Source organism: Rattus norvegicus, chromosome 9 (assembly GCF_036323735.1).
Source record: "Rattus norvegicus strain BN/NHsdMcwi chromosome 9, GRCr8, whole genome shotgun sequence".
Lineage (NCBI taxonomy): Eukaryota > Metazoa > Chordata > Mammalia > Rodentia > Muridae > Rattus > Rattus norvegicus.
Window position 1 is genome coordinate 10406115 of NC_086027.1, and position 144179 is coordinate 10550293.

General features: G+C 42.1%; 2 protein-coding genes and 2 pseudogenes across 3 annotated transcripts; all 4 read right to left on the minus strand.

The window, feature by feature from the left end:
- Positions 1 to 14961: 14961 nt before the first annotated feature.
- Positions 14962 to 37498, minus strand: LOC134480473 (uncharacterized). Its single transcript, XM_063267959.1, has 5 exons — positions 37003 to 37498; positions 36152 to 36335; positions 23905 to 24274; positions 19238 to 19375; positions 14962 to 17310 (listed from the first exon to the last, which is right to left on the minus strand). Exons 1-4 carry the CDS (start codon positions 37092 to 37094, stop codon positions 19332 to 19334), a joined length of 690 nt encoding a protein of 229 aa, XP_063124029.1. The 5' UTR covers positions 37095 to 37498; the 3' UTR covers positions 14962 to 17310; positions 19238 to 19331.
- Positions 37499 to 45251: 7753 nt separating this feature from the next.
- LOC134480444 (reticulocalbin-1-like) lies at positions 45252 to 53027 on the minus strand (annotated as a pseudogene).
- Positions 53028 to 67612: 14585 nt separating this feature from the next.
- LOC134480476 (uncharacterized) lies at positions 67613 to 88991 on the minus strand. Of its 2 annotated transcripts, XM_063267967.1 has the most exons (6): positions 88548 to 88991; positions 79128 to 79395; positions 74868 to 75027; positions 73419 to 73550; positions 72567 to 72750; positions 67613 to 68403 (listed from the first exon to the last, which is right to left on the minus strand). In XM_063267967.1, exons 2-6 carry the CDS (start codon positions 79216 to 79218, stop codon positions 68398 to 68400), a joined length of 573 nt encoding a protein of 190 aa, XP_063124037.1. In that variant the 5' UTR covers positions 79219 to 79395; positions 88548 to 88991; the 3' UTR covers positions 67613 to 68397. The 2 variants fall into 2 exon arrangements, with proteins under 2 accessions (XP_063124037.1, XP_063124036.1); XM_063267966.1 differs by lacking the exons at positions 79128 to 79395; positions 88548 to 88991 and adding an exon at positions 75751 to 78569.
- LOC134480445 (reticulocalbin-1-like) lies at positions 79394 to 98298 on the minus strand (annotated as a pseudogene).
- Positions 98299 to 144179: the final 45881 nt, after the last annotated feature.

Consider the following 144179-nt stretch of genomic DNA (forward strand, 5'->3'; position numbering starts at 1 on the left):
CTTCTTATCATAGGTGTTATAATAATTCAACATGAATGTGTGCTATAATGCCACCCCACCTCAGAGATGTAAGAGTAAAAATCATGACTCACCTTTCTGGGAAGAACTCTGCCTTTTACTACCATCTGGAGTTACACAACATCACTATACAAAGCTCAGAAGAGAGGGGTGCAGATGTGCGGGCCTTAGAAGTTGAGGATCTTTTCTTCTAATTAAGGCACTTGTTTTTCCTATGTAATTTTTCCCTTGCTCTTTTACTAATGGTGGTTGACTTCTTTCCTGGCCTGCGGTAAACTGGAGTCCAATCTTGTGGATTACCGAACCTTCTATTTTTGAGATGACAGGCCCACCAAGGGTCCTACTGCATACAGAAGGTATGAATAAGTCTCATGGGCTGAAGTAAGTTAAAAACGACTGTGACAACAAAGAACTGATTGAGAAAACAAGAGCCCAGCTGCTCATCAAGATCACAGTGGTATGATAGTAAGAAAATGTGAACAGGGCATGGGGTGAAAAGATAAATTAATTAGGAGGTCATAGGCCTAGAAGGGGTAGCCTTTGCTCTCAGTGGAGCTGCCATTCTTTCTGCCATTCCTCGCCCTCTGCCACAGGACCAGAGACTTCCTCATACAACTGGCTGGCCTTGCCAAAGACCTGGCAGGGCTTCTCCCTGTAGAATAGGACATGTAGAGTCCTTGAGGACCACCAAGAGGTCTCCTCCACACAGGTTCCTTGTTGTCAAAGGGAAATGTTCCTGCAGAATCCTGCCATGGCAGCAGGAATTTCAACCTTGCTGCTCTTGGTCCAGCTCACTGGATGCAGGCCTGAGGCCCAGGGGTATCTGGGGAAAGAAGCAGCACACACTACCTCACAGCTCTCTCTTTGTTGGATGCAACTGCTAGGACTGTGATAGGATTTTTGTTTCTTTGTGTGTTTATTAGAAATACCTATAAAGCTGATTAAAGTTGCAACATGCCTTCATACCCAGAGTGCAGAATGTTTTTACATCGTTGTTGTTCCTGTTTTATGTTTGGATTTTGTTTTTTAATCCCCTCAGGAAAATCCCTTGTGCTTAGAATGTTAAGCACATGCTCCGGAGGGATCGATTATTCAAGTTCGGCAAAGCTTTTGTTCTCACCATAACTCCACAGATGATGCCATTTCTTACTTTGAAATAAGAAAACAGTTATAGAGAAGTAAATTAACCTGTAAGCTATCAAAGAAGAAACACATCATGATTGTGGAATCGTACCCAGTATTTTGTATTTCCTAAGTTATTTTTATTTTAAACTTTTTTATTGGATTTTTTTGGGTACATTTCATCTTTTTTAAATCCTTAAAGGTATCTTTTATTCCTCTCCTCCCATTTACAAGGTGTAATTTCACCTGTGATTGTTAGTCCAGATAGTTTGGTCAATGGCTTAGATATCACCCTGGCCTAGTTTCCTTGGCATAAGCTGTGTTAGAAGCAGACTCAAAGGTTCAGGACTCAACAAATAATAAATTCCACTACATGTGGATACCTAGACTCACAGCCAGGAAAAGACTGGATTTCCATTCACTATTTAAAAAAAAAGATGCAGTTCATTAACATGTAAAAAATTTCTCAAGTATATTAAAGTGTTTACCATGGTCATACAGTTTTTCAAATACCTGGCATTCATCTTTTTCCAAAACCTAAAATATCTTTCTTATTCACAATTTTTTGATTATTTTTTGGTATTAGTATCATTTTTTCAAATTTCAGTTTTTTAAATAGATATATATGTTTTATTCAAACGTTATTCCCTTTCCCAGCTTTTGGTCCATAAGCCCCCTGCCGTGCCCTCTCCCATATCTATGGTCCCCCAATCCATGCCCCTTAAAAACCCCTTCCCGGACATTTCCCTGCACTCAGGGTCCAACCTTGTTAAGAACAAGGGCTTCCCCTTCCACAGGTGCCCCAACAAGGATATTCTCTCCTACATATGCAGTTGGACCCCTGGGTCAGTCCACGTATAGTCTTTTGCTAGTGGTTTATTTGGTTGGCATTGCTGTTCTTATGGGGTTGCAAGCCCTTCAGCTCTTTGAATCCTTCTTCTAATTCCCATAAAGGGCGTCCTGTTCTCAGTTCAGTAGTTTAATGCCAGCACTGACCTCTTTATTTGACATGCCCTGGATGTGTCTCTCAGGGGAGATGCATATTCTGTCCCTTGCAGTAAGCACTTTTTAGCATAATCAATCTTACCTAGTTTTGGTGGCTGTATATATATGGGCCACATGTGGGGCAGAGTCTGAATGGCTGTTCCTTCAGTCTCTGCTTTAGATTTGGCCTCCATATCCCCTGCTATGGTAATTTTTGTTCCCCTTTTTAAGAAGGAGTGGGAGCATCTGCACTTTGGTCATCCTTCTTGAGTTTCCTGAGATCTGTAGATTGCATCTTGGGTAATTCGAGGTTTTGGTCAATATCCACTTATCAATGAGTGCATACTGTCAATGAGGGGTGCTGAGAATCTGGAAGAGAATGGGGGACAAGAGACGCGAAGAAGGACTCCAAGACAAGAGTCTGGTCAAGGCGACAATTTTATTTTTTCCCAAGGCTGAATTTGTCCCATAAAAAGGGTAACAGAGAGAGGAGAGAAGTAAGAAACATTTACCCACGCCAAGGACACAATATTCATGTAGTCAGGGAATCGGCTGATGTTGACAGGTTGTCAGAAAGGTCACAGGTTTGTCATATCTATTAGTAAGCAGGATGTTGGTTTTTCAGAAAGGTTACAGGTCATGACATTGGGTATCTTAACGTCACACGTTATCATATGATTATTCATCTTGACCACCACATTTGTATTAGTCTTCTGCAGCTGGCTGGGGATTTTCCATGAACCCAGTCATACTTAATGCTCACCATAATAATAACATCAATAATGGAGGGCTTCAAGGCCATCGCTCCCAAGTGCATACCAAGTGTGTTTTTCTGTGATTGGATTACCTCACTGTGGATGATATTTTCTAGTTCTTTCCATTTGCCTATGAATTGAACGTAGTCATTGTTTTTGATAGCTGAGTGGTACTCCATTGTGTAGATGTACCACATTTTTCGAATAAATTCCTCTGTTGAAGGGCATCTGGGTTCATTCCAGCTTCTGGCTATTATGAATAAGGCTGCTATGAACATAGTGGATCATATGTGTTGTTGTATGTTGGAGCATCTTTTGAGTATATGCCCAGGACAGGTATAGCTGTGTGCTCAGGTAGTTCAATGTCCAATTTTCCAGGAACGATCAGACTGATTTCCAGAGTTCTTGTACCAGTTTGCAATCCCAGCAACAATGGGTGAGTGTTCCTCTTTCTCCACATCCTCGCCAGCATCTGTTGTCACCTGATTTTTTGATCTTAGACATCCTGACTGGTGTGAGGTGGATTCTTAGGGTTGTTTTGATTTGCATTTCCCTGATGACTAAGGATATTGAGCATTTCTTTAGGTGCTTTTCAGCTATTCTATATTCCTCAGCTGAGAATGTTTTCTTTACCTCTGAACCCCATTTATTAACAGGGGTGTTTGCCTCTCTGTACTCTAACTTATTGTGTGTTGTGTATACTTTGGATATAAGCCCTCCATCAGATGCAGGATTGGTAAAGATATTTTCCCAATCTGTGGGTTGCCTTTTTGTCCTAATGACACTGTCCTTTGCCTTACAGAAGCTTTTCAGTTTTATGAGGTCCCATTTGTCGATTCTTGATCTTAAAGCATAAGCCATTGGTATTTTGTTCAGGAAATTTTCCTTAGTGCTCATGTCTTCAAGACTCTTCCCTACTTTTTATCCATTACTTTTAGTGTATCTGGATTGATGTGGAGGTCCTTGATCCACTTGGACTTAAGCTTTGTACAGGGTAATAAGAATGGGTGAACTTGCATTCTTCTACATGTTGACCTCCAGTTGAATCAGCACCATTTGTTAAAAATACTATCTTTCTTCCATTGGATGTTTTAACTCCTTTGTCAAAGATCAAATGACCATAGGTGTGTGGGTTCTTTTCTGTGTCTTCAATTATGTTCCCCTGATCTGCCTGTCTGTATGCCAATACCATACAAACTATTGCTCTGTAATACTGCTTGAGGTCAGAGATGGTGATTCCCCCAGAAGGTCTTTTATTGTTGAGTATAGTTTTGCTATCCTGGGTTTTATGTTATACCAAATGACGGCAAATTGCACTTTCTACCTTTATAAAGAATTGAGTAGGAATATTGTTGGTGATGGCATTGAATCTGTAGATTGCCTTTGACAAAATGGTCATTTTTTACCATATTCATCCTGCCAATCTATGAGCATGGGATATCTTTCAATCTTCTGAGACCTTCTTCAATTTCTTCAGAGATTTGAAGTTCTTGTCATACAGATTTTTTACTTGCTTGGTTCAAGTAACAGCAAGTTATTTTATATTATTTGGGACTATTGTGAAGGGTGTCATTTCCTTAATTTCTTTCTCAGCCTGTTTACCCTTTGAGTAGAGGAAGACTACTGAATTGTTTGGGTTAATTTTATACTCGGACAGTTTGCTGAAGTTGTTGATCAGGTTAAGTAGTTCTCTGGTAGAATTTTGGTGTTGCTTAAGTAGACTATCATATCATCTTCAAATATTAGTGTTTTGACTTCATCCCTTCTAAATTTTTCCCTTTGACCTACTTTCATTGTTTGATTGCTATGGCTAGGACGTTAAGTACCATATTGTACTTACGTAGGGAAAGAGTGGGCAGCCTTGTCTAGTCCCTGATTTTAGTGGGATTCCTTCAATATTCTAAGTTTAGTTTGATGTTAGGTACAGGTTTGATGTATTTTGCATTTTCCCATATTTAGATTCAGGCCTTCAATTCCTGATCTTTCCAGGACTTTATTAATGAAAGGGTAATGAATTTTGTCAAATGATTTCTCAACATCTAATGAAATGATCATGTGGTTTTGACTTTGTTTATATGATGAATTTCGTTGATGGACTTCCGTATATTAAACCATCCCTGCATCCTTGCCATGAGGCCTACTTGACCATGATGGATGATTGTTTGGATGTATTCTTGGATTCAGTTTGCAAGAATTTTATTGAGCATTTTTGATCAATATTCATAAATAAAATAGGTCTGAATTTCTCTATCTTTGTTGTATCTTTGTGTGGTTTAGGTATAAGAGTAATTGTGGCTTCATAGAAGGAGTTTGGTAGTGCTCTGTCTGTTTCTATTTTGTGGAATAGTTTGGACAGTATTGGTATGAAGTCTTCTATGAAGGTCTGATAGAATTCTGCACTAAATCCATCTGGTCCTGGGCTCTTTTTGGATGGGAGATGTTTAATAGCAGTTTCTATGTCTTTATGAGTATGGGGTTGTTTCGATGGTTTATTTGTTCCTGATTTAACTGTGGTACCTGGTATATGTATAGAAAATTGTCCATTTCCTCCACATTTTCCAGTTTTCTTGAATATATGTTTTTGTAGTAGGATCTGATGATCTTTTTAATTTCTTCAGATTTTGTTGTTATGTCTCCCTTTTATTTCTGATTTTATTAATTTGGATACACTCTCTGTGACCTCTGGTTAATATGGCTAAGCGTTTATGTATCTTGTTGATTTTCTCAAAGAACCAGCTCCTGGGTTTGCTGATTCTTTTGATGCTCGGTTTTGTTTCTTCTTGTTTGATTTCAGCCCTGAATTTGATTATTTCCTGCCTTCTACTCATCTAGGGTTTATTTAATTTTTTCTAGAGCTTTTAGGTGTGCTGTCAAGCTGCTGACATATGCTCTCTTTTGTTTCTTTTTGCAGGCATACAGAGCTAGGCGTTTTCCTCTTAGCGCTGCTTTTAGTGTGTCCCATAAGTTTGGGTATGTTGTATCTTCATTTTCATTAAATTCTAAGAAGTCTTTAATTTCTTTCTTATGTCTCCAATGACCAAGTTGTCATTGACTTCAACTTCCATGTATATGTGGGCTTTCTGTCCTATTTGTTGTTATTGATCAGCAGCCTTAGTCCGTGGTTTTTTGATACGAGGCATGGGATTATTTCTATCTTCCTGTACCTGTTGAGGCTTGTTTTGTGACCGATTATATGGTCAATTTTGGAGAAGGTACCATGAGATGCTGATAAGAAGGTATATCCTTTGGTTTTAGGGTGGTGTGTTCTATAAATATATGTTAAATCCATTTGTTTCATAACCTGTTAGTCTTTCTGTGTCTCTGTTTAATTTCTGTTTCCCTGATCTGTCCATTGATGAAAGTGGCGTGTTTAAATCTCCTACTATTATTGTTTGTGGTGCAATGTATGATTTTTTGAGCTTTAGAAAGGTTTCTTATTGTTTAGGGACACAACTGCTATATACTTGACAAATATAGAAATCAACCAGAATATCCGTAGAAAGCATGTGACTGTTGGCCACATGAGGATGAGTTTCTTTCAAAGATCATCATGATTTTTGGTAAGATCTTCCCTGTAATTGGTGGCATGGCTTCCCACAAACATGGTCCAGTTGTCTAGAATCTCCTCCTTGGTCAGCATCTCATCCTTGTTCTTCTCTGACTCATACACCAGATGCTGGGCCTCAGCCTGTGCATGGTCATAGTCCTGAGGGAGGATCCAGTGGTGAATCTCATCCTAATCCAGTTTCCCATCCTTGTTCAGATCTGGGAAATCATTGAACTGCTCCCCAGACAAAACCCAGTCGGTCTCAGGGCAATTGTCCTCGTGAGAAAAAGATGTCCACAATGTACTCATCCTGGTCCACAAAACCATCCCTGTTCTTGTCGATATTCTCCAGCGTTTCCAGAACTACAATCTCCTTCATATGTTCTAAATCCTCTTAGTGCAGAAAAGCAATGAACCCGTCCTGAGTAGCTGTCAGGTCACCCTCAAGGCCTTAAACCTCCTCTCATATCGTGGAGGCAACTTTTTAAACTTGTGATGATCAGAGCTATCTTGGAATTCAGCAAGGTTTCCCAGGTAGTAGCCATAGGTGGCTGCTTGTATTCTTCCCAGGAGATTTTTCATCTATGTCCCTATCATAATCCTTCCAGAGTTTAGCCACATTATGGTAGATGTATCTTTTCTGTACATGTTTGATCCAAACTTTCAGGTCCTCAGTAGTAACAGGGCTGCCTCCATCACTGTCAATTGGATCAACAATTTTCCCCAGCCTCTCCTGCTCTCGTCCAGGCTTAGCTATCAAAGGTCTTGGAGTCCTCCTTGCCCAGGAAGACCTCATGATCGTACAGGAAGCTGTGCTTGTCTTTTGGTGGCCATTCGCCCAGCTCTGAATCGGGACAAACCATGTGCTCCTTGCTCATCATGCTTTTGGCCCTGAACGCCAGGACCAGTGCCAGCAGCAGCCCATGGAGAGTCCCAGGCTGACACCATGCACCACAGTCGCGATCAAAGGGAGGCAGCAGGGAAGTAGGGGCTCAGAGCACCTTAGCCGCTGTCCATCCCCAGAGAGGGCTTTTGTTACATTTCAAATGTTAACCGTTTTCCTGTTTTCCCATCTACAAAACCCCTTATAAAACCACCTCGTCCTTCTACTATGAGGGTGTTACCACACCCACCCAAACACCCAGGCCTATCTGCCTCCCTGTTCTGGTTTCCCCTACACTGGGGCATCAAGCCTTGACAAGACCAAGGGCTTCTCCTCCCATTTGTGCCCAAGAAGGCCATCCTCTTCTACATATGCAGCTGTAGCCATGGGTCCGTCCATGTGTACTCTTTGGATGGTGGTTTCTGTCCTGGGAGCTCTGGGTGTTTCTTAGTGTTGTTCTTATGGGGCTGTAAACCCCTTCAGCTCCCTCAATTCTTTCTCTTTCTCCTCCATTGGGGACCCTGCTCTCAGCTGAATGGTTGGCTGCAAGTATCTGCCTCTGTATTTGTCATGCTCTTTACCCCAGTCTTTTGAGCAGAACACCACAGAGCAACGAAGATGTATTGTCTTGGCGTGATTATGTACAGACAAATAGATGATTTCTTAATTCTTATGATGGTTCTATAAGAATTCCTAAATTAGATTAGTAATTTTAAGCTCCTTTATAATGGGACAGCTATTATGTTTTCTCTGGTAATCAAAATTGCATTGAGAACTCTTCCTTCTTAAAGTTTCATGAGTGAATTGCTTCTGCAATACGAAGCAGGCATCTACAAATTAGAACCCATGCTAAGAGGGTATAAACCAATTAACCAAAGTTCATAAAAAGAGAACTAATGATTTACTATAGGTGCAAGGACTGAACGTAAATAATTGACTAGATTTGCCTATAGGCAATTTCACTTATTCTTTTCTCATAAAAATTACAGCTTTTAACTCTCCATGAACATGCAGAGCCAGTGACAGATGGTGACGGTTTATCCTGATGATTACTCTTCATGGATATGCATGTAAACATTTTCTGTCGTAAACTGATTATCCAACTTATGATTTGAATTCCTGTGCAAACTTGTGGTGAACTTTTCACCATGTGATGCTGTGTTCAGAAAGATATACAAATGCTGAGGACAAAGAGAGAGAAAGCTTTTTAGACAGAACTGAACTGAATAGAACAGAACTCAAGAAGAACTTAGAAGTAAAGGCATAGCGTTGAGAGTAAGGCATTGAGAGTAAGGAAATTATTGTGTCATAAGAGCAAGAGGAAAGGAGATAAGAAGAAGAGAGCAAGGAGAACCTTATAAGTCAAAGTTTATGGAGGCAAACTTTTGTCTTTTAGGAAAACTGAAGAACTTATAAATAAAGGTTAAAATCACTGCTCTTCAGCCTTCAGCCTCGCTCACTGGCTAGCCTGTGCTCTTCAGTCAGGCTCATTGGCTAGCCTGTGCTCTTCAGTCAGGCTCACTGGCTAGCCTCTGCTCTTCAGTCAGACTCACTGGCTAGCCTCTGCTCTTCAGTCAGGCTCACTGGCTAGCCTCTGCTCTTCAGCCTGGCTCACTGGCTAGCCTGTGCTCTTCAGTCAGGCTCACTGGCTAGCCTCTGCTGTTCAGCCTGGCTCACTGGCTAGCCTCTGCTCTTCAGCCTGGCTCACTGACTAGCCTCTGCTCTCTCAGGCTCACTAGCTAGCCTCTGTTCTTCAGTCAGCATCACTGGGCAGCCTCTGCTCTTCAGTCAGTCTCACTGGCTAGCCTCTGCTCTTCAGTCAGGCTCACTGTCTACCCTGTGCTCTTCAGCCTGGCTCACTGGCTAGCCTCTGCTCTTCAGTCAGACTCACTGGCTAGCCTCTGCTCTTCAGCCTGGCTCACTGGCTAGCCTGTGCTCTTCAGTCAGGCTCACTGGATAGCCTCTGCTGTTCAGCCTGGCTCACTGGCTAGCCTGTGCTCTTCAGCCTGGCTCACTGACTAGCCTCTGCTCTCTCAGGCTCACTGGCTATCCTCTGTTCTTCAGTCAGCCTCACTGGGTAGCCTCTGCTCTTCAGTCAGTCTCACTGGCTAGCCTCTGCTCTTCAGTCAGGCTCACTGTCTACTCTGTGCTCTTCAGTCAGGTTCCCTGGCTAGCCTCTGCTCTTCAGTCAGGCTCAATGGCTAGCCTCTGCTCTTCAGTTAGGCTCACTGACTAGCCTGTGCTCTTCAGTCAGGCTCACTGGCTAGCCTCTGCTCTTCAGCCTGGCTCACTGGCTATCCTCTGCTCTTCAGTCAGACTCACTGGCTAGCCTGTGCTCTTCAGCCTGGCTCACTGCCTCGACTCTGCTTTTCAGCTGGGCTCACTGGCTAGCCTCTGTTCTTCAGTCAGGCTCACTGGCTAGCCTCTGCTCTTCAGCTAGGCTCACTGGCTAGCCTCTGCTCTTCAGTCAGGTTCACTGTCTAGCCTCTGCTATTCAGTTAGGCTCACTGGCTAGACTCTGCATCTCAGTTGGGCTCACTGGCCTATGGGGCCCTAGCATATCGCTTAACCATCTGCTCATGACTGCCTGACCACACTGACCACCTGACCAGTCGCCCTGACTTCTTAAAGTCATTCTCTAGAAAGAGCACAAGAAACCAAAGAGAAACACCACAGCAAACTTTTCCCATGGGCTCCTCTTTAACCTTAAGTGCTTTCATTATTTCTTTAAAAGAGTGAAATATAATTTCGGCTATTCATATGGCCAAGAGAGCTGTGCAGTAGTCATTGCTTTAGGGAATTTGGTGCTAAATCAAAAGATTCCTTTATTCTCTCACGATGTTATCTGTATGCTGTAAGATGTATGTTTAGAAAACACAACACCAAATTCCTAAAATCTAGATGTTTTAAGACATCAGCTCATGGAGAAACATAACTGCTTCCTATCTAGACTGGGCTTTTTTGCTATACTGCAGGTACAGTCAATTTTCCACACTACTTCCATGATTTTCAAGAATGATTAAGACAAAAATAAGTTGAACATAATGACCAGAAAGGGGGTTCTGTCAAGTTGTGTTATGTGGGACAAGATACCAAACTATGATGGTAAACCTAAAACCACCTGTTCCCAAAACTAACAGAACTTACAGAAAATACATACTTTCTTATCACACCTCCTCCCCAATGGTCAGTGATTTAATGAGCACCTACTACGATCCTAGCACTGTGCATCTAAGTGTGTTATGGTGAATAAAATACTTAATAAAAAGCCTCATTAAGGAATAAAGAAAAATGAAACATAACTTTGAAACTCAGAATTCAATATAAGCAAAACCACCATTTCTTCAACTGGTGATTTCTGAGAACTTCATAATTTTTTCCATGGGCTTCTATAGTAATGCTACTGAGTCTTGATTTGGTAAATCACAAAAAGCAAGTCACACTTCTTTCTGGCTCCCACAACTGTCAAAGGGAACAACACTGTTGCTGTCCATTGTGCTTCCCTATCAATCCTGCTATGGATGGTAATGAATTCCAGTCTTTTCAATGTGAAAACAGGCCACCACTTGAGGGCAAAGGTTATTAAAATTACCCAAACCGGTATATTCTCTAAAATTTTCACATAGCATTTTACTGATATCACAATGTAAATTCACCACAAATATTTAACCAATGAAAATATTGAATAGCGCTGCAAATAGGAGCGATAATCATATATACTTGAAAACAACTATTATGGACACAAAGGACGTACTAGGAGAAAAGATACATCACTAAAAGCTACACAAGCAGCAAAAAAGACACTATATTTCTTGGTTTAAAAGTTAGGTGATACACTTGATCTTTAAAGACAGGCAATGTACTTGATCTTTAATCCCTTTAACTGTGCCCTGTCCACATAGAAACTGCAGTAGATGACAATCTTTTGTAAGATTTATTTATTTATATGTGAGACAATGCAGCTGTCTTCAGACACACCAGAAGAGGGCAACAGTACTCCTTACAGATGGTTGTGAGCCACCATGTGGTTGCTGGGATTTGACCTCTGGAAGAACACTTGGTGCTCTTACCCACTGAGCCATCTCTCCAGCCCTCACAATGGCCTCTTACACAGCATCACAGTGGTCTATTTCACTAGATGGATCCAGGGTGATAACAGAGAAAGTTTCACAGTTCCTGAGCACTTCTGAGTTCAAATACCACCAGTGCCAACTCTGTGCTGTTGGCACATTCTGACCTGTCTCCTAAGGGTTGTCAGCCACAAAAGGGACGGGTTAGCACCAGACAGCATTCACTGCCCTATCCTAAAAACCCCATCGATTCTGAAAAAGCCACATTCCATGCTTGCTCCATATTTGAGGAAGCCAAATGGTTGATCTGGCTCAAGGCTCTACTTTTCTTAGCTCATCAACTTTCTTTTTCCTGTTCTTGTCACAAGAAGTAGTTTTTTATGCTGCAAATACACTGCAATGTTTGAAGGAAACCACAATAAACTCTGGTTGTCACCTCTTGAAATTTAAAATTCACAAAGCAATTCATGGCTTTTTAATCAGCACCATGGAAAATAAACAAAGACAAGCAAAACCATTCCAAAGGAACTTGCAGATCTGGAGGCCTGCTCATAGCAGGTAGGAAAGAATTAAATTATGCAGAACTGTAATCTCTCAGAGCTTTGGAGGCTAAAAAAGAGGAAATCTCTGTTTATGTTCCCTTTCTCCAAGTAATTGAAGGAGGGTATTTTACATCCTCCAAATACAATTTCTTGCAAGGGGCAACCAATTACAAAGTAGATCAGAAGAAATCTATTAAATAATACATTCATTGCCTGAGGTTTTAAGAAAATATTTTCCCATGATCCCTGCCCTTTAACATACATTAGAAACATTACAAGGAGTGTGCACCAGGCTAAGCTGCCTCTGAAAATTCTGTCCTGCCCTGGCAGGTACAGGCCATTTAATTCCAAGTCAATCTGGAGAGGTGTGACAGCCCCAAGTTGCTCTGGGGATGTCAGAGCACAGCTCTCATGTACACTCCAGATCACCTCTCCATTCTTTCCCAATGCTATAGGCTTTCCAATCCCTGCTTCAGCTCTCCATACATCCCTGAACCCTCCCTTCCCCTACCCAATGGGCTCACTTTGCATTCCCTCCTTCTGCCACTGCTTTCCCAGGGCAGAGGTGGGGTGGGCAGAACAATCTGTCCAAGGAGGGGCGTGGGTCTCCTACCTACCCTGATGCTGCTGCTCTGGCGGTGCAGCCCGCCCTGCTTGTTGCTTACTATCCCTGAGGACCAGACAGGCGGCCAGGTCCGCGCGAGCGCCAAGCCTGGATGTACCCTGGCAGGACTGGCCAGGGGTTCTTCCCTGGACACTGCGAGGCTGTAGTCTCCATTGGTAACCCCGTCGCTGTCATAGCGCGCCCTCCGGCGGCCGAGGTTACCCCCAACGCCGCTAAGGCCCCCCTTCCCTGGCCTCATCTTCTGCTCTTTTTTTCTTTTTTTCTTTCTCTTTTTGTTCAAGATGTGGCGCCTGCGAAGAGCTCGCCTCCAGGAAGGAGGACAGCGTGCAGGCAGAATCACCTCTGGGCCCTGCCGGGGTCGGAGAGGGAGAGAGAGGAGTCAGCTTGGGCGGAGGCGCCCTGGCTGCCGGCACCCGCAGAAGGAAAACTCGCCCAGGCACACGCGCTGCTGCCAGAGCCAAATATAACGCGCGCCCGGTCCCCTCAGGCCCCGAGCTCACCCACCAGCTCCGCGTGCCCTGAGGCCCGGCTCGGGCGTGGTGGAAGGGCGGGGTGGGAAGGACACCTGTGCCGACTCCGTGGCGCAGACAACACCAGGAGGCGCGAAACGGGGAGTTGCATGGTGCTGGCCCAGGCCCGTCAGTCCTCCCTCAGGGCTCTGCGAAGGCCCAGGGAGGCTTCTGCGGGCCCCCAGGCATACAGTGACTTACCCAAGGCCATCACCTCTGTAGCTTCGAGCTGCCCCAGGCTTGCAGCTTGGACATTGTCATTGTGGTTGCCACTATCCTAGGCTGGCTCAGCAGGGCGCAAGCCACCACCACCTTTCCTCACCTGAAGGCATCCTGATGGTGCTTCAGAGCACAGGTCCAACAGGCAAGCCTCAGGGAACGGGGCTGGGGTCTTGGGTCTGCACCTTGTTGCCAGCCCCTCACACATGTGGCAGCATCACACATATGGCTCCTTCTACCAACCGCCAATAATTACCATTTGGACATTCCTTCACAGTGTTCTCAAGAAGAAAGATTGCAAACAAACACAAAAAGAATGAAATTTAAAAACTTTTTTATCAGGCTGGAGAGATGGCTTGGTGGTTAAGAGTGCTGCTTCTCCAGTGCTCCCAAGTTCAATTTCCAGCAACCACATTGTGACCTACAACTATCTGTAGTGGGATCCAATGCCCTCTTCTGTCTGAAGCTCTCTTCTGACATGGCAGGCACACTCTCAAACAGAGTGCTCATGTACATTAATAAATAAATCTTTAAAAATAAAACCTTCTAATCAGTTAATGTATCTACATCTAGAAGCTAGAAAAGGATCACAGCAATATTAAAAATAACTCAGAAATAGTAAAGGGATGTACGAGAGTCACAAAATTCACTGGGCAACATGGTGTATGCCTGGAATCCCAACACTCACAAGGCTGAGGTAGGTGGATTGCCTTGACTTCAAGGCTAGACTAAAGTGTGAGACCTTATATTAGAAAACAAAACAATTAGGGAGGAGATGGAGAGAGAGACAGAGAGACAGAGAGACAGAGAGACAGAGAGAGACAGAGAGACAGAGAGATAGAGAGACAGAAGAGACAGAGAGGGAGACAGAGACAGAGACAGAGAGAGACAGAAACAGAGAGAGACAGAAACAGAGAGAGACCTCGATGTCATTTCTTGCACTGATGACAAGCTACTGAAGAATGTCAATGTCTCCTACCAAGCACTGAGATAATGCTAATGACAGAATGGGTTTCTTATTAAGATATCATAAACTGTAGATGGAAAAGTAAAGGAATGTATAATAAATAAAAGAGAAATCAGACATCGAAAACCTAAATTTAGAAGACTGTATATTTTTAAGTCATAGGGGAGGGAATGGGACGATGTGGGGGAGAGAATAATCAGAATAAATTATATATGTATATGAAAATGTTAACTAAGAGCAACCAATGAAAAGAGAAAAGCAGGTTTATTTTACGATGAAATTGAGTTCCCATATGACACTATGTAACATTTTGTAAATTGATTATATGAATTATCAGCAATAAAAAATCAATTGTTATTAAACATGTGGTTGTGTTCATATTAATTTCAAATATTTAAAATTCTTTCTATTTATTTGCTTATTTATTGATTGATTTTTAAGATAGGGTTTTCCTATGTTGACTTCAAAAAAGAGATCTACCTGCCTATGCCTCCAAAGAGTTAGGATCAAAAGTGTATACTCACACATGAAAGTTACATTCTTAAAGTGAGAAAAAATTACAGCTATCAACTTGGTACAATTATTGAACAGTGATCAAGTGAATAGAAATATCAGAAACACTTTTAAGGCATTAGGTTACTGTTTTCAAAAGGATCTTGAGCAGCATATATAATTAAAATTATCCAGGAGACACATGTTGAAAAAAGACAAGAACGTGGGTAAAGATGATTTAAATATTTTTAATCTATTAAACATTTTAAATTGCATTCGATATGAAAGCTGTAAGTGATGTAATTCACATTTTTGCTTATATACCATCTCCTATTTTATGTGCATTCTGCAAATATTGTGCATGTTTCTTCAGGCTCTTAATATTTCCCCATGACTGATAACATTCACAGAAATCATATTGAGCAAACTGTATATGTTGACATATAATAGAATTGTATTCTACACAGTATAGCATAGAAATATGTATGTCCCGCGCTTCGTCTCGCCAGCAGGAACGATGCGGCACACACAGGATCCTACTACAGAAAAGCTTTAATGCGTCTTGAGAGGGAGAGCATAAGCTTACAACGCGGAGACGGAGAGTGAGGAATAACCGTCCCTTATATAGGAAACTATCCTCGCCTAGGACGTGTCACTCTCTGACTGGTCGCTGCCAATTATGCCAGATGACATACCAAAACGTATATGTCCCTTTGAGTAGGGAAGTTACCAGGCGCCTGCGTATTGCCCTTTTTACTAGGTGCGTTCTGCCAGATGCCGGTGCCATCTTGTAATGGAGTTTGTGAGGACAGCTCCTCGGACAGCTCCTCACATCTGTGAGGACAGCTCCTCGGACAGCTCCTCACATCTCCCCCTTTTCTGTTTTTTTTTAAGCAAACAGGACACCCAGATATAGGAGGGTGAAGACAGAGGTCATATCCTCGTACAAAGTTGGCGAACCTGTACAAGAGAGATACCCTTAGGCTGTTGTTGGGACCCAGGGCACTCCCGACCCGTCACACTGCCATTTTTCGAGGGAGGGAAAACTGGGGCAGAAACCCTCATGTAATATGACATGCCTTCCAGGGAGCATATTTGGTAGAACTTCCCTGTGCGATGCTAAGTCACCCCTCATGGGCTGCTCAAGCCGGACACTCTAATCCTGTGCAATGAACCGAGGTTCTAGGAGTGCAAGAGCTGTCCAGCCGGCGACCTGTTGCTTGAGCATGGTCAACCAGATATCGGCTGACGCTCCTTGTTCAAGGGCTACAAGCGCCTGGGCGATCACTACTTTGTCCTTTCTTGTTTGAGATCTCAATTTGCAAAGCAACCAGAGGAGTAACACTAATCCACAGCAGAGGATCACTCCAAAAAGTCCTACTCCCACCCATTCCTTGAAATAAGAGACTGCTGAGGTGATCCAGGACGACAATCCCTCCGTCAAAGACAGGTCCAGTCGGGTAGAATTTACTTGAATGATGGTCGCTCTCAGCTCCCGAAGTGTCTGTTCAAACTCCGAGGTCCAATTCTGTAACAGATGCTGTGAAAGACTCTTAGACAGATTAGCAGCTCAGGTAAATTTGTCATATTATATGGAGGTGACACAAAGGCCTGGGAGTTTTTGCTCACAGCCAAGCTGGGCCAGTTGCCATAGAATGTCTAATTGCTCTCGGACCAGATCTATACGTTGGTTGACAAGCATAAGGCCTCCCTATATCTGAGTATTGGCTGAGGCCTGTCTGTCCCGAGCCACAGAGATGGTGGCCAATAAATCATTGATAGTTTGGGTTGTCTGTACTGAATTTGACAAGGCCAATGCCGAGGCAGTAACCGAGGCAGCGACTGCTGTCGTAGCAATAATGCCAGCAATAATAGCAGAAGTACCAAAATCTCTTTTTCCTCTAAATAAGGTCATGGTCCCCGGGGCATCAACAGGTATAGGGATAAAGCGAGGCATGCGGGTAACTACTGCGATATGAGTAGCTGTCCAGACAGAGGCAGCAGGTTTGATGTTCCCCGTCCAGGAAAATGACAACCGTCCCTTTTCGCCCTTTCCTCCAAGTAGCATCGCCATGGGCGTAAGATCAGTGCAGCTACCATTAATGCAATGTAAGGCCACCACCATAGAGAACTGTGGCGTTAGCCACAATGTCCTCCTCACCAGTTCCCCATGTGGCCTCCCTTAACCAAGCAGAAGATTGATTATATAACATAATGCAAGGGAGATCAAAAGATGTTTTGTTGAATATGCCAAAACAAAGGCTGCCGTTAAGGGAATAGTCCTATTTTCTTTTTTTTTTTTTTTTTTTTTTTTTTTTTTTTTTTTTTTTTTTTTTTTTTGTCGTTCAACCTGTGGATCCTTAGGTAAATAGGCCAACCCTAAATCCCTGTTAGTGGTACATCACCGGCATCGGGAGTGGAAAGGTTGACATTATTCCCCATCGTAGCTCGCCCTGCACCGTTGCTGGCATCCATGGAAGAAGAGTGAGGAGGGGCAGGAGTCCCAGTCCCTTCTTGATCACTTGCTGTGATGCTCCGAGTAAGTCGTCCTGGGATCCATATGGGATTTTCATTGTCCTGTGGAAAAACACAGACAGCTCCTCTGGATCTTATTAAAACAGGATCCGGGCCTTTCCATTCATTTGTTAATACATCCTTCCATTTGACTAATTCTTTTGTCCTCTTGGGCTCTGAGCAATGTCGCTCAGCCGCTGTTTGTCCAGCTTCATCAAGATTTAAAAAATTTAAGGTAAAAAGGGCCAGAGCAGTGGCCACTCGGGGTGTTGGGGGGAGTTCTATCATAATTCCCCTTCTTTGTTTTATTAAATATGATTTGAGCGTCCGATGAGCACGCTCTATGATTCCCTGTCCTTGAGGGTTGTAGGGCAGGCCCGTCAGGTGGGTAACTTGCATCTGAGCACAAAACTGACGGAATTTTTGAGATGTATAGGCAGGGCCATTGTCAGTTTTTACACATCTTGGCTTTCCCCAAGCACTCCATGCTTCAAGGCAGTGCTGAATGACATGTGTTGTTTTTTCTCCTGTAAGTGGGGTGGCATGTAGAATGCCAGAACATGTGTCTATAGATACATGCACATACTGTAATTTTCCAAAAGTAGAATTATGAGTAACATCCATTTGCCAGATTTGCAATGGCTGTATTCCTCTTGGGTTGACCCCGATGTGAGGAACTGGGAGGAACTGGCAGCACTGCTGGCATTGGGTGACTATATCCCGTGCCTCTTTTCTAGTTATAGAGAAGCGGCGGTGTAAAGTTTCTGAGGTGACATGGAAATTGCCATGAAAGGCTTTAGCGGCCTCTAAAGGAGAGGCCAGGGCCACAGCTATCATTTTTGTGGCTTTGTCAGCCAAATCATTCTCTGAACTCATTGGGCCAGAGAGTCCAGAATGGGCCCGTATATGAATAATGTATACAGGGAATCTTCTATTTAATAGGATAATTTGGATTTTTCGGAAAATATCTGCCACCTTACTAGTGGTTTTAATTATACCGGCGGTTTCAAGAATACTAACAGCACTAGCTCGGCCTCCTCCTCTGAGTCTAAGGTTTTATTTTCAGAGCTTTCAGAACTGTCGAGGTTCAGCGCTTCTAGCTCTTTCACAGGGTATAGGCTGGCTCCCCCTCCTGGTTTATGTGTAGAGGAGGAAGTGCTGGAATCTGAAAATTTCAACGCTCCCTTGTCTGCGGACTTACCGGGAGGGCCCTTTTTCTTTCTTAGGACGTCTTTTTTCTTGCACGCGCCCAACCTCTCACTACGTTCGGTTTCTGACAGACTTTCCCAGACTACCTCGAGAGTGGCCTGTCCTTCTATTACTGCTGCCTTACACGTTTCATCCTTTAAACAATTCTTAACCAGCTTCCATATAGCTTTGGTGCCTAGGCGCAGATCCTCTTCCGCCAATTTTCTGTCAAGGTCTTTTCCAAGTTTGTTCCATGAGGCAATCGTAAACGAGCCTGAACAGGCAAACCAAGGCGCCACCCTCTCCACCTCCTTCACAAAGTTTTTAAGTGTTCCTCCTCCAATTTTGATGTTGCTCTGCTTTAACACTGTTTCCAAGGCCGTGACCACAGCCTGTGAGGATCCCATGATGGGCCAGGAACGCTGGCGGCTTATCTACGTCCGTCTGACAAGGCGTGAGGTGAAAGGGTAGAGGCGGACACGCTGCTCTCTTATGTACGGGAGTCTTACATGCACCTCCCCGGACGGTGCCGCTTATCTACGTCGGCCTTATCGCGTCCTTGCTCCTCAACAGTCAAAATCGAAGGTAAAAGGGAGCTGCGCGAAGCTCACTTATATACGAGAGACTGAGACGCGCCTTCAGCTGCTGTGATCGTCCTTTTAACAGCGAAAACGGTGAAAACAGAACATAAAGAGTAGGGTGGCTCCCAGGACAAATACTATAGCCTCAACAAATCCTTCCCAAGGCGGTGACAACCCCAGACCAAAGTCCAAGAGAGGGCTGCCTCTCCGAACGTATCTACCTGCAGTTCTGAATCCTCCTTGTCGCCAAGGGATCTCCGAAGGTGCTGACGATGGCAAGGTCTTTCCCGGGTTTTTGGCACCAGATGTCCCGCGCTACGTCTCGCCAGCAGGAACGACGCGGCACACACAGGATCCTACTGCAGAAAAGCTTTAATACGTCTTGAGAGGGAGAGCATAAGCTTACAATGCGGAGACGCCAAGTGAGGAATAACCGTCCCTTATATAGGAAACTATCCTCGCCTAGGACGTGTCACTCTCTGACTGGTCGCTGCCAATTATGCCAGATGACCTACCAAAATGTACGTGTCCCTTTGAGTAGGGAAGTTACCAGGCGCCTGCGTATTGCCCTTTTTACTAGGTGCGTTCTGCCAGATGCCGGTGCCATCTTGTAATGGAGTTTGTGAGGACAGCTCCTCACATCTGTGAGGACAGCTCCGCGGACAGCTCCTCACATCTGTCCATGTGTAATCTTTGGATGGTGGTTTAGGCCCTGGGAGCTCTGGGTGTTTCTTACTGTTGGTCTTATGTGGCTGTAACCCCCTTCAGCTCCCTCAATCCTTTCTCTTACTTCCCCATTTGGGGCCCTGTTTTCAGCTAAATGATTGGCTGCAAGTATCTGCTTCTGTATTTGTCATGCTCTTTACCCCACTCTTTTGAGCAGATCACCACAGAGCAACGAACATGTATTGTCTTGGCATGATGATGTGTAGACAAATAGTTGATTTCTTAATTCCTAATGATGGTTCTATAAGAATTCCTAAAATTAGATTAGTAATTTTAAGCTTTTATAATAGGACTGCTATTATGTTTTCTCTGGTAATCAAAATTGCATTGAAATCTCTTCTTTTCTTAAAGTGTCATGAGTGAATTGCTTCTGCAATACCAAGGAGGCACCTACAAATTAGAGCCCATCCTAAGAAGGTATAAACCAATTAACCAAGGTTCATAAAAAGAGAGCTAATCATTACTATAGGTGCAAGGACTGAACATAAATAACTGACTGGATTTGCCTATAGGCAATTTCACTTATTCTTTTCTCATAAAAATTACAGCTTTTAACTCTCCATGAACATGCAGAGCCAGTGACAGATGGTGACAGTTTATCCTGATGATTACTCTTCATGGATATGCATGTAAACATTCTCTGTCGTAAACTGATTACCCAACTTATGATTTGAATTCCTGTGCAAACTTGGGGTGAACTTTTCACCATGTGATGCTGTGTTCAGAAAGATATACAAATGCTGAGGACAAAGAGAGAGAAAGCTTTTTAGACAGAACTGAACTGAAGAGAACAGAACTCAAGAAGAACTTAGAAGTAAAGGCATAGCGTTGAGAGTAAGGCATTGAGAGTAAGGAAATTATCCTGTGATAAGAGCAAGAGGAAAGGAGATAAGAAGAAGAGAGCAAGGAGAACCTTTAAAGTCAAACTTTATGGAGGCAAACTTTTGTAGAAACTTTTAGGAAAACTGAAGAACTTAGAAATAAAATTTAAACTCACTGCTCTTCAGCCTTCAGCCTGGCTCACTGGCTAGCCTGTGCTCTTCAGTCAGGCTCACTGGCTAGACTCTGCTCTTCAGTTAGGCTCACTGGCTAGTCTCTGCTCTTCAGTCAGGCTCACTGGCTAGCCTCTGCTCTTCAGTCACGCTCACTGGCTAGCCTCTGCTCTTCAGTCAGGCTCACTGGCTAGCCTCTGCTCTTCAGCCTGGCTCACTGGCTAGCCTCTGCTCTTCAGCCTGGCTCACTGGCTAGCCTCTGCTCTTCAGTCAGGCTCACTGGCTAGCCTCTGCTCTTCAGCCTGGCTCACTGGCTAGCCTCTGCTCTTCAGCCTGGCTCACTGGCTAGCCTTTGCTCTTCAGTCAGGCTCACTGGCTAGCGTCTGCTCTTCAGCCTGGCACACTGGCTAGCCTCTGCTCTTCAGTCAGGCTCACTGCCTAGCCTCTGCTCTTCAGTCAGGCTCAATGCCTAGCCTCTGCTCTTCAGTCAGGCTCACTGCCTAGCCTCTGCTCTTCAGACAGTCTCACTGGCTAGCCTCTGCTCTTCAGTCAGGCTCATTGCCTAGCCGCTGATCTTCAGTCAGGCTCACTGGCTAGCCTCTGCTCTTCGGTTGGGCTCACTGGCCTATGGGGCCCTAGCACATCGCTTAACCATCTGCTCATGACTGCCTGACCACCATGACCACCTGACTGCACTGACTTCTTAAAGTCGTCCTCTAGAAAGAGCACAAGAAACCAAAGAGAAACACCACAGCAAACTGTTCCCATGGGCTTTGCTTAAGATTAAGTACTTTCATTATTTCTTTAAAAAAGTGAATTATAATTTCTGCTATTCATATGGCCAAGAGAGCTGTGCAGTAGTCATTACTTTATGGAATTTGGTGCTAAATCAAAAGATTCCTTTATTCTATTACGATGTTATCTGTATGCTGTACGATGTATCTTTAGAAAACACAACACTAAATTCCTAAAGTCTAGATGTTTTAAGAAATCACCTCATGGAGAAACTTAACTGCTTACCTATCTAGACTGGCCTCTTTTGCTATACTGCAGGTACAATCAATTTTCCACACTACTTCCATGATTTTCAAGAATGATTAAGAGAAAAATAAGTTGAACATAATGGCCAGAAAGGGGGTTCTGTCAAGTTGTCTTATGTGGGACAAGATACCAAGCTATGACTGATAAACCTAAAACCACCTGTTCCCAAGACTAACAGAACTTACAGAAAATACATATTTCTTATCATTCCTCCTCCCCAATGGTCAGTGATTTATTGAGCACCTACTACAATCCTAGCACTGTGCATCTAAGGGTTTAATTGTGAATAAAACTTAATAAAAAGCCTCATTAAGGAATAAAGAAAAATGAAACATAACTTTGAAACTCAGAATTCAATATAAACAAAACCACCATTTCTTTAACTGGTGATTTCTGAAAACTTCATCATTTTTTCCATGGGCTTCTACAGTAATGATACTCAGTCTTGATTTTGTAAGTCACAAAAAGCAAGTCACACTTCTTTCTTGGATCCCACAACTGTCAAAGAGAACAACACTGTCGCTGTCCATTTTGCTTCCCTATCAATCCTGCTATGGATGGTAATGAATTCCAGTCTTTTCAATGTGAAAACAGGCCACCACTTGAGGGGAAAGGTTATTAAAATTACCCAAAACGGAGTATTCTCTAAAATTTTCACATAGCATTTTACTGATATCACAATGTAAATTCACCACAAATATTTAACCAATGAAAATATTGAATAGCTCTGCAAATAGGAGCGAAAATCATATATACTTGAAAACAACTATTATGGAAACAAAGGACGTACTAGGAGAAAAGATACATCACTAAAAGCTAAACAAGCAGCAAAAAAGACACTACATTTCTTGGTTTAAAAGTTAGGTGATACACTTGATCTTTAAAGACAGGCAATGTACTTGATCTTTAAACCCTTCAACTGTGCCCTGTCCACATAGAAACTGCAGTAGATGACAATCTTTTGTAAGATTTATTTATTTATATGTGAGACAATGCATCTGTTTTCAGACACACCAGAAGAGGGCATCAGTGCTCATTACAGATGGTTGTGAGCCACCATGTGGTCGCTGGCATTTGAACTCAGGACCTCTGGAAGAACACTTGGTGCTCTTACCCACTGAGCCATCTCTCCAGCCCTCACAATGGCCTCTTAAACAGCATCACAGTGGTCTATTTCACTAGATGGCTCCAGGGTGATAACAGAGAAACTTTCACAGTTCCTGAGCACTTCTGAGTTCAAATACCACCAGTGCCAACTCTGTGCTGTTGGCACATTCTGACCTTCTCCTAAGGGTTGTCAGCCACAAAAGGGACGGGTTAGCACCACACAGCACTCACTGCCCAATCCTAAAAACCCCCTCGATTCTGAAAAAGCCACATAACATGCTTGCTCCATATTTGAGGAAGCCAAATGGTTGATCTGGCTCAAGGCTCCTCTTTTCTTAGCTCATCAACTTTCTTTTTCCACTTCTTGTCACAAGAAGTATGTTTTTATGCTGCAACTACACTGCAGTGTTTGAAGGAAATGACCATCAACTCTGGGTGTCACCTCTTGAAATTTAAAATTCACAGAACAATTCATGGCTTTCTAATCAGCACCATGGAAAATAAACAAAAACAAGCAAAACCGTTCCAAAGGAACTTGCTGATCTGAAGGTCTGCTCATAGCAGGCAGGAAAGAATTAAATTATGCAGAACTGTAATCTGCATAAATTGCCTGAGGTTTTAAGAAAATATATTCCCAAGATCCCCATCCTTTAACATACAATAGAAACATTACAGGGAGTGTGCCACCAGGCTAAGCTGCCTCTGAAAAGCCTGTCCTGCCCTGGCAGGTACAGGTCATTTAATTCTAAGTCAATCTGGAGAGAGGTGACAGCCCCAAGTTGCTCTGGGGATGTCAGAGCACAGCTCTCATGCACACTCCAGAGCACCTCTACACTCTTTCCCAATGCCATAGGCTTTCCAATCCCTGCTTCAGTTCTCCATACATCCCTGAACCCTCCCACCCCCTACCCAATGGGCTCACTTTGCATTGCCTCCTTTTGCCACTGCTTTCCCAGGACAGGGGGACCAGGTGGGGGGGGGGGCAGAAGCAGTCCAGGGAGGGACGCGGGTCTCCTACCTACCTTGATTCTGCTGCTCTGGGGCTGCAGCCCGCCCTGCTTGCTGCTTGCTGCTTGCTGTTCCTGGGGACCAGACCGGAGGTCGGGCTAGGGGTCCCCGCGAGCTCCATGCCTCAAGGTCCCCTGGCAGGGCTGGCATGGGCTTCTTCCTTGGACACTGCGAGGCTGTAGTCTCTGTTGGAAACCCGCCGCTGTCATAGGGCGCCCTCCCGTGGCCGAGATGATGCCCAACGCCGCTAAGGCCCCCTTCCCTGGCCGCTTCTTCTGCTTTTTCTTTTCTTTTTTTCTTTCTCTTTTTGCTCCCGTTGTGGCGCCTGGGAAGAGCTCGCCTCCAGGAAGGAGGACATCGTGCAGGCAGAATCACCTCTGGGGCCTGCGGGGGTCGGAGAGGGAGAGAGAGGAGTCAGCTTGGGCGGAGGCGCCCCGGCTGCCGGCACCGGCGGAAGGAAAACTCGCCCAGGCACACGCGCTGCTGCCGGCGCCAAATATAACGCGGGCGCCCGGTCCCCTCAGGCCCCGCGCTCACCCACGAGCTCCGCGTGCCCTGAAGCCCGGCTCGGGCGTGGGCGAACGGCGGGGTGGGAAGGACACGTGTGCCCACTCCGCTGTGCAGGCAACACCTGGAGGCGCGACACCGGGAAGCGCATGGTCCGGAACTCAGGGCTCCAACCAGGCGCGTCAGTCCACTCTCAAGGCTCTGTGGATGTGAGGGCGGCTTCTTCAGGCCTCCAGGTCCACCACGAAAAACCCGCGGCCATCACAGCTGGAGCTTCCAGGTGCCCCAGGCTGGAGAATTGGTCAGGGCGATTGTGGTTGCCACTCTCCTAGGCTGGCTCAGCAGGGCACAAGCCACCACCTGCTGTCCTCACCTGAAGGCATCCTGATGGGGCTGAGAGCCCACATCCTGCAGGCAGCCTCAGTGCTCAGGACCATGGTCTTGTGTCTGCACCTTGTTGCCAGCCCCTCACACATATGGCAGCATCACACATATGGCTCCTTCTACCAACCGCCACTAATTACCATTTGGACATTCCATCACAGTGTTGTCAAGAAGAAAGATGCAAACAAACACGAAAAGAATGAAATTTAAAATCTTTTTTTTTTTTTTTGGTTCTTTTTTTTCCGGAGCTGGGGACCGAACCCAGGGCCTTGCGCTTCCTAGGTAAGCGCTCTACCACTGAGCTAAATCCCCAGCCCCTTAAAATCTTTTTTATCAGGCTGGAGAGATGGCTTGGTGGTTAAGAGCGCTGCTTCTCCATTGCTCCCAAGTACAATTCCCAGCAACCACATTGTGACCCACAACTATCTGAAGTGGGATCCAATGCCCTCTTCTGTCTGAAGCTCTCTTCTGACATTCAGGCACACTGGCAAACAGAGTGCTCATGTACATAAATAAATATTTAAAAATAAAACCTTCTAATCAGTTAATGTATCTATATCTAGAAGCTAGAAAAGGGTCACAGCAATATTAAAAATAATTCAGAAATGGTAAAGGGATGTACGAGAGTCACAAAATTCACTGGGCAAGATGGTATATGCCTGGAATCCCAACACCCACAAGGCTGAGGTAGGTGGATTGCCTTGAGTTCAAGGCTAGACTAAAGTGTGAGACCTTTTATTAGAAAACAAAACAATTGGGGACGGGATGGAGAGAGAGACAGAGAGATAGAGAGACAGAAGAGACAGAAGAGACAGAGAGCCAGAAAGACAGAGAAAGATGGAGAGGGTGACAGAGACAGAGAGCCAGCACCAGAGAGAGACAGAGAGACAGAAGAGACGGAGAGACAGAAGAGACAGAGAAAGACAGAGAGGGAGACAGAGACAGAGAGCCAGTGCCAGTAGAGACAGAGACAGAGACAGAGACAGAGAGACAGAGAGAGAGAGAGAGAGAGAGAGAGAGACCTCGATGTCATTTCCTGCACTGATGACAAGCTACTGAAGAATGTGAATGTCTCCTACCAAACACTGAGATAATGCTAATGACAGAATGGGCTTCTTATTAAGATATCATAAAATGTAGATGGAAAAGTAAAGGAATGTATAATAAATAAAAGAGAAATCCTAAATTTGGAAAGCCTAAATTTAGAAGACTGTATAAGTTTAAGTCATAGGGGAGGGGATAAGACGATGTGGGGGGAGAGAATAATCACAATAAATTATATATGTGTATGAAAATGTTAACTAAGAGCAACCAATGAAAAGAGAAAAGCAGGTTTGTTTACGATGAAATTGAGTTCCCATATGACACTATATAACATTTTGTGAATGGATTATATGAATTATCTGCAATAAAAAATCAATTGTTACTAAAGATGTGGTTGTGTTCATATTAATTTCAAGTGTTTTAAATTCTTTTTATTTATTTGCTTATTTATTGACAACAGTCTGTGACAACAAAGAACTGATTGAGCATCCAAGAGACAAGACGTTCACCAGGACCATACTTGTATCCCAGTAAGAAAATTTGAATAATAAGTCTACAGGTGAAAAGATAAATTAGGAGGTCATAGACCTAAAAGTTTTATCCTTTTTCCCTCAGGGGAGCAGCCATTCTGTCAGCCTTTCCTGGCCCTCTCACAGGATCAGAGTTCTCACCTGGAAGCAGGGTTATCTGGAAGGCACATAATACATATCCACAGACTTCTCTTTGGGTACAAACTGATAGGCAACTTCAAGGCTTAAAGTCATTCTCTCTCTCTCTCTCTCTCTCTCTCTCTCTCTCTCTCTCTCTCTCTCTCTCTCAGCTTGAGGCTGCACACACGCTGCATTCTTTTGTGCACTCTGCTTTTTTTATTGCAGTTTTCTTTTCTCAAACTCCCACAATCATGCACACGTCTGTTCATTACCCTTTCATTCTCACACACACTCTTCATACACACCTCGTACATATTTCACACACACCACATGTACTCTCCTGTCACGCACACACACAGTCTTCATACACACCTCACACATATCTCACACACACCACATGCACTCTCCTGTCACTCACACACAATTTTCATACACACCTCATACATATCTCACACACACCACATGCACTCTCCTGTCACGCACACACAATCTTCATACATACCTCATACATATCTCACACACACCACATGCACTCTCCTGTCACTCCACTCACACACGCTCTTCATACACACCTCACATTCTCTCCTCACTCATTCTCACATGCTCTCCTCATGCTCTCTCCCTGGCTCTCAAGTTTGTTCTCAGACTCGCTCTCTCATTAGCTCCCTCATTCACTATCACATTCTCTCTCCACTCACTCTTCACATGCTCGTCTCATGCTCTCTCATTCACTCTCACATTTGTTCTTACATTAGCTCTGTCATGTACTCTCTCATTCACTCCCTCATGCTCTCTCTCATTTACTCTTCACATGTTCTGTAGCCTTTCTCTTGCCCCAGTCCTTTATTAATAATCCAAAAGCAGGTAGAAAAAAGACATTTTATAATCATTGCCAAATCAAATGCAAAGAATGACTACATCTCACCAAGAAGTAAGAATTACAACTGTTCCCCAAAGTTTCAGGCTTGCCCTATACCCAGGCCTGTGGCCAATATAATAATAATAATTGTAAACTTATCATTATTTAAACTTTAACTCTTTAGTTTTATACTTCAGAGTCCAAAGCTCCGAGACCAGGTAATTGCATTTTCCTGTGACACTCTACTGATAAATGACATAGGCAAAACTGCCAGGCAGTGGCCAGAAAGAATCAGGTAACCCTTAGCACACTAATTCCACTATCGTTCTGTTCCTTGCACACAATGACTCTCATAAGGGTTCCAGTAGTTAGACTAGTTTACTAGTATATTATTTTATATATTCTATACTTCCTTAACCAGTCTATAATATTATGTAAAACTTATTTCCTAACTTCAATAACTTTTTCCTTTCCTAGGGTCCCAATGTTGGCTCTAATTCATTTTCTCTTATTTTCTTCAAGCTGTCTTTGGAAGTCAAACCCTAATCTGGAACTACAATTCTGCAGTTATTACATTTTTTCCAAGATGAGAACACAGAGTATGCGCCTGGGCCTCTAGGGCTCTGCTGTGCTGTGCCCCTATGCATCAATTTCCAATTGTCTAAGAATCATAACATCAAGGAACATCTAGTTACACAGAATTCACCAGAGCAGAAGGAGAAAGAAGTAGGAAAGTCAGATATAATACAACAATTGTGCACACCAAGGCCAACTGATAGGCAGTCACACACAAATGAAATCTATACAGCCCTTGTCCAGGGCTAAGGTTTGGAGAAATGGAAACAACCAGTTGTTACAAAAAGCTACTGAGGGCTACTGAGATGTCTCCATTGTATGTTGTCCCCAGCATTAGCCAGAACTCAGACAACAAAGGGAGGTCAAAGGGATACAGATTGGAAAGGAAGAAGTCAAAATATCACTGTTGCAGAGGATAGGGTAGTATACATGGGACACCCCAAAAGTTACAACAGAGAACTCCTAAGCCTGATAAACAACTTCAGCAAAGTGGCTGGGTATAAAATTAACTCAAACAAATCAGTAGCCTTCCTCTACACAAAAGATAAACAAGCTGAGAATGAAATTAGGGAAATGACACCTTTCATAATAGTCCCAAATCATATAAAAATACCTCAGTGTGACTTTTATCAAACAAGTGAAAGATCTCTGTGACAAGAACTTCATGATATGAAGAAAGAAATTGAAGAAGATCTCAGAAAATGGAAAGATCTCCCATGTTCATGGCTTGGCAGTATGAAGATAGTAAAAATGGCCATTTTCCCAAAGTGACCTACAGTTGCAATGCAATCTCCATCAAAATCGATTCCAATTCTTCATAGGGTTAGACAGAACAATTTGCAAATTCATTTGGAATAACAAGTAACGCAGGATAGCTAAAACTTACCTCAACAATAAAAGGACTTCCCTGGGAATCACCATCCCTGAACTCAAGCAGTTTACAGAGCATTACTGATAAAACTGTATGGTATTGGTACAGAGACAGGAAGATAGACCAGTGGAATAGAAATGCAGACCCAGAAATGAACCAGCACACCTATTGTTACTTGATTTTTGACAAAGGAGACAAAAGCAACCAGTGGAAAAAGGATAGCATTTTTTACCAAAGGGTGCTGGTTCAAATGGAGGTCAGCATATGGAGGAGTACAAATCATCCTCTTCTTATTGCCCTGTGTAAAGCTTAATTCCAGGTGGATCAAGGACCTCTACATCAAACCAGATACACTCAAATTAATAGAAGCAAAAGCGGGGAAGAATCTTGAACTCATGGACACTGGAAAAAATTTCCTGAACAAAACATGAATGGCTTATGCTCTAAGATCAAGAATAGACAAATGGGACCTCATAAAGGTACAAAGCTTCTGTAAGACAAAGGACACTGTGGTTAGGACAAAACGGCAACCAACAGATTGGGAAAAGACCTTTACCAATCCTACAACTGATAGAGGGCTAATATCCAAAATATACAAGAACTCATGAAGTTGGACTGCAGGGAGACTAATAACCCTATTAAAAATTGCAGTTCAGAGCTAAACAAAGAATTCATAGCTGAGGAATATGGAGTGGCTGAGAAGCACCAAAAGAAATGTTCAACATCTTTAGTTATGTGGGAAATGCAAATCAAAACAACCCTGAGATTCCACCTCACACCACTCTGAATGGCTAAGATCAAACACTCAGGCTATAGAAGATGGTTGCAGGGATGTGAGAAAGAGGAACACTCCTCCATTGTTGGTGAGATTGCAGACTGGTACAACCATTCTGGATATCAGTCTGGAGGTTCCTCAGAAAATTAGACATTGCACTAGCTGAAGCCCAGCTATACCTCTCTTGCACATATACCCAAAAGATGCTCCAACATACAACAATGCACACCCTCCACTATGTTCATAGCAGCCTTATTTATAATAGTCAGAAAATGAAAAGATCCCAGATGCCCTTCAACAGAGGAATGGAAACAGAAAGTGTGGTACATCTACACAATGAAGTACTACAGAGATATCAAAAACAATGACTTCATGAATTTCATAGGCAAAGAGAATGAACTAAGACATATCATCCTGAGTGAGTTAACCCAATCACAGAAACACACACATGGTATGCACTCATTGACAAGTGGATATTAGCCCAAATGCTCAAATTCTCCAAGATTCACAGACCAAATGAAAATCAGGAAGTATGACCAAAATGCTGATTCTTCACTCCTTCCTTTAAAGGAGAAGAAGAATCCCTATTGAAGGGATAGGGAGGCAAAATTTAGAACAGAGCCTGGAGTAATGGCCATTCAGAGTCTACCCCACGAGTGGCCTATACACATACAGCCTCCAAACTAGATAAGGTGGATGAAGCTAAGAAGTGCAGGCTGACAGGAACTGGATAGAGATGTCTCCTGAGAGGCACAGCCAGATCATGTCAAATACAGTGGTGAATGCTAGCAGCAAACCATTGAACTGAGAACTCAGTTGGAGGAATTACAGAAAAATTGAAAGAGCTGAAGGGACTTGCAACCCCATAAGAACAACCATGCCTGCCAAGCAGAGTTCCAAGAGACTAAACCAGTACCAATCACTATACAGGGACTGTGCCATGGCCCCATCTGCATGTGTATCAGAGGATGGTCTCCTTGGGCACAAATGGAATGAGCAGCCCTTGGTCCTGCCTAGGCTGGGAAAGTGGATGGCTGGTGAAGGGAATACCTTATAGAAGAGGGGGAGGGCGATGGTATTCGGACTTATTTCTGGAGAACAATGAAGGAATAACATTTGAATTCGAAATGAAAAATAGCCAACTAAAAATCAATAACAACAAAATGGTATTTTGAGCTTCGAATCAAAATAAGCCACAGTGAGGAAACAGAGAATTGTATGCCTATGGTTTTCTTCAAATATGCTTGGGGCCCAGGTAGATTCTGGGCCCAGGCTGAACCAAGCAGGTTCCTGCCACTGACTGCTCCTCTATTCCTGTGTCCAGAGGCAGCATGCAGATTAATATTGGGCCAGAGATGTGGGCAGAGCTGGTCAGAAGTGGCTTTCTGTCCTGTGGTCTCAGGATTATCTGCATTCCTGGGTGTTCAGCATTTTCTGCCCCGGGATTTGGGTGCAGGCTTCCCAATGGCTTTAAACACCTTTATACCATGTTTATATGTCCTGGGAGGTATTACAGAAAAATTAATGTTTATCCTATTAATTTGGTCAAAACTCTCATCGACAGAGTATAATTTAGAGGTAACTATATATTTGACAGCAAGCATACACAGTGAGTAATGTATGCATGATGAAGTTGAAATTCAGAGTTGGAAACACAGTGCACAGTGACTGTATAAATGCCTGTGAATCTCAGACTGACTGGGAAGTGATTTGATGCCCAGTCCCCATGAGAATGCAGAGATCCATCCCTCCCTGATAGCTGTGGGACTTCAGATGTTGACACTAATGATCAATAAAGAAGGTTCTTAAGAGTGAAGAGTTTGAGATTACTCCTTTATTGACCAGAATACATCCAATTTACTTGATAGTAACCAGATGCAGGTAGTCAATATATACAGTCTATATCCTTATCAAAATAGAAAAGCAAATGAACAAAACAACAACAACAGATAAATAACAAATCTTCAAATGAATAGAAGGAAAACCAAATAACCAAAACAATTAAAAATTAACCAAACTTTAAATAGAGGAATTGCACTAAGCATTTTTTGCTGCTCCTTTTGCAGAATAGACTTATAGCCTGTGGCTTGCCTTGGAGACATAGTAGACCAGCAGTTACTGATGGTAATAATCTTTTCAAGAGGAATGGAAGTAGGTCTATTTTGTTGGAGTGGGGGCATTAAGGAAAAAGCATACCAATACTGAGTATAAATGATAGTACAGACTTTATCACAAAGTCTTTCCAATGTTGTGAACTGATCTCCATGAAACTCTTCTGGATGACCCATCAGGACAAGTACAAATTTACACGTGCACAGTCTTTCTGGATGATCAGCAGCTCTTGATTGATGTGCATCAGCACTTCTCTGAGTCCCTCAAAAAGTGCACACTTGCTGGAGAGAGCTGAGGTGAAAATATAGCGTATTCAATCCAAAGAAATCAAACTAAAGGAGGAAAATGCAGTCCACAATTGCTATGGACATTACAGATGAGATGCAATAGTGGTGTATTTGCTGTGCACACTTAGTTCTCCTCCTGTAGCTCTTCTCTCCAAGGGAGATCTTGTCCTGGTCTGTGTCATGTTCGAGTTTCTGCTGGAGATTTATATCTCAGCTTTTCAAACTGCTAGAATTTGAACTGTGGACTATGCACTGTACTGGGATTAAGAGAAAAATGAGCATTTTTCCCCACTGGTCCAGGTATATGACATTGAATAATAACATTGTAGCTATGTATGAATCTGAGTTCAAGAGAGGTTTGAGCAACCTAGAATACCATGTGGATTCCTTCTGGAGAACATGCCCAGAATTGAGGTGAAATTTCTGATTATGTTAGCACTGAAGGAACCCGTCTAGTTTCCATTTGTAACCACTGTATCTGCAAATACACAGAGAAGCCATCTCACTTCAAATTCATGCTCACCGCACAGAATTTGTAATCACTGAGAATGTGCTCCATTAAATCTTCCCAGCGTACACATGGACATTAAAGGTGATTGTGATGTAGAAACAGAACAGCACCCATGTAAGTCTATGGCTAGTGTAAGGCAATTTGTGAGAGGACAGAAGAGAAAATGTCCTCAGATCTTTCCGGAGAGATCACAGGAAGAAAGGAGTAGAACATAGCAAGAAATCCAGAGGATCATATATATTGTTTCATGGGCAAAATTCACATGAACTGTACCAGAACTATACTCTGAGTAGCTCCTTAGCTGCCTGAGGCTGAAATCCACCCAAAAAGGTCATTCACCCAAAAAGGGTATTTATATAGGGAAGGATATTCAAATGGCTTCTTCCAGCCTGTGTTCCTACCTGAACATTAATGCTTAATGTAAAGATTCCCCAGGATTCGCTGGAGGCATAAAAACAAATGTTGAGTGGGATATGTACATAGTGGCCAGAGCCTATAGACAGCTCAGTCAGTGATGTGCTGTCCTCCCATAAACCGTCATAGACTCAGGGTTCTTTCCCCATTAACAATCTGGCTTAGCAAGTCCCAAAGGCTGTCTTGTTGCTCAGCAAAGGATCATATGTTGGTGGTGAACTAGACTCTTGTTCTTGTTCACTCTTTCAGACTTTCCCCAAAGTGTGCAGCTTCTTCTAATCGGAGCTGTCTTTACCATAGCCTGAGTGACTTCATGCCCAAAGCTAGAATCATAGGAAATCTCCATAACCAGGATCCAAATCAACAAATTTTCTCCCCGTAATGTGATTGTTCCACAGATAATTGAATAAGTAAGTAACAGCTTGCATGGATTATCTCACACTGAATCAGAATCTATGGAAGGGCTCCACCGTATGGTACACTTTTACTCCTTGGCTGATGGACGTCTGGATAGATTCTCCTTCAAGGTTACTCTGGGACCACTACAACATTGATGCTCCCAGTTGCAATGGCAATACCTACTCCTTGTTGTGGAATCACTGGGTTAACTAAAACTTCTGTTCCACTTTCTGAACATGGCTTCTCATAGGGCTACCTGTTCTTACACTGTCAGACCCATTTGAAGCTCATCATTTCTCCTGAATCCATTGGCTGAAATTAACTGAGAGAAAATGATGTTGATTGACAGCACTTGCAGAATGCTACACAGATAACATAGGGGAGTGCTTTGGATTATCTGTGCACCTAAAGGGGCTCCTGAAACTGCCCTGTTCTTGCACCACAGCATAGCTATGGGACTTTTTCTGGATGACGATACAATTCCAAGCAACTCAAATTCTCAATGAATAAAATCCAAGCCAAACTCCCAGGGGAAGTTGTAGTGTGCCAAGGTAGCTCGGAAGAAATGGTAGCAAGCAATGTGGAAAGCAACCTTGGAGAAGACACAGTGAGTGACACAACCTTCCAGTGGGCTTTCACAATTCACAAAGAACAGAGAAGCAGAATAAACTCATGGATTTTTCTAGAGAAGCCTTGCCCTTACCTCCCAGTACTCCTTTCCTTTGATGTGCTCCAAAGGATTTCAATGCAGATCAGTAGTTTTGCCCCTAATCACTTGAAAATCTAACTTTACAGGTGTTTTTGTGTCCTCTTTTTGGGGGTTGCATTTCTAAAGGATTTTATTGTCCTGCTTCTACACCATAACAAAAAGGGACCTGCAAGCTCTAGGCCTGTACCATTTGTTACCCCTGTGAAACACGACACACTTGAACATATTTCCACTCCTCCCCCAGACTTCACAAGATAATTCTGTTTTGAAATTTTTGGAAACAGAATAAATTAGTAATTTAAGCGTCCTTTAGCCGCACAGAGCTAGATGGAGATGCCAAATGACTGGGCAGCTCTATTTCATGTTTCATGGATGTAAAGTGAACGCTTAGAGTACTTTTCTCATGAAACTTGGAAATAGAGGGAAACACACGTTCACTACTGCAAACACACACACACACACACACACATATACCCACACACACACCAAACACACACACACAAACACACACACAGACACACACACAGACACACAGACATACACAGATACTCACTCGCATGCACAAATGAAAACTTTGCTCTTATGCAGCACATTTCCTGTTGAGTGAGGAATTAGTGGGAACAATGCTGTGTACAAGTCTCTTAGACTCAAGCAGGCTGTGCTGCCCTGGCCTGTACTCATTTCCACTTCAGGAAACCTTTCTATGCAGATACTTGCTGGTCTGACAAGTAAGTGACATGTTCTGCACAGATAGCCTAAACAACACAACATCAAATCCCCAAGAGAGAGATTTCTAGGAAAAGACTCCATCGAGCTCTATGCTGACTCATCATAGGCCCCTCACTAAAACTACCCTGTTTTCTTCATAGAAGACTTTGGAAGCCTCAGAGAAGACAGTAACTCACGGTCAGTTCCCAGGAACATTTCATCACATTAGAGTTCCTGTGATATTAAAACAACCTCAATGTCAGTCAGAAAAAGGCTAAATAAATAACATACAGTGAATTTTCTGAAATGCAGCACTGTGTACAATATTGAGAGGGAATCTATCCTGAAAGAATGGAGTGCCCATGATATAGTCAGCAAAGCAATGTCAGCAGAGGGTTGCACTCTAGGATTCCATGCAAGATCATGGTGAAGCCAATAAGACAATCCAGAATCTTCCCGGGGGATAACTCTGTTCAGGTAAAGTGAAGAAATCTAATCCTTATTTTTAAAATAGCTGAATGGTTTAAGAATGTGTTGAGACAAATAAGAGAGGGGGCTCCACTTGGAACTGGACGAATGATGCAAAGACTGCTGGCCAGCACAAAAAAAGGAAGCTTCATGTTTGTTGAGAGACCTAGGCTTAAAGGACTAAGTTAGATAATGACTGGACAAAACTGCATGTCATGAACTGGCCTCCCCGCATGCTCCCTAAGATGCAGGTCAGCACAGCAATGCACCTTTCTTGGTGAGAATTGGGGGTACATATGGATAACTTTGTTCTTGAAGTCTCAAGTCTCTCATGCCAACCCTCAGCCTTTGAGAAACCTTTTCCACATCCTTGCTCTTCTAACCAGCTTCAGGTTGTAAGGCCCAGTTATGAACTTCCAGGAGCACTCAAATAAGACAGGACTGACATGCTGATACACAGGCTCTGTAGTTACCCAAGATCTATGAAGCATGAAGTCACCATCTTCATATACAGGGACATGAGGGGAGGAAGAACAAAAGCCACCACAAATGACAATGAGAACCATTTCTTTGGCATTTCCACCAGGCTCTCCTCCTTGAAAACTACTTACTTCCTGAGTCTCACACGATCCCTGTAAAGAAAATGGGCTCTGGGCTTTTGCTTCATCCCTCAAAGCCCTGTTCTAGTCTAAACAGGGGCTCCCACATAGCACCCTCCATACATAATGGCATGTAGTGCTGTGCTGTGTGATCAACCTATCTCCCTTAATAAACTACAGATTCTCGAAGAGCAGGAGCATTTGCTTTCCAAACATGCAGTTTCTTGAAAAGGGGCTATCTCCACAGAAAGCCTTGTAAACCATCACATGAATGAACACTTGGATGAGACCTAGGTCAGGACATGGATCAGTATATAGACAGTTACATTGGTTTGTCTATATTTATGGTAAGACCTGAGGACAACCTGACCCTGAGCCCTAACCCTACCTGCTGTTGCGTGGCTCTGGGGTCACAGATGTTCATTCCGGCCTCTTCACAGAACCTCTTTGTCTCCACAGAAGATGCTGGCAGTTCAGTCTGCTCCACCAGCAGTTCTCTCTTCTCATTCAGCAAAATCTGTATATTGTTCTTCAATTGAGCTTGTTCACGTAGGAGCTGGGATTGCCTGATGCTGAACCCCAAACAAAAAATGGTAAACCCAGGCAGCTTCTATTTGCCTGTCACTCCTGCAAGTCCAATAATCCCTTCAAGGGTCCTCATCCTTAGAAATCCCCAGAATAGAGCCACACTATACAAGTTAGCACCAATTAGAGGAGATCAAATCCAGAATCCACATTCCACATGAATCAAAGTACTTCTGAAAATCCTGACACTGAGACAGTTTATATAAATCAAGGAAGAAGAGATGGACCATAAGGGAGCTCGTATGACCATGGTATGGTGAAACAATATTCACGTTTGGGGAAAGCCCCTCTGAAGGGTAGTTGAAGACCCAATAGCTGTACAATCTTTCCATGTGTTTCTCATGGATCACAGATCTTTAAATCTCCTGTCAGAGTCCTAGAGATTCAGAGTTGATTGATATTCCCATCATGGTGCAAACCTTTTCTATCTAGAGGATCTTTAAAGGGGAAAATAACAATTGGAGGGTCTTCTACACCCCTCACATGTAGGACAACTGAGTCCAAGAGCTACAAATCCAAGACTCCTGCCAGGAGGCAGGCTTCTTGTTAAGAGTCAGACACTACAGAACCAGAGCCCTGACTTTGGTTCAATGTCATACAGGACAGGAGCATTCCCTGTCTAGTGCTGTGTTCTCATCTCTGTCAACGACTCACCGGTAGGAACTGTTCACTTGTATGAGCTCCTTGTACCTCTCCATGTCATCACTTATTGTGTTGGTCATCATTTGCATAGCCATCATTCTCATCTCATGTTCGGATTGAAGGACTGGCAATTCGACGTGCAGCCTGGGTTAGGTCATGGCCAAAGGAACAAATAACCATCTGAACTCATGATTTCAGAATTAGGTGAAATGTAAATAAAAAATATATAATAAAAAAGTTCAAATTCAAGGAATAGTGGAAGGGAAGAAAGTGGCAAACTCAAAAACCAGACCAAAGCCCAACAGTGAGACTCAATCCACAGAAAATATTTCTATGTAAATAAGCAAACATTGGTTTTGAAATAAGGACTCCTTGGAATCCTGAGAGATATGGTTCTGCAAAGACTCACTATATAGGAGGGGACAGAGCCTGAGAGCTGCCTGTTTGGGAATAACAACGGTCAAGACCACAGTGACCATTTCTAGGTCACAATAAATCATCCCTGGATAGTTAAAAAAATAAAAAACTAAAGATCAAAGCAGGTGAAACAAATTAGGTAAAATAAGACTGTTCTCTCTATTACTTAAACTCAGTATGTACCACATACTTGCTCCTTCAAAGTATTTGTACTGCTTAAGTTTATTATCCTGGGCACAGGACAACAGAGCCACAGTACCAGTTGGAGGGACATGACCTTCAAGAGCTGGCCAGCTGAGCATGATGGAATTCACTAGTTTAGGAAGAAGATTCCTCCAGTCTGTGCCACAGCTTTGGGCCCAAAGGAAAGCTGTGATGATATTTCTCTTGTTTTGAAAGCAGGTGTACTCAATCCTTGGTTTCTATTGTTACATGAATTCCCAGAGTGCATAACTAAGTTTGACAGGGAAGAGGATTTATAGCACCTCCTCCCCTCGGGAGAGTCCTGGGTGCCACCAAGGTATACAGAAGGAGCAAAGTGCTCTTTTGATCAGTGTGGGCCTCCACATACTCATCACTATCATGACCTGCAAAGTGTTGATCAAAGAAATCCTCAGACCCCATCAAAGGTCCCAGTCCTCCTGATCCTGAGTAAAACACCACATATACGTCCACATACATACATAGCAACCCATATCCAAACACATTTAGAATGCCAACTACATTCATGGAGGTGCCATAAAATCAGTGTATAATGAATAAATTCAGAGGAAAGAGTGATGACGTGCAGGCATTTCATTCACACACACAGTTACAGCAAGTGTGACAAGGTCCTTCTAGCTGTTGACAGGACCAAGGCTAATCCAGGAGGCTCAGGGTCAAGTACAAAAGAGGTTGACCCTAAACACACAGCACCTAGCTTATCTCACAAGCTAATGCATGCCAAATCTCCTTAAAATCCAGGATGAGAGGTGAAACTTTCTCGTGCTATGAGTAAATCTTGAGGTAGTAGAGAGAGAGCGCAAGACAGTGAACAGGTTACTGGGCATAATGACTACCTGTGGTCCCACTCATCATAGATATAAAGATCCAGGATTTGATAAAGTTCATCCCTCTCGAATTGACACTTCTGGATTTCAAATTTGAGTTCCTCCAGTTCCTTTAGACACTCCTCTTGCTGACTGATGACATTTTGGGATGATGCCTTCCTACCAAAACCTGTAGACAGATAAACACAAGTGAATTTGCCTATTTGAACCAATGAGCAGAATAGATCATTCTGAATCCGAAAAGGAAGGGTGGAGGAAGGGGAAATGGTAGAGACTGGGTGAATCCCTGAAAGAGCAGAAAAGCTTTCTTAAAGGTTGATTCTTAAGCTATGTCCCTCATCCCAACCTCTAATGCCATACACGTGCCACACTCACTATTACACAACCACCGGCACTGAAACTTATAATCTGACTGAGACATAAACATCTGCGACATTGTTATCTCATATCAGATGTGTAGCAGATAATCCTGGATTTCATAATGACTTCATAATGCTTAGCACCATCAAGCTCTAACCAAGTGTGGTCCAGCCCAAAGTGTCTGAGAACTCAATTCATGACTAGGGGTGCATCCTTCTTTGTTCTCGCCATCAGAGACTTATGTAACCTACAGTAATCTAGAGGATGAAGTGCTTCAACTCCCAACCATGGATGGTCACATTGTTAATCTCACAGTGCCTCCTCCTGCCAATCATTGACACTCACAGTTAAAAAGCTTCAAGAAAAGACACTGAAGTCTTACAACTTTATGGCTTTCTCTCAAATTAAAGATCAGGACCTCCTGAATCTTGGTTTGCCTTTGAGAAATCCCAAGGCTCCTGCTTGTAAGGCCTCGTCTTAGAAGGCACATCTCAAACCTACCTCCTTGAGGATGTTCCCCAACTCTGCCCACGACTCACCAAGCCTTCCCCAGAATGATTTCCTCCTTCCTGTTTCACTAGAGAGGGGGTCAGCTTCTCTCTGACCTGGTGCGGTCTCTCCTTGATCAACACTTTCCTTCCGAAATAGCCTGAGCAGCTGGCGAAACATGCCTGCTTGTGAACCCAAAGGGAACTGAAGTAATATCCCAAAGGCAGTTGGTGTCACCACAACACTGGTGACATCACAGAAGATTCTAGGGATCTCTTAGATACAATAGATTGTCCAGTGAGGGGCTTACTGATGATGTGACTGGAAAGTTCTATGGTCTACCTACTAACCAGCTCTCCCCAAACTGATGAATTTCTGTGGGGACCCTTTCCTCCAGTCTCCCATGTGTCACTGGGAATACCATTTGGCAACCTCTATTTCAAAGCTAGATATGTCTCTCTGCTTCATTAGAAGTCAACAATGCTTTTGCTGGGGAGGGTGGCTTACAACCCTGAATTGGAGAACAGATTTTTCTTAGCACCCAAATCTCTAGGGACCAAGGAGGAGGGAGATTTTTCTTAAAAGTAAATCTACTACTCGAGACCATGCATGTGACATGTATTTCGATTCCTAAGCTTTTCCCTTTTTCTGGAGGGCAACATATTTCTTCTATACCTCTGAGTGTTTAAAACCTGGAAATATTTGCTTACTGTGCAGTCCTAGAAAGCCGACATTGTTTCCATTTACATATCCATGTATTTCACAAAATCAATGGTCTATAATCCTATTTTTTTCAATAAAAACTCCTTTTACTTGGGAACATAGGGATCAACTACAGGGCATATAAAAAATAATAAATTTCTGTCCATTTTATATATTATGTAGGACCTCCGCCCTTTCTCAAATATAACAAGATAATTAAATTGGACATCAGTGAGCAAATGTCAACCAGGACCTTGTGTTACTACATTGTAACTATATAGCCATCACTTCTCCAATATCATTCTTCGTGAATAGACAAGTCTTGGCATGAGAATATTGGGGACTACACCATGATCTTTTACTTGTAGCAAACATAAGAATCAGGAGGATGGGACGGGAGTGGAATGGCCTGAGTTCAGGTTGAACCTCAATTTTAATGGGTCCATACGTTCAGGGGGAGTCTATTTGGCATTGTGATATATGGATTCTGTCTTCTTATCATAGGTGTTATAATAATTCAACATGAATGTGTACTATAATGCCACCCCATCTCAGAGATGTAAGAGTGAAAATCATGTCTGACCTTTCTGGGAAGAACTCTGCCTTTTACTACCATCTGGAGTTATACAACATCACTATACAAAGCTCAGAAGAGAGGGGTGCAGATGTGCGGGCCTTAGAATTTGAAGATCTCTTCTTCTGATTAGGGCACTTGTTTTTCCTATGTAATTTTTCCCTTGCTCTTTTACTAATGGTGGCTGACTTCTTTCCTGGCCTGAGGTAAACTGGAGTCCAATCTTTTGGATTACCGAACCTTCTAATTTTTGAGATGACAGTCCCACCAAGGGTCCTACTGCATACAGAAGGTACGAATAAGTCTCAGGGGCTGGAGTAAGTTAAAAAGGTCTGTGACAACAAAGAACTGATTAAGAAAACAAGAGCCCAGCTGCTCATCAAGATCACAGTTGTATGATAGTAAGAAAATGTGAATAGGGCATCTGGTGAAAAGATAAATTAATTAGGAGGTCATAGGCCTAGAAGGGGTAGCCTTTGCTCTCAGTGGAGCTGCCATTCTTTCTGCCATTCCTCGCCCTCTGCCACAGGACCAGAGACTTCCCCATACAACTGGCTGGCCTTGCCAAAGACCTGGCAGGGCTTCTCCCTGTAGAATAGGACAGTAGAGTCCTTGAGGACTCACCAAGAGGTCTCCTCCACACAGGTTCCTTGTTGTCAAAGGGAAATGTTCCTGCAGAATCCTGCCATGGCAGCAGGAATTTCAACCTGGCTGCTCTTGGTCCAGCTCACTGAGGCCCAGGGGTATCTGGGGAAAGAAGCAGCACGCACTACCTCACGGCTCTCCTTTGTTGGATGCAACTGCTAGGACTGTGATGGGATTTTTGTTTCTTGTGTGTTTATTAGAAATACCTACAAAGCTGATTAAAGTTGCAACATGCCTTCATACCCAGCATGCAGAATGTTTTTACATCATTTTTGTTCCTGTTTTATGTTTGGATTTTGCTTTTTAATCCCCTCAGGAAATTTCCCTGTGCTTAGAATGTTAAGCACATGCTCAGGAGGGATCGATTATTCAAGTTCGGCAAAGCTTTTGTTCTCACCATCACTCCACAGATGATGCCATTACGTACTTTGAAATAAGAAAACAGTTATAGAGAAGTAAATTAACCTGTAAGCTATCACAGAAGAAACACATCATGATTGTGGAATGGCACCCCAGTATTTTGTATTTCCTAAGTTATTTTTATTTTAAACTTTTTTATTGGATTTTTTTGGGTACATTTCATCTTTTTTAAATCCTTAAAGGTATCTTTTATTCCTCTCCTCCCATTTACAATGTGGAATTTCACCTGTAATTGTTAGTCTAGATAGTTTAGTCAATGGTTAGATATCATCTTGGCCTAGTTTCCTTGGCATAAGCTGAGTTAGAAGCAGACTCAAAGGTTCAGGACCAACAAATAATGAATTCCACTACATCTGGATCCCTAGCCTCACAGCCAGGAAGGGACTGGATTTCCATTCACTATTTAAAAAAAAGATGCAGTTCATTAACATGTAAAAAATTTCTCAAGTATATTAAAGTGTTTACATGGTCATACAGTTTTTCAAATACCTGGCATTCATCTTTTTCCAAAACCTAAAATATCTTTCTTATTCACATTTTTTTGATTATTTTTTGGTACTAGTATCATTTTTTTAAATTTCAGTTTTTTTAATAGATATATATGTTTTATTCAAACGTTATTCCCTTTCCCAGCTTTTGGTCCATAAGCCCCCCTGCCGTGCCCTCTCCCATATCTATGGTCCCCCAATCCATGCCCCTTAGAAACCGCTTCCCGGACATTTCCCTGCACTCAGGGTCCAACCTTGTTAAGAACAAGGGCTTCCCCTTCCACAGGTGCCCCAACAAGGATATTCTCTCCTACATATGCAGTTGGATCCCTGGATCAGTCCACGTATAGTCTTTTGCTAGTGGTTTATTTGGTTGGCATTGCTGTTCTTATGGGGTTGCAACCCCTTCAGCTCTTTGAATCCTTCTTCTAATTCCCATAAAGGGCGTCCTGTTCTCAGTTCAGCAGTTTACTGGCAGCACTGACCTCTTTATTTGACATGCCCTGGATGTGTCTCTCAGGGGAGATGTATATCCGGTCCCTTTCGGTAAGCACTTTTTAGCTTCATCAATCTTACCTAGTTTTGGTGGCTGTATATATATGGGCCACATGTGTGGCAGACTCTGAATGGCTGTTCCTTCAGTCTCTGCTTTAGATTTGGCCTCCATATCCCCTCCTATGGATATTTTTGTTCCCCATTTTAAGAAGGAGTGGGAGCATCTGCACTTTGGTCATCCTTCTTCTTGAGTTTCCTGAGATCTGTAGATTGCATCTTGGGTAATTTGAGGTTTTGGTCAATATCCACTTATCAATGAGTGCATACTGTCAATGAGGGGTGCTGAGAATCTGGAAGAGAATGAGGGACAAGAGACGTGACGAAGGACTCCAAGACAAGAGTCTGATCAAGGTGACAATTTTATTTTTCCCCAAGGCTGAATTTGTACCATAAAAAGGGTAACAGAGAGAGGGGGGAGTAAGAAACATTTACCCACGCCAAGGACACAATATTCATGTGGTCAGGGAATCGGCTGATGTTGACAGGTTGTCAGAAGGGTCACAGGTTTGTCATATCTATAAGTCAGCAAGATGTTGGTTTTTCAGAAAGGTTACAGGTCATGACATTGGGTATGTTAACGTCACACGTTATCATATGATTATTCATCTTGACCACCACATTTGCATTAGTCTTCTGTAGCTTGCTGGGGATTTTGCATGAACCCAGTCATACTTAATGCTAATCATAATAATAACATCAATAATGGAGGGCTTCAAGGACATCGCTCCCAACAGCATACCAAGTGTGTTTTTCTGTGATTGGATTACCTCGCTGTGGATGATATTTTCTAGTTCTTTCCATTTGCCTATGAATTGAACGTAGTCATTGTTTTTGATAGCTGAGTGGTACTCCATTGTGTAGATGTACCACATATTTCGAATAAATTCCTCTGTTGAAGGGCATCTGGGATCATTCCAGCTTCTGGCTATTATGAATAAGGCTGCTATGAACATAGTGGATCATATGTGTTGTTGTATGTTGGAGCATCTTTTGAGTATATGCCCAGGACAGGTATAGCTGTGTGCTCAGGTAGTGCAATGTCCAATTTTCCAGGAACGTTCAGACTGATTTCCAGAGTTCTTGTACCAGTTTACAATCCCAGCAACAATGGACGAGTGTTCCTCTTTCTACACATCCTCGCCAGCATCTGTTGTCACCTGATTTTTTGATCTTAGACATCCTGACTGGTGTGAGGTGGATTCTTAGGGTTGTTTTGATTTGCATTTCTCTGATGACTAAGGATATTGATCATTTCTTTAGGTGCTTTTCAGCCATTCTATATTCCTCAGCTGAGAATGTTTTCTTTCGTTCCGAACCCCATTTATTAACAGGGTTGTTTGGCTCTCTGTACTCTAACTTCTTCTCTTTTGTGTATACTTTGGATATAAGCCCTCCATCAGATGCAGGATTGGTAAAGATTTTTTCCCAATCTGTGGGTTGCCTTTTTGTCCTAATGACACTGTCCTTTGCCTTACAGAAGCTTTTCAGTTTTATGAGGTCCCATTTGTCGATTCTTGATCTTAAAGCATAAGCCATTGGTATTTTGTTCAGGAAATTTTCCTTAGTGCTCATGTCTTTGAGACTCTTCCCTACTTTTTATCCATTACTTTTAGTGTATCTGGTTTGATGTGGAGGTCCTTGATCCACTTGGACTTAAGCTTTGAACAGGGTAATAAGAATGGGTCAACTTGCATGCTTCTACCTGTTGACCTCCAGTTGATCCAGCACCATTTGTTAAAACTGCTATCTTTCTTCCATTGGATGTTTTACCGCCTTTGTCAAAGATCAAATGACCATAGGTGTGTGGGTTCTTTTCTGTGTCTTCAATTATGTTCCACTGAGCTGCCTGTCTGTATGCCAATACCATACAAACTATTGCTCTGTAATACTGCTTGAGGTCAGAGATGGTGATTCCCCCAGAAGGTCTTTAATTGTTGAGTATAGTTTTGCTATCCTGGGTTTTATGTTATACCAAATGACGGCAAATTGCACTTTCTACCTTTATAAAGAATTGAGTAGGAATATTGATGGTGATGGCATTGAATCTGTAGATTGCCTTTGGCAAAATGGTCATTTTTTACCATATTCATCCTGCCAATCTATGAGCATGGGAGATCTTTCAATCACCTGAGACCTTCTTCAATTTCTTCAGAGATTTGAAGTTCTTGTCATACAGATTTTTTACTTGCTTGGTTCAAGTAACAGCAAGTTATTTTATATTATTTGGGACTATTGTGAAGGGTGTCATTTCCCTAATTTCTTTCTCAGCCTGTTTACCCTTTGAGTAGAGGAAGGCTACTGAATTGTTTGGGTTAATATTATACTCGGACAGTTTGCTGAAGTTGTTGATCAGGTTAAGTAGTTCTCTGGTGGAATTTTGGTGTTGCTTAAGTAGACTATCATATCATCTTCAAATATTAGTGTTTTGACTTCATCCCTTCTAATTTTTTCCCTTTGACCTACTTTCATTGTTTGATTGCTATGGTTAGGACGTTAAGTACCATATTGTACTTAAGTAGGGAAAGAGTGGGCAGCCTTGTCGAGTCCCTGATTTTAGTGGGATTCCTTCAATATTCTAAGTTTAGTTTGATGTTAGGTACAGGTTTGATGTATTTTGCATTTTCCTATATTTAGATTCAGGCCTTCAATTCCTGATCTTTCCAGGACTTTATTAATGAAAGGGTAATGAATTTTGTCAAATGATTTCTCAGCATCTAATGAAATGATCATGTGGTTTTGACTTTGTTCATACGATGAATTTCGTTGATGGACTTCCGTATATTAAACCATCCCTGCATCCTTGCTAGGAGGCCTACTTGACCATGATGGATGATTGTTTGGATGTGTTCTTGGATTCAGTTTGCAAGAATTTTATTGAGCATTTTTGCATCAATATTCATAAATAAAATAGGTCTGAATTTCTCTATCTTTGTTGTATCTTTGTGTGGTTTAGGTATTGTGGCTTCATAGAAGGAGTTTGGTAGTGCTCTGTCTGTTTCTATTTTGCGGAATAGTTTGGACAGTATTGGTATGAAGTCTTCTATGAAGGTCTGATAGAATTCTGCACTAAATCCATCTGGTCCTGGGCTCTTTTTGGATGGGAGATGTTTAATAGCAGTTTCTATGTCTTTATGAGTTATGGGGTTGTTTCGATGGTTTATTTGTTCCTGATTTAACTGTGGTACCTGGTATCTGTATAGAAAATTGTCAATTTTCAACACACTTTCCAGTTTTGTTAAATATATGTTTTTGTAGTAGGATTTGATGATCTTTTTAATTTCTTCAGATTTTGTTGTTATGTCTCCCTTTTATTTCTGATTTTATTAATTTGGATACACTCTCTGTGACTTCTGGTTAATATGGCTAAGCATTTCTGTATCTTGTTGATTTACTCAAAGAACCAGCTCCTGGGTTTGCTGATTCTTTTGATACTCGGTTTTGTTTCTTCTTGTTTGATTTCAGCCCTGAGTTTGATTATTTCCTGCCTTCTACTCCTCTGGGGTTTATTTAATTTTTTCTAGAGCTTTTAGGTGTGCTGTCAAGCTGCTGACATATGCTCTCTCTTGTTTCTTTTTGCAGGCATACAGAGCTATGAGTTTTCCTCTTAGCGCTGCTTTTATTGTGTCCCATAAGTTTGGGTATGTTGTATCTTCATTTTCATTAAATTCTAAGAAGTCTTTAATTTCTTTCTTATGTCTCCAATGACCAAGTTGTCATTGACTTCAACTTCCATGTATATGTGGGCTTTCTGTCCTATTTGTTGTTATTGATCAGCAGCCTTAGTCCGTGGTTTTTTGATAGGATGCATGGGATTATTTCTATCTTCCTGTATCTGTTGAGGCCTGTTTTGTGACCGATTATATGGTCAATTTTGGAGAAGGTACAATGGGATGCTGAGAAGAAGGTATATCCTTTGGTTTTAGGGTGGAGTGTTCTATAAATATATGTTAAATCCATTTGTTTCATAACCTGTTAGTCTTTCTGTGTCTCTGTTTAATTTCTGTTTCCCTGATCTGTCCATTGATGAAAGTGGTGTGTTTAAGTCTCCTACTATTATTGTTTGTGGTGCAATGTATGATTTTTTTGAGCTTTAGAAAGGTTTCTTATTGTTTAGGGACACAACTGCTATATACTTGACAAATATAGCAATCACCCAGAATAACCGTAGAAAGCATGTGACTGTTGGCCACATGAGGATGAGTTTCTTTCAAAGATCATCATGATTTTTGGTAAGATCTTCCCTGTAATTGGTGGCATGGCTTCCCACAAACATGGTCCAGTTGTCTAGAATCTCCTCCTTGGTTAGCATCCCATCCTTGGTTTTATCTGACTCATACACCAGATGCTGGGCCTCAGCCTGTGCATGGTCATAGTCCTGAGGGAGGATCCAATGGTGAATCTCATCCTAATCCAGTTTCCCATCCTTGTTTAGATCTGGGAAATCATTGAACTGCTCCCTAGACAAAACCCAGTTGGTCTCAGGGCAATTGTCCTCATGAGAAAAAGATGTCCACAATGTACTCATCCTAGTCCACAAAACCATCCCCGTTCTTGTCGATATTCTCCAGCATTTCCAGAACTACAATCTCCTTCATATGTTCTAAATCCTCTTAGTGCAGAAAAGCAATGAACCCGTCCTGAGTAGCTGTCAGGTCACCGTCAAGGCCTTAAACCTCCTCTCATCTCGTGGAGGCAACTTTTTAAAGTTGTGATGATCAGAGCTATCTTGGAATTCAGCAAGGTTTCCCAGGTAGTAGCCATAGGTAGCCTGCTTGTATTCTTCCCAGGAGATTTTTCATCTATGTCCCTATCATAATCCTTCCAGAGTTTAGCCACATTTTGGTTGATGTATCTTTTCTGTACCTGTTTCATCCAAACTTTCAGGTCCTCAGTAGTAACAAGGCCGCCTTCATCACTGTCGATTGGATCAACAATTTTCCCCAGCCTCTCCTGCTCTCGTTCAGGATTAGCTATCAAAGGTCTTGGAGTCCTCCTTGCCCAGGAAGACCTCATGATCGTACAGGAAGCTGTGCTTATGCTCTGGTGGCCACTCGCCCTGCTCTGAATCGGGACAAACCATGTGCTCCTTGCTCATCATGCTCTTGGCCATGAACGCCAGGACCAGTGCCAGCAGCAGCCCATGGAGTGTCCCAGGCTGACATCATGCACCACAGTCGTGATCAAAGGGCGGCAGCAGGGAAGTAGGGGCTTAGAGCACCTTATCAGCTGTCCCTTCCCCAGAGAGGGCTTTTGTTACATTTCAAACGTTATCCGTTTTCCTGGTTTCCACAAAACCCCTTATAAAACCCCCTCCCCCTTCTACTGTGAGGGTGTTACCACACCCACCCAAACACCAAGGCCTACCTGCCTCCCTCTTCTGGTTTCCCCTGCACTGGGGCATCAAGCCTTGACAAGATCAAGGGCTTCTCCTCCCATTTGTGCCCAAGAAGGCCATCCTCGTCTACATATGCAGCTGTAGCCATGGGTCCGTCCATGTGTACTCTTTGGATGGTGGTTTTCGGCCCTGGTAGCTCTGGGTGTTTCTTAATGTTGTTCTTATGGGGCTGTAAACCCCTTCAGCTCCCTCAATCCTTTCTCTTACTCCTCCATCGGGGACCCTGCTCTCAGCTGAATGGTTGGCTGCAAGTATCTGCCTCTGTATTTGTCATGCTCTTTACCCCACTCTTTTGAGCAGATCACCACAGAGCAACGAAGATTTATTGTCTTGGCATGATGATGTACAGACAAATAGATGATGTCTTAATTCCTATAATTCTTATAATTCTATAAGAATTCCTAAAATTAGATTAGTAATTTTAAGCTCCTTTATAATGGGACAGCTATTATGTTTTCTCTGGTAATCAAAATTGCATTGAGTACTCTTCCTTCTTAAATTGTCATGAGTGAATTGCTTCTGCAATACCAAGTAGGCATCTACAAATTAGAGCCCATCCTAAGAGGGTATAAACCAATTAATCAAGGTTCATAAAAAGAGAACTAATCATTTACAAAAGTGCAAGGACAGAACATAAATAATTGACTGGATTTGCCTATAGGCAATTTCACTTATTCTTTTCTCATAAAAATTACAGCTTTTATCTCTCCATGAATGTGCAGAGCTAGTGACAGCTGTTTATCCTGATGATTACTCTTCATGGATATGCATGTAAACATTCCCTGTCATAAACTGATTATCCAACTTGTGATTTGAATTCCTGTGCAAACTTGGGGTGAACTTTTCACCATGTGATGCTGTGTTCAGAAAGATATACAAATGCTGAGGACAAAGAGAGAGAAAGCTTTTTAGACAGAACTGAACTGAAGAGAACAGAACTCAAGAAGAACTTAGAAGTAAAGGCATAGCGTTCAGAGTAAGGCATTGAGAGTAAGGAAATTATTGTGACATAAGAGCAAGAGGAAAGGAGATAAGAAGAAGAGAGCAAGGAGAACCGTTTAAGTCAAACTTTATGGATGCAAACTTTTGTCTTTTAGGAAAACTGAAGAACTTAGAAATAAAGGTTAAAATCACTGATCTTCAGCCTTCAGCCTGGCTCACTGGCTAGCCTGTGCTCTTCAGTCAGGCTCACTGGCTAGCCTCTGCTCTACAGTTAGGCTCACTGGCTAGCCTGTGCTCTTCAGCCTGGCTCACTGGCTAGCCTGTGCTCTTCAGTCAGGCTCACTGGCTAGCCTCTGCTCTACAGTTAGGCTCACTGGCTAGCCTGTGCTCTTCAGCCTGGCTCACTGGCTAGCCTGTGCTCTTCAGTCAGGCTCACTGGCTAGCCTCTGCTCTTCAGTCAGGCTCACTGGCTATCCTTTGCTCTACAGCCTGGCTTACTGGCTAGCCTGTGCTCTTCAGCCTGGCTCACTGACTAGCCTGTGCTCTTCAGTCAGGCTTAGTGGCTAGCCTCTGTTCTTCAGTCAGGCTCACGGGCTAGCCTCTGCTCTTCAGTCAGACTCACTGGCTAGCCTCTGCTCTTCAGCTAGGCTCACTGGCTAGACTCTGCTTCTCAGCTGGGCTCACTGGCCTATGGGGCCCTAGCACATCGCTTAACCATCTGCTCATGACTGCCTGACCACAGTGACCACCTGACCACCCTGACTTCTTAAAGTCATTCTCTAGAAAGAGCACCAGAAACCAAAGAGAAACACCACAGCAAACTTTTCCCATGGGCTTTGCTTAACCTTAAGTGCTTTCATTATTTCTTTAAAAGAGTGAAATATAATTTCGGCTATTCATATGGCCAAGAGAGCTGTGCAGTAGTCACTGCTTTATGGAATTTGGTGATAAATCAAAAGATTCCTTTATTCTATTACGATGTTATCTGTATGCTGTACATGTATGTTTAGAAAACACAACACTAAATTCCTAAATCTAGACGTTTTAAGACATCAGCTCATGGAGAAAATAACTGCTTACCTATTTAGACTGGCGTTTTTGCTATACTGCAGGTAAAATCAATTTTCCACACTACTCCCATGATTTTCAAGAATGATTAAGAGAAAAATAAGTTGAACATAATGGCCAGAAAGGGGGTTCTGTCAAGTTGTCTTATGTGGGACAAGATACCAAACTATGATGGTAAACCTCAAACCACCTGTTCCCAAAACTAACAGAACTTACAGAAAATACATACTTTCTTATCATTCCTCCTCCCCAATGGTCAGTGATTTAATGAGCACCTACTACGATCCTAGCACTGTGCATCTAAGTGTGTTATGGTGAATAAAATACTTAATAAAAAGCCTCATTAAGGAATAAAGAAAAATGAAACATAACTTTGAAACTCAGAATTCAATATAAGCAAAACCACCATTTCTTCAACTGGTGATTTCTGAAAACTTGATCATTTTTTCCATGGGCTTGTATAGTAATGATACTGAGTCTTGATTTGGTAAATCACAAAAAGCAAGTCACACGTCTTTCTTGGCTCCCACAACTGTCAAAGGGAACAACACTGTCGCTGTCCATTGTGCTTCCCTATCAATCCTGCTATGGATGGTAATGAATTCCAGTCTTTTCAATGTGAAAACAGGCCACCACTTGAGGGGAAAGGTTATTACAATTACCCAAACCGGTATATTCTCTAAAATTTTCACATAGCATTTTACTGATATCACAATGTAAATTCACCACAAATATTTAACCAATAAAAATATTGAATAGCTCTGCAAATAGGAGCGATAATCATATATACTTGAAAACAACTATTATGGAAACAAAGGATGTACTAGGAGAAAAGATACATCACTAAAAGCTACACAAGCAGCAAAAAATACACTATATTTCTTGGTTTAAAAGTTAGGTGATACACTTGATCTGTAAAGACAGGCAATGTACTTGATCTTTAAGCCCTTCAACTGTGCCCTGTCCACATAGAAACTGCAGTAGATGACAATCTTTTGTAAGATTTATTTATTTATATGTGAGACAATGCAGCTGTCCTCAGACACAGCAGAAGAGGGCATCAGTACTCATTACAGATATTTGTGAGCCACCATGTGGTCGCGGGCATTTGAACTCAGGACCTCTGGAAGAACACTTGGTGCTCTTACCCACTGAGCCATCTCTCCAGCCCTCACAATGGCCTCTTACACAGCATCACAGTGGTCTATTTCACTAGATGGCTCCAGGGTGATAACAGAGAAACTTTCACAGTTCCTGAGCACTTCTGAGTTCAAACACCACCAGTGCCAACTCTGTGCTATTGGCACATTCTGACCTGTCTCCTAAGGGTTGTCAGCCACAAAAGGGACAGGTTAGCACCAGACAGCATTCACTGCCCTATCCTTAAAACCCCCTCGATTCTGAAAAAGCCACATTCCATGCTTGCTCCACATTTGAGGAAGCCAAATGGTTGATCTGGCTCAAGGCTCTACTTTTCTTAGCTCATCAACTTTCTTTTTCCACTTCTTGTCACAAGAAGTATTTTTTTATGCTGCAACTACACTGCAGTGTGTGAAGGAAACCACCATAAACTCTGGGTGCCACCTCTTGAAATTTAAAATTCACAGAACAATTCATGGCTTTCTAATCAGCACCATGGAAAATAAACAAAAAACAAGCAAAACCATTCCAAAGGAACTTGCTCATCTGGAGGCCTGCTCATAGCAGGCAGGAAAGAATTAAATTATGCGGAACTGTAATCTCTCAGAGCTTTGGAGGCTAAAAAAGAGGAAATCCCTGTTTATGTTCCCTTTTTCCGAGTAATTGAAGGAGGGTATTTTGCATCCTCCAAATACAATCTCTTGCAAGGGGCAACCAATTACAAAGTAGATCAGAAGAAATCTATTAAATAATACATATTCATTGCCTGAGGTTTTAAGAAAATATATTCCCAAAATACCCATCCTTTAACATACAATAGAAACATTACAGGGAGTGTGCCACCAGGCTAACCTGCCTCTGAAAAGCCTGTCCTGCCCTGGCAAGTACAGGTCATTTAATTCTAAGTCAATCTGGAGAGAGGTGACAGCCCCAAGTTGCTCTGGGGATGTCAGAGCACAGCTCTCATGCACACTCCGATTACCTCTCCATTCTTTCCTAATGCCACGGGCTTTCCAATCCCTCCTTCAACTCTCCATACATCCCTGAACCCTCCCTTCCCCTACCCAATGGGCTCACTTTGCATTGCCTCCTTCTGCCACTGCTTTCCCAGGACAGGGGTACGGGGGGGGGGGCAGAAAGAGCCTAAGGAGGGACGCGGGTCTCCTACCTACCTTGTGTCTGCTGCTCTGGTGGTGCAGCCCGCCCTGCTTGCTGCTTGCTGTCCCTGGGTACCAGACCTGAGTTCGGGCTAGGGGTCCGCGCGAGCGCCACGCCTCCAGGTCCCCTGGCAGAGCTTGCCTGGGCTTCGTCCCTGGACACTGCAAGGCTGCAGTCTCCGTTGGAAACCCAGCCACTGTCTTAGCGCGCCCTCCCGTGGCCGAGGTGACCCCCAACGCCGTTACCGCCCCCTTCCCTGTCAGCTTCTTCTGATTTTTCTTTTCATTTTTTTCTTTTCTCTTTTTGTTCGTGATGTGGCGCCTGCGAAGAGCTCGTCTACAGGAAGGAGGACATCGTGCAGGCAGAATCACCTCTGCCGGAGTCGGAGAGGGAGAGAGAGGAGTCAGCTTGGGCGGCGGCGCCCTGGCTGCCGGCACCTGCGGAAGGAAAACTCGCCCAGGCACATGCGCTGCTGCGGGCGCCAAATATAACGCGCGCGCCCCGTCCCCTCAGGCCCCGCGCTCACCCACGAGCTCCGCGTGCACTGAGGCCGGGCTCCGGCGCGGTCGAGCGGCGGGGTGGGAAGGACACGTGTGCCCACTCCGCGGTGCAGGCAACACCGAGAGGCGGGACATGGCGAGGCGTGTGGTGTGGAGCTCCGGACTCCGCCCAAGCCAGTCAGTCCCCCCTCAGGGCTCTGTGGAGGCCCAGGGCGGCTTTTGTGGTCCCCAGGACCACCGTGACCTACCCGTGGCCATTGCCTCCGGAGCTTCGCGCTGCCCCAGGCTCCGGGCTTGGACAATGTGATTGTGGTTGCCACTCTCCTAGGCTGGCTCAGCAGGGTGCAAGCCACCACCACCTTTCCTCACCTGAAGGCATCTTGTATGGGGCTGAGAGCCCACATCCAGCAGGCGAGCCTCAGGGCACTGGGCCATGGTCTTGGGTCTGCACCTTGTTGCCAGCCCCTCACACATATGGCAGCATCACACATATGGCTCCTTCTACCAACCGCCACTAATTACCATTTGGACATTCCATCACAGTGTTCTCAAGAAGAAAGATGCAAACAAACACAAAAAGAATGAAATTTAAAATCTTTTTTATCAGGCTGGAGAGATGGCTTGGTGGTTAAGAGTGCTGCTTCTCCATTGCTCCCAAGTTCAATTCCCAGCAACCACATGGTGACAACTATCTCTAGTGGGATCCAATGCCCTCTTCTGTCTGAAGCTCTCTTCTGACATGCAGGCACACTCGCAGAGTGTTCATGTACATAAATAAATAAATCTTTAAAAATAAAACCTTCTAATCAAGTTAATGTATCCACATCTAGAAGCTAGAAAAGGGTCACAGCAATATTAAAAATAATTCAGAAATAGTAAAGGGATGTACGAGAGTCACAAAATTCACTGGGCAAGATGGTGTATGCCTAGAATCCCAACACCCACAAGGCTGAGGTAGGTGGATTGTCTTGAGTTCAAGACTAAAGTGTGAGACCTTGTATTAGAAAACAAAACAATTGGGGAGGGGATGGAGAGAGAGACAGAGAGACAGAGAGACAGAAGAGACAGAGAGGGAGACAGAGAGACAGAAGAGACAGAGAGACAGAGAAACAGAAGAGACAGAGAGACAGAGAGACAGAGACAGAGAGAGATGGAGACAGAGAGAGACAGAAACAGAGAGAGAGACCTCGATGTCATTTCCTGCACTGATGACAAGCTACTGAAGAATGTGAATGTCTCCTACCAAGCACTGAGATAATGCTAATGACACAATGGGTTTCTTATTAAGATATAATAAAATGTAGATGGAAAAGTAAAAGAATATACATTTATAATAAATAAAAGAGAAATCCTAAATTTGGAAAGCCTAAATTTAGAAGACTGTATAAGTTTAAGTCATAGGGGAGGGGATGAGACAATGTGGGGGAGAGAATAATCAGAATAAATTATATATGTGTATGAAAATGTTAACTAAGAGCAACCAATGAAAAGAGAAAAGCAGGTTTATTTTACGATGAAATTGAGGTCCCATATGACACTATATAGCATTTTGTAAATGGATTATATGAATTATCTGCAATAAAAAATCAATTGTTATTAAAGATGTGATTATGTTCATATTAATTTCAAGTGTTTTAAATTCTTTTTATTTATTTGCTTATTTATAGATTGATTTTTTTTGGTTCTTTTTTTCGGAGCTGGGGACCAAACACAGGGCCTTGTGCTTCCTAGGCAAGTGCTCTACCACTGAGCTAAATCCCCAACCCCCTATTGATTGCTTTTTTAAGATAGGGTTTTCCTATGTAGACCAGGTTGACCTCAAAAAGAGATCCACCTGCCTATGCCTCCAAAGAGTTAGGATCAAAAGTGTATACACACACATGAAATTTACATTCTTAAAATGATAAAAAATTACAGCTATCAACTTGGTACAATTATTAAACAGTGATCAAGTGAATAGAAATATCAGAAACACATTTAAGGCATTAGGTTACTGTTGTTAAAAGGATCTTGAGCAACATATATAATTATAATTCAAATCATCCAGGAGATACATTGTGAAAAAAAAACATGAAATTGGGTAAAGATGATTTAAATTTTTCTAATCTATTAAAATTTTAAAGTGCGTTCGATATGAAAACTGTAAGTGATACATTTCACATTTTTGATTATATACCATCTTCAATTTTATGTGCATTCTGCAAATATTGTACATGTTTATTCAGTCTCTTAATATTTCCCCAGGAGTGATAACATTCACAGAAATCATATTGAGTAAACTGTATATGTTGACGTATAATAGAATTGTATTCTACACAGTATAGCATAGATATATGTATACATAACTTCCCATATGTGTGTATATACATATGTAAATGGCTCAAGAAAATTAATATCACTTTATCATTGTGGTATTATTTTCCTCAAAATCCTGAGAACATTGAAATGGCATCCAATACTGACCAGATTGGCAAAAAAAAAAAAAAAAAAAAAAAAAGCCAACTCCACAAAGTAAAACTCTTATAAAGAATCTAACGATACTAGCAAAAGAGGCAAAAATATTAAAGTCTCAATGAAATATAAAGCCCAGATGAAATACTGTATAATATTTTCTCAACACTAGGATAATGTATTTTTGTACAACTATCAATAAAAGGCCTGAATTTTGAAGAATTCAAAAGTAGTGCAGTATAGTTATGCAGTGGTCAATACTGTTGCATACCATTTTACATAACTGCATACACTCTCGTTCTTTTGTTCTGTGGTGTAGCGATGAACTCGGGTAGATTTATGGGGAACCATTGCACTGTACACTTAAACTGGATTAATTTGGGGATGAGTAAGTCATATTTTGTTAAAGTCGCTTTAAAAATAAACCTTTGGATATTAGTACAGCAAGTAATTCTCCCTGGAGGAAAAACCAGACACCAAGAACCTAGACCACTGCTGTCCAGGAGAAATTTCTAGATGATAGAAATATTCTATATCTGCAGTGTTTCTGGCTATGGATTCTGGCTGGCTGTTTGCCTCCTGGTTTGCCTGCTGTGACTAAAGAGGCAGATTTTAGTTCTAAGTTTAGTTCATCTCAAATAGCCATGTGTGACCAGTGGGTGCCATTTGGACAGTGTAGCCACAGAAAACTGAGGCAGTGTAACCAAAGACTCACCTAGGAGTCAGTTGACCTTCTAGAAGGAGACTTGGGAAAACGTTGGCAATGATAGCCTCTTGGGGAGCTCAACTTCACCAAAAGCAAACTGTGAATCCTTTACTCATCTGCAATAGTCAGAATGTAACTGGTCTCACACCCACCCCAACCCTCACCAAAGACACTTGAGAGGGAGCTGAACCCACTGTGTGCTTTAGATTTCAGTGTAGAAAGCAGTTCCTTCAAAGTGGAGCAGACTGAGATTGCCAAGTCCTTTGAGTGGCTCCAGGGACTTGGGCCTGACATGGGTGAGGAGGAAATGAAGAATGACATTGGACAAACATACATGGGGAAGGCTGGGTCCGTGGGCTGGAGAAAATGCAGCATCCCAGAAGCTCAGCATGTTTATTATATAGAGCTGGCCAGAAAGCAGGGCTGTTGCACAGGGAAGCAAGGAGGTGGGCATTACATGCAGATAAACAAGGAGGGGAGGACTATGCATATGTAACTGACAAGGGGCAGATTTAGCTAATCTCAGTAGGAGCAGTCTCTGCAGGGAGCAGTCTTCAGGCTTTAAATATCCAGATGGGGCCAGGGAGAAAGGTAGAGAAGACTTTTTCTGCACACGCTATCAATGTCATCCTGGGAAGGCTTTGGCATGTCTCTGAGCCTCAAGGGGTAAGGGGGCCTTTGCCTTTTCCCCATGGATAAATGGCTTTGGGTCCATGGCATGGTCATATCAGATTTATAGCACACATCCACTTAGGGCTGCACTTCCTCAGGGCTTCCTCTGTTCCCACAGTGAGATCTCAAAAGAAAAACAGAAACCAAACAAACAAAAAATGTGCTCACTGAACTGGTTAATTCCCTAACGTATATGGATCCAGTGTCCTAAATCTAGGACTTCCTCAAAGGCTACAGAAAATCCTGTGGACCTAAAATAAGCAAGGAAAAAAACAAAGAAAAAAGAAAAAACAAAACAAAGACCCTTGTCCCCTCCAAAAAAATGAATGGGAGAAAAAATTATTAAAGGTTTTCATAGAAAATTGTTTAAGAAAAATACATGGGAATTATACTTTAATAGAGTTAGTGTGCTGAGATGTAAGGCCCACTCACAGCATGCAGCATTTGGAAGTCTCAGACAACTTAACAGAAGAGGACTCCTAATTATTCTTTGTGACCACTCTCCACATACTACTCACAGCTTAATACTAAGCTTCATAATTGAGTTGGGGATAGTATTCACCATAGCAGTTAATTGAAGCATTAGTGCACAAAGACACACACACATACACACACACTCACACACACACACACACACACGCACATGCACACAAGACACACACACTCACACACACTCACACACATACACACACACTCACACATACACACACACAAAACACACACAAAACACATACAAAACACACACACTCAGTAGCACACACAAGAGAAATGTATATTCTATGAAGTTTCTTGGCATATTTTTATTTGTAAGCCTCAATGCTGGAGTATTCTTGGTTTTGCATAAAGTGGGGGGAAAAGTCAGGCTTCATTTTCCCCGTTTTGAAATGGCAGATATCTGTGTGTTAAACATACTCTGATGGCTGTCCAGGCTGCCTCGGCCTATTTGACAGCATCCAGGTCACCTTGGTCAGGACAGTGGTTGCTCTTCTTATTGGCAGCTGGTTTGCATCACAAGAGTTTTCCACATCCTTACCAATATTAGAAGTTTGGTGACACAAACAGCTTGACAAACAGTAAAATAATTGTGGTTTTGCCTTTCTGGAGGACATTAAAATTTACATGGTTTGAATATGGCATTTTTTTCTTAGCATTTAGTCCTGCTTTAGTGCTGTTCAAATGTGGCCATGCAGCCAGCATCCCTTTGCTCCAGGCTCTCAGCACCCCATTCCCGTCACTGATCTGATGCATACTTGGTCCCAGAGATGGACAGCAGAGGGACTTGACACACAGCATCCACTCTGCTCCACTGCTTTGCTTTTTGTAAATTCTTTACAATGGCTATTTGTTGATTTATTATTACTATGAACCTGACTTTTCTTGATATTTTGAGATACGATCTTATTATGCAGCCCAGGCTGGCCTTGATTTCCAAATTCTCTGGCCTTAGTCTTCCACCATTCCCTGATTCTCAGTTTGTTACTAGAGGTAGTTGTATGGCCCCATTTCCAAATCAAATGTTCTTCTGGCTTTATTACTTTGCCCTTTCCACAGACTTTTATTAATTATGCAAAGTAGATGGTGTTTAATGTTTAAATACTAGATATATTAACTCGTCAGTCCCCAAGACAATCCTGTGAATTAAACACACGTTATCATCCTCACTGTGCAGATAGGGGAATTGAGTCACACAAAGGTAAAATAACTTCTCCATGGTTGAAGATCCAGTGGGTGTGAGAGCCAAGCTTTGAGTCCAACTACAAAGTAGATCGACCTATAATGGGTTGGCCTGTGCTGGCATTTGTGTATATTCAAATGCTAAATTCTGTACCCTAAGGTCTGGTTGCTCCAAGACAAGGAGATCCTCATGTATACCAGATTTTTTTTGCCTCCTAAGTTATCCCTGATTGGTTAATAAAATCCGTACAACATGGGCTGGGCAGAAGAGAGGGGACGGAGCAAAGTTTCCCTGCCCTGGGGGCTCAGGCAGGGTCCATGAGGAGAAGGAAAGGACATGGAGGGGAAGGAAGGAGACACCACCCCAAAGGGTAGGTGGATCGTGAGTGTATTACCATGAGGGCAGCCTGACAGAACAGGAGTGACCCAGGCAGAGCATGGCAAGCAATACCTCAGGGTTATGGACAGGGAAGCAGAAAAAATAGCACAGAGGGTTGATGTCTGCCCAGCTCTAGTACTTTAAGGCTTATTCTAAATCTAAAAGTTTTGTGTCTTTTATTTGGGAAATAATGATCTACGGTGGGGTAGAAACCCCCTAATAATATTTACTGTAGCAATGGCCACTCAATTATTGTGGTATTTTAAATATAACACACATTGAATTTCACAATTCATATGCAAGGCTTTTTATGTTTCCAATGTGACTGTACACCTGAGGTCATGTCTAGGTATAGAGACAGAACATGGCAGAAATACCTAGGACATTTTAAGGTCATCACACTGACCACATGAAAGCCACAGGCTATACAGACTATGATGGATGAGGAGAAGGCTTAGTGCTCTCTGGGAGTCCCCTTGCCTAGTCTTGGGATAAGACTTCCAGTAAGCCAAGACCATATTCCTCTTCCATTTCTCAAGGAGCCAGGGGTAGACCCACATATATGATTTCTTTGCCTGCAGGGTTTTTTTTTTTTCCAAGCGCTGCCCTGTTTGAGGACTTGGCAAAGGTAAGCACCATCAGAGGAAGGCCAGCATATGAATTCTGTATAACTCTGCTGTGACAGCATGTACCTATCAAGTACTGGAAGCCTTGCTGGAAAGATTAATCAACCTCTAGGATCAAAAGGAAACAACCCGAGGGCCATATGGCTGTAAAGCAAGTCTGAAACCATAGCCCAGTATGGAAGTTCAGCCTTGGATCTTACATCAAACAGCGATAGCATCCAAAAGGAAAACGAAACTGAAATGGCAAGGTGACTGGTAATGACCTCATGGCAAGGATATCTAAGTCATGTGGAAAGATCCCAGTGCAAAGACACATGTCCACGAAGCTTTCACCAAGAATCGCTATTCTGTGTTCTACAACATTATATATACACACACACACAAAGAATACTCATTTATGGTCAGCTATGGGGATTGATTCTCTGGGAATCTGACTTTGAGATTGACATAGATGTATAAAGGTGTTTGACAAGTGCTCTTGGGGACCAAGGCTGTGACAAAGAGGAGAGAAGAGGATGGGGCGGAGAGCACTCTGGCTCTAATGCAGTCACAAGGCTATGCAGGCAGCCCTGTGTGGGGCTCAGGAGCTGGCCTGACCCTGAAGTCTTAGCCTGCACTGGACCAAGCAGGAGGCCTGGCTTTAAGTCTCCATTGGCTAAGGACGAGTTTCCTGGTCAGAACCCAGTTACCACATTGTAACCACATAGCCATCCCTTCTCCATTATCATTCTTCCTGAATTTCCAAGTCCTATCGTGAGGATATTTGGGGCTCCACTCTGATCTTTTACTCATAGCAAACATAAAAATCAGGTGGATGGGCATGGAGTGGAATGGCCTAAGGTTAGGCTAAACCTCAATTTTAATGGGTCCATAAGTTCAGGAGGGAGTCCATTTGGCATTGTCATCTGTGGCTTCTGTGTTCTTATCCCGGGTGAGCTGACTCTGTGATACGATGCCACCTCACCTCACAGATATCAGGGTGAAAATCATGTATGACTTTTCTGGGAAGAACTCTGCCTTTTCCTACCATCTGGAGTTATACAACATCTCTATGCACAGCTCAGAAGAGAGGGGTGGAGATTGTGGAGGCCTTAGAAGTTGAGGATCTTTTCTGATATAGGCACATATTTTTTCCTATGTAATTTTTCCCTTGCTCTTTCCCTAATGATGGCTGACTTCATTCCTGGCCTGAAGTAAAAAGGATTCCAAGGTTTTGGATTAGAGAAGCCCCCATTTTTGAGATGACAGGTCCAGCAAGGGATCCCACTGCATATAGGTTCCTATTCCCAAGGAAGTTGTTGCTGCAGAATCACAGCATGGGGGCAGCAGCACAGGATATCTCCCAGCTTTCTCTCCTGCACCTGCTGCAACTGTAATAAGGCTGTTTGTTTGTTTGTTTGTTTGTTTGCTTTTTATTGGAAATACCTTAAAGCTGGTCAGAGTTAATACATGCCTTTAATACCAGCACCCACAAGGTATTTTTGGTTTTGCTTTTGTTTTTGTTTTATTTCATTTCATAATTTCTGTAATTATTGTTAGGATTCTTATTGTTTTCTTTGGTAATTCCCTCTAGCTATTCAATTTGTATATAGAATGTAAAGCCATGCTCTGCATGGTCCTCTTATTCATGTTAAGGATTTTATTCTTACCATCAATGCCACAGATGAACACAATATTTACATTCAAATCAGGGAAACAGGCATAAAGAAGAGAGGTATGTTGTTTGGTGTCAGGTAAGCAGGCAATCAGGAGTGTAGGATGGCTTCCCAATGTTTTGTATTAGGTAAGCTTCTGTTATTGAGATGAAAGGCCTCTGCTGAAACCTTCAGTTGAGTAACAGAGAGCCTGTAAAGACTGAAAGAGTGGTTGCACCTTGAAGGTGAAGGCTGGCCCTTCAGTGCCTCTGCAGCCAGAGGCAGAGTAATTTTGGGAACACAAGAGCACTTGGCCAGAGATCATAGGGGACTACATTTTGGTTGAGCCCTGAGACCTGGATGAGCAGAGGCTTCCACAGTTTTGAAAAGGGAAGCAGAGTCACATAGATGCGAGGGAACAATGGATCTGTGATCTGCATGTTATCCACTTCATTAATCTTTGCAGTGTACATCATATATGTAAACGACAAGGGCATCCTACTTTATCACATCTAGTCTCTCTAGATATAAAGCATGTGCAAGTGTAAACACAGTAGAGTTAGTTCAGAAATACATTGTGTCCCATTTTGTTAAAGAACTTTATTTTATTTCTATTTATATATTTTTTCTTTTTCACTTTACGTTCTGCTCACTGACTACTGATAATTATTCTCTCCCACAATCCTTCCCCAATTCTCCTGGCACAGTCTTCTCTGAGTGTATGAGGGCCAACTGTCTCAGTACCTCCCGTCTTTTACCAAAGCCTTACCTGGGGGCATTGTTGAGGATGCTGGTTTTGAATGCCTTGGACTTGGCTTTCTTCATGCTCCAGTTTGCTGGCTTTGAGAAGTTTGTGAAGAACTGTCTGTGAACTTGGTACTTCATCCAGATGGTACACAAGAGGCAGTGGTTTTGTTAATATTTTTGAGAGAATATTTCAATCAAACCTCTCCTACTAATATCCTAACAATGACAAAGGTAATGGGAGGCTACACATCTATTTCATTAGTTTTCAGTTCTTCTCAGACCAGCAGTGTAGAAGCCCACAAAGCTGGCAAAGTGAAGTGAGGTCACGCAGGGGTCCTAAGAGCACAGTCCTACTTTCTTAGAGTAACTCCTAGGGACTTACCATATCCACACACCCATAGCTCCATATGCACTGGACCCCAGCGAAGTGCTCAACATTCATTGCTTTTGTCACTCAGTTTGCCACAAATGTTAGAAATCTGAAAAGTTCAGCAAATTTGAAGGTGTGAATAAGTCCCAGTGACTGGAGTAAGCTCAAACAGTCTGTGACAACAAAGAACTGATTAAGTATCCAAGAGAGAAGACCCTCACCAGGATCGTAGTCCTATTCCAGTAAGAAAATTTAATAATAAGGCTTCAGGTGAAAAGATAAATTAGGAGGTCTAGGCCAAATATTTTGTCCTCTGCCCTCAGGGTTGCAGCCATTCTGTCAGCCTTTCCTGGCCTCTGTCACAGGATCAGAGTTCTCACCTGGAAGCAGGAATATCTGGAAGGCACATAATACATATCCACAGACGACTCTTTGGGTATAAACTGACAAGCAACTTCAAGGCTTAAAATCATTCTCTCTCTCTCTCTCTCTCTCTCTCTCTCTCTCTCTCTCTCTCTCTCTCAGCTTGAGGCTGCACACACTTTGCATTCTTTTGTGCACTCTGCCTTTTTTATTGCAGTTTTCTTTTCTCAAACTCCCACAATCATGCACACGACTTTTCATTATCCTTTCACGCACACACACACTCTTCATACACACTTCACACATATCTCACACACTACATGCACTCTCCTGTCACTCACACCCACACTCTTCATACACACCTCATACATATCTCACACACCACATGTACTCTCCTGTCACGCACACACACACTCTTCATACACAACTCATACATATCTCACACACACCACATGCACTCTCCTGTCACGCACACACACACACTCTTCATACACACCTCACACATATCTCACACATACCACATGCACTCTCCTGTCACTCACACACACAATCTTCATACACACCTCATACATATCTCACACACCACATGTACTCTCCTGTCACGCACACACACACTCTTCATACACAACTCATACATATCTCACACACACCACATGCACTCTCCTGTCACTCACACACACAATCTTCATACACACCTCACATTCTCTTCTCACTCATTCTCACATGCTCTCCTCATGCTCTCTCCCTGGCTCTCATATTTGTTCTCAGACTCGCTCTCTCATTAGCTCCCTCATTCACTCTTCACATTCTCTCTCCACTCACTCTTCACATGCTCTTCTCATGCTCTCTCATTCGCTCTCACATTTGTTCTTACATTTGCTCTGTCATTTACTGTCTCATTCACTAGCTCATGTTCTCTCTTATTTACTCTTCACATGTTCCGTAGCCTTTCTCTTGCCCCAGTCCTTTATTAATAATCCAAAAGCAGGTAGAAAAAAGACATTGTGTAATCATTGCCAAATCAAATGCAAAGAATGACTACATCTCACCAAGAACTAAGAATTACAACTGTTCTCCAAAGTTTCAGGCTTCCCCCTATACCCAGACCTGTGGCCAATATAATAATAATAATTGTAAACTTATCATTATTTAAACTTTAACTCTTTACTTTTATACTTCAGAGACCAAATAATAATTGTAAACTTATCATTATTTAAACTTTAACTCTTTACTTTTATACTTCAGAGTCCAAAGCTCCGAGATCAGCTAATTGCATTTTCCTGTGACACTCTAATGATAAATGACATAGGCAAAACTGCCAGGCAGTGGCCAGAAAGAATCAAGGTAACCCTTAGCACACTAATTCCACTAGCGTTCTGTTCCTTGCACACAATGACTCTCATAAGGGTTCCAGTAGTTAGACTTAGTTTACTAGTATATTATTTTATATATTCTATACTTCCTTAACTAGTCTATAATATTATGTAAAACTTACTTCCTAATTTCAATAACTTTTTCCTTTCTTGGGGTCCCAATGTTGGCTCTAATTCATTTTCTCTTATTTTCTTCAAGCTGTCTTTGCAAGTCAAACCCTAATCTGGAACTACAATTCTGCAGTTATTACATTTTTTCCAAGATGAGAACACACAGTATCCACCTGGGCCACTAGGGCTGTGCTGTGCTGTGCCCCTATGCATCAATTTCCAATTGTCTAAGAATCATAACATCAAGGAACATCTAGTTTCACAGAATTCACCAGAGCAGAAGGAGAAAGAAGTAGGAAAGTCAGATATAATACAATAATTGTGCACACCAAGGCAAACTGATAGGCAGTCCCACACAAATGAAATCTATACAGCCGTTGTCCAGGGCTAAGGTTTGGAGAAATGGAAACAACGAGTTTTGACAAAAAGCTACTGCAGGCTACTGAGATGTCTCCATTGTATGTTGTCCCCAGCATTAGCCAGAACTCAGACAACAAAGGGAGGTCAAAAGGATACAGATTGGAAAGGAAGAAGTCAAAATATCACTGTTGCAGAGGATAGGGTAGTATACATCGGACACCCCAAAAGTTACAACAGAGAACTCCTAAGCCTGATAAACAACTTCAGCAAAGTGGCTGGGTATAAAATTAACTCAAACAAATCAGTAGCCTTCCACTACACAAAAGATAAACAAGCTGAGAAAGAAATTAGGGAAATGACACCTTTCATAACAGTCCCAAATCATATAAAAATACCTCAGTGTGACTTTTATCAAACAAGTGAAAGATCTGTGTGACAAGAACTTCATGATATGAAGAAAGAAATTGAAGAAGATCTCAGAAAATGGAAAGATCTCCCATTCTCGTGGGTTGGCAGTATGAAGATAGTAAAAATGGCCATTTTCCCAAAGTGACCTACAGTTGCAATGCAATCTCCATCAAAATTCAATTCCAATTCTTCATAGGGTTGGATAGAACAATTTGCAAATTCATTTGGAATAACAAGTAACGCAGGATAGCTAAAACTATCCTCAACAATAAAAGGACTTCCCTGGGAATCACCATCCCTGAACTCAACCAGTTTACAGAGCATTAGTGGTAAAACTGTATGGTATTGGTATAGAGACAGGAAGATAGACCAGTGGAATAGAACTGCAGACCCAGAAATGAACCAGCACACCTATGGTCCCTTGATTTTTGACAAAGGAGACAAAAGCATCCAGTGGAAAAAGGATAGCATTTTTAGCAAAGGGTGCTGGTTCAAATGGAGGTCAGCATATGGAGGAGTACAAATCATCCCCTTCTTATTGCCCTGTGTAAAGCTTAAGTCCAGGTGGATCAAGGACCTCTACATCAAACCAGATCACTCAAACTAATAGAAGCAAAAGCAGGGAAGAATCTTGAACACAAGGACACTGGAAAAAATTTCCTGAACGAAACACGAATGGCTTATGCTCTATGATCAAGAATAGACAAGTGGGACCTCATAAAGCTACAAAGCTTCTGTAAGACAAAGGACACTGTGGTTAGGACAAAACAGCAACCAACAGACTGGGAAAAGACCTTTACTAATCCTACAACTGATAGAGGGCTAATATCCAAAATATACAAAGAACTCATGAAGTTGGACTGCAGGGAGACTAATAACCCTATTAAAAATTGCAGTTCAGAGCTACACAAAGAATTCATAGCTGAGGAATATGGAGTGGCTGAGAAGCACCAAAAGAAATGTTCAACATCTTTAGTTATGTGGGAAATGCAAATCAAAACAACCCTGAGATTCCACCTCACACCAGTCTGAGCGGCTAAGATAAAACACTCAGGTGACAGAAGATGCTTTTGCGGATGTGAAAAAGAGGAACACGCCTCCATTGTTGGTGAGATTGCAGACTGGTACAACCATTCTGGATATCAGTCTGGAGGTTCCTCAGAAAATTAGACATTGCACTAGCTGAGGACCCAGCTACACTTCTCTTGCACATATACCCAAAAGATGCTCCAACATACAACAGGGCACATGCTCTACCATGTTCATAGCAGCCTTATTTATAATAGTCAGAAAATGAAAAGATCCCAGATGCCCTTCAACAGAGGAATGGAAACAGAAAGTGTGGTACATCTACACAATGGACTACTACAGATATATCAAAAACAATGACTTCATGAAATTCATAGACAAAGAGAACGAACTAAAACATATCCTCGTGAGTGAGTTAACCCAATGACAGAAATACACACATGGTATGCACTCATTGATAAGTGGATATTAGCCCAAATGCTCAAATTCTCCAAGATTCACAGACCAAATGAAATTCAGGAATATGACCAAAATGCTGATTCTTCACTCCTTCCCTTAAAGGAGAAGAAGAATCCCTATTGAAGGGATAGGGATGCAAAGTTTAAAACAAAGCCTAGAGGAATGTCCATTCAGAGTCTACCCCACATGTGGCCTATACATATACAGCCTTCAAACTAGATAAGGTGGATGAAGCTAAGAAGTGCAGGCTGATAGGAACTGGATATAGATGTCTCCTGAGAGGCACAGCTAGATCATGTCAAATACAGTGGCAAATGCTAGCAGGAAACCATTGAACTGAGAACCGGACCTAAGTTGGAGGAATTACAGAAAGATTGAAAGAGCTGAAGGGACTTGCAACCCCATAAGGACAACCATGCCTGCCAAGCAGAGATCCCAGAGACTAAACCACTACCCAATCACTATACAGGGACTGTGCCATGGCCTCATCTGCATGTGTATCAGAGGATGGTCTTCTTGGGCACAAATGGAATGAACAGCCCTTGGTCCTGCCTAGGCTGGGAAAGTGGATGGCTGGTGAAGGGAATACTTTTATAGCAGAGGTGGAGGGCGATGGTATTCAGACTTATTTCTGGAAAACAAGGAAGGAATAACATTTGAATTCGAAATGAAAAATATCCAACTAAAAATCAACAACAACAAAATGGTATTTTGAGCTTTGAATCAAAATAAGCCACAGTCAGGAAACAGAGAATTGTATGCCTATGGTTTTCTTCAAATATGCTCAGGGCCCAGGTAGGTTCTGGGTCCAGGCTGGACCAAGTAAGTTCCTGCCACTGACTGCTCTTCTATTCCTGTTTCCAGAGGCACCATGCAGATTAATATTGGACCAGAGATGTGAGCAGAGCTGGTCAGAAGTGGCTTTCTTTCCTGTGGTCTCAGGATTATCTGCATTCCTGGGTGTTCAGCATTTTCTGCCCCGGGATTTGGGTTCAGGATTCCCGATGGCTTTAAACTCCCTTATACCATGTTTATATGTCCTGGGAGGTGTTACAGAAAAATTAATGTTTATCCTATTAATTTGGTCAAAACTGTCATCGACAGAGTATAATTTAGAGGTAACTATATATTTGACAGCAAGCATACACAGTGGGTAATGTATGCATGATGAAGGTGAAATTCAGAGTTGGAAACACAGTGCACAGTCACTGTATAAATGCCTGTGAAGCTCAGTCTGACTGGGAAGTGATTTGATGCCCAGTCCCCATGAGAATTCGAGATCCATCCCTCCCTGATAGCTGTGGGACTTCAGATGTTGACACTAATGATCAATAAAGAAGGTTCTTAAGAGTGAAGAGTTTGAGATTACTCCTTTATTGACCAGAATACAACCAATTTACTTGATAGTAACCAGATGCAGGTAGTCAATATATACAGTCTATATCCTTATCAAAATAGAAAAGCAAATGAACAAAACAACAACAACAGATAAATAATAAATCTTCAAATGAATAGAAGGAAAACCAAATAACCAAAACAATTAAAAATTAACCAAACTTTAAATAGAAGAATTGCGCTAAGCATTCTTTTGCTGCTCCTTTTGCAGAATAGACTTATAGCCTGTGGCTTGCCTTGGAGACACAGTAGACAAGCAGTTAGTGATGGTAACAATCTTTTCGAGAGGAGTGGAAGTAGGTCTGTTTTGTTGGAGTGGGGGTATTAAGGAAAAAGCCTACCAATGCTGAGAATAAATGATATTACAGACTTTGTCACAAAGTCTTTCCAATATTGTGAATTGATCTCCACGAAACTCTTCTGGATGACCCATCAGGACAAGTACAAATTTACACGTGCACAGTCTTTCTGGATGACCAGCAGCTCTTGATTGATGTGCATCAGCACTTCTCTGCGTCCCTCAAAAAGTGCACACTTTTTGGAGATGCTGAGGTGAAAGTACGGCCTATTCAATCCAAAGAAGTTAAACTAAAGGAGGAAAATGCAGTCCACAATTGCTATGGACACTACAGATGAGACGCAATAGTGGTGTATTTGCTGTGCACACTTAGTTCTCCTCCTGTAGCACTTCTCTCCAAGGGAGATCTTGTCCTGGACTGTGTTATGTTCGAGTTTCTGCTGGAGAATTTCAGACCTAGCAGAGCAAGGGAATAAAGATTTATTGAGTGGTTGTCAATTCAGCTCTCCCTCTTACATCAGCTCTATTCATTTGGACAATCCAGCATGACCTGTCAGCTGAGGTCAGTCCCTGCATCCCCAAGTGACATAGAGTACCTACGCTTGGATTTATATCTCAGCTTTTAACACTGCTAGAATTTGAACTGTGGACTATGCACTGTGCTGGGATTAAGAGAAAAATGAGCATATTTCCCCACTGGTCCAGGTATATGACATTGAATAATAACATTGTAGCTGGGTCTGAATCTGAGTTCAAGAGTGGTATGAGCAACCTAGAATACCATGTGGATTCCTTCTGGAGAACATGCCCAGAATTGAGGTGAAATTTCTGATTATGTTAGCACTGAAGGAACCCGTCTAGTTTCCATTTGTAACCACTGTATCTGCAAATACACAGAGATGCCATCTCACATCAGATCCATGGGAATTGCATAGATCCTGTAATCACTGAGAATGTGCTCCATGCAAATCTTCCCAGCGTACACACAGACATTAAAGGTGCTTTTGATGTAGAAACAGAATAGCACCCCTGTAAGTCTATGGCTAGTGTAAGGCAATTTGTGAGAGGACAGAAGAGAAAATGTCCTCAGATCTTTCCTGAGAGATCATAGGAAGAAAGGAGTAGAACATAGCAAGAAATACAGAGGATCATATATATTATTTCATGGGCAAAATTCACATGAACTGTACCAGAACAATACTCTGAGTAGCTCCTTAGCTGCCTGAGGCTGAAATCCAGGTGGGGTGGTCATCCACCCAAAAAGGGTATTTATATAGGGAAGGATATTCAAATGGCTTCTTCCAGCCTATGTTCCTACCTGAACATTAATGCTTAATGTAAAGATTCCCCAGGATTCACTGGAGGTATAAAAACAAATGTTGAGTGTAATATGTACATAGTGGCCAGAGCCCATAGACAGCTCAGTCAGTGATGTGCTGTCCTCCCATAAACCGTCATAGACTCAGGGTTCTTTCCCCATTAACAATCTGGCTTAGCAAGTCCCAAAGGTTGTGTAGAGCTGTCTTGTTGCTCAGCAAAGGATCATATGTTGGTGGTGGACTAGACTCTTGTTCTTGTTCACTCTTTCAGACTTTCCCCAAAGTGTGCAACTTCTTCTAATCGGAGCTGTCTTTACCATAGCCTGAGTGACTTCATGCCCAAAGCTAGAATCATAGGAAATCTCCATAACCAGGATCCAAATCAACAAATTTTCTCCCCGTAATGTGATTGTTCCAGAGATAATTTGAATAAGTAAGTAAAAGCTTGCATGGATTATCTCACACTGAATCAGAATCTATGGAAGGGCTCCATCGTATGGTACACTTTCACTCCTTGGCTGATGGACGTCTGGATAGATTCTCCTTCAAGGTTACTCTGGGACCACTACAACACTGATGCTCCCTAGTTGCAATGGCAATACCTACTCCTTGTTGTGGAATCACTGGGTTAACTAAAACTTCTGTTCCACTTTCTGAACATGGCTTCTCATAGGGCTACCTGTTCTTACACTGTCAGACCCATTTGAAGCTCATCATTTCTCCTAACCCACTGAGGCTGAAATTAACTGAGAGACAATGATGTTGATCGACAGCACTTGCAGAATGCTACACAGATAACATAGAGGAGCGCTTTGGATTATCTGTGCACCTAAAGGGATTCCTGAAACTGCCCTGTTCTTGCACCACAGCATAGCTATGCGACTTTTTCTGGATGACGATACAATTCCAAGCAACTCAAATTCTCAATGAATAAAATCCAAGCCAAACTCCCAGGGGAAGTTGTAGTTGCCAAGGTAGCTCGAAAGTAATGGTAGCAGGCAATGAGGAAAGCAACCTTGGAGAAGACACAGTGAGTGACATAACCTTCCAGTGGGCTTTCACAATTCACAAAGAACAGAGAAGCCGCATAAACTCATGGATTTTATACAGAAGCCTTGCACTTACCGCCCTGTACTCCATTCCTTTGATGTGCTCCAAAGGATTTCAATGCAGATCAGTAGTTTTGCCCCTAATCACTTGAAAATCTAACTTTACAGGTGTTTTTGTGTCCTCTTTTTGGGGGTTGCATTTCTAAAGGATTTTATTGTCCTGCTTCTACACCATAAGAAAAAGGGACCTGCAAGCTCTAGGCCTGTACCATTTGTTACCCCTGTGAAAAATGACTCACTTGAACATATTTCCACTCCTCCCCCAGACTTCACAAGATAATTCTGTTCTGAAATTTTTGGAAACAGAATAAATTAGTAATTTAAGTGTCCTTTTGCTGTACAGAGCTAGATGGAGATGCTAAATGACTGGGCAGCTCTATTTCATGTTTCATGGATGTAAAGTGAACGCTTAGAGTACTTTTCTCTCATGAAACTTGGAAATAGAGGGAAACACATGTTCACTACTGCAAACATACACACACACACACACACACACACACATATACCCACACACACCACACACACACACACACACACACACACACAAACACACACACACACACAGACATACACAGATACTCACTTGCACGCACAAATGAAAACTTTGATCTTGTGCAGCACATTTCCTGTTGAGTGAGGAATTACTGGGAACAATGCTGTGTACAAGTCTCTTAGACTCAAGCAGGCTGTGTGGCCCTGGCCTGTACTCATTTCCACTTCAGGAAACCTTTCTATGCAGATACTTGCTGGTCCGACAAGTAAGTTACATGTTCTGCACAGATAGCCTAAACAACACAACATCAAATCCCCAAGAGAGAGATTTCTAGGAAAAGACTCCATCAAGCGCTATGCTGACTCATCATAGGCCCCTCACTAAAACTACCCTGTTTCCTTCATAGAAGACTTTGGAAGCATCAGAGAAGACAGTAACTAATGGTCAGTTCCCAGGAACTTTTCATCACATTAGAGTTCATGTGATATTAAAACAACCTCAATGTCAGTCAGAAAAAGGCTAAATAAATAACATACAGTGAATTTTCTGGAATGCAGCACTGTGTACAATATTGAGAGGGAATCTATCCTGTGAGAATGCAGTGCCCATGATATAGTCAGCAAAGAAATGTCAGCAGAGGGATGCACTCTAGGATTCCATGCAAGATCATGGTGAAGCCAATAAGGCAATCCAGAATCTTCCCGGGGGATAACTCTGTTCAGGTAAAGTGAAGAAATCTAATCCTTATTTTTAAAATAGCTGAATGGTTTAAGAATGTGTTGAGACAAATAAGAGAGGGGGCTCCACTTGGAACTGGACGAATGATGCAAAGACTGCTGGCCAGCACAAAAAAAGGAAGCTTCATGTTTGTTGAGAGACCTAGGCTTAAAGGACTAAGTTAGATAATGACTGGACAAAACTGCATGTCATGAACTGGCCTCCCCGCATGCTCCCTAAGATGCAGGTCAGCACAGCAATGCACCTTTCTTGAGAATTGGGGGTATATACTGATAACTTTGTTCTTGAAGTCTCAAATCTCTCATGGCAACCCTCAGCCTTTGAGAAACCTTTTCCACATCCTTGCTCTTCTAACCAGCTTCAGACTGTAAGGCCCAGTTATGAACTCTGCAGAAGCACTCAAATAAGACAGGACTGACATGCTGATACACAGGCTCTGTAGTTACCCAAGATCTATGAAGCATGAAGTCACCATCTTCATATACAGGGACATGAGGGGAGGAAGAACAAAAGCCACCACAAATGAAAATGAGAACCATTTCTTTGGCATTTCCACCAGGCTCTCCTCCTTGAAAACTACTTACTTCCTGAGTCTCACACGAACCCTGTAAAAAAAATGAGCTCCAGGCTTTTGCTTCATCCCTCAGAGCCCTGTTCTAGTCTAAAGAGGGGCTCCCACATAGCACCCTCCATACATAATGGCATGTAGTGCTGTGCTGTGTGATCAACCTATCTCTCTTAATGAAGTGCAGATTCTCAAAGAGCAGGAGCATTTGCTTTCCAAACATGCAGTTTCTTGAAAAGGGGCTATCTCAACAGAGGGCCTTGTAAACCATCACATGAATGAACACTTGGATGAGACCTAGGTCAGGACATGGATCCATCAATAGACAGTTACATTGGTTTGTCTATGTTTATGTTAAGACATGAGGACAACCTGACCATGAGGCCTAACCCTACCTGCTGTTGCTTGGCACTTGGGTCACAGATGTTCATTCCAGCCTCTTCACAGAGCCTCTTTGCCTCCACAGAGGATGCTGGCAGTTCAGTCTGCTCCACCAGCAGTTCTCTCTTCTCATTCAGCAAAATCTGTATATTGTTCTTCAATTGAGCTTGTTCACGTAGGAGCTGGGAGTGCCTGATGCTGAACCACAAACAAAAAATGGTAAATCGCAGGCACCTTCTATTTGCCTGTCACTCCTGCAAGTCCAATCATCCGTTCAAGGGTCCTCATCCTCAGAAATCCCCAGAATAGAGCCACACTATACAAGTTAGCACCAATTAGAGGAGGTCAAATCCAGAGGGCACATTCCACAAGAATCAAAGTACTTCTGAAAATCCTGACATTAAGACGGTTTATATAAATCAAGGAAGAAGAGATGGTCCATAAGGGAGCTCGTATGTCCATGGTATGGTGAAACCATCTTCACGTTGTGGGGAAAGCCCCTCTGAGGGCTAGTTGAAGACCCAATAGCTATACAATCTTGCCATGTGTTTCTCATGGATCACAGATCTTTAAATCTCCTGTCAGAGTCCTAGAGATTCAGAGTTGATTGATATTCCCATCATGGTGCAAACCATTTCTATCTAGAGGATCTTTAACGGGGAAAATAACAATTGGAGGGTCTTCTACACCCTTCACATGTACAACAACTGAGTCCAAGAGCTACAAATCTAAGACCCTTGCCAGGAGGCAGCCTTCTTGTTAAGAGTCAGACACTACAGAACCAGAGCCCTGACCTTTGTTAAAGTCATACAGGACAGAAGCATTCCCTGCCTAGTGCTGGATTCTCATCTCTGTCAGCGACTCACCGGTAGGAACTGTTCACTTGTATGAGCTCCTTGTACCTCTCCATGGCATCACTTATTGAGTTGGTCATCATTTGCATAGCCATCATTCTCATCTCATGTTCAGATTGAAGGACTGGCAATTCGACATGCAGCCTGGGTTAGGCCAAAGGAACAAATGATGTTTTGAACTCACGATTTCAGAATTAGGTGAAATGTAAATAAAAATATATAATAAAAAATTTCAAATTCAAGGAATGGTGGAAGGGAAGAAAATGGCAAAGTCAAAAACCAGACCAAAACCCAACAGTGAGACTCAATCCACAGAAAATATTTCTATGTAAATAAGCAAACATTTGTTTTGAAATAGGGACTCCTTGGAATCCTGAGAGATATGGTTCTGCAAAGACTCACTATATAGGAGGGGGCAGAGCCTGAGAGCTGCCTGTTTGGGAATAACAACTGTCAAGACCACAGTGACCATTTCTAGGTCACAATAAACAATCCCTGGATAGTTAAAAAAATAAAAAACTAAAGATCAAAGCAGGTGAAACAAATTAGGTAAAATCAGACTGTTCTATTACTTAAACTCAGTATGTACCACATACTTGCTCCTTCAAAGTATTTGTACTGGTTAAGTTTATTATCCTGGGCACAGGACAAGAGAGTCACGGTACCAGTTGGAGGGACCTGACCTTCAAGAGCTGGCAAGGTTAGCATGATGGAATTGACTAGTTCAGGAAGAAGATTCCTCCAGTCCGTGCCACAGCTTTGGGCCCAAGAGAAAGCTGTTATGACATTTCTCTTGTTTTGAAAGCAGGTATACTCAATCCTTGGTTTCTATCGTTACATGAATTCCCAGAGGGCATAACTAAGTTTGACCAGGAAGAGGATTTATAGCACCTCCTCCCCTCGGGAGAGTCCTGTGTGCCACCAACGTATACAGAAGGAGCAAAGTGCTCTTTTGATCAGTGTGGGCCTCCACGTACTCATCACTATCATGACCTGCAAAGTGTTGATCAAACAAATCCTCAGACCCCATCAAAGGTCCCAGACGTCCTGATCCTGAGTAAACACCACATATACTTCCACATACATACATACCAACCCATATCCAAACACATTTAGAATGCCAACTACATTCATGGAGGTGCCATAGAATCAGTGTATAATGAACAAATTCAGAGGAAAGAGTGATGACGTGCAGGCATTTCATTCACAGACACTTGCAGCAAGTGTGACCAGGTCCTTCAGGCTGTTGACAGAACCAATGCTAATCCAAGAGGATCGGGGTCAAGTACAAAAGAGGTTGACCCTAAACACACAGCACCTAGCTTATCTCACAAGCAAATGCCTGCCAAAGCTCCTTAAAATCCAGGATGAGAGGTGAAACTTTCTCGTGCTATGAGTAAATCTTGAGGTAGCAGAGAGAGAGCACAAGACAGTGAACAGGTTACTGGGCATAATGACTACCTGTGGTCCCACTCATCATAGATATAAAGATCCAGGATTTGATAAAGTTCATCCCTCTCGAATTGACACTTCTGGATTTCAAATTTGAGTTCCTCCAGTTCCTTTAGACACTCCTCTTGCTTACTGATGACATTTTGGGATGATGCCTTCCTACCAAAACCTGTAGACAGATAAACCCAACTTAATTTGCATATTTGAACCAATGGACAGAATAGATCATTCTGAATCCGAAAAGGAGGTTGAGGAAGGGGAAATGGTAGGGACTGGGTGAATCCCTGAAAGAACAGAAAAGCTTTCTTAAATGTTGATTCTTAAGCTATGTCCCTCTTCCCAACCTCTAATGCCATACACGTGCCACACTCACTATTACACAATCACCGGCACTGAAAGTTATAATCTGACTGAGACATAAACATCTGCAACATTGTTATATCAGATGTGGTGCAGATAATCCTGGAGTTCATAATGATTTCATAATGCTTAGCACCATCAAGCTCTAACCAAGTGTGGTCCAGCCCAAAATGTCTGAGAACTCAATTCATGACTAGGGGTGCATCCTTCCTTCTTCTCGCCATCAGAGACTTATGTAACCTACAGTAATCTAGAGGATGAAGTGCTTCAACTCCCAAACATGGATGGTCACATTGTTAATCTCACAGTGCCTCCTCCTGCCAATCATTGACACTCACAGTTAAAAAGCTTCAAGAAAAGACACTGAAGTCTTACCACTTTATGGCTTTCTCTCAAATTAAAGATCAGGAACTCCTGCCTCTTGGTTTGCCTTTGAAAAATCCCAAGGCTCCTGCTTGTAAGGCCTAGTCTTAGAAGGCACATCTCAAACCTACCTCCTTGAGGATGTTCCCCAACTCAGCCCACGACTCACCAAGCCTTCCCCAGAATAGTTTCCTCCTTCCTGTTTCACTAGAGAGGGGTTGAGCTTCCCTCTGACCTGGTGCGGTCTCTCCTTGATCAACACTTTCCTTCCGAAATAGCCTGAGCAGCTGGCGAAACATGCCTGCTTGTGAACCCAAAGGGAACTGAAGTAATATCCCAAAGGCAGTTGGTGTCACCACAACACTGGTGACATCACAGAAGATTCTAGGGATCTCTTAGATACAATAGAGTGTTCAGTGGACGTCTTACTGGTGATGTCACTGGAAAATTCTATGGCCTACCTACTAACCAGCTCTCCCCACACTGATGAATATCTGTGGGGACCCTTTCCTCCAGTCTCTCATGTGTCACTGGGAATACCATTTGGCAACCTCTATTTCAAAGCTAGATATGTCTCTCTGCTTCATTAGAAGTCAACAATGCTTTTGCTGGGGAGGGTTGCTTACAACCCTGAATTGGAGAACAGATTTTCTTTAGCACCCAAAACTCTAGGGACCAAGGAGGAGGGAGATTTTTCTTAAAAGTAAAATCTACTTCTCGAGACAATGCATGTGACACACATTTCGATTCCTGAGCTTTTCCCTTTTTCTGGAGGCCAATATATTTCTTCTATACCTCTGAGTGTATAAAACCTGGAAATATTTGCTTACTGTGCAGTCCTTGAAAGCCGACATTGTTTCCATTTACATATCCATGTATTTCACAAAATCAATGGTCTATAATCCTATTTTTTTGCAATAAAAACTCCTTTTACTTGGGAACATAGTGATCAACTACAGGGCATATATAAAATAATAAATTTCTGTCCGTTTTATATATTATGTAGGACATCCTCCCTTTCTCAAATATAACAAGACAATTAAATTGGACATCAGTGAGCAAATGTCCACTTGGACCTTGTGTTACTACATTGTAACTATATAGCCATCACTTCTCCAATATCATTCTTCGTGAATAGACAAGTCTAGGTATGAGAATATTGGGGACTGCACCATGATCTTTTACTTGTAGCAAACATAAGAATCAGGAGGATGGGAAGGGAGTGGAATGGCCTGAGTTCAGGTTGAACCTAAATTTTAATGGGTCCATACGTTCAGGAGGGAGTCTATTTGGCATTGTGATATATAGATTCTGTCTTCTTATCATAGGTGTTATAATAATTCAACATGAATGTGTGCTATAATGCCACCCCACCTCAGAGATGTAAGAGTGAAAATCATGTCTGACCTTTCTGGGAAGAACTCTGCCTTTTACTACCATCTGGAGTTATACAACATCACTATACAAAGCTCAGAAGAGAGGGGTGCAGATGTGCGGGCCTTAGAAGTTGAGGATCTTTTCTACTGATCAAGCCACTTGTTTTTCCTATGTAATTTTTCCCTTGCTCTTTTACTAATGGTGGCTGACTTCTTTCCTGGCCTGAGGTAAACTGGAGTCCAATCTTTTGGATTACCGAATCTTCTATTTTTGAGATGACAGTCCCACCAAGGGTCCTACTGCATACAGAAGGTATGAATAATTCTCAGGGGCTGGAGTAAGTTAAAAACGTCTGTGACAACAAAGAACTGATTAAGAAAACAAGAGCCCAGCTGCTCATCAAGATCACAGTTGTATGATAGTAAGAAAATGTAAATAGGGCATTGGGTGAAAAGATAAATTAATTAGGAGGTCATAGGCCTAGAAGGGGTAGCCTTTGCTCTCAGTGGAGCTGCCATTCTTTCTGCCATTCCTCGCCCTCTGCCACAGGACCAGAGACTTCCCCATACAACTGGCTGGCCTTGCCAAAGACCTGGCAGGGCTTCTCCCTGTAGAATAGGACAGTAGAGTCCTTGAGGACTCACCAAGAGGTCTCCTCCACACAGGTTCCTTGTTGTCAAAGGGAAATGTTCCTGCAGAATCCTGCCATGGCAGCAGGAATTTCAACCTGGCTGCTCTTGGTCCAGCTCACTGGGTGCAGGCCTGAGGCCCAGGGGTATCTGGGGAAAGAAGCAGCACGCACTACCTCACAGCTCTCTCTTTGTTGGATGCAACTGCTAGGACTGTGATAGGATTTTTGTTTCTTGTGTGTTTATTAGAAATACCTACAAAGCTGATTAAAGTTGTAACATGCCTTCATACCCAGAGTGCAGAATGTTTTTACATCGTTGTTGTTCCGGTTTTATGTTTGGATTTTGTTCTTTAATCCCCTCAGGAAATTTCCCTGTGCTTAGAATGTTAAGCACATGCTCAGGAGGGATCGATTATTCAAGTTAGGCAAAGCTTTTGTTCTCACCATCACTCCACAGATGATGCCATTACTTACTTTCAAATAAGAAAACAGTTATAGAGAAGTAAATTAACCTGTAAGCTATCACTGAAGAAACACATCATGATTGTGGAATGGCACCCCAGTATTTTGTATTTCCTAAGTTATTTTTATTTTAAACATTTTTATTGGATTTTTTTGGGGTACATTTCATTTTTTTTAAATCCTTAAAGGTATCTTTTATTCCTCTCGTCCCATTTACAAGGTGGAATTTCACCTCTGATTGTTAGTCCAGATAGTTTGGTCAATGGCTTAGATATCACCCTGGCCTAGTTTCCTTGCCATAAGCTGAGTTAGAAGCAGGCTCAAAGGTTCAGGACTCAACAAATAATGAATTCCACTACATCTGGATCCCTAGACTCACACCCAGGAAGGGACTGGATTTCCATTCACTATTTTAAAAAAAAGATGCAGTTCATTAACATGTAAAAAATTTCTCAAGTATATTAAAGTGTTTACATTGTCATACAGTTTTTTAATACCTGGCATTCATCTTTTTCCAAATCCTAAAATTTCTTTCTTATTCACATTTTCTTTTTTTGATTATTTCTTAGTGTTATTATCATTTTTTAAAATTTTAGTTTTTTTAATAGATATATACTTTTTATTCAAACCTTATTCCCTTTCCCAGCTTTTGGTCCATAAGCCCCCTGCCGTGCCCTCTCCCATATGTATGGTCCCCCAATCCACGCCACTTAGAAACCCCTTCCTGGATATTCCACTGCACTGAGGGTCCAACCTTGTTAAGAACAAGGGCTTCCCCTTCCACAGGTGCCCCAACAAGGCTAGTCTCTCCTACATATGCAGTTGGACCCCTGGGTCAGTCCATGTATAGTCTTTTGCTAGTGGTTTATTTGGTTGGCATTGCTGTTCATATGGGGTTGCAAGCCCTTCAGCTCTTGGAATCCTTCCTCTAATTCCCATAAAGGGCGTCCTGTTCTCAGTTCAGTAGTTTACTGCTAGCTCTGACCTCTTTATTTGACATGCCCTGGATGTGTCTCTTAGGGGAGATGTATATCCGGTCCCTTTCAGTAAGCACTTTTTAGCTTCATCAATCTTACCTAGTTTTGGTGGTTGTATATATATGGGCCACATGTGTGGCAGACTCTGAATGGCTGTTCCTTCAGTCTCTGCTTTAGATTTGGCCTCCATATCCCTTCCTATGGATATTTTTGTTCCCCATTTTAAGAACGAATGGGAGCATCTGCACTTTGGTCATCCTTCTTCTTGAGTTTCCTGAGATCTGTAGATTGCATTTGGGTAATTCGAGGTTTTGGTCAATATCCACTTATCAATGAGTGCATATTGTCAATGAGGGGTGCTGAGTATCTGGAAGAGAATGAGGGAGAAGAGATGTGAAGAAGGACGCCAAGACAAGAGTCTGATCAAGGCGACAATTTTATTTTTCCCCAAGGCTGAATTTGTACCATAAAAAGGGTAACAGAGAGAGGAGAGAAATAAGAAACATTTACCCACGCCAAGGACACAATATTCATGTGGTCAGGGAATTGGCTGATGTTGACAGGTTGTCAGAAAGGTCACAGGTTTGTCATATCTATTAGTCAGCAGGATGTTGGTTTTTCAGAAAGGTTACAGGTCATGACATTGGGTATCTTAACGTCACACGTTATCATATGATTATTCATCTTGACCACCATATTTGTATTAGTCTTCTGCAGCTGGCTGGGGATTTTCCATGAACCCCATCATACTTACTTCTAACCATAATAATAACATCAATAATGGAGGGCTTCAAGGCCATCGCTCCCAACAGCATACCAAGTGTGTTTTTCTGTGATTGGATTACCTCACTGTGGATGATATTTTCTAGTTCTTTCCATTTTCCTATGAATTGAACGTAGCATTGTTTTTGATAGCTGAGTGGTACTCCATTGTGTAGATGTACCACATTTTTCGAATCCATTCCTCTGTTGAAGGGCATCTGGGTTCATTCCAGCTTCTGGCTATTATGAATAAGGCTGCTATGAACTTAGTGCAGCATGTGTGTTGTTGTATGAGGGAGTATCTTTTGGGTATATGCCCAGGACAGGTATAGCTGTGTGCTCAAGTAGTGCAATGTCCAATTTTCTGAGGAACCTTCAGACTGATTTCCAGAGTGCTTGTACCAGTTTGCCATCCCAGCAACAATGGAGGAGTGTTCCTCTTTCTCCACATCCTCACCAGCATTTGTTGTCACCTGAGTTTTTGATCTTAGACATCCTGACTGGTGTGAGGTGGATTCTTAGGGTTGTTTTGATTTGCATTTCCCTGATGACTAAGGATGTTGAGCATTTCTTTAGGTGCTTTTCAGCTGTTCGATATTCCTCAGCTGAGAATGTTTTCTTTACCTCTGAACCCCATTTATTAACAGGGATGTTTGGCTTTCTGTACTCAAACTTCTTGTGTTTTGTGTACACTTTGGATATTACCATCCATCAGATGCAGGATTGGTAAGGATTCTTTCCCAATCTGTTGGTTGCCTTTTTGTCCTAATGACACTCTCCTTTGCCTTACAGAAGCTTTTCAGTTTTATGCGGTCCCCCCATTTGTCGATTTTTGATCTTAAAGCATAAGCCATTGGTATTTTGTTCAAGAAATTTTCCTTAGTGCTCATGTCTTCGAGACTCTTTCCTACTTTTTTTTTCTATTAATTTTAGTGTATCTGGTTTGATGTGGAGGCCCTTGATCCCCTTGGACTTAAGCTTTGTCCAGGGCAATAAGAATGGGTCAACTTGCATTCTTCTACATGCTGACCTCCAGTTGATCCAGCACCATTTGTTAAAAATGCTATGTTTCTACCATTGGATGTTTTAACTCCTTTGTCAAAGATCAAATGACCATAGGTGTGTGGGTTCATTTCTGTGTCTTCAATTATGTTCCACTGATCTGCCTGTCTGTATGCCAATACCATACAAACTATTGCTCTGTAATACTGCTTGAGGTCAGAGATGGTGATTCCCCCAGAAGTTCTTTTATTGTTGAGTATAGTTTTTGCTATCCTGGGTTTTATGGTATACCGAATGACGGCAAATTGCACTTTCTACCTTTATAAAGAATTGAGTAGGAATATTGATGGTGATGTCATTGAATCTGTAGATTGCTTTTGGCAAAAAGGCCATTTTTTTGTACCATATTCATCCTGCCAATCTATGAGCATGAGAGATCTTTCCATCTTCTGAGATCTTCTTCAGTTTCTTCAGAGATTTGAAGTTCTTGTCGTACAGATTTTTAATGGCTTGGTTCAAGTAACAGAAAGTTATATTATAGTATTTGGGAGTATTGTGAAGGATGTCATTTCCTTAATTTCTTTCTCAGCCTTTTTACCCTTTGAGTAGAGGAAGGCTACTGAATTGTTTGAGTTAGTTTTATGCTTGGACAGTTTGCTGAAGTTGTTGATCAGGTTAAGTAGTTCTCTGGTGGAATTTTGGTGTTGCTTAAGTATACTATCATATCATCTTCAAATATTAGTGTTTTGACTTCATCCCTTCTAATTTTTATCCCTTTGACCTACTTTCATTGTTTGATTGCTATGGCTAGGACTTTAAGTACCATATTGAAAAAGTAGGGAAAGAGTGGGCAGCCTTGTCTAGTCTCTGATTTTAGTTGGATTCCTTCAATTTTCTCAGTTTAGTTTGATATTAGCTCCTGGTTGGATATATTTTGCATTTTCCTATATTTAGATATGGGCCTTGAATTCCTGATCATAACAGGACTTTATTAGTGAAAGGGTATTGAATTTTGTCAAATGATTTCTCAGCATCTAATGAAATGATCATGTGGTTTTGACTTTGTTTATATGATGAATTTCGTTGATGGACTTCCGTATATTAAACCATCCCTGCATCCTTGCCATGAGGCCTACTTGATCATGATGGATGATTGTTTGGATGTGTTCTTGGACTCAGTTTGCAAGAATTTTATTGAGCATTTTTGCATCAATATTCATAAAGCAAATAGGTCGGAATTACTCTATCTTTGTTGTATCTTTGTGTGGTTTAGGTATAAGAGTAATTGTGGATTCGTAGAAGGAATTTGGTAGTGCTCTGTCTGTTTCTATTTTGCGGAATAGTTTGGGCAGTATTGGTATGAAGTCTTCTATGAAGGTCTGATAGAATTCTGCAATAAATCCATCTGGTTCTGGGCTCTTTTTGGATGGGAGATGTTTAATAACAGTTTCTATTTCTTTATGAGTTATGGGGTTGTTTAGATGGTTTATTTGTTCCTGATTTAACTGTGGTACCTGGTATCTGTATAGAAAATTGTCCATTTCCTTCACATTTTACAGTTTTGTTGAATATGTTTTTGTAGTAGGATCTGATGATCTTCTTAATTTCTTCAGATTTTATTGTTATGTCTCCCTTTTATTTCTGATTTTATTAATTTGGATACACTCTCTGTGACCTCTGGTTAGTATGGCTAAGTGTTTATTTAGCTTGTTGATTTTCTCAAAGAACCAACTCCAGGGTTACTGATTCTTTTGATACTTGGTTTTGTATCTTCTTGTTTGATTTCAGCCCTGAGTTTGATTATTTCCTGCCTTCTACTCCTCTAGGGTTTATTTAATTTTTTTCTAGAGCTTTGAGGTGTGCTGTCAAGCTGCTGACATATGCTCTCTCTTGTTTCTTTTTGCAGGCACTCAGAGCTATGAGTTTTCCTCTTAGCGCTGCTTTTATTGTGTCCTATAAGTTTGGGTATGTTGTATCTTCATTTTCATTAAATTTGAAGAAATCTTTAATTTCTTTCTTATGTCTCCAAAGACCAAGTTTTCATTGACTTCAACTTCCATGTATATGTGGGCTTTCTGTCTTATTTGTTGTTATTGATCAGCAGCCTTAGTCCGTGGTTTTTTTAAAGGATGCATGGGATTATTTCTATCTTCCTATACTTGTTGAGGCTTGTTTTGTAACCGATTATATGGTCAATTTTGGAGAAGGTACCATGAGATGCTGAGAAGAAGGTATATCCTTTTGTTTTAGGGTGTAATGATCTATAAATATATGTTAAATCCATTTGGTTCATAACTTCTGTTAGTCTTTCTATGTCTATGCTTAATTTCTGTTTCCCTGATCTGTCCATTGATGAAAGTGGGGTGTTTAAATCTCCTACTATTATTGTTTGGTGCAATGTATGATTTTTTTGAGCTTTAGAAAGATTTCTCATTGTTTAGGGACACAACTGCTATATACTTGACAAATATAGCAATAACCCAGAACATCCGCAGGAAGCCTGTGACCATTGGCCACATGAATATGAGTGTCTTTCAAAATTCATCACGATTTTGGTAAGATCTTTCGCGTAATTGGTGGCTTGGCTTCCCACAAACATGGTCCAGTTGTCTAGAATCTCCTCCTTGGTTAGCACTCATCCTTGTTTTTGTCTTACTCATACACAAGATGCCAGGCCTCAGCCTTCACATGGTCATAGTCCTGAGGGAGGATCCAATGGTGAATCTCATCCTAATCCAGTTTCCCATCCTTGTTCAGATCTGGGAAATCACTGAACTGCTCCCCAGACAAAACCCAGTCTGTCTCAGGGCAATTGTCCTCGTGAGGAAAAGATGTCCACAATGTACTCATCCTGGTCCACAAACCCATCCCCGTTCTTGTCGATATCCTTCAGTGTTTCCAGAACTACAATCTCCTTCATATGTTCTAAATGCTCTTAGTGTAGGAAAGCAATGAACCCGTCCTGAGTAGCTGTCAGGTCACCGTCAAGGCCTTAAACCTCCTCTCATCTCGTGGAGGCATCTTTTTAAAGTTGTGATGATCAGAGCTATCTTGGAATTCAGCAAGGTTTCCCAGGTAGTAGCCATAGGTGGCCTGCCTGTATTCTTCCCAGGAGATCTTTTCGTTTATGTCCCTGTCATAATCCTTCCAGAGTTTAGCCACATTATGGTAGATGTATCTTTTCTGTACATGTTTGATCCAAACTTTCAGGTCCTCAGTAGTAACAGGGCTGCCTCCATCACTGTCAATTGGATCAACAATTTTCCCCAGCCTCTCCTGCTCTCGTCCAGGCTTAGCTATCAAAGGTCTTGGAGTCCTCCTTGCCCAGGAAGACCTCATGATCGTACAGGAAGCTGTGCTTGTCCTTTGGTGGCCATTCGCCCAGCTCTGAATCGGGACAAACCATGTGCTCCTTGCTCATCATGCTTTTGGCCCTGAACGCCAGGACCAGTGCCAGCAGCAGCCCATGGAGAGTCCCAGGCTGACACCATGCACCACAGTCGCGATCAAAGGGAGGCAGCAGGGAAGTAGGGGCTCAGAGCACCTTAGCAGCTGTCCATCCCCAGAGAGGGCTTTTGTTACATTTCAAATGTTAACCGTTTTCCTGTTTTCCCATCTACAAAACCCCTTATAAAACCACCTCGTCCTTCTACTATGAGGGTGTTACCACACCCACCCCACTACCCAGGCCTACCTGCCTCCCTGTTCTGGTTTCCCCTACACTGGGGCATCAAGCCTTGACAAGACCAAGGGCTTCTCCTCCCATTTGTGCCCAAGAAGGCCATCCTCTTCTACATATGCAACTGTAGCCATGGGTTTTTCCATGTGTACTCTTTGGATGGTGGTTTCAGCCCTGGGAGCTATGGGTGTTTCTTACTGTTTTTCTTATGGGGCTGTAAACCCCTTCAGCTCCCTCAATCCTTTCTCTTACTCCCCCATTGGGGACCCTGATCTCAGCTAAATGGTTGGCTGCAAGTATCTGCCTCTGTATTTGTCATGCTCTTTACCCTACTCTTTTGAGCAAATCACCACAGAGCAACGAAGATGTATTGTCTTGGCATGATGATGTACAGACAAATAGATGATGTCTTAATTCCTATAATTCCTATAATTCTATAAGTATTCCTAAAATGAGATTAGTAATTTTAAGCTCCTTTATAATGAGAATGCTATTAAGTTTTCTCTGGTAATCAAAATTGCATTGAGAACTCTTCTTCTTAAAGTGTCATGAGTGAATTGCTTCTGCAATACCAAGCAGGCATCTACAAATTAGAGCCCATCCTAAGAGGGTATAAACCAATTAACCAAAGTTCATAAAAAGAGAACTAATGATTTACTATAGGTGCAAGGACTGAACATAAATAATTGACTGGATTTGCCTGTAGGTAATTTCACTTATTCTTTTCTCATAAAAATTACAGCTTTTAACTCTCCATGAATGTGCAGAGCTAGTGACAGATGGTGACTGTTTATCCTGATGATTACTCTTCATGGATATGCATGTAAACATTCTCTGTCTTAAACTGATTATCCAACTTATGATTTGAATTCCTGTGCAAACTTGTGGTGAACTTTTCACCATGTGATGTTGTGTTCAGAAAGATATACAAATGCTGAGGAGAAAGAGAGAGAAAGCTTTTTAGACAGAACTGAACTGAAGAGAACAGAACTCAAGAAGAACTTAGAAGTAAAGGCATAGAGTTGAGAGTAAGGCATTGAGAGTAAGGAAATTATTGTGTCATAAGAGCAAGAGGAAAGGAGATAAGAAGAAGAGAGCAAGGAGAACCTTTAAAGCCAAACTTTATGGAGGCAAACTTTTGTAGAAATTTTAGGAAAACGGAAGAACTTAGAAATAAAGGTTAAAATCACTGCTCTTCAGCCTTCAGCGAGGCTCACTGAGTAGCCTGTGCTCTTCAGTCAGGCTCACTGGCTAGCCTGTGCTCTTCAGCCTGGCTCACTGGCTAGCCTCTGCTCTACAGTCAGGCTCACTGTCTAGCCTCTGCTCTTCAGTCAGGCTCACTGGCTAGCCTCTGCTCTTCAGTCAGGCTCACTGGCTAGCCTCTGCTCTTCGGCTGGGCTCACTGGCCTATGGGGCCCTAGCACATCGCTTAACCATCTGCTCATGACTGCCTGACCACACTGACCACCTGACCGCCCTGACTTCTTAAAGTCGTCTTCTAAAAGAGCACAAGAAACCAAAGAGAAACACCACAGTAAACTATTCCAATGGGCTTTGCTTAACCTTAAGTACTTTCATTATTTCTTTAAAAGAATGAAATATAATTTCGGCTATTCATATAGCCAAGAGAGCTGTGCAGTAGTCATCGCTTTATGGAATTTGGTGCTAAATCAAAAGATTCCTTAATTCTATTACGATGTTATCTGTATGCTGTACGATGTACGTTTAGAAAACACAACACTAAATTCCTAAAATATAGATGTTTTAAGACATCAGCTCATGGAGAAACATAGCTGCTTACCTATCTAGACTGGGCTTTTTTGCTATACTGCAGGTACAATCAATTTTCCACACTACTTCCATGATTTTCAAGAATGATTAAGACAAAAATAAGTTGAACATAATGGCCAGAAAGGGGGTTCTGTCAAGTTGTCTTATGTGGGACAAGATACCAAGCTGTAACTGGTCAACCTAAAACCACCTGTTCCCAAAACTAGCAGAACTTACAGAAAATACATACTTTCTTATCATTCCTCCTCCCCGATGGTCAGAGATTTATTGAGCACCTACTACAATCCTAGCCCTGTGCATCTAAGGGTGTAATGGTGAATAAAAAAATTAATAAAAAGCCTCATTAAGGAATAAAGAAAAATGAAACATAACTTTGAAACTCAGAATTCAATATAAACAAAACCACGATATCTTTAACTGGTGATTTCTGAGAACTTCATCATTTTTCCCATGGGCTTCTACAGTAATGATACTCAGTCTTGATTTGGTAAATCACAAAAAGCAAGTCACACGTCTTTCTTGGCTCCCACAACTGTCAAAGGGAACAACACTGTCGCTGTCCATTGTGCTTCCCTATCAATCCTGCTATGGATGGTAATGAATTCCAGTCTTTTCAATGTGAAAACAGGCAACCACTTGAGGGTAAAGGTTATTAAAATTACCCAAACCGGTATATTCTCTAAAATTTTCACATAGCATTTTACTGATATCACAATGTAAATTCACCACAAATATTTAATCAATGAAAATATTGAATAGCTCTGCAAATAGGAGCGATAATCATATATACTTGAAAACAACTATCATGGAAACAAACGATGTAATAGGAGAAAAGTTACATCACTTAAAGGTACAGAAGCAGCAAAAAAGACACTACATTTCTTGGTTTGAATGTTAGGTGATACACTTGATCTCTAAAGACAGGCAATGTACTTGATTTTTAAGCCCTTCAACTGTGCCCTGTCCACACAGAAACTGCAGTAGATGACAATCTTTTGTAAGATTTATTTATTTATATGTGAGACAATGCAGCTGTCTTCAGACACACCAGAAGAGGGCATCAGTACTCATTACAGATGGTTGTGAGCCACCATGTGGTTGCTGGAATTTGAACTCAGGACCTCTGGAAGAACACTTGGTGCTCTTACCCACTGAGCCATCTCTCCAGCCCTCACAATGGCCTCTTACACAGCATCACAGTGGTCTATTTCACTAGATGGCTCCAGGGTGATAACAGAGAAACTTTCACAGTTCCTGAGCACTTCTGAGTTCAAACACCACCAGTGCCCACTCTGTGCTGTTGGCACATTCTGACCTTCTCCTAAGGGTTGTCAGCCACAAAAGGGACGGGTTAGCCCCAGACAGCATTCACTGCCCAATCCTAAAAACCCCCTCGATTCTGAAAAAGCCACATTCCATGCTTGCTCCATATTTGAGGAAGCCAAATGGTTGATCTGGCTCAAGGCTCTACTTTTCTTAGCTCATCAACTTTCTTTTCCACTTCTTGTCACAAGAAGTATGTTTTTATGCTGCAACTACACTGCAGTGTGTGAAGGAAACCACCATAAACTCTGGGTGTCACCTCTTGAAATTTAAAATTCATGGCTTTCTAATCAGCACCATGGAAAATAAACAAAAACAAGCAAAACCATTCCAAAGGAACTTGCTGATCTGGAGGCCTGCTCATAGCAGGTAGGAAAGAATTAAATTATGCAGAACTGTAATCTCTCAGAGCTTTGGAGTCTAAAAAAGAGGAAATTTCTGTTTATGTTCCCTTTTAATTGAAGGAGGGTATTTTACATCTTCCAAATACAATCTCTTGCAAGGGGCAACCAATTACAAAGTAGATCAGAAGAAATCTATTAAATAATCATTCATTGCCTGAGGTTTTAAGGAAATATTTTCCTATGATCCCTGTCCTTTAACATACAATGGAAACATTACAGGGAGTGTGCCACCAGGCTAAGCTGCCTCTGAAAAGCCTGTCCTGCCCTGGCAGGTACAGGTCATTTAATTCTAAGTCAATCTGGAGAGAGGTGACAGCCCCAAGTTGCTCTGGGGATGTCAGAGCACAGCTCTCATGCACACTCCAGACCACCTCTCCATTCTTTCCCAATGCCATAGGCTTTCCAATCCCTGCTTCAGCTCTCCATACATCCCTGAACCCTCCCTTCCCCTACCCAATGGGCTCACTTTGCATTGCCTCCTTCTGCCACTGCTTTCCCAGGGCGGGGGAGGGGGGGGCCCAGAAGGAGCCTTAGGAGGGACGCGGGTCTCCTACCTACCTTGATGATGCTGCTCTGGCGGTGCAGCCCGCCCTGCTTGCTCCTTGCTGTCCCTGGGGAGCAGACCGGAGGTCGGACTAGGGGTCCACGCACAGGTCCCCTGGCAGGGCTGGCCTGGGCTTCATCCCTGGAAACTGCAAGGCTGCAGTCTCAGTTGGAAACCCCGCCGCTGTCTTAGCGCGCCCTCCCGTGGCCGAGGTGACCCCCAACGCCGTTACCGCCCCCTTCTCTGTCAGCTTCTTCTGATTTTTCTTTTCATTTTTTTCTTTTCTCTTTTTGTTCGCGATGTGGCGCCTGCGAAGAGCTCGTCTCCAGGAAGGAGGACATCGTGCAGGCAGAATCACCTCTGGGCCCTGCCGGGGTCGGAGAGGGAGAGAGAGAGGAGTCAGCTTGGGCGGCGGCGCCCTGGCTGCCGGCACCCGCAGAAGGAAAACTCGCCCAGGCACACGCGCTGCTGCGGGCGCGAAATATAACGCGAGCGCCCCGCCCGCTCAGGCCCCGCGCTCACCCACGAGCTCCGCGTGCCCTGAGGCCCGGCTCGGGCGCGGTCAAGCTGCGGGGTGGGAAGGACACGTGTGCCCACTCCGTGGCGCAGACAACACGGGGAGGCAGGACAAGGGGAGGCGTGTGGTGTGGAGCTCCGGGCTCCGCTCAGGCCCGTCAGTCCCCTCTCAGGGCCCGCGGAGGCCCGGGCGGCTTCTTCGGGCCTCCAGGCCCACCATGACCAACCTGAGGCCATCACAGCCGGAGCTTCCTGGTGCCCCAGGCTGGAGGCTTGGGCATGGCGATTGTGGTTGCCACTCTCCTAGGCCGGCTCAGCAGGGCACAAGCCACCACCTGCTGTCCTCTCCTGAAGACATCTTGATGGGGCTGAGAGCCCACATCCAGCAGGCGAGCCTCAGTGCTCAGGGCCATGGTCTTGGGTCTGCACCTTGTTGCCAGCCCCTCACACATATGGCAGCATCACACATATGGCTCCTTCTACCAACCGCCACTAATCACCATTTGGACATTCCATCACAGTGTTCTCAAGAAGAAAGATTGTAAACAAACACGAAAAGAATGAAATTTAAAATCTTTTTTATCAGGTTGGAGAGATGGCTTGGTGGTTAAGAGCGCTGCTTCTCCATTGCTCCCAAGTTCAATTCCCAGCAACCACATGGTGATCCACAACTATCTGTAGTGGGATCCAATGCCCTCTTCTGTCTGAAGCTCTCTTCTGACATTCAGGCACACTCGCAGACAGAGTGCTCATGTACATAAATAAATAAATCTTTAAAAATAAAACCTTCTAATCAGTTAATGTATCTACATCTAGAAGCTAGAAAAGGGTCACAGCAATATTAAAAATAACTCAGAAATAGTAAAGGGATGTAGGAGAGTCACAAAATTCACTGGGCAAGATGGTGTATACCTGCAATCCCAACACTCACAAGGCTGAGGTAGGTGGATTGCCTTGAGTTCAAGGCTAGACTAAAGTGTGAGTCCTTGTACTAGAAAACAGAACAATTGGGGAGGGGATGGAGAGAGAGACAGAGAGACAGAAGAGACAGAGAGACAGAGAGACAGAGAGGGAGACAGAGACAGAGACAGAGATAGAGAGAGAGAGAGAGAGCGAGAGAGCTTGATGTCATTTCCTGCACTGATGACAAGCTACTGAAGAATGTGAATGTCTCCTATCAAGCACAGAGAGTGCTAATGACAGAATGGGTTTCTTATTAAGATATCATAAACTATAGATGGAAAAGTAAAGGAATGTATAATAAATAAAAGAGAAATCAGACATCGGAAACCTAAATTTAGAAGACTGTATATGTTTAAGTCACAGGGGAGGGAATGGGACGATGTGGGGGAGAGAATAATCAGAATAAATTATATATGTGTATGAATATGGAAACTAAGAGCAACCAATGAAAAGAGAAAAGCAGGTTTATTTTACGATGAAATTGAGTTCCCATATGACACTATGTAACATTTTGTAAATTGATTATATGAATTATCAGCAATAAAAATCAATTGTTATTAAAGATGTGGTTGTGTTCATATTATTTAGAAATGTTTTAAATTCTTTTTATTTATTTGCTTATTTATTGATTGATTTTTTTTTAAGATAGGGTTTTCCTATATAGACCAGGTCGACCTCACAAAACAGATCCACCTGCTTATGCCTTCAAAGTGTTAGGATCAAAAGTGTATACTCACACATGAAAGTTACATTCTTAAAGTGATAAAAAAGAAAGTACAGTTATCAACATGGTACAATTATTGAACAGTGATCAAGTGAATGGAAATATCAGAAACACATTTAAGGCATTAGGTCACTGTTGTTAAAAGGATCTTAAGCAGCATATATAATTCAAATCATCCAGGAGACACATTTCGAAAAAAAAAACAAGAAACTGGGTAAAGATGATTTAAATTTTTTAATCTATTAAAAATTTTAAAGTGCATTCGATATGAAAGTGTAAGTGATATACTTCACATTTTTGCTTATATACCATCTTCAATTTTATGTGCATTCTGCAAATATTGTCCATGTTTATTCAGGCTCTTAATATTTCCCCATGACTGATAACATTCACAGATATCATATTGAGCAAAATGTATATGTTGAGGTATAATAGAATTGTATTCTACACAGTATAGCATAGAATTATGTATATATAACTTCCCATATATGTGTGTATATACATATGTAAATGGCTCAAGAAAATGAGTATCACTTTATCATTGTAGTATTATTTTCATCAAAATCCTGAGAACATTGAAATGGCATCAAATACTGACCAGATTGGCAAAAAACAAAAAAAACAAAAAACAAAAAGAAAAAAAAAAACTCCGAAAAATAAAACTCTTATAAAGAATCTAACGATACTAGCAAAAGATGCAAAAATATTAAAGTCTCAATGAAAAAAAAAAGCCCAGATGAAATACTGTATATTTTCTCAACTCTAGGATAATGTATTTTTGTACAACTATCAATAAAAGGCCTGAATTTTGAAGAATTCAAAAGTAGTACAGTATAATTATGCAGTGGACAATACTGTTGCATACCATTTTACATAACTGCATACACTCTCGTTCTTTTGTTCCGTGGTCTAGCAACGAACTCTGGTAGATTTATGGGGAACTCGGGTAGATTTATGGGGAACCATTGCACTGTAGACTTAAACTGGATTAATTTGGGGATGAGTAAGTCGCATTTTGTTAAAGTTGCTTTAAAAATAAACCGTTGGATATTAGTATGGCAAGTAATTCTCCCTGAAGGAAAAACCAGACACCAAGAACCTAGACCACTTCTATCCAAGAGAAATTTCTAGATGATAGAAATATTCTATATCTGCTGTGTTTCTGGCTATGGATTCTGGCTGGCTGTTTGCCTCCTGGTTTGCCTGCTGTGACTAAAGAGGCAGATTTTAGTTCTAAGTTTAGTTCATCTCAAATAGCCATGTGTGACCACTGGGTGCCATTTGGACAGTGTAGCCACAGAAAACTGAAGCAGTGTAACCAAAGACTCACCCAGGAGTCAGTTGACCTCCTAGAAGGTGACTTGGGAAAAAAGTTGGCAATGATAGCCTCTTGGGGAGCTCACCTTCACCAAAAACAAACTGTGAATCCTTACTCTTCTGAAATAGTCATAATGCAAATGGTCTCACACCCACCCCAACCCTCACCAAAGACACTTGAGAGGGAGCTGAACCCACTGTGTGCTTTAGATTTCAGTGTAGAAAGCACTTCCTTCGAAGTGGAGCAGACTGAGATTGCCAAGTCCTTTGCCTGGCACCAGGGACTTGGGCCTGACCAGGGGTGAGGAGGAAATGAAGAATGACATTGGACACACTTACATGGGGAAGGCTGGGTCCATGAGCTGGAGAAAGGCAGCATCCCAGAAGCTCAGCATGTTTATTATATAGAGTTGGCCAGGAAGCAGGGCTGTTGCTCCAGGCAGCAAGGAGGTGGGCATTACAGGCAGATAAACAAGGAGGGGAGGACTATGCATATGTAACTGACAAGGGGCAGATTTAGCTAATCTCAGTAGGAGCAGTCTCTGCAGCTGGCAGTCTTCAGGCTGTAAATATCCAGATGGGGCCAGGGGGAAAGGTAGAGTAGACTTTTTCTGCACACACTATCAACACCATCCTGAGAAGGCTTTGTCATGTCTCTGAGCCTCAAGGGGTATGGGGGCCTTTGCCTTTTCCCCATGGATAAATGGCTTTGGGTCCATGGCATGGTCATATCATTTTTACAACACACATCCTCTTAGGGCTGCAGTTCCTCAGGACTTCCTCTGCACCCACAGTGAGATTTCAAAAGAAAAACAGAAACCAAACAAACAAAAAATGTGCTCAGTGAACTGGTTAATTCCCTAAACTATACAGATCCAGTGTCCTAAGTCTAGGACTTCCTCAAAGGCTACAGAAAATCCTGTGGACCTAAAATAAGCAAGAAAAAAAAAAAGAAAAAAGGAAAAAAAACAAAACAAAGACCCTTGTCCCCTCCACAAAAAATGAATGGGAGAAAAAATTATTAAAGGTTTTCATAGAAAATTGTTTAAGAAAAACACACGGGAATTGTACTTAATAGAATTAGTGTGCTGAGATGTGAGGCCCACTCACAGCATGCAGCATTTGGGAGTCTCAGACAACTTAACAGAAGAGGACTCCTAATTATTCTTTGTGACCACTCTCCACATACTACTCACAGCTTAATACTAACCTTCATAATTGAGTTGGGGATAGTATTCACCATAGCAGATAATTGAAGCATTTGTGCACAAAGACACAGACACACACACACACACACCCACAACCATGCACACAAAACACACACACTCACACACACACTCACACACATACACACAGACACACACACATGCACACAAAACACACACACACATTCACACACATACACACAGACATACACACATGCACACAAAATACACACTCACACACACACTCACACATACACACACACACACACATACACACCCACAAAACACACACAAAACACAAACAAAACACACACACTCAGGAGCACACACAAGAGAAATGCATATTCTATGAAGTTTCTTGGCATATTTTTATTTGTAAGACTCAATGCTGGAGTATTCTTGGTTTTGCATAAAGTGGGGGGAAAAGTCAGGCTTCATTTTCCCCCTTTTGAAATGACAGATATCTGTGTGTTAAACATACTCTGATGGCTGTCCAGGCTGCCTCGGCCTATTTGACAGCATCCAGGTCACCTTGGTCAGGACAGTGGTTGCTCTTCTTATTGGCAGCTGGTTTGCATCACAAGAGTTTTTCACGTCCTTACCAATATTAGAAGTTTGGTGACACAAGCAGCTTGACAAACAGTAAAATTATTGTGGTTTTGCCTTCCTGGAGAACATTAAAATTTACATGTTTTGCATATGGCTTTTTTTCTTAGCATTTAGTCCTGCTTTAGCGCTGTTCAAATGTGGCCATGCAGCCAGCATCCCTTTGCTCCAGGCTCTCAGCACCCCATTCCCGTCACTGACCTGATGCATACTTGGTCCCAGCGATGGACAGCAGAGGGACTTGACACACAGCGTCCACTCTGCTCCACTGCTTTGCTTTTTGTAAATTCTTTATAATGGCTATTTCTTGATTTATTATTACTATGAACCTGACTTTTCTTGATATTTTGAGATAGGATCTTATGCAGCCCAGGCTAGCCTTGATTTCCCAATTCTCTGGCCTTAGTCTTCCACCATTCCCTGATTCTGAGTTTGTTATTAGATGTAGTTGTATGGCCCCATTTCCAAATCAAATGTTCTTCTGGCTTTATGACTTTGCCCTTTCCACAGACTTTTATTAATTATGCAAAGCAGATGGTGTTTAATGTTTAAATACTAGATATATTAACTCGTCAGTCCCCAAGACAACTCTGTGAATTAACACTCGTTATCATCCTCACTGTGCAGATAAGGGAATTGAGTCACACAAAGGTAAAATAACTTCTCCACAGTTGAACATCCAGTGGGTGTGAGAGCCAAGCTTTGAGTCCAACTACAAAGTAGATTGGCCTATAATGTGTCTGCTGCTGCTGTATATTCAAATGGTAAATTCTGTACCCTAAGGTCTGGTTGCTCCAAGACAAGGAGATCCTCATGTATACCAGATTTTCTTTCTTTCTTTTTTTTTTTTTTTGCCTCCTAAGTTATCCCTGATTGGTTAATAAAATCCGTACAACATGGGCTGGGCAGAAGAGAGGGGACAGAGCAAAGATTCCCTGGGCCTGGGGGCTCAGGCAGGGTCCACGAGGAGAGGGAAAAGACATGGAGGAGAAGGAAGGAGACACCACCCCATAGGGTAGGTGGATCGTGAGTGTATTGCCATGAGGGGCAGCCTGTCAGAACAGGAGTGGCCCAGGCAGAGCTTGGCAAGCAATATTCGGGGTTATGGACAGGGAAGCAGAAAAAATAGCACAGAGGGTTGATGTCTGCCCAGCTTTAGTACTTTAAGGCTTATTCTAAATCTAAAAGTTTTGTGTCTTTTATTTGGGAACTAAATGATCTACGGTGGGGTAGAAACCCCCTAATAATATTTACTGTAGCAATGGCCACTCAATTATTGTGGTATTTTAAATATAACACACATTGATTTTCACAATTCAGATGCAAGGCTTTTTATGTTTCCAATGTGACTGTACACCTGAGGTCATGTCTAGGTATAGAGACGTAACATGGCAGAAATACCTAGAACATTTTAAGGTCATCACACTGACCACATGAAAGCCACAGGCTATACAGACTATGATGGATGAGGAGAAGGCTTAGTGCTCTCTGGAGTCCCCTTCCCTAGTCTTGGGATAAGACTTCCAGTAAGTCAAGACCATATTCCTCTTCCATTTCTCAAGGAGCCAGGGGTAGACCCACATATATCATTTCTTTGCCTGCAGGGTTTTTTTTTTTCCAAGAGCTGCCCTGTTTGAGGACTTGGCAACGGTAAGCACGATCAGAGGAAGGCCAGCATATGGATTCTGTATAACTCTGCTCTGACAGCATGTACCTATCAAGTACTGGAAGCCTTGCTGGAAAGATTAATCAACCTCTAGTATAAAAAGGAAACAACCCGAGGGCCATATGGCTGTAAATCAAGTCTTAAACCATAGCCCAGTATGGAAGTTCAGCCTTGGATCTTACATCAAACAGCGATAGCATCCAAAAGAAAAATGAAACTGAAATGGCAAGGTGACTGGTAATGACCTCATGGCAAGGATATCTAAGTCATGTGGAAAGATCCCAGTGCAAAGACACATGTCCACGAAGCTTTCACCAAGAATCGCTATTCTGTGTTCTACAACATTATATATACACACACACAAAGAATACTCATTTATGGTCAGCTATGGGGATTGATTCTCTGGGAACCTGACCTTGAGATAGAGATAGATGTATAAAGGTGTTTGACAAGTGCTCTTGGGGACCAAGGCTGTGACAAAGAGGAGAGAAGAGGATGGGGCAGAGAGCACTCTAGCTCTAATGCAGATACAAGGGTATGCAGGCAGCCCTGTGTGGGGCTAGGAGCTGGCCTGACCCTGAAGTCTTAGCCTGCACTGGAACAAGCAGGAGGCCCGGCCTTAAAGGCTCCATTGGCTAAGGACGAGGTTCCTGGTCAGAACCCAGTTACCACATTGTAACCACATAGCCATCCCTTCTCCAATATCATTCTTCCTGAATTTCCAAGTCCTATCATGAGGATATTTGGGGCTCCACTCTGATCTTTTGCTCATAGCAAACATAAAAATCAGGTGGATGGGCAGGGAGTGGAATGGCCTAAGGTTAGGCTAAACCTCAATTTTAATGTGTCCATAAGTTCAGGAGGGAGTCCATTGGCATTGTCATCTGTGGCTTCTGTGTCCTTATCCCCGGTGAGCTGACTCTGTGATACGATGCCACCTCACCTTACAGATGTCAGGGTGAAAATCATGTTTGACTTTTCTGGGAAGAACTCTGCCTTTTCCTACCATCTGGAGTTATACAACATCTCTATGCACAGCTCAGAAGAGAGGGGTGGAGATTGTGGAGGCCTTAGAACTTGAGGATCTTTTCTGATTAAGGCACATATTTTTTCCTATGTAATTTTCCCCTTGCTCTTTCCCTAATGATGGTTGACTTCATTCCTGGCCTGAAGTAAACTGGATTCCAAGGTTTTGGATTAGGGAAGTCCCTATTTTTGAGATGACAGGCCCAGCAAGGGATCCCACTGCATACAGGTTCCTATTCCCAAGGAAGTTTTTGTTGCAGAATCACAGCATGGGGGCAGCAGCACAGGATATCTCCCAGCTTTCTCTCCTGCACCTGCTGCAACTGTAATAAGGCTGTTTGTTTGTTTGTTTGTTTGCTTTTTATTAGAAATACCTAAAAGCTGGTCAGAGTTAATACATGCCTTTAATACCAGCACCCACAAGGTATTTTTGTTTTTGCTTTTGTTTTGTTTTATTTCATTTCATAATTTCTGTAATTGTTGTTAGGATTCTTATTGTAGTCTTTGATAATTCCCTCTAGCTATTCAATTTGTATATAGAATGTAAAGCCATGCTCTGCATGGTCCTCTTATTCATGTTAAGGATTTTATTCTTACCACCGATGCCACAGATGAACACAATATTTACTTTCAAATCAGGGAAACAGGCATAAAGAGGAGAGCTATGTAGTTTGGTCTCAGGTAAGCAGGCAATCAGGAGTGTAGGATGGCTTCCCAATATTTTGGATTAGGTAAGCTTCTGTTATTGAGATGAAAGGCCTCTGCTGAAACCTTCAGTTGAGTAAAAGAGAGCCTGTAAAGACTGAAAGAGTGGTTGCACCTTGAAGGTGAAGGCTGGCCCTTCAGTGCCTCTGCAGCCTGAGGCAGAGTAATTTTGGGAACACAAGAGCACTTGGCCAGAGATCATAGGGGACTGCATTTTGCTTGAGCCCTGAGACCTGGATGAGCAGAGGCCTCCACAGTCCTGATAAAGGGAAGCAGAGTCACATAGATGCAAGGGATCAATGGATCTGTGATCTGCATGTTATCCTCTTCATTTATCTTTGCTGTGTACATAGTATATGTAAACGACAAGGGCATCCTACTTTATCACATCTAGTCTCTCTAGATGTTAAAGCATGTGCAAGTGTAAACACAGTAGAGTTAGTTCAGCAATACATTGTGTCCCATTTTGTTAAAGACCTTTATTTTATTTCTATTTATATATTTTTTCTTTTTCACTTTACGTTCTGCTCACTGACTACTGATACTTAATTACTCTCTCCCACAATCCTTCCCCAATTCTCCTGGCACAGTCTTCTCTGAGTGTATGAGGGCCAACTGTCTCAGTACCTCCCTTCTTTTACCAAAGCCTTTCCTGGGGGCATTGTTGAGGATGCTGGTTTTGAATGCCTTGGACTTGGCTTTCTTCGTGCTCCAGTTTGCTGGCTTTGAGAAGTTTGTGAAGAAATGTCTGTGAACTTGGTACTTCCTCCAGATGGTACACAAGAGGCAATGGTTTTGTTAATATTTTTGAGAGTATATTTCAATCAAACCTCTCCTACTAATATCCTAACAATGACAAAGGTAATGGGAGGCTACACATCTATTTCATTAGTTTTCAGTTCTTCTCAGACCAGCAGTGTAGAAGCCCACAAAGCTGGCAAAGTGAAGTGAGGTCACGCAGGGGTCCTAAGAGCACAGTCCTACTTTCTTATAGTAACTCCTCGGGACTTACCACATCCATACACCCGTAGCTCCATATGCACTGGACCCCAGTGACGTGCTCAACATTCATTGCTTTTGTCACTCAGTTTGCCACAAACGTTAGAAATCTGAAAACTTCAGCAAATTTGAAGGTGTGAATAAGTCCCAGTGACTGGAGTAAGCTCAAACAGTCTGTGACAACGAAGAACTGACTGAGCATCCAAGAGACAAGACGCTCACCAGGACCACAGTTGTATCCCAGTAAGAAAATTTGAATAATAAGTTTTCAGGTGAAAAGATAAATTAGGAGGTCATAGACCTAAAAGTTTTATCCTTTGCCCTCAGGGGAGCAGCCATTCTGTCAGACTTTCCTGGCCCTCTCACAGGATCAGAGTTCTCACCTGGAAGCAGGGTTATCTGGAAGGCACATAATACATATCCACAGACTTCTCTTTGGGTACAAACTGATAGGCAACTTCAAGGCTTAAAGTCATTCTCTCTCTCTCTCTCTCTCTCTCTCTCTCTCTCTCTCTCTCTCTCTCTCTCTTTCTCTCCCAGCTTGAGGCTGCACACACGCTGCATTCTTTTGTGCACTCTGCTTTTTTAATTGCAGTTTTCTTTTCTCAAACTCCCACAATCATGCACACGTGTGTTCATTACCCTTTCATTCTCACACACACTCTTCATACACACCTCATACATATCTCACACACACCACATGCACTCTCCTGTCACTCACACACACAGTCTTCATACATACCTCATACATATGTCACACACAGCACATGCACTCTCCTGTCACTCACACACACAATCTTCATACACACCTCACTCATATCTCACACACAGCACATGCACTCTCCTATCACGCACACACACAATCTTCACACACAGCTCACACATATCTCACATACAGCACATGCACTCTCCTGTCATGCACACACACAGTCTTCACGCACACCTCACATTCTCTCCTCACTCATTTTCACATTCTCTCCTCATGCTCTCTCCCTGGCTCTCACATTTGTTCTCAGACTCGCTCCCTCATTCACTCTTCACATTCTCTCTCCACTCACTCTTCACATGCTCTTCTCATGCTCTCGCATTTGCAATCACATTTGTTCTTACATTTGCTCTGTCATTTACTCTCTCATTCACTCCCTCTTGCTCTCTCTCATTTAGTCTTCACATGTTCTGTAGCCTTTCTCTTGCCCCAGTCCTTTATTAATAATCCAAAAGCGGATAGAAAAAAGAGATTTTATAATCATTGCCAAATCAAATGCAAAGAATGACTACATCTCACCAAGAACTAAGAATTACAACTGTTCTCCAAAGTTTCAGGCTTGCCCTATACCCAGGCCTGTGGCCAATATAATAATAATAATTGTAAACTTATCATTATTTGAACTTTAACTCTTTACTTTTATACTTCAGAGTCCAAAGCTCTGAGATCAGCTAATTGCATTTTCCTGTGACACTCTAATGATAAATGACATAGGCAAAACTGCCAGGCAGTGGCCAGAAAGAATCAAGGTAACCCTTAGCACACTAATTCCACTAGCGTTCTGTTCCTTGCACACAATGACTCTCATAAGGGTTTCTTTAGTTAGACTTAGTTTACTAATATATTATTTTATATATTCTATACTTCCTTAACCAGTCTATAATATTATGTAAAACTTACTTCCTAACTTCAATAACTTTTTCCTTTCTTAGGGTCCCAATGTTGGCTCTAATTCATTTTCTCTTATTTTCTTCAAGCTGTCTTTGCAAGTCAAACCCTAATCTAGAACTACAATTCTGCAGTTATTACATTTTTTCCAAGATGAGAATACACAGTAACCACCTGGGCCACTAGGGCTGTGCTGTGCTGTGCCCCTATGCATCAATTTCCAATTGTCTAAGAATCATAACATCAAGGAACATCTAGTTTCACAGAATTCACCAGAGCAGGAGGAGAAAGAAGTAGGAAAGTCAGATATAATACAATAATTGTGCACACCAAGGCAAACTGATAGGCAGTCACACACAAATGAAATCTATACAGCCGTTGTCCAGGGCTAAGGTTTGGAGAAATGGAAACAACCAGTTTTGACAAAAAGCTACTGCGGGCTACTGAGATGTCTCCATTGTGTGTTGTCCCAGGCATTAGCCAGAACTCAGACAACAACGGGAGGTCAAAAGGATTCAGATTGGAAAGGAAGAAGTCAAAATATCACTGTTGCAGAGGATAGGGTAGTATACATGGGACACCCCAAAAGTTACAACAGAGAACTCCTAAGCCTGAAAAACAACTTCAGCAAAGTGACTGGGTATAAAATTAACTCAAACAAATCAGTAGCCTTCCTCTACACAAAAGATAAACAAGCTGAGAAAGAAATTAGGGAAATGACACCTTTCATAATAGTCCCAAATCATATAAAAATACCTCAGTGTGACTTTTATCAAACAAGTGAAAGATCGGTGTGACAAGAACTTTATGATATGAAGAAAGAAATTGAAGAAGATCTCAGAAAATGGAAAGATCCCATGTTCATGGCTTGGCAGTATGAAGATAGTAAAAATGGTCATTTTCCCAAAGTGACCTACAGTTGCAATGCAATCTCCATCAAAATTCGATTCCAATTCTTCATAGGGTTAGACAGAACAAATTGCAAATTCATTTGGAATAACAAGTAACGCAGGATAGCTAAAACTATCCTCAACAATAAAAGGACTTCCCTGGGAATCAGCATCCCTGAACTCAAGCAGTTTACAGAGCATTAGTGATAAAACTGTATGGTATTGGTACATAGACAGGAAGATAGACCAGTGGAATAGAACTGCAGACCCAGAAATGAACCAGCACACCTATGGTCCCTTGATTTTTGACAAAGGAGACAAAAGCATCCAGTGGAAAAAGGATATCATTTTTAGCAAAGGGTGCTGGTTCAAATGGAGGTCAGCATATGGAGGAGTACAAATCATCCCCTTCTTATTGCCCTGTGTAAAGCTTAAGTCCAGGTGGATCAAGGACCTCTACATCAAACCAGATCACTCAAACTAATAGAAGCAAAAGCGGGGAAGAATCTTGAACACATGGACACTGGAAAAAATTTCCTGAACAAAACACGAATGGCTTATGCTCTAAGATCAAGAATAGACAAATGGGACCTCATAAAGCTACAAAGCTTCTGTAAGACAAAGGACACTGTGGTTAGGACAAAACAGCAACAACAGATTGGGAAAAGACGTTTACTAATCCTACAACTGATAGATGGCTAATATCCAAAATATACAAGAACTCATGAAGTTGGACTGCAGGGAGACTAATAACCCTATTAAAAATTGCAGTTCAGAGCTAAACAAAGAATTCATAGCTGAGGAATATGGAGTGGCTGAGAAGCACCAAAAGAAATGTTCAACATCTTTAGTTATGTGGGAAATGCAAATCAAAACAACCCTGAGATTCCACCTCCCACCAGTCTGAATGGCTAAGATCAAACACTCAGGCTATAGAAGATGCTTGCACGGATGTGAGAAAGAGGAACACTCCTCCATTGTTGGTGAGATTGCAGACAGGTACAACCATTCTGGATATCAGTCTGGAGGTTCCTCAGATAATTAGACATTTCAATAGCTGAGGACCCAGCTGTACCTCTCTTGCACATATACCCAAAAGATGCTCCAACATACAACAGGGCACATGCTCCACCATGTTCATAGCAGCCTTATTTATAATAGTCAGAAAATGAAAAGATCCCAGATGCCCTTCAACAGAGGAATGGAAACAGAAAGTGTGGTACATCTGCACAATGGAGTACTACAGAGATATCAAAAACAATGACTTCATGAAATTCATAGGCAAAGAGAACAAACTAAAACATATCATCCTGAGTGAGTTAACCCAATCACAGAAACACACACATGGTATGCCCTCATTGATAAATGGACATTAGCCCAAATGCTCAAATTCTCCATGATTCACAGACCAAATCAAATTCAGGAAGGATGACCAAAATGCTGATTCTTCACTCCTTCCTTTAAAGGAGAAGAAGAATCCCTATTGAAGGGATAGGGATGCAAAGTTTAGAACAGAGCCTGAAGGAATGGCCATTCAGAGTCTACCCCACATGTGGCCTATACATATACAGCCTTCAAACTAGATAAGGTGGATGAAGCTAAGAAGTGCAGGCTGATAGGAACTGCATATAGATGTCTCCTGAGAGGCACAGCCATATCATGTCAAATACAGTGGCAAATGCTAGCAGCAAACCATTGAACTGAGAACTGGACCTCAGTTGGAGGAATTACAGAAAGATTGAAAGAGCTGAAGGGACTGGCAACCCCATAAGAACAACCATGGCTGCCAAGCAGAGTTCCCAGAGACTATGCCAGTACCAATCACTATACAGGGACTGTGCCATGGCCTCATCTGCATGTGTATCAGAGGATGGTCTTCTTGGGCACAAAAGGAATGAACAGCCCTTGGTCCTGCCTAGGCTGGGAAAGTGGCTGGATGGTGAAGGGAACACCTTTATAGAAGAGGGGGAGGGCGATGGTATTCAGACTTATTTCTGGAAAACAAGGAAGGAATAACATTTGAATTCGAAATGAAAATATCCAACGAAAAATCAACAACAACAAAATGGTATTTTGAGCTTCGAATCAAAAATAGCCACAGTCAGGAAACAGAGAATTGTATGCCTATGGTTTTCTTCAAATATGCTCAGGGCCCAGGTAGGTTCTGGGCCCAGGCTGAACCAAGCAGGTTCCTGCCACTGACTGCTCCTCTATTCCTGTTTCCAGAGGCATCATGCAGATTAATATTGGGCCAGAGATGTGGGCAGAACTGGTCAGAAGTGGCTTTCTCTCCTGTGGTCTCAGGATTATCTGCATTCCTGGGTGTTCAGCATTTTCTGCCCCGGGATTTGGGTGCAGGATTCCCGATGGCTTTAAACTCCCTTATACCATGTTTATATGTCCTGGGAGGTATTACAGAAAAATTAATGTTTATCCTATTAATTTGGTCAAAACTCTCATCGACAGAGTATAATTTAGAGGTAACTATATATTTGACAGCAAGCATACACAGTGGGTAATGTATGCATGATGAAGTTGAAATTCAGAGTTGGAAACACAGTGCACAGTGACTGTATAAATGCCTGTGAAGCTCAGTCTGACTGGGAAGTGATTTGATGCCCACTCCCCAAGAGAATGCAGAGATCCATCCCTCCCTGATAGCTGTGGGACTTCAGATGTTGACACTAATGATCAATAAAGAAGGTTCTTAAGAGTGAAGAGTTTGAGATTACTCCTTTATTGACCAGAATACATCCTATTTACTTGATAGTAACCAGATGCAGGTAGTCAATATATACAGTCTATATCCTTATCAAAATAGAAAAGCAAATGAACAAAACAACAACAGATAAATAACAAATCTTCAAATGAATAGAAGGAAAACCAAATAACCAAAACAATTAAAAATTAACCAAACTTTAAATAGAGGAATTGCATTAAGCATTTTTTGCTGCTCCTTTTGCAGAATAGACTTATAGCCTGTGGCTTGCCTTGGAGACATAGTAGACAAGCAGTTAGTGATGGTAATGATCTTTTCAAGAGGACTGGAAGTAGGTCTGTTTTGTTGGAGTGGGGATATTAAGGAAAAAGCCTACCAATACTGAGTATAAGTGATATTACAGACTTTGTCACAAAGTCTTTCCAATATTGTGAACTGATCTCCATGAAACTCTTCTGGATGACCCATCAGGACAAGTACAAATTTACATGTGCACAGTCTTTCTGGATGACCAGCAGCTCTTGATTGATGTGCATCAGCACTTCTCTGAGTCCCTCAAAAAGTGTACACTTGCTGGAGAGAGGCAAGGTGAAAATACAGCGTATTCAATCCAAAGAAATCAAACTAAAGGAGGAAAATGCAGTCCACAATTGCTATGGACACTACAGATGAGACGCAATAGTGGTGTATTTGCTGTGCACACTTAGTTCTCCTCCTGTAGCTCTTCTCTCCAAGGGAGTTCTTGTCGTGGACTGTGTCATGTTCGAGTTTCTGCTGGAGAATTTCAGACCTAGTAGAGCAAGGGAAAAAAGGTTTAGTGAGTGGTTGTCAATTCAGCTCTTCCTCTTACATCAGCTCTATTCAGTTGGACGATCCAGCATGACCTCTCAGCTGAGGTCAGTCCCTGCATCCCCAAGTGTCATAGAGTACCTGGGCTTGGATTTATATCTCACCTTTCAAACTGCTAGAATTTGCACTGTGGACTATGCACTGTACTGGGATTAAGAGAAAAATGAGCATTTTTTCCCACTGGTCCAGGTATATGACATTGAATAATAACATTTTAGCTATGTCTGAATCTGAGTTCAAGAGAGGTATGAGCAACCTAGAATACCATGTGGATTCCTTCTGGAGAACATGCCCAGAATTGAGGTGAAACTTCTGATTATGTTAGCACTGAAGAAACCCGTCTAGTTTCCATTTGTAACCACTGAATCTGCAAATACACAGAGAAGCCATCTCACTTCAAATCCATGGGAAGTGCATAGATCCTGTAATCACTGAGAATGTGCTCCATGCAAATCTTCCCAGCGTACGCATGGACATTAAAGGTGATTGTGATGTAGAAACAGAACAGCACCCTGTAAGTCTATGGCTAGTGTAAGGCAATTTGTGAGAGGACAGAAGAGAAAATGTCCTCAGATCTTTCCAGAGAGATCACAGGAAGAAAGGAGTAGAACATAGCAAGAAATCCAGAGGATCATATATATTGTTTCATGGGCAAAATTCACATGAACTGTACCAGAACTATACTCTGAGTAGCTCTTTAGCTGCCTGAGGCTGAAATCCATGTAGGTGGTCATTCACCCAAAACGGGTAATTATATAGGGAAAGGATATTCAAATGGATTCCAGCCTGTGTTCCTACCTGAACATTAATGCTTAATGTAAAGATTCCCCAGGATTCGCTGGAGGCATAAAAACAAATGTTGAGTGGGATATGTACATAGTGAATAGAGCCTATAGATAGCTCAGTCAGTGATGTGCTGTCCTCTCATAAACCGACATAGACTCAGGGTTCTTTCCCTATTACCAATCTTGCTTTCCAAGTTCCTGAGGCTGTGTAGAGCAGTCTTGTTCCCCAGCAAAGGATCATATGTTGGTGGTAGACTAGACTCTTGTTCTTGTTCACTGTTTCAGACTTTCCCCAAAGTGTGCAGCTTCTTCTAATCTGAGCTCTCTTTACCATAGCCTGAGTGACTTCATGCCCAAAGCTAGAATCATAGGAAATCTCCATAACCAGGATCCAAATCAACAATTTTTCTCCCTGTAATGTGATTGTGCCACAGATATTTTGAGTAAGTACGTAAAAGCTTGCATGGATTTTCTCAGACTGAATCAGAATCTATGGAAGGGCTCCACCCTATGGTACACTTTTACTCCTTTCCTGATGGACGTCTGGATAGATTCTCCTTCAGGGCTACTCTGGGACCACTACAACACTGATGTGCCCTCGTTGCAATGGCAATACCTACTCCTTGTTGTGGAATCACTGGGTTAACTAAAACTTCTGTTCCACTTTCTGAACATGGCTTTTCATAGGGCTACCTGTTCTTACACTCCCAGACCCATCTGAATTTCATCATTTCTCCTAACTCCATTTAGGCTGAAATTAACTGAGAGAAAATGATGTTGATTGACAGCACTTGCAGAATGCTACACAGATAACATAGGGGAGAGCTTTAGATTATCTGTGCACCTAAAGGGGCTCCTGACACTGCCCTTTTCTTGCACCACAGCATAGCTATGGGACTTTTGCTGGATGACAATACAACTCCAAGCAACTCAAAATCTCAGTGAATATAATCCAAGCCAAACTCCCAGGGGAAGCTGTAGTGTGCCAAGGTAGCTGGGAAGAAATGGTAGCAGGCAATGTTGAAAGCAACCTTGGAGAAGACACAGTGAGTGACACAACTTTCCAGTGGGCTTTCACCATTCACAAAGAACAGAGAAGCCGCATAAACTCATGGATTTTATAGAGAAGCCTAGCCCTTACCTCCCTTAATTCCACTCCTATGATGTGCTCCAAAGGATTTCAATGCAGGTCAGTAGTTTTGCCCACAATCACTTGAAAATCTAACTTTACAGGTGTTTTTGTGTCCTCTTTTTGGGGGTTGCATTTCTACAGGACTTTATTGTCCTGCTTCTACACCATAACAAAAAGGGACCTGCAAGCTCCAGGCCTGTACCATTTGTTACCACTGTGAAACACGACTCACTTGAACATATTTCCCACTCCTCCCTCACACTTCACAAGATAATTCTGTTGCGATTTTTTTGTAAACAGAATAAATTAATAACTTAGGTGTCCTTTTGCTGTACAGAGCTACATGGAGATGCCAAATGACTGGGCAGCTGTATTTCATGTTTCATGGATGTAAAGTGAACTCTTAGAATTCTTTTCTTATGATACTTGGAAATAGAGGGAAACACATTCACTACTGCAAACACAAACACACACACACACACACACACAAATACACACTCGCATGCACAAATGAAAACTTTGCTCTTACGCAGCACATTTCCTGTTGAGTGAGAAATTAGTGGGAACAATGCTGTGTACGAGTCTCTTAGACTCAAGCAGGCTGTGCTGCCCTGGTCTGTACTCATTTCCACTTCAGGAAACCTTTCTATGCAGATACTTTCTGGTCCTATGAGTAAGTTACATGTTCTGCACAGATAGCCTAAACAACACAACATCAAATTCCCAAGAGAGAGGGAAAAGACTCCATCAAGCTCTATGTTGACTCATCATAGGCCCCTCACTAAAACTACCCTGTTTCCTTCTTAGAAGACCTTGGAAGCATCAGAGAAGACAGCGATTCATGGTCATTTACCAGGAACTTTTCATCACATTAGTGTTCATGTGATGTTAAAACAACCTCAATGTCAGTCAGAAGGAGGCTAAATAAATAACATACAGTGAATTTTCTGAAATGCAGCACTGTGTACAATATTGAGAGGGAATCTATCCTGAAAGAATGCCGTGCCCATGATATAGTCAGCAAAGCATGTCAGCAGAGGGTTGCACTCTAGGATTCCATGCAATATCATGGTGAAGCCAATAAGACAAACCAGAATCTTCCTGGGGGATTCCTCTGTTCAGGTAAAGTAAAGAAATCTAATCATTATTTTTAAAATAGCTGAATGGTTTAAGAATGTGTTGAGACAAATAAGAGAGGGGGCTCCACCTGGAACTGGACTGGTGATGCAAAGACTGCTGGCCAGAACAAAACACTAAGCTTCAGGTTTGTTGAGAGACCTGGGCTTAAAGGACTAAGTTGGATAATGACTGGACAAAATTCCATGTCATGAACTGGCCTCTCCACATGCTCCCTAAGATGCAGGTCAGCACAGCAATGCACCTTTCTTGGTGAGAATTGGGGGTACATACGTATAACTTTGTTCTTGAAGTCTCAAATCTCTCATGGCAACCGTCAGCCTTTGAGAAACATTTCCACATCCTTGCTCTTCTAACCAGCTTCAGATTGTAAGGCCCAGTTATGAACTCTCCAGGAGCACTCAAATAAGACAGGACTGACATGCTGCTCCTCAGGCTCTGTAGTTACCCAAGATCTATGAAGCATGAAGGCACCATCTTCATATAGAGGGGAAGGGGGGAGGAAGAACAAAAGCCACCACAAATGACAATGAGAACCATTTCTTTGGCATTTCCATGAGGGTCTCCTCCTTGAAAACTATTTACTTCCTGGAGTCTCACAAGATCCCTGAAAAGAAAATGAGCTTCAGGGTTTTGCTTCATCCCTCAAAGCCATGCTCTAGTCTAAAGAGGGGCTCCCACATAGCACCCTCCACACATAATGGCATGTAGTGCTGTGATGTGTGATCAACCTATCTCCCTTAATGAAGTGCAGATTCTCGAAGAGCAGGAGCATTTGCTTTCCAAACATGCAGTTTCTTGAAGAGGGGCTATCTCCACAGAAAGCCTTGTAAACCATCACATAAATGAACACTTGGATGAGACCTAGGTCAGGACATGGATCCATCAATAGACAGTTACATTGGTTTGTCTATGTTTACGGTAAGACATGAGGACAGCCTGACCCTGAGGACTAACCCTACCTGCTTTTGCTTGGCTCTGAGGACACAGATGTTCATTCCGGCCTCTTCACAGAACCTCTTTGTCTCCACAGAGGATGCTGGCAGTTCAGTCTGCTCCACCAGCTGTTCTCTCTTCTCATTCAGCAAAATCTGTATATTCTTCAATTGAGTTTGTTCACGCAGGAGCTGGGAGTGCCTGATGCTGAACCACAAACAAAAAATGGTAAATCCCAGCCAGCTTCTATTTGCCTGTCACTCTTGCAAGTACAATCATCCCTTCAAGGGTCCTCATCCCCAGAAATCCCCAGAATAGAGCCACACTATACAGGTTAGCACCAATTAGAGGAGGTCAAATCCAGAATCCACATTCCACATGAATCAAATACTTCTCATAATCCTGACACGAAGACGGTTTATATAAATCAAGGAAGAAGAAATGGTCCATAAGGGAGCTCGTATGTCCATGGTATGGTGAAACCATCTTCATGTGGTGGGGAAAGCCCCTCTGAGGGAGGATAGAAGACCCAATAACTGTACAATCTTTCCATGTGTTTCTCATGGATCATAGATCTTTAAATCTCCTGTCAGAGTCCTAGAGATTCAGAGTTGATTGAAATTCCCATTATGGTACAAAACTTTCTATCTAGAGGATCCTTAATGGGGAAAATAACAATTGGAGGGTCTTCTACACCCTTCACATGTACGACAACTGAGTCCAAGAGCTACAAATCTAAGACCCTTGCCATAAGGCAGGCTTCTTGTTAAGAGTCAGACACTACAGAACCAGAGCCCTGACTTTGGTTCAAAGTCATACAGGACAGAAGCATCCCTGCCTAGTGCTGGGTTCTCATCTCTGTCAGCGACTCACTGGTAGGAACTGTTCATTTGTATGAACTCCTTGTACCTCTCCATGGCATCACTTATTGATTTAGTCATCATTTGCATAGCCATCATTCTCATCTCATGTTCGGATTGAAGTATTGGCAATTCGACATCCAGCCTGTGTTGGGACATGGCCCAAGGAATAAATAACCACCTGAACTCATGATTTCAGAATTAGGTGAATTGTAAATAAAAAACCCAATAAAAAATTCAAATTTAAAAAACGAGGGGGAGGGAAGAATGTGGCAAATACAAAGACCAAAGCAAAAACACAACAGTGAGACTCCAAAAACAATTCTTTCAAGGAAATATTTCTACACAAATCAGCAAAGAATTATTTTGAAATATGGACTCTTTAAAAAGCTGTGGCAATATGGTTCTCCAAAGACCCTCTGTACTGCAGTGGCTTGGGTCCAACAGATAGTTGTGATGACATTTCTTTTGTTATGAAAACAGGGATTCTCAAACCTTGTTTCCTACTGTTCCATGAATTCCCAGAGGGCATAACTACTTTGACAGGGAAGAGGATTTGTAACCCCTCCTTCCCTCAGGAGAGTCCTATCTACCACCTAAGTAAATAGAAGATGCAAAGTGCTCAGTTGATCCATGTGGGCATCCCCACCATCATGACCTGCAAACTATCCACCACACAAATCCTCAGATCCCATCAAACTCCCCAGACTCCCTGACCGAGAGCTTAAACCCCACAAACACTTTCACAAACATACAAACCAACCCATATACAAGCACAAGCAGAATCCCAACTACATGCATGGAGGTGCCATAGAATCAGTGTATAATGAACAAAATCAGAGGAAAAGAATGATGACGTGCAGGCATTTCATTCCCTCACTTACAGGCAGCCAGTGTGACCAGGTCCTTCTAGCTGTTGACAGAACCAACGCTAATCCAAGGAGCTCAGGGTCAAGTACAAAAGAGGTTGACCCTAAACACACAGCACCTAGCTTATCTCACAAGCAAATGCTTGCCAAATCTCCTTAAAATCCAGGATGAGAGGTGAAACTCTCTCGTGCTATGAGGAAATCCTGGGTTAGCAGAGAGAGAGCACAAGACAGTGAACAGGTTACTGGGCATAATGACTACCTGTGGTCCCAATCATCATAGATATAAAGGTCCAGGATTTGATAAAGTTCATCCCTCTCCTTTTTTTTTTTTCCCGGAGCTGGGGACCGAACCCTGGGACTTGCGCCAAGCGCTCTACTGCTGAGCTAAATCCCCAACCCATTAAGTTCATCCCTCTTGAATTGACACTTCTGGATTCAAATTTGACTTCCTCCAGTTCCTTTAGATGCTCCTTTTCCTTACTGATGACAGTTTGGGATGATGCCTTCCTACCAAAACCTGTAGATAGATAAACCCAAGTGAATTCGCATATTTGATGGACCATGGGAGGAAAAGTTCATTCTGAATCCCAAAAGGAGGTTGAGGAAGGGGAAATGGCAGAGACTGGGTGAATCCCTGAAAGAGCAGAAAAGCTTTCTAAACGGGAGATTCTTAAGCTATGTCCCTCTTCCAAACCTCTAATGCCGTACACGTGCCACACTCACTATCACAGGACCCCTCACCCTGAACAGTGGGTAATGTATGCATGATGAACTTGAAATTCACAGAGTTGGAAACGCAGTGAACAGTGACTGTATAAATGCCTTTGAATCTCAGTCTCACTGGGAAGTAAGACTGATGCCCAGTCCCCATGCGAATGCAGAGATCCATCCCTCCCTGATCACTGTGGGACTTCAGATGTTGACATTAGTGATCAATAAAGAAGGTTCTTAAGAGTGAAGAGTTTGAGATTACTCCTTTATTTACCAGAATACATCCAATTTACTTGATAGTAACCAGATGCAGGTAGTCAATATATACAGTCTATATCCTTATCAAAATAGAAAACAAAATGAACAAAACAACAACAACAGATTAATAACAAATCTTCAAATGAATAGAAGGAAAACCAAATAACCAAATTAACAAAAACCGAAGCAAACTTTAAATAGAGGAATTGCGCTAAGCATTCGTTTGCTGCTCCTTTTGCAGAATAGACTTACAGCCTGTGGCTTGCCTTGGAGACATAGTAGACAAGCAGTTACTGATGGTAATAATATTTTCAAGAGAAGTGGAAGTAGGTCTGTTTTGTTGGAGTGGGAGTATTAAGGTAAAAGCCTACCAATACTGAGTATAAATGATATTACAGACTTTGTCTCAAAGACTTTCCAATATTGTGAACTGATCTCCATGAAACTCTTCTGGATGACCCATCAGGACAAGTACAAATTTACACGTGCACAGTCTTTCTGGATGACCAGCAGCTCTTGATTGATGTGCATCAACACTTCTCTGGGTCCCTCTAAAAGTGCACACTTGCTGGAGAGAGCTGAGGTGAAAGTAAGGCCTATTCAATCCAAAGAAGTTAAACTAAAGGAGGAAAATGCAGTCCACAATTGCTATGGACATTACAGGTGAGATGCAATAGTGGTGTATTTGCTGTGCATACTTAGTTCTCCTCCTGTAGCTCTTCTCTCCAAGGGAGATCTTGTCCTGGTCTGTGTCATGTTCGAGTTTCTGCTGGAGAATTTCAGACCTAGCAGAGCAAGGGAATAAAGGTTTAGTGAGTGGTTGTCAATTCAGCTCTCCCTCTTACATCAGCTCTATTCAGTTGGACAATCAGCTGAGGTCAGTCCCTGCATTCCCAAGTGTCATAGAGTACCTGGGCTTGGATAAATATCTCAGCTTTTCAAACTGCTAGAATTTGAACTGTGGAATATGCACTGTACTGGAATTAAGAGAAAAATGAGCATATTTTGTCACTGGTCCAGGTTTATTATATTGAATAATAACATTGTAGCTGGGTCTGAATCTGAGTTCAAGAATGGCATGAGCAACCTAGAATACCATGTGGATTCCTTCTGGAGAACATGCACAGAATTGTGGTGAAAGTTCTGATTATGTTAGCACTGAAGGAACCTGCCTAGGTTCAATTTGTAACCACTGAATCTGCAAATACACAGAGAAGCCATCACACTTCAAATTCATGCTCACCGCACAGATCCTGTAATCACTGAGAATGTGCTTACAGCAAATCCTCACAGCATACACAAGGAACAGTAAAGTTTATTGTGATGGAGATACATAACAGCACCCCTGTAAGACTATGGTTATTGTAATGCAATTTGTGAGACAACAGAAGAGAAAATGACCTCAGATCTTATCAGAGAGTTAACAGGAAGAAAAAGTACAAAATACAAAGAAATCCTGAGGATTATACATATTGTGTCATGGACAAAATTCACATAAACTGTACCAGAACAAAACTCTGGGTAGTTCTTTAGGTGACTGATGGGGAAAACCTTGTCAGTGGTCAGCCATCCAAAAAGGATATTTATATAGAGACAGGAAATCCAATTGGCTTCTTCCAGTCTGTGTTTCTACCTGACCTCAAAAATATCAGAATGCTTCTACATTGTTCCACCCAAGCCACTTTCCTGGGTGATCAGTTCTTTCTGCTTCAGAATGTCCTGCATTCTTTCCTGTAATCCTTCCTTAACCTGGTCATCAGATGAGTGTACTGTCAATGGAAGCATGCATGCATGTGTGCACACACAAACAGACACACAGACACACAGACACACTAATACAAACTCGTAAACACACAAGCCATTTGTGCTTACACAATATAAACATAGTACATTGCAGTGTTTACTTTCCCTTTCAATGCTTAATACAATGATTCCCCAGGATACTCTGGAGGCATAAAAACAAATGTTGAGTGGGATATGTACATAGTGGTCATAGCCTACAGAAAGCTCAGTCAGTGATGTGGTGTCCTCCAATAAGCCGACATAGAATCAGTGTTCTTTCCCTATTACCAATCTGGCTTAGCAAGTTCCCAAGCCTGAGTAGAGCAGTATTGTTTCCCAGCAAATGATCATATGTTGGTGGTGGACTAGACTCCTGTTCTTGTTCACTGTTTCAGACTGTCCCCATAGTGTGCAGCTTCTTCTAATAGGAGCTGTCTTTACCATACCCTGTGTGACTTCATGCCCAAAGCTATGACCCCAGATCTTAGGAAATCTCCATAACCAGGATCCATATGAACAATTTTTCTACCTATAATGTGATTGTGTCACAGATATTTGGAGTAAATAAATAAATGCTTACATGGATTATCTCACACTGAGTCATAACCCATTGAAGGGCTCCAACCTCTCATACAGTTTCCCTCCTTGGACCACTACAACCCAGATGTGCTCTAGTTGCTCTAGTTAGACACCTATTCTTTTCTCTGGGATCTCTGGGTCAACTAACACTTCTGTTCCACTTAAAGAACATGGCTTCTCACAGGCCTTTCTGATCGTCCACTAACAGACCCATCTGAATTTCATCATTTCTCCTGACTCCATTGAGGCTGAAATTAACTGAGAGAAAATGATGTTGATTGACAGCACTTGCAGAATGCTACACAGATAACATAGGGGAGTGCTTTAGATTATCTGTGCACCTAAAGGGGCTCCTGAAACTGCCCTGTTCTTGCACCACAGCATAGCTATGGGACTTTTGCTGGATGACGATACAACTCCAAGCAATTCAAATTCTCAATGAATAAAATCCAAGCCAAATTCCCAGGGGAAGCTGTAGTGTGCCAAGATAGCTGGAAAGAAGTGGTAGCAGGCAATGTGGAAAGCAACCTTGGAGAAGACACAGTGAGTGACACAACATTCCAGTGGGCTTTCACCATTCACAAAGAACAGAGAAGGATCATAAATCAATGGATTTTATAAAGAAGCCCCCTTACCTCCATGTAATCTATTCCTTTGATGTGATCCAAAGGATTTCAATGCAGATCAGTCATTTTTCCCTAATCACTTGAAAATCTAACTTTACAAGTGTTTTGGGTTCTTTTGCTGTACAGAGCTAGGTGGAGATTCCAAGTGATTGGGGTTCTATATTTGATATTCATGGAGGCAAAGTGAACACTTAGATTCTTTTTCTCATGAAACAGGGTAATAGAGACTCAGCTGTGCAATTATGCACAGGGAAACACACACACACACACACATACACACACACACACACACACACACAAAGAACCCATACAAGAAGAACTTGAAAAATCATCCAGAATTAAACCCACAACATGAGCATAAAGATGCTGAGCCACAGCTGGTACACACACACACACACACACACACACACACACACACTCACACACACACACAAAAGAACCCATACTAGAAACACTTCAAAAATCATACAGAATTAAATCCACAACATGAGCATAAACATGCTGAGCTACAGCTGGTACACACACACAGGCACACACACACACAGAGTCACATATACACACACTCACTAACACACACTCACACACACACTCACACACACACACAAACACACACATACTCTATCACACACACATGCAGACACACACACAAACAAGCACAAACAGACACACACACACAGACACACACACACAGACACACACACACACACACACACACACACACACACACACCAAAAATCGCAAGTCGGCAGAAAACAATGAAAATCCCATCATACTGGAGGAACAACATAATATAGACTATTCAAAGCAAGTATTTTAAGAGAGAATCACTACTCAGCCATTTTTCCTGAGAGGAACAAAAAGGCCTAGATAGCACTCTTCTTGATGAGAATGGGGGTAGATAACTCTGTTCTTGAAGTCTCAAATCTCTCATGCCAATTGTCAGGTTTTGAGAACACCTTTCCACATCCCTGCTTTTCCAAGCATCTACAGAGTATAACGTCAAGATATGAACTCTCCAGCAACACTCAAACAAAACAGGACTGACATGCTGCTACTCATTCTCTGTCACGTACCCATGATTTAGGAAGCATGAAGAGATGGTCTTGATATACAGGGAAAATGGTGGAGAAAGAACGAATCCACCAAAAGATGACAATGACAACCATTTCTTTGGCATTTCCACCAGGCTCTCCTCCTTCTAAACTATTTAGTTCCTGGAATCTCACAGGACCCCTGCAAAGAAAATGGGCTCTGGGCTTTTGCTTCATCCCTCAAAGCCCTGCTCTAGTCTAAAGAGGGGCACACACATAGCACCCTCCACACATATGGCATGTAGTGCTGTGATGTGTGATCAACCCATCTCCCTTAATAAACTGCAGATTCTCGAAGAGCAGGAGGATTTGCTTTCCAAACATGCAGTTTCTTGAAAGGGGCTATCTCCACAGAAAGCCTTGTAAACCATCACATAAATGAACACTTGGATGAGACCTAGGTCAGGACATAGATCTGTCAATAAACAGTTACATTGGTTGACTATGTTTATGGTAAGACATGAGGACAGCCTGACCCTGAGTCCTAACCCTACCTGCTGTTGCTTGGCACTGGGGTCACAGATGTTCATTCTGGCCTCTTCACAGAGCCTCTTTGCCTCCACAGAGGATGCTGGCAGTTCAGTCTGTTCCACCAGCAGTTTTCTCTTCTCATTCAGCAAAATCTGTATATTGTTTTTCAATTGAGTTTGTTCACGCAGGAGCTGGGAGTGCCTGATGCTGAAACACAAACAAAAAATGGTAAATCCCAGCCAGCTTCTATTTGCCTGTCACTCTTGCAAGTACAATCATCCCTTCAAGGGTCCTCATCCCCAGAAATCCCCAGACTAGAGCGACACTATACAAGTTAGCACCAATTAGAGGAGGTCAAATCCAGAGGACACATTCCCTGTGAATGAAAGTACTTCTGAAAATCCTGACACTAAGACGGTTTATATAAATCAAGGTAGAAGAAATGGTCCATAAGGGAGCTCATATGTCCATAGTATGCTGAAATCATCTGCAAGTAGAGGTCAAATCCCCTCTGAGGGAGGATAGACCACCCAATAACTATATAGTCTTTCCATGTGTTTCTCATGGATGACAGGTCTTTATATCTCCAGTTAGAGTCCTAGAGATTCAGAGTTGATTGATATTCCCATCATGGTGCAAACCTTTTCTATCTAGAGGATCCTTATTGGGGAAAATAACAATTGGAGGGTCTTCTACACCCTTCACATGTAGGACAACTGAGTCCAAGAGCTACAAATCTAAGACTCTTGCCAGGAGGCAGGCTTCTTGTTAAGAGTCAGACACCATGGAACCAGAGCCCTGACTTTTGTTCAAAGTCATACAGGACAGAAGCATTCCCTGCCTAGTGCTGGGTTCTCATCTCTGTCAGCGACTCACCGGTAGGAACTGTTCACTTGTATGAGCTCCTTGTACCTCTCCATGGCATCACTTATTGAGTTGGTCATTTGCATAGCCATCATTCTCATCTCATGTTCGGATTGAAGTACTGGCAATTTGACATCCAGCCTGGGTTAGGTCATGGCCAAAGGAACAAATAATGTTTTGAACTCATGATTTCAGAATTAGGTGAAGTGTAAATAAAAAATATATAATAAAAAGTTCAAATTCAAGGAATGGTAGAAGGGAAGAAAGTGGCAAAATCAAAAACCAGACCAAAACCCAACAGTGAGACTCAATCCACAGAAAATATTTCCATGTAAATAAGCAAATTTTGTTTTGAAATAAGGACTCCTTGGAATCCTGGGGAGATATGGTTCTGCAAAGACTTACTATATAGGAGTGGGCAGAGCCTGAGACCTGCCTGTTTGGAATAACAACTGTCAAGAATTTATTCCCACAGTGACCCTTTCTAGGTCACAATAAACCATCACTGGATAGTTAAAAAAATAAAAAACTAACGATCAAAGCAGGTAAAAAAAATTAGGTGAAATCAGACTGTTCTCTCAATTACTTAAACCCAGTATATAGCACATTCTTGCTCCTTTGAAGTAGTTGTACTGATTAAACTTATTATCCTGGGCACAGGAAAACAGAGCCACGGTACCAGTTGGAGGGACCTGACCTTCAAGAGCTGGCCAGGTGAGCATGATGGAATTGACTAGTTCAGGAAGAAGATTGCTCCAGTCTGTGCCACAGCTTTGGGCCCAGCGAAAGCTGTGATGACATTTCTCTTGTTTTGAAAGCAGGTATACTCAATCCTTGGTTTCTATCATTACATGAATTCTCAGAGGGCATAACTATGTTTGACAGGGAAGAGGATTTATAGCACCTCCTCCCGTCAGGAGAGTCCTGTGTGCCACCAAGGTATACAGAAGGAGCAAAGTGCTCTTTTGATCAGTGTGGGCCTCCACGTACTCATCACTATCATGACCTGCAAACTGTTGATCAAACAAATCCTCAGACCCCATCAAAGGTCCCAGACGTCCTGATCCTGAGTAAAACACCACATGTACTTCCACATACATACATAGCAACCCATATCCAAACACATTTAGAATGCCAACTACATCCATGGAGGTGCCATAGAATCAGTGTATAATGAACAAAATCAGAGTAAAAGAGTGATGCCGTGCAGGCATTTCTTTCACTCCCACAGTTGCAGCAAGTGTGACCAGGTCCTTCTAGCTGCTGACAGAACCAATGCCTCTCCAACCACCTCAGGCTAAACTACAAAAAAGGTTAACCCTAAACACACACAGCACCTAGCTTATCTCACAAGATAATGCCTGCCAAGGCTCCTTAAAATCCAGCATGAGAGGTGAAACTCTCTCGTGCTATGAGGAAATCTCAGGTTAGCAGAAAGAGAGCACAAGAATGTGAACAGGTTACTGGGCATAATGACTACCTGTGGTCCCAATCATCATAGATATAAAGGTCCAGGATTTGATAAAGTTCATCCCTCTAAAATTGATTTCAAATTTGAGCTCCTCCAGTTCCTTTAGAAGCTCCTCTTGTTTACTGATGACACTTTGGGATGATGCCTTCCTATCAAAACCTGTAGATAGATAAACCCAAGTGAATTTGTATATTTGATGGACCACGGGCAGAAAAGATCCTTCTGAATCCCAAGAGGAGGTTGAGGAAGGGAAAATGGTAGAGACTGGGTGAATCCCTAAGAGAGCAGAAAAGCTTTCTTAAAGGTGGATTCTTAAGCTATGTCCCTCTTCCCAACCTCTAATGCCATACTCGTGCCACACTCACTATTACAGGACCCCTCACCCTGAAAAGTATAACCTGACTGATACATGAACATCTGGGACAATGTTATCTCATATCAGATGTGGTGCAGTTAATCCTGGAGTTCATAATGCTTAGCACCATCAAGCTCTAATCATCTGTGTTGCAGCCAAAAGTGTCTAAGAACTCAATTCAAGACTAGGGGTGCATCCTTCCTTGTTCTCGCCATCAGAGACTTATGTAACCTACAGTAATCTAGAGGATGAAATGCTTCAACTCCCAACCATGGATGGTCACATTGTTAATCTCACAGTGCCTCCTCCTGCCATTTAAAAAGCTTCAAGAAAAGACACTGAAGGCACCACTTTCTGGCTTTCTCTCAAATTAAAGATTAGGAACTCCTGACTCTTGGTTTGCCTTTGAGAAATCCCAAGGCTCCTGCTTGTAAGGCCAGTCTTAGAAGGCACATCTCAAACCTACCTCCTTGAGGATATTCCCCAACTCTGCCTAGGACTCACCAAGCCTTCCCCAGCATGATTTCCTCCTTCTTGTTTCACTAGAGAGGGGGTCAGCTTCCCTCTGACCTGGTGTGGTCTCTCCTTGATCTCCCCTTTCCTTCCAAAATAGCCTGAGCAGCTGGCGAAACATGCCTGCTTGTGAACCCAAAGGGAACTGAAGGAATATCTCAAAGGCAGTTGGTGTCACCACAACACTGGTGACATCACAGAAGATTCTAGGGATCTCTTAGATACAAAAGATTGTCCAGTGAAGGGCTTACTGATGATGTCAATGGAAAGTTCTATGGCCTACCTACTAACCAACTCTCTCCAAAGTGATGAATTTCTGTGGAGACCCATTCCTCCAGTCTCTCATGTGTCACTGGGAATACCATTTGGCAACCTCTATTTCAAAGCTAGATGTTTCTCTCTGCTTCATTAAAAGTCAACAATGCTTTTGCTGGGGAGAGTTGCTTACAACCCTCAATTGGAGAACAGATTTTTCTTAGCACCCAAATCTCTAGGGGCCAAGGGGGAGGCAGTTTTTTCTTAAAAGTAAATCTACTACCTGAGACAATGCATGTGATACACATTTCGATTCCTAAGCTTTTCCCTTTTTCTGGAGGCCAATATGTTTCTTCTATACCTCTGAATATATAAAACCAAGAAATAGTTGATTAGTGTGCAGTCCTTGACAGCTGGCATTGTTTCCAATTACATAGCCATGTATTTCACAAAATCAATGGTATATAATCCTATTTTTTTGCAATAAAAACTCCTTTTTCTTGGGAACATAGGGACCAACTACAGGGCATATATAAAATAATAAATTTCTTTCCCTTTTATATATAAAGTAGGGCATCCTCCCTTTCTCAAATATAACAAGAAAATTAAATTGGACATCAGTGAGCAAATGTCAACTTGGAGCTTGTGTTACTACATTGTAACCACATAGCCATCACTTCTCCAATATCATTCTTCCTGAATAGGCAAGTCTAGGCATGAGAATATTGGGGGCTGCACCATGATCCTTTACTCCTACCAAACATAAGAATCAGGAGGATGGGAAGGGAGTGTAATGGCCTGAGTTCAGGTTGAACCTCAATTTTAATGGGTCCATAAGTTCAGGAGGGAGTCCATTTGGCATTGTGATATATGGATTCTGTATTCTTATCCTAGGTGTTATAATAATTCAACATGAATGTGTGCTATAATGCCACCCCACCTCACAGATGTAAGAGTGAAAATCATGTTTGACCTTTCTGGGAAGAGCTCTGCCTTTTCCTACCATCTACAGTTATACAACATCACTTTACAAAGCTCAGAAGAGAGGGGTGCAGATGTGCACCCCTTAGAACTTGAGGATCTTTTCTTCTGATTAGGGCACTTGTTTTTCCTATGTAATTTTTCCCTTGCTCTTTTACTAATGGTGGCTGACTTCTTTCCTGGCCTGAGGTAAACTAGAGTCCAATCTTTTGGATTACTGAACCTTCTATTTTTGAGATGACAGGCCCACCAAGGGTCCTACTGCATACAGAATGTATGAATAAGTCTCATGGGCTGGAGTAAGTTAAAAACGTCTGTGACAACAAAGAACTGATTAAGAAAACAAGAGACCAGCTGCTCGTCAAGATCACAGTTGTATGATAGTAAGAAAATGTGAATAGGCATCAGGTGAAAAGATAAATTAATTAGGAGGTCATAGACCTAGAAGGGTTATCCTTTGCTCTCAGTGGAGCTGCCATTCTTTCTGCCATTCCTCACCCTCTACCACAGGACCAGAGACTTCCCCAAACAACTGGCTGGCCTTGTCAAAGACCTGGCAGGGCTTCTCCCTGTAGAATAGGACACTTAGAGTCCTTGTGGACTCACCAAGAGGTCTCCTCCACACAGGTTCCTTGTTGTCAAAGGGAAATGTTCCTGCAGAATCCTGCCATGGCAGCAGGAATTTCAACCTGGCTGCTCTTGGTCCAGCTCACTGGGTGCAGGCTTGAGGCCCAGGGGTATCTGGGGAAAGAAGCAGCACGCACTACCTCACAGCTCTCTCTTTGTTGGATGCAACTGCTAGGACTGTGATGGGATTTTTGTTTCTTTGTGTGTTTATTAGAAATACCTACAAAGCTGATTAAAGTTGTAACATGCCTTCATACCCAGCATGCAGAATGTTTTTAAATCATTGTTGTTCCTGTTTTATGTTTGGATTTTGTTTTTTAATCCCCTCACGAAATTTCCCTGTGCTTAGAATGTTAAGCATGTGCTTGGGAGGGATCGATTATTCAAGTTAGGCAAAGCTTTTGTTCTCACCATCCACTCCACAGATGATGCCATTTCTTACTTTCAAATAAGAAAACAGTCATAGAGAAGTAAATTAACCTATAAGCTATCACAGAAGAAACACATCATGATTGTGGAATGGCACCCCAGTATTTTGTATTTCCTAAGTTATTTTTATTTTAAACTTTTTTTCTTTTTCTTTTTTTTTCTTTGTTTTTTTTTCTTTTTTTTCCGAGCTGGGGACCGAACCCAGGGCCTTGAGCTCGCTAGGCAAGCAATCTACAGCTGAGCTAAATCCCCAACCCCTATTTTAAACTTTTTATTGGATTTTTTGGGTACATTTCATTTTTTTTAAATCCTTAAAGGTATCTTTTATTCCTCTCCTCCCATTTACAAGGTGGAATTTCACCTGTGATTGTTAGTACAGATAGTTTGGTCAATGGCTTAGATATCACCCTGGCCTAGTTTCCTTGGCATAAGCTGAGTTAGAAACAGGCTCAAAGATTCAGGACCAACAAATAATGAATTCCACTACATCTGGATACCTAGCCTCACACCCAGGAAGGGACTGGATTTCCATTCACTATTTAAAAAAAAGATGCAGTTCATTAACATGTAAAAATATTTCTCACGTATATTAAAGTGTTTACCATGGTCATACAGTTTTTCAAATACCTGGCATTCATCTTTTTCCAAATCCTAAAATTTCTTTCTTATTCACATTTTCTTTTTTTGATTATTTCTTAGTATTATTATCATATTTTTAAATTTTATTTTTTAATAGATATATACTTTTTATTTACATTTCAAACCTATTCCCTTTCCCAGCTTTTGGTCCATAAGCCACCCTGCCGTGCCCTCTCCCATATGTATGGTCCCCCAATCCAGGCCACTTAGAAACCCCTTCCTGGACATTCCCCTGCACTGAGTGTCCAACCTTGTTAAGAACAAGGGCTTCCACTTCCACAGGTGCCCCAACAAGGCTATTCTCTCCTACATATGCAGTTGGACCCCTGGGTCAGTCCATGTATAGTCTTTTGCTAGTGGTTTATTTGGTTGGCATAGAGTTCTTATGGGGTTGCAAGCCCTTCAGCTCTTTGAATCCTTCTTCTAATTCCCATAAAGGGAGTCCTGTTCTCAGTTCAGTAGTTTACTGCTAGCACTGACCTCTTTATTTGACATGCTCTGGATGTGTCTGGAGATATATATCCGGTCCCTTTCAGTAATCACTTTTTAGCTTCATCAATCTTACCTAGTTTTGGTGGCTGTATATACATGGGCCACATGTGTGGCAGACTCTGAATGGCTGTTCCTTCAGTCTCTGCTTTAGATTTGGCCTCCATATCCCCTCCTATGGATATTTTTGTTCCCCATTTTAAGAAGGAGTGGGAGTATCTGCACTTTGGTCATCCTTCTTCTTGAGTTTCCTGAGATCTGCAGATTGCATCTTGGGTAATTCGAGGTTTTGGTCAATATCCACTTATCAATGAGTGCATATTGTCAACGAGGGGTGCTGAGTACCTGGAAGAGAATGAGGGACAAGAGATGCGAAGAAGGACTCCAAGACAAGAGTCTGATCAAGGCGACAATTTTATTTTTCCCCAAGGCTGAATTTGTACCACAAAATGGGTAACAGAGAGAGGAGAGAAGTAAGAAACATTTACGCACGCCAAGGACACAATATTCATGTGGTCAGGGAATCCGCTGATGTTGACAGGTTTTCAGAAAGGTCACAGGTTTGTCATATCTATTAGTCAGCAGGCTGTTGGTTTTTCAGAGAGGTTACAGGACATGACATTTGGTATCTTAACGTCACACGTGATCATATGATTATTCATTTTGACCACCACATTTGTATTAGTCTTCTGCAGCTGGCTGGGGATTTTCCATGAACCCAGTCATACTTAATGCTAACCATAATAATAACATCAATAATGGAGGGCTTCAAGGCCATCGCTCCCAAGAGCATACCAAGTGTGTTTTTCTGTGATTGGATTACCTCACTGTGGATGATATTTTCTAGTTCTTTCCATTTGCCTATTTATTGAACGTAGTCATTGTTTTTTTTTTTTTTTTTTTATTAACTTGAGTATTTCTTATATACATTTCGAGTGTTATTCCCTTTCCCGGTTTCCGGGCAAACATCCCCCTCCCCCCTCCCCTTCCTTATGGGTGTTCCCCTCTCAACCCTCCCCCCATTGCCGCCCTCCCCCCATGGACTAGTTCACTGGGGGTTCAGTCTTAGCAGGACCCAGGTCTTCCCCTTCCACTGGTGCTCTTACTAGGATATTCATTGCTACCTATGGGGTCAGAGTCCAGGGTCAGTCCATGTATAGTCTTTAGGTAGTGGCTTAGTCCCTGGAAGCTCTGGTTGCTTGGCATTGTTGTACTTTTGGGGTCTCGAGCCCCTTCTAGCTCTTCCAGTTCTTTCTCTGATTCCTTCAATAGAGGACCTATTCTCAGTTCAGTGGTTTGCTGCTGGCATTCGCCTCTGTATTTGCTGTATTCTGGCTGTGTCTCTCAGGAGCGATCTACATCCGGCTCCTGTCGGTCTGCACTTCTTTGCTTCATCCATCTTGTCTAATTGGGTGGCTGTATATGTATGGGCCACATGTGGGGCAGGCTCTGAATGGGTGTTCCTTCAGTCTCTGTTTTAATCTTTGCCTCTCCCTTCCCTGCCAAGGGTATTCTTTTTCCTCATTTAAAGAAGGAGTGAAGCATTCACATTTTGATCATCCGTCTTGAGTTTCGTTTGTTCTAGGCATCTAGGGTAATTCAAGCATTTGGGCTAATAGCCACTTTTCAATGAGTGCATACCATGTATGTCTTTCTGTGATTGGGTTAGCTCACTCAGGATGATATTTTCCAGTTCCAACCATTTGCCTACGAATTTCATAAACTCGTTGTTTTTGATAGCTGAGTAATATTCCATTGTGTAGATGTACCACATTTTCTATATCCATTCCTCTGTTGAAGGGCATCTGGGTTCTTTCCATTTTCTGGCTATTATAAATAAGGCTGCGATGAACATAGTGGAGCACGTGTCTCTTTTATATGTTGAGGCATCTTTTGGGTATATGCCCAAGAGAGGTATAGCTGGATCCTCAGGCAGTTCAATGTCCAATTTTCTGAGGAACCTCCAAACTGATTTCCAGAATGGTTGTACCAGTCTGCAATCCCACCAAAAATGGAGGAGTGTTCCTCTTTCTCTGCATCCTCGCCAGCATCTGCTGTCACATGAGTTTTTGATCTTAGCCATTCTCACTGGTGTGAGGTGAAATCTCAGGGTTGTTTTGATTTGCATTTCCCTTATGACTAAAGATGTTGAACATTTCTTTAGGTGTTTCTCAGCCATTCGGCATTCCTCAGCTGTGAATTTTTGTTTAGCTCTGAACCTGCTGCAGGCTTTTGAGATGTCTCCATCCAGGCCCTCTGCTGGCAGTCCCTGTCATTGTATGTTGTCCCCAGCATTAGCCAGAGCAATCAGACAACAGGAGGAGGTCAAAGGGATACAGATTGGAAAGGAAGAAGTCAAAATATCACTATTGCAGAGGATAGGATAGTATACATGAGACACCCCAAAAGTTACACCAGAGAACTCCTAAGTCTGATAAACAACTTCAGCAAAGTGGCTGGGTATAAAATTAACTCAAACAAATCATTAGACTTCCTCTACACAAAAGATAAACAAGCTGAGAAAGAAATTAGGGAAATGACACCTTTCATAATAGTCTCAAATTATATAAAAATACCTCAGTGTGACTTTTATGAAGCAAGTGAAAGATCTGTGTGACAAGAACTTCCAGTATCTGAAGAAAGAAATTGAAGGTCTCAGAAGATGGAAAGATCTCCCATGCCCATGGCTTGACAGGATGAAGATAGTAAAAATGGCCATTTTTCCAAAAGTGACCTACAGATTGAAAGCAACCCCCATCAAAATGCCAAATCAATTGTTCATAGGGTTAGAAGAAATAATTTGCAAATTCATTTGGAATAACAAGTAAGGCAGGACAGCTAAAACTATCCTCAACAATAGAAGACTTCCCTGGGAATCACCATCCATGAACTCAAGCAGTTTACAGAGCATTAGTGATAAAAACTGTATGGTATTGGTACAGAGACAGGAAGATAGACCAGTGGAATAGAACTGCAGACACAGAAATGAACCAGCACACCTATGGTCACTTGGTTTTCGACAAAGGAGACAAAACCATCCAGTAGAAAAAAGATAGCATTTTCAGCAAATGGTGCTGGTTCCACTGGAGGTCAGCATATGGAAGAGTCCAAATCATCCCCTTCTTATTGCCCTGGACAAAGCTTAAGTCCAGGTGGATCAAGGACCTCTACATCAAACCAGATACACTCAATCTATAGAAGCAAAAGTGGGGAAGCATTTTGAACACAAGGACACTGGAAAATTTTCCTGAGCAAAACATGAATGGCTTATGCTCTACGATCAAGAGTAGTCAAATGGGACCTCATAAAAGTACAAAGCTTCTGTAAGGCAAAGGACACTGTGGTTAGGACAAAACACAAACCAGCAAATTGAGAAAAGACCTTTACCAATCCTACAACTGATCGAGGGTTAATATCCAAAATTTAGAAAGAACTCATGAAGTTGGACAGTTGGAATGTAGGGAGACTAATAACCCTATTAAAAATTGTGGTTCAGAGCTGAACAAAGAATTCACAGCTGAGGAATATGGAGTCGCTGAGAAGCACCAAAAGAAATGTTTAACATCTTTAGTTATAAGGGAAATGGAAATCAAAAAAACCCTGAAATTCCTCCTCACACCAGTCTGAATGGCTAAGATAAATCACTCAGGTGACAGAAGATACTTGTAGGGATTTGAGAAGGAGGAACACTCCTCCATTGTTGGTGAGATTGCAGACTGGTACAACCATTCTGGAGGTTCTTCAGAAAATTAGACATTGCACTAGCTGAGGCCCAGCTATACCTCTCTTGCATATATACCCAAAAGATGCTCCAACATACAACAACACACACCCTCCACTATGTTCATAGCAGCCTTATTAATAATAGTCATAAAATGAAAAGATCCCAGATGCCCTTCAACAGAGGAATGGAAACAGAAAGTGTGGTACATCTACACAATGGAGTACTACAGAGGTATCAAAAACAATGACTTCATGAAATTCATAGGCAAATAGAATGAACTAAAACATATCATCCTGAGTGAGTTAACCCAATCACAGAAACACACACATGGTATGCACTCATTGATAAGTGGATATTAACCCAAATGCTCGAATTCCCCAAGATTCACAGACCAAATGAAATTCAGGAAGGATGACCAAAATGCTGATTCTTCACTCCTTCCTTTAAAGGAGAAGTAGAATCACTATTGATGGGGTAGGGAGGCAAAGTTTAGAACAGAGCCTGGAGGAATGGCCATTCAGAGTCTACCCCACGAGTGGCCTATACACATACAGCCTTCAAACTAGATAAGGTGGATGAAGCTAAGAGGTGCAGGTTGACAGGAACTGGATATAGATGTCTTCTGAGAGGCACAGCCAGATCATGTCAAATACAGTGGCGAATGCTAGCAGCAAACCATTGAACTGAGAACTGGACCTCAGTTGGAGGAATTACAGAAAGATTGAAAGAGCTGAAGGGACTTGCAACCCCATAAGGACAACCATGCCTGCCAAGCAGAGTTCCCAGAGACTAAACCACTACCCAATCACTATACAGGGACTGTGGCATGGCTCCATCTGCATGTGTATCAGAGGATGGTCTTCTTGGGCACAAATGGAATGAGCAGCCCTTGGTCCTGCCTAGGCTGGGAAAGTGGATGGATGGTGAAGGGAACACCTTTATAGAAGAGGGGGAGGTCGATGGTATTCAGACTTATTTCTGGAAAACAAGGAAGGAATAACATTTGACTTCGAAATGAAAAATATCCAATTAAAATTCAACAACAACAAAATGGTGTTTAGAGCTTCAAATAAAAAAAGCCACAATCAGGAAACAGAGAATTGTATGCCTCTAGTTTTCGTCAAATATGCTCAGGGCCCAGGTAGATTCTGGGCCCAGGCTGAACCAAGCAGGTTCCTGCCGCTGACTGCTCCTCTATTCCTGTTTCCAGAGGCATCATGCAGATTAATATGGGGCCAGAGATATGGGAAGAGCTGGTCAGAAGTGGCTTTCTTTCCTGTGGTCTCAGGATTATCTGCATTCCTGGGTGTTCAACACCCTCTGCCCCGGGATTTGGGTGCAGGATTTCCGATTGCTTTAAAATCCCTTATACCATGTTTATATGTCCTAGGATCTATTACAGAAAAATTAATGTTTATCCCATTAATTTGTTCAACATGCTCATCCACAGAGTATAAGTTAGAGGTAACTATATATTTGACAGCAAGCATACACAGTGGGTACGATATGCATGATGAACTGGAAATTCACAGAGTTGGAAACACAGTGAACAGTGACTGTATAATTGCCTTTGAATCTCAGTAAGATTGATGCACAGTGCCCATGAGAATGCAGAGATCGATCCCTCCCTGATAGCTGTGGGACTTCAGATGTTGACATTAGTGATCAATAAAGAAGGTTCTTAAGAGTGAAGAGTTTGAGATTACTCCTTTATTTACCAGAATACATCCAATTTACTTGATAGTAACTAGATGCAGGTAGTCAATATATACAGTCTATATCCTTATCAAAATAGAAAACAAAATGAACAAAACAACAACAACACATAAATAACAAATCTTCAAATGAATAGAAGGAAAACCAAATAACCAAAATAATCAAAACTCAAGCAAATGTTAAATAGAGGAATTTCGCTAAGCATTCTTTTGCTGCTCCTTTTGCAGAATTGGCTTATAGCCTGTGGCTTGCCTTGGAGACATAGTAGACAAGCAGTTACTGATGGTAATAATATTTTCAAGAGTAGTGGAAGTAGGTCTGTTTTGTTGGAGTGGGGGTATTAAGGAAAAAGCCTACCAATACTGAGTATAAATGATATTACAGACTTTGTTTCATTGTCTGTCCAATGTTGTGAACTAATCTCCATGAAACTCTTCTGGATGACCCATCAGGACAAGTACAAATTTACACGTGCACAGTCTTTCTGGATGACCAGCAGCTCTTGATTGATGTGCATCAACACTTCTCTGGGTCCCTCTAAAAGTATACACTTGCTGGAGAGAGCTGAGGTGAAAGTAAGGCCTATTCAATCCAAAGAAGTTAAATTAAAGGAGGAAAATGCAGTCCACAATTGCTATGGACATTACAGATGAGATACAATAGTGGTGTATTTGCTGTGCACACTTAGTTCTCCTCCTGTAGATCTTCTCTCCAAGAGAGATCTTGTCCTGGTCTGTGTCATGTTCGAGTTTCTGCTGGAGAACTTCAGACCTAGCAGAGCAAGGGAATAAAGGTTTAGTGAGTGGTTGTCAATTCAGCTCTCCCTCTTACATCAGCTCTGTTCAGTTGGATAATCCAGCATGACCTGTCAGCTGAGGTCAGTCCCTGCATCCCCAAGTGTCATAGAGTACCTGGGCTTGGATTTATATCTCAGCTTTTCAAACTGCTAGAATTTGAACTGTGGAATATGCACTGTACTGGGGTTAAGAGAAAAATGAGCATATTTTGTCACTGGTCCAGGTTTATTATATTGAATAATAACATTGTAGCTGGGTCTGAATCTGAGTTCAAGAATGGTATGAGCAACCTAGAATACCATGTGGATTCCTTCTGGAGAACATGTCCAGATATGTGGTGAAAGTTCTGATTATGTTAGCACTGAAGGAACCTGCGTAGGTTCAATTTGTAACCACTGAATCTGCAAATACACAGAGAAGCCATCTCACTTCAAATCCATTCTCACTGAACAGATCCTGTAATCACTGAGAATGTGCTCACAGCAAATCCTCACAGCATACACAAGGAACAGTAAAGTTTATTGTGATGGAGATACGTAACAGCACCCCTGTAAGACTATGCTTATTGTAATGCAATTTGTGAGAAGACAGAAGAGAAAATGTTCTCAGATCTTATCAGAGAGTTAACAGGAAGAAAGAAGTACAAAATACAAAGAAATCCTGAGGATTATACATATCCTGTCATGGACAAGGTAGCTGGAAAGAAATGGTAGCAGGCAATGTGGAAAGCAACCTTGGAGAAGACACAGTGAGTGACACAACCTTCCAGTGGGCTTTCACCATTCACAAAGGACAGAGAAGGATCATAAATCAATGGATTTTATAAAGCAGCCCCCCTTACCTCCATGTACTCCATTCCTTTGATGTGCTCCAAAGGATTTTGATGCAGACCAGTCATTTTTCCCTAATCACTTGAAAATCTAACTTTACACATGTTTTGGGTTCTTTTGCTGTACAGAGCTAGGTGGAGATTCCAAGTGATTGGGGTGCTATATTTGATATTCATGGAGGCAAAGTGAACTCTTAGATTCTTTTTCTCATGAAACAGGGCAATAGAGACTCACCTGTGCAATTATGCACAGGGAAACACACACACACACACACACACATACATACACACACACACACACACACACACACACACACAAAAGAACCCACACTAGAAACACTTGGAAAATCATCCAGAATTAAACCCACAACATGAGCATAAACATGCTGAGCCACAGCTGGTACACACATACACACATACACACACTCACACACACATACACCCACTCACACACACATACTCTATCACACACCCATACAGACACACACACAAACAAGCACAAACAGACACACACACACACACACACACACACACACACCCCAAAAATCGCAAGTCGGCAGAAAACAATGAAGATCCCATCATACTGGAGGAACAACATAATATAGACTATTCAAAGCAGGTAATTTAAGAGAGAATCACTACTCAGCCATTTCTCCTGAGAGGAACAAAAAGGCCTAGATAGCACTCTTCTTGATGAGAATGGGGGTAGATAACTCTGTTCTTGAAGTCTCAAATCTCTCATGCCAATTGTCAGGTTTTGAGAACACCTTTCCACATCCCTGCTTTTCCAAGCATCTACAGAGTATAACGTCAAGATATGAACTCTCCAGCAACACTCGAACAAAACAGGACTGACATGCTGCTACTCTTTCTCTCTCAGGTACCATGATTTAGGAAGCATGAAGAGATGGTCTTGATATACAGGGAAAATGGTAAAGAAAGAACAAATCCACCAAAAGATGACAATGACAACCATTTCTTTGGCATTTCCACCAGGCTCTCCTCCTTCTAAACTATTTAGTTCCTGGAATCTCACAGGACCCCTGCAAAGAAAATGGGCTCTGGGCTTTTGCTTCATCCCTCAAAGCCCTGCTCTAGTCTAAAGAGGGGCACCCACATAGCACCCTCCACACACATGGCATGTAGTGCTGTGATGTGTGATCAACCCATCTCCCTTAATAAACTGCAGATTCTCGAAGAGCAGGAGCATTTGCTTTCCAAACATGCAGTTTCTTGAAGATGGGCTCTCTCCACAGAAAGCCTTGTAAACCATCACATAAATGAACACTTGGATGAGACCTAGGTCAGGACATAGATCCGTCAATAAACAGTTACATTGGTTGACTATGTTTATGGTAAGACATGAGGACAGCCTGACCCTGAGTCCTAACCCTACCTGCTGTTGCTTGGCACTGGGGTCACAGATGTTCATTCTGGCCTCTTCACAGAACCTCTTTGCCTCCACAGAGGATGCTGGCAGTTCAGTCTGCTCCACCAGCAGTTTTCTCTTCTCATTCAGCAAAATCTGTATATTGTTCTTCAATTGAGTTTGTTCACGCAGGAGCTGGGAGTGCCTGATGCTGAAACACAAACAAAAAATGGTAAATCCCAGCCAGCTTCTATTTGCCTGTCACTCTTGCAAGTACAATCATCCCTTCAAGGGTCCTCATCCCCAGAAATCCCCAGACTAGAGCGACACTATACAAGTTAGCACCAATTAGAGGAGGTCAAATCCAGAGGACACATTCCCTGTGAATGAAAGTACTTCTGAAAATCCTGACACTAAGACGGTTTATATAAATCAAGGTAGAAGAAATGGTCCATAAGGGAGCTCATATGTCCATAGTATGCTGAAATCATCTGCAAGTAGAGGTCAAATCCCCTCTGAGGGAGGATAGATGACCCAATAGCTATATAGTCTTTCCATGTGTTTCTCATGGATCACAATCTCCTGTTAGAGTCCTAGAGATTCAGAGTTGATTGATATTCCCATCATGGTGCAAACCTTTTCTATCTAGAGGATCCTTATTGGGGAAAATAACAATTGGAGGGTCTTCTACACCCTTCACATGTAGGACAAATGAGTCCAAGAGCTACAAATCTAAGACACTTGCCAGGAGGCAGGCTTCTTGTTAAGAGTCAGACACCATGGAACCAGAGCCCTGACTTTTGTTCAAAGTCATACATGACAGAAGCATTCCCTGCCTAGTGCTGGGTTCTCATCTCTGTCAGCGACTCACCGGTAGGAACTGTTCACTTGTATGAGCTCCTTGTACCTCTCCATGGCATCACTTATTGAGTTGGTCATCATTTGCATAGCCATCATTCTCATCTCATGTTCGGATTGAAGTACTGGCAATTCGACATCCAGCCTGGGTTAGGTCAAGGCCAAAGGAACAAATAATGTTTTGAACTCACGATTTCAGAATTAGGAGAAATGTAAATAAAAAATATATAATAAAAAAGTTCAAATTCAAGGAATGGTGGAAGGGAAGAAATTGGCAAATTCAAAAACCAGACCAAAACCCAACAGTGAGACTCAATCCACAGAAAATATTTCCATGTAAATAAGCAAATTTTGTTTTGAAATAAGGACTCCTTAAAAGCCTGGGGAGATATGGTTCTGCAAAGACTTACTATATAGGAGTGGGCAGAGCCTGAGACCTGCCTGTTTGGAATAACAACTGTCAAGAATTTATTCCCACTGTGACCGTTTCTAGGTCACAATAAACCATCACTGGATAGTTAAAAAAATAAAAAACTAACGATCAAAGCAGGTAAAAAAAATTAGGTGAAATCAGACTGTTCTCTCAATTACTTAAACCCAGTATATAGCACATACTTGCTCCTTTGAAATAGTTGTACTGATTAAACTTATTATCCTGGGCACAGGAGAACAGAGCCACGGTACCAGTTGGAGGGACCTGACCTTCAAGAGCTGGCCAGGTGAGCATGATGGAATTGACTAGTTCAGGAAGAAGATTGCTCCAGTCTGTGCCACAGCTTTGGGCCCAAGAGAAAGCTGTGATGACATTTCTCTTGTTTTGAAAGCAGGTATACTCAATCCTTGGTTTCTATCGTTACATGAATTCTCAGAGGGCATAACTAAGTTTGACAGGGAAGAGGATTTATAGCACCTCCTCCCGTCAGGAGAGTCCTGTGTGCCACCAAGGTATACAGAAGGAGCAAAGTGCTCTTTTGATCAGTGTGGGCCTCCACGTACTCATCACTATCATGACCTGCAAACTGTTGATCAACCAAATCCTCAGACCCCATCAAAGGTCCCAGACGTCCTGATCCTGAGTAAACACCACATATACTTCCACATACATACATACCAACCCATATCCAAACACATTTAGAATGCCAACTACATCCATGGAGGTGCCATAGAATCAGTGTATAATGAACAAATTCAGAGGAAAGAGTGATGACGTGCAGGCATTTCATTCACACACACAGTTGCAGCAAGTGTGACCAGGTCCTTCCAGCTGCTGACAGAACCAACGCTAATCCAAGGAGCTCAGAGTCAAGTACAAAAAGGCTGACCCTAAACACACAGCACCTAGCTTATCTCAAAGGTAATGCCTGCCAAATCTCCTTAAAATCCAGGATGAGAGGTGAAACTCTCTCGTGCTATGAGGAAATATCGGGTTAGCAGAAAGAGAGCACAAGAATGTGAACAGGTTACTGGGCATAATGACTACCTGTGGTCCCAATCATCATAGATATAAAGGTCCAGGATTTGGTAAAGTTCATCCCTCTCGAATTGACACTTCTGGATTTCAAATTTGAGTTCCTCCAGTTCCTTTAGAAGCTCCTCTTGCTTGCTGATGACACTTTGGGATGATGCCTTCCTACCAAAACCTGTAGATAGATAAACCCAAGTGAATTTGCATATTTGATGGCCCACAGGCAGAAAAGATCATTCTGAATCCCAAAAGGAGGTTGAGGAAGGGGAAATAGTAGAGACTGGGTGAATCCCTGGAAGAGCAGAAAAGCTTTCTTAAAGGTGGATTCTTAAGCTATGTCCCTCTACCCAACCTCTAATGCCATACACGTGCCACACTCACTATTACAGGACCCCGCACCCTGAACAGTATAACCTGACTGATACATAAACATCTGGGACATTGTTGTCTCATATCAGATGTGGTGCAGTTAATCCTGGAGTTCATAATGCTTAGCACCATCAAGCTCTAATCATCTGTGTTGCAGCTCAAAGTGTCTGAGAACTCAATTCATGACTAGGGGTGCATCCTTCCTTGTTCTCGCCATCAGAGACTTATGTAACCTACAGTAATCTAGAGGATGAAGTGCTTCAACTCCCAACCATGGATGGTCACATTGTTAATCTCACAGTGCCTCCTCCTGCCATTCATTGACACTCACATTTAAAAAGCTTCAAGAAAAGACACTGAAGGCTTACCACTTCCTGGCTTTCTCTCAAATTAAAGTTTGGAACTCCTGACTCTTGGTTTGCCTTTGAGAAATCCCAAGGCTCCTGCTTGTAAGGCCTAGTCTTAGAAGGCACATCTCAAACCTACCTCCTTGAGGATGTTCCCCAACTCTGCCCACGACTCACCAAGCCTTCCCCAGAATGATTTCCTCCTTCCTGTTTCACTAGAGAGGGGGTCAGCTTCCCTCTGACCTGGTGTGGTCTCTCCTTGATCTCCCCTTTCCTTCCGAAATAGCCTGAGCAGCTGGCGAAACATGCCTGCTTGTGAACCCAAAGGGAACTGAAGTAATATCCCAAAGGCAGTTGGTGTCACCACAACACTGGTGACATCACTGAAGATTCTAGGGATCTCTTAGATACAATAGAGTGTCCAGTGAAGGGCTTACTGATGATGTCACTGGAAAGTTCTATGGCCTACCTACTAACAAGCTCTCCACAAAGTGATGAATTTCTGTGGGGACCCTTTCCTCCAGTCTCCCATGTGTCACTGGGAATACCATTTGGCAACCTCTATTTCAAAGCTAGATATGTCTCTCTGCTTCATTAGAAGTCAACAATGCTTTTGCTGGGGAGAGTTGCTTACAACCCTGAATTGGAGAACAGATTTTTCTTAGCACCCAAATCTCTAGGGGCCAAGGAGGGGGCAGTTTTTTCTTAAAAGTAAATCTACTAGCCGAGACAATGCATGTGACATACATTTCGATTCTTAAGCTTTTCCCTTTTTGTGGAGGCCAATATGTTTCTTCTATACCTCTGAGTGTATAAAACCGAGAAATAGTTGATTAGTGTGCAGTTTTTGACAGCTGACATTGTTTCCAATTACATATCCATGTATTTCACAAAATCAATGGTCTATAATCCTATTTTTTTTGCAATAAAAACTCCTTTTTCTTGGGAACATAGGGACCAACTACAGGGCATATATAAAATAATAAATTTCTTTCCCTTTTATATATTAAGTAGGGCATCCTCCCTTTCTCAAATATAACAAGACAATTAAATTGGACGTCAGTGAGCAAATGTCAACCTGGACCTTGTGTTACTACATTGTAACTATATAGCCATCACTTCTCCAATATCATTCGTCCTGAATAGGCAAGTCTAGTCATGAGAATATTGGGGGCTGCACCATGATCCTTTACTCCTACTAAACATAAGAATCAGGAGGATGGGAAGGGAGTGGAATGGCCTCAGTTCAGGTTGAACCTCAATCTTAATGGGTCCATAAGTTGAGGAGGGAGTCCATTTGGCATTGTGATATATGGATTCTGTCTTCTTATCATAAGTGTTATAATTCTACCTGAATGTGTGCTATAATGCCACCCCACCTCACAGATGTAAGAGTGAAAATCATGTTTGACCTTTCTGGGAAGAGCTCTGCCTTTTACTACCATCTACAGTTATACAACATCACTTTACAAAGCTCAGAAGAGAGGGGTGCAGATGTGCACCCCTTAGATGTTGAGGATCTTTTCTTCTAATTAAGGCACTTGTTTTTCCTATGTAATTCTTCCCTTGCTATTTTACTAATGGTGGCTGACTTCTTTCCTGGCCTGAGGTAAATTGGAGTCCAATCTTTTGGATTACTGAACCTTCTATTTTTGAGATGACAGGCCCACCAAGGGTCCTACTGCATACAGAAGGTGTGAATAAGTCTCATGGGTTGGAGTAAGTTAAAAACGTCTGTGACAACAAAGAACTGATTAAGAAAACAAGAGACCAGCTGCTCATCAAGATCACAGTTGTATGATAGTAAGAAAATGTGAATAGGGCATCAGGTGAAAAGATAAATTAATTAGGAGTTCACAGGCCTAGAAGGGTTAACCTTTCAGTGGAGCTGCCATTCTTTCTGCCATTCCTCGCCCTCTGCCACAGGACCAGCGACTTACCCAAACAACTGGCTTGCCTTGCCAAAGACCTGGCAGGGCTTCTCCCTGTAGAATAGGAAATGCAGAGTCCATGAGGACTCACCAAGAGGTCTCCTCCACACAGGTTCCTTGTTGTCAAAGGGAAATGTTCCTGCAGAATCCTGCCATGGCAGCAGGAATTTCAACCTGGCTGCTCTTAGGTCCAGGTCACTGGATGCAGGCCTGAGGCCCAGGGGTATCTGGGGAAAGAAGCAGCAGGCACTACCTCACAGCTCTCTCTTTGTTGGATGCAACTGCTAGGACTGTGATGGGATTTTTGTTTCTTGGGATGTTTATTGGAAATACCTACAAAGCTGATTAAAGTTGTAACATGTCTTCATACCGAGCATGCAGAATGTTTTTACATCATTGTTGTTCCTGTTTTATGTTTAGATTTTGTTCTTTAAACCCCTCAGGAAATTTCCCTGTGCTTAGAATGTTAAGCACATGCTCAGGAGGGATCGATTATTCAAGTTAGGCAAAGCTTTTGTTCTCCCCATCCACTCCACAGATGATGCCATTACTTACTTTCAAATAAGAAAACAGTCATAGAGAAGTAAATTAACCTGTAAGCTATCACAGAAGAAACACATCATGATTGTGGAATGGCACCGCAGTATTTTGAATTTCCTAAGTTATTTTTATTTGAAACTTTTTTATTGGATTTTTTGGGTACATTTCATTTTTTTAAATCCTTAAAGGTATCTTTTATTCCGCTCGTCCCATTTAAAAGGTGGAATTTCACCTGTGATTGTTAGTCCAGATAGTTTGGTCAATGGCTTAGATATCACCTTCGCCTAGTTTCCTTGGCATAAGCTGTGTTAGAAGCAGGCTCAAAGGTTCAGGACTCAACAAATAATGAATTCCACTACATCTGGATACCTAGCCTCACACACAGGAAGGGACTGTATTTCCATTCACTATTTAAAAAAAAGATGCAATTCAGTAACATGTAAAAAATTTCTCACATATATTAAAGTGTTTACCATGGTCATACAGTTTTTCAAATACCTGGCATTCATCTTTTTCCAAGTCCTAAAATTTCTTTCTTATTCACATTTTCTTTTTTTCTTGATTATTTCTTACTATTATTATCATTTTTTAAAATTTTGGTTTTTAATAGATATATACTTTTTATTTACATTTCAAACCTTATTCCCTTTCCCAGTTTTTGGTCCATAAGCCCCCCTCCCGGGACCCTTCTCCATATGTATGGTCCCACAATCCACGCCCCTTGAAACCCTTCCCAGACATTCCCCTGCACTGAGGGTCCAACCTTGTTAAGAACAAGGGCTTCCCCTTCCACAGGTGCCCCAACAAGTCTATTCTCTCCTACATATGCAGTTGGACCCCTGGGTCAGTCCATGTATAGTCTTTTGCTAGTGGTTTATTTGGTTGGCATTGCTGTTCTTATGGGGTTGCAAGCCCTTCAGCTCTTTGAATCCTTCTTCTAATTCCCATAAAGGGGGTCCTGTTCTCAGTTCAGTAGTTTACTGCAAGCACTGACCTCTTTATTTGACATGCCCTGGATGTGTCTCTCAGGGGAGATGCATATCCAGTCCCTTTCAGTAAGCACTTTTTAGCTTCATCAATCTTACCTAGTTTTGGTGGCTGTATATATATGGGCCACATGTGGGGCAGACTCTGAATGGCTTTTCCTTCAGTCTCTGCTTTAGATTTGGCCTCCATATCTCCTTAGTGCTCATGTCTTCGAGACTCTTCCCTACTTTTTATCTATTACTTTCAGTGTATCTGGTTTGATGTGGAGGTCCTTGATCCACTTGGACTTAAGCTTTGTACAGGGTAATAAGAATGGGTCAACTTGCATTCTTCTACATGTTGACCTCCAGTTGAATCAGCACCATTTGTTAAAAATACTATCTTTCTTCCATTGGATGTTTTACCTCCTTTGTCAAAGATCAAATGACCATAGGTGTGTGTTCATTTCTGTGTCTTCAATTATGTTCCCCTGATCTGCCTGTCTGTATGCCAATACCATACAAACTATTGCTCTGTAATACTGCTTGAGGTCAGAGATGGTGATTCCCCCAGAAGTTCTTTTATTGTTGAGTAGAGTTTTGCTATCCTGGGTTTTATGTTATACCAAATGACGGCAAATTGCACTTTCTACCTTTATAAAGAATTGAGTAGGAATATTGTTGGTGATGGCATTGAATGTGTAGATTGCCTTTGGCAAAATGGCCATTTTTTACCATATTCATCCTGCCAATCTATGAGCATGGGAGATCTTTCCATCTTCTGAGATCTTCTTCAGTTTCTTAGGAGATTTGAAGTTCTTGTCATACAGATTTTTTACTTGCTTGGTTCAAGTAACAGCAAGTTATTTTATATTATTTGGGACTATTGTGAAGGGTGTCATTTCCCTAATTTCTTTCTCAGCCTGTTTACCCTTTGAGTAGAGGAAGGCTACTGAATTGTTTGAGTTAATTTTATACCCGGACAGTTTGCTGAAATTGTTGATCAGGTTAAGTAGTTCTCTGGTGGAATTTTGGTGTTGCTTAAGTAGACTATCATATCATCTTCAAATATTAGTGTTTTGACTTCATCCCTTCTAATTTTTATCCCTTTGACCTACTTTCATTGTTTGATTGCTATGGCTAGGACTTTAAGTACCATATTGTACTTAAGTAGGGAAAGAGTGGGCAGCCTTGTCTAGTCCCTGATTTTAGTGGGATTCCTTCAATTTTCTCAGTTTAGTTTGATATTAGCTACTAGTTGGATGTATTTTGCCTTTTCCTATCTTTAGATATGGGCCTTGAATTCCTGATCTTTCCAGGACTTTATTAATGAAAGGTTACTGAATTTTGTCAAATGATTTCTCAGCATCTAATGAAATGATCATGTGGGTTTTTTTCCTATGAGTTTGTTTATATGGTGAATTTTGTTGATGGATTTCTGTATATTAAACCATCCCTGCATCCTTGCCATGAGGCCAACTTGATCATGATGGATGATTGTTTGGATGTGTTCTTGGACTCAGTTTGCAAGAATTTTATTGAGCATTTTTTTCATCAATATTCATAAATCAAATTGGTCTGAATTACTCTATCTTTGTTGTTTCTTTGTGTTGTTTAGGTATAAGAGTAATTGTGGCTTTATAGAAGGAATTTGGTAGTGCTCTGTCTGTTTCTATTTTGCGGAATAATTTGGGCAGTATTGGTATGAAGTCTTCTATGAAGTTCTGATAGAATTCTGCACTAAATCCATCTGGTTCTGGGCTCCTTTTGGATGGGAGATGTTTAATAACAGTTTCTATTTCTTTATGAGTTATGGGGTTGTTTAGATGGTTTATTTGTTCCTGATTTCACTGTGGTACCTGGTATCTGTATAGAAAATTGTCCATTTCCTCCACATTTTCCAGTTTTGTTGAATATATGTTTTTGTAGTAGGATCTGATGATCTTTTTAATTTCTTCAGAATTTGTTGTTATGTCTCCCTTTTATTTCTGATTTTATTAATTTGGATATATTCTCTGTGACCTCTGGTTAGTATGGCTAAGTGTTTATTTATCTTGTTGATTTTCTCAAAGAACCAGTTCCTGGGTTTGCTGATTCTTTTGATCCTCGGTTTTGTTTCTTCTTGTTTGATTTCAGCCCTGAGTTTGATTATTTCCTGCCTTCTACTCCTCTAGGGTTTATTTAATTGTTTTCTAGAGCTTTGAGGTGTGCTGTCAAGCTGCTGAGATATGCTCTTTCTTGTTTCTTTTTGCAGGCACTCAGAGCTATGAGTTTTCCTCTTAGCGCTGCTTTTATTGTGTCCCATAAGTTTGGGTATGTTGTATCTTCATTTTCATTAAATTCTAAGAAATCTTTAATTTCTTTCTTATGTCTCCAATGACCAAGTTGTCATTGACTTCAACTTCCACGTATATGTGGGCTTTCTGTCCTATTTGTTGTTATTGATCAGCAGCCTTAGTCCGTGGTGTTTTGAAAGGATGCATGGGATTATTTCTATCTTCCTGTACATGTTGAGGCTTCTTTTGTGACCGATAATATGGTCAATTTTGGAGAAGGTACCATGAGATGCAGAGAAGAAGGTATATCCTTTGGTTTTAGGGTGGAATGTTCTATAAATATATGTTAAATTCATTTGTTTCATAACTTCTGTTAGTCTTTCTATGTCTCTGTTTAATTTCTGTTTCCCTGATCTGTCCATTGATGAAAGTAGGGTGTTTAAATCTCCTACTATTATTGTTTGGTGCAATTTATGATTTTTTTAGAAAGGTTTCTCATTGTTTAGGGACACAACTGCTATATACTTGACAAATACAGCAATAACCCAGAACATCCGCAGGAAGCCTGTGACCGTTGGCCACATGAGGATGACTGTCTTTCAAAATTCATCATGATTTTTGGTAAGATCTTCCATGTCAGTGGCTTGGCTTCCCACAAACATGGTCCAGTTGTCTAGAATCTACTCCATGGACAGCATCTCATGCTTGTTTTTGTCTGACTCATACACCAGATGCCGGGCTTCAGCCTTTGCATGGTCATAGTCCTGAGGAAGGATCCAATGGTGAATCTCATCCTAGTCCAGCTTCCCATCCTTGTTCAGATCTGGGAAATCATTGAACTGCTCCCCAGACAAAACCCAGTCTGTCTCAGGGCAATTGTCCTCGTGAGAAAAAGATGTCCACAATGTACTCATCCTGGTCCACAAAACCATCCCCGTTCTTGTCGATATCCTCCAGGGTTTCCAGAACTACAATCTCCTTCATATGTTCTAAATCCTCTTAGTGCAGAAAAGCAATGAACCAGTCCTGAGTAGCTGTCAGGTCACCTTCAAGGCCTTAAACCTCCTCTCATCTCGTGGAGGCATCTTTTTAAAGTTGTGATCATCACAGCCGTCTTGGAAATCAACAAGGTGTCCCAGGGAGTAGCCATAGGTGGCCTGCTTGTATTTTTCCCAGGAGATTTTACAACTATGTCCCTATCATAATCCTTCCAGGGTTTAGCCACATTATGGTAGATGTATCTTTTTTGTACCTGTTTGATCCAAACTTTCAGGTCTTCAGTAGTAACAATGCCACGTCCATCACTGTCAATTGGGTCAACAATTTTCCCCAGCCTCTCCTGCTCTCGTCCAGGCTTAGCTATCAAAGGTCTTGGAGTCCTCCTTGCCCAGGAAGACCTCATGATCGTACATGATGCTGTGCTTGTCATCTGGTGGCCACTGGCCCAGCTCTGAATCCGGACAAACCATGTGCTCCTTGCTCATCATGCTTTTGGCCCTGAACGCAAGTCCAGTGCCAGGAGCAGCCCATGGAGAGTCCCAGGCTGACACCATGCACCACTGTCTGGAACAAAGGGAGGCAGCAGGGAAGTAGGGGCTCAGAGCACCTTAGCCGCTGTCCCTTCCCCAGAGAGGGCTTTTGTTACATTTCAAATGTTATCCCTTTTCCTGGTTTCCCATCCACAAAACCCCTTATTAATACCTCCTCCCCCTTCTACTATGAGGGTGTTACCACCCACCCAACCACCCAGGCCTACCTGCCTCCCTGTTCTGATTTCCCCTGCACTGGGGCATCAAGCCTTGACAAGACCAAGGGCTTCTCCTCCCATTTGTGCCCAAGAAGGCCATCCTCTTCTACATATGCAGCTGTAGCCATGGGTCTGTCTGTCCATGTGTACACATTGGATGGTGGTTTCAGTCCTGGGAGCTCTGGGTGTTTCTTATTGTTGTTCTTATGGGGCTGTACACCCCTTCAGCTCCCTCAATCCTTTCTCTTACTCCTCCATTGGGGACCCTGCTCTCAGCCAAATGGTTGGCTGCAAGCATCTGCCTCTGTATTTGTCAAGCTCTTTACCCCACTCTTTTGAGCAGATCACCACAGAGCAATGAAGATGTATTGTCTTGGCGTGATGATGTACAGACAAATAGATGATTTCTTAATTCTTAATGATGGTTCTATAAGAATTCCTAAAATTAGATTAGTATTTTAAGTTTTTAAAATAGGACTGCTATTATGTTTCTCTGGTAATCAAAATTGCATTGAGAACCCTGCCATTCTTAAAGTGTCATGAGTGAATCGCTTCTGCAATACCAAGCAGGCATCTACAAATTATAGCCCATCCTAAGAGGGTATAAACCAATTAACCAAAGTTCATAAAAAGAGAACTAATGATTTACTATAGGTGCAAGGACTGAACATAAATAATTGACGGGATTTGCCTATAGGTAATGTTCCTTATTCTTTTCTCATAAAAATTACAGCTTTTAACTCTCCATGAATGTGCAGAGCTAGTGACAGCTGGTGATGGTTTATCCTGATGATTACTCTTCATGGATATGCATGTAAACATTCTCTGTCGTAAACTGATTATCCAACTTATGATTTGAATTCCTGTGCAAACTTGTGGTGAACTTTTCACCATGTGATGCTGTGTTCAGAAAGATATACAAATGCTGCAGACAAAGAGAGAGAAAGCTTTTTAGACAGAACTGAGCTGAAGAGAACAGAACTCAAGAAGAACTTAGAAGTAAAGGCATAGCGTTGAGAGTAAGGCATTGAGAGTAAGGAAATTATTGTGTCATAAGAGCAAGAGGAAAGGAGATAAGAAGAAGAGAGCAAGGAGAACTTTTTAAGCCATACTTTATGGAGGCAAACTTTTGTCTTTTAGGAAAACGGAAGAACTTAGAAATAAAGGTTAAAATCACTGCTCTTCAGCCTTCAGCCTGGCTCACTGGCTAGCCTCTGCTCTTCAGTCAGGCTCAGTGGCTAGCCTCTGCTCTTCAGTCAGGCTCACTGGCTAGCCTCTGCTCTTCATTCAGGCTCACTGGCTAGCCTCTGCTCTTCAGTCAGGCTCACTGGCTAGCCTCTGCTCTTCAGTCAGGCTCACTGGCTAGCCTCTGCTCTTCAGTCAGGTTCACTGTCTAGCCTCTGCTCTTCAGTCAGGCTCACTGGCTAGCCTCTGCTCTTCAGTCCAGCTCACTGGCTAGCCTCTGCTCTTCAGTCAGGCTCACTGGCTAGCCTCTGCTCTTCAGCTGGGCTCACTGGCTAGCCTCTGCTCTTCAGTCAGGCTCACTGGCTAGCCTCTGCTCTTCAGTCAGGCTCACTGGCTAGCCTCTGCTCTTCAGACTGGCTCACTGGCTAGCCTCTGCTCTTCAGTCAGGCTCACTGGCTAGCCTCTGCTCTTCAGACTGGCTCACTGGCTAGCCTCTGCTCTTCAGTCAGGCTCACTGGCTAGCCTCTGCTCTTCAGTCAGGCTCACTGGCTAGCCTCTGTTCTTCAGACTGGCTCACTGGCTAGCCTCTGCTCTTCAGTGAGGCTCACTGGCCTATGGGGCCCTAGCACATCGCTTAACCATCTGCTCATGACTGCCTGACCACACTGACCACCTGACCGCCCTGTCTTCTTAAAGTTGTCCTCTAGAAAGAGGACAAGAAACCAAAGAGAAACACCACAGGGACCTTTTCCAATGGGCTTTTTTCAACCTTTAGTACTTTCGTTATTTCTTTAAAAAAGTGAAATATAATTTCTGCTATTCATATGGCCAAGAGAGCTGTACAGTAGTCATTGCTTTAGGGAATTTGGTGCTAAATCAAAAGATTCCTTTATTCTATTACGATGTTATCTGTTTGCTGTACAATGTATGTTTAGAAAACACAACCCTAAAATCCTAAAATCTAGATGTTTTAAGACATCAGCTCATGGACAAACATAACTGCTTCCTATCTAGACTGGCCTTTTTTGCTATACTGCAGGTACAATCAATTTTCCACACTACTTCCATGATTTTCAAGAATGATTAAGAGTAAAATAAGTTGAACATAATGGCCAGAAAGGGGGTTCTGTCAAGTTGTCTTATATTGGACAAGATACCAAACTTTGACTGGTAAGCCTAAAACCACCTGTTCCCAAAACTAACAGAACTTACAGAAAATACATACTTTCTTATCATTCCTCCTCCCCAATGGTCAGTGATTTATTGAGCACCTACTACAATCCTAGCACTGTGCATCTAAGGGTGTAATGGTGAATAAAAACTTAATAAAAAGCCTCAGTAAGGAATAAAGAAAAATGAAACATAACTTTGAAACTCAGAATTCAATATAAGCAAAACCACCATTTCTTTAACTGGTGATATCTGAAAACTTCATCATTTTTTCCATGGGCTTCTACAGTAATGATACTCAGTCTTGATTTTGTAAGTCACAAAAAGCAAGTCACACTTTTTTCTTGGCTCCCACAACTGTCAAAGAGTACAGAACTGTCACTGTCCATTTTGCTTCCCTATCAATCCTGCTATGGATGGTAATGAATTCCAGACTTTTCAATGTGAAAACAGGCCACCACTTGAGGGCAAAGGTTATTAAAATTACCCAAACCGGTATATTCTCTAAAATTTTCACATAGCATTTTACTGATATCACAATGCAAATTCACCACAAATATTTAACCAATGAAAATATTGAATAGCTCTGCAAATAGGAGCGATAATCATATATACTTGAAAACAACTATTATGGAAACAAAGGACGTACTAGGAGA

Bases quoted from the DNA above. Each gene is read 5' to 3' on its own strand.
- LOC134480473 (XM_063267959.1), bottom strand. From the start codon at position 37,094: ATGAGAATGATGGCTATGCAAATGATGACCAACACAATAAGTGATGAC. The intron at 24,275-36,151 runs GTAGGGTTAGGG...CGACCCCCGCAG, and splicing joins CCAGAGCCACGCAACAGCAG to GCCCCAGAGGTGATTCTGCC. The intron at 19,376-23,904 runs GTAGGTAGGAGA...GCTTTTCTGCAG, and splicing joins CCCAGAGCAGCAGAATCAAG to TAGGATCCTGTGTGTGCCGC.
- LOC134480476 (XM_063267966.1), bottom strand. From the start codon at position 75,880: ATGTTTCGCCAGCTGCTCAGGCTATTTCGGAAGGAAAGTGTTGATCAA. The intron at 75,028-75,750 runs GTGAGTCGTGGG...ATCTGTCTACAG, and splicing joins ACTATTCTGGGGAAGGCTTG to GTTTTGGTAGGAAGGCATCA. The intron at 72,751-73,418 runs GTGAGTCGCTGA...TTTGTGGTTCAG, and splicing joins CAAGTGAACAGTTCCTACCG to CATCAGGCACTCCCAGCTCC.